A 122804-nucleotide genomic window follows, 5' to 3' on the forward strand; every position below is an offset into this window, starting at 1 on the left:
CTCGTGCTACGTAGGTCTGAAAAAAATGCCCTGGAAGGTTCAAAAGCCCATTTAGTTAGGAACCTTTCAGCGGAAGCCCGATTGCAGCGTAAGCGTGCAGATGGTCTTGGTTAACGTGGGGTTGCATCAGGGCTCCTTGTGAGAGTCGCTGCTTCCGTCCCTTCTTCCTCAGTGTCCTTTTCTCTGCCAGCTCGTCTTCTTGTCCTTGTCAGGCAGCGAGTGGCACGCCTGGGCGGCAGGCACAGATGGAACCGGAGCTCTCTGCTGTGATCCAGAAATAGTCATGCAAATGTCTGGCTGCTGGGGCTCTATGTCTTCACCCCTTTCCTTCCCTATTCCTACCCCGACATCCATTAATTGTTTAAGGTGGCTCATTGGCCCCTGGCCACAGGGACCCAGGCTGCGGCTTCTGGGGTGTTCTCACTTCCTAGAGGGACAGCTCTTGGTGGCAGAGAGGAATCTCCCCAAATGCCTTGGGGCTGCAGCCCAGACTCCAACGCTGAGGTCAGACAGGGTTATCTCCATCTCCGTTGTCACAATGTGCTGAGGACCTTTTGTGGGGCTGGCCCTCCTGGTGGGGCCATACCGTCTGTTTAGGTTTGATGTTCCTTAGTTTCACTGACATTCCTACCCCTGGCCCACTAGCACTGACCTCGGTGTTTCCAGGGCCAGGGAGATGATGATGTACTTGAACTTCAAGTTCAGGGTGGGGGTGGGATACTTCCTCCTGAACCCGGTGGAGCTGCACCACTTGGGCTCCTTCCCCTGTTTGTGGCCCAGTAGCTGCCACTCCTGGGGGTGGCCTGCCCGTCCTCCCCTGCTCTACTCTGATGAGGACAGGACTGGGCTCCATGTTTCCTCCAGCCGGTCGGTGCCTGGACAGTTCAGGCCCCAGCACAGACCTCTGCCCAACGGTGAGTGACACCTGGCTCAAGGTAGCAGCAGAGACCTGAGATCTTACTGGGAAGGGCCACCTGGTGAAAAATCCTGCCATTGACGTACCTCTCCTGCTTGATCCTTGAGGGTGGGGAACGTGGAGGGAAGTGGGGAACCGTGCTTCCTCCTGAAGGCATTACCTCAATAGACACAGTATAATGAAGGGATCAGAAGCAAGGTGACTGGAGGCAGGCTGCCCAAGTTCGAATCCCAGCTCTGCCATTGCCGTGTAATTTTGGATGAGTTGCTTAACCCCTCCGTGCCTCAGTTCCTTCACCTGGAAAATGGGAATAATAATAGATCCTGCCTCGTAAGAACGCTGTGAGGATGAGATGAATTTATACATGTAAAGGGCTTAGTAGTAGTAGAGAGTCATAGGGAACATCGGCTGCCATGTTAACCTTAGCTGTCTAGGGCATTGCTTGCTGCCCGGTCCACCCAGAACTGGATGAATGGGCAACTCCTCCCTCACCTGCTCCTACGGCTGTTGGTAGCTGTGTCCCCACACGAGTCTTTTCTTCTGTGTCTCTCCTATACCTGTCCCCTCCTGCTGGTCCCAACAGCATCCTTCTGGCACAGACTTGCATACTCACTGCCCTGCTACTGCTGAATGTGCCCGCGCTGCCCCCTCCCTCCATTGCAACCCGTACGTGATTGCCACCTGAAGCTCCTGAGCTTGGCATCCAGCGCCTTCCATGAGCCAGCCCAGACCTCCCTTTCCAACCTTGTCATTCGCCCTTTCCCAGGCCAGCCACATCAGGACCTGTGCCCCAGACCTGCACCAGATCCCTCCCACCCTTTGCCCCTCCTGGGCAGCTTCGACCTCGTAGGCTTCAGAGCCAAACTAATCCTGCTCAGCTATGTGACCTTGGGCAAGCTGCTTGGTGTTTTGAAGTTCAATTTCCTTCCGTATAAAAAAAAGGGACTAATAGGGGTGCCTGGGTGGCTCAGTCGGTTGAGCATCCGACTCTTGCTTTCGGCTCAGGTCATGATCCCAGGGCCGTGGGATGGAGCCCCGTGTTGGGCTCCTTGCTGAGCGTGGAACCTGCTTAACATTCTCTTTCTCTCTCTCTCTCTCTCAAAACAAAAGGGACTAATAATACCTACGTACTAGGTTGTTGTGAGGATTCAACAAGACAATATAAATAAAGTACTGGGCACACAATGTCCCTCAGCAAGCAGTGGATGCTGTGATTATCATAAATTCTACAATTATGGACTCAAACCCTACCTTCTTTCTATGAAGCCTTCCTCGACCCCGCCTCTGTTGTTTTGTTTTTTGCTCCTCTGAGCCTCCTCGAAGACTCCATCTGATACTTAGTCATGCACTGTTTTGTGACTTCCCTTTACTGCCGCCTGGAGCTGTTATTTAAATCCATCCTGCTGCAACTTTGCAAGTGTCTCCAGCTGGGCTTTGCACCTCCATGGCAGACAGGATAGCAATGGGGTGCTTTGTATGGAATGGGGGCTCACTCATACACACTGATTTAATTTTGTTTTGATCTTTAGGACAGAATGAGGCGTGGGTCCAGACGGGGCGTGTCGGAAAACCAGGAGAGATGGGCCTTCCTCCACCTCCCTCCACAACTTGGGCCAATCTTAACAATCCTTCAATAGCTAAGTTCTTCCCAAGGTCTAATTAGAGTCCTGCTTGCTGTAGTGGAAGCTGTTTTCCTCGGGCCTCGGGCTATTGATGCCTAGGTCCTGAGAGGAGAGGTAGCCAATAGCCTTTTGGGCGATGCAGAGAAGCCTGGGTTCTATCCTATAGGCCAGGGCTCAGCAAACTATAGCCCTCGGGCCCCAATCTGGTTCACCACCTGTTTTTATAAATAAATTTGTATTGGAACACAGTCATACCTATTTGTCTTTATATCGTCTGTGGCTGCTTTTGTGCTATAGTCGTGGAGTTGAGCAGGTGAGGGTAAAGCCTAAAATATCCGCTATCAGGCCCTTCACAGAAAAAGTTTGCTGGTCCCTGTGCTAGGCCATCATTGGGAGCCTTTGAAGAATTCCAAGCCAGGGAGGGAGTGACAGGATCGTATGTGTATTTTAGAAGGATCCTTCTGGCAGCCAGGCATATGGAAGACAGGTTGGAATGAGAAAGCTGTTGCAATTGTCCAGACGACAGCTGACGAGGCCTGAACTAAGACGAAGGCAGTGGAGATAAACAGTGCAGATTGGAGAGCTATTTGTGGAGTAGATCTGGATGCCTGAGTGGATGGGGGCAGAGGGAGGAGGAGGCAAGGAGAACGCACTGTTGGCTCCCCTACCAAGGATTAGGGTCATCAGCTGAACGGAGGAGTCATCGAGGAAGGTTGTACATCTGGCTCTGGACATGATTCATTTGGGATATTTGCACGAGATGGTGAAAGCTCCAGGCTAGCCTCTAGAGTGATGTCTGCCGTGGACATTTGAGACTTATCTGTTGTGTGGGAGTGTTTATTGTGGTAAAATATGAATAACATAATATTTACCATTTTAACTATTATAAAAATTTTTTTCTTTAATGTTTATTTATTTTGGAGAGAGAGAGAGAGAGTCAGAGAGAGACAGAGCATGAGTGGGAGAGGGGCAGAGAGAGAGAGGGAGGCACAGAATCCGAAGCAGGTTTCAGGCTCTGAGCTGTCGGCACAGAGCCAGATGTGGGACTCGAACTCATGAGCGAGATCAAGACCTGAGCTGAAGTCGGACACTCAACCAACTGAGCTAACCAGGCACCCCCCATTTTAACCATTTTTAAGTGTACAATTCAGTGGCATTAAGTTCATTCACAATATTGTACAAATATCACCACTCTCCATTTCCAGAACTTTTTCATCATCCCCAACCAAAACACTGTACCCATTAAATAATTACTCGCCATTCCTTCCCTCCATCAGCCCCTGGTAACCTCTATTCTACTCTCTGTCTCTGTGAATTTGCATATTCTGTATACCTCATATAAGTGGAATCATACATTATTTGTCCCCCGTGTCTGATTTCTTTCACTTAGCATAATGTCCTCAAAGTTCAATTACATATGGCTGAATAATATCCCACTGTATGTAAATGTCACATTTTGTTTATCCGTTCATCTATGGATGGGTGGGTTCTTTTTATATTCTTACACTTTTAGTAAAGACAATCATATTTCTGATGTCTTAAAGTGTCATTTTAGAGACAACGGGACACTATGTGCCTCCTGTGAAAAGAAGATTATACCATCTATGAAGTATTCTTGCCAAAAAAATTAAATTCAAATCTATCCAAGCCTCTAGATGTACCTACCAATTTATAGGAAATACAGAGATCAGAGCATCATAGTAAACTATCCTATGGGGATTCAATCAGCAAAGTCCAGACTGTGAAAAATTTATAGGATAAATGACCTAGTTTGTTCAACAAATAAATTGCAGGAAGAAAAAAGAAAGAAAAAAGTTTAGATTAAAAGATACTTAAAAGTTTTCAGCTTACTGAAACATGTGGATCTTGATTCAAACAAACAAACAAGCAGTTTTTTAAAAAAGACATTAATGGAGACAATTAGAAATTTGAACACTGATTATTTGACAATACTAAGCAATTATTGTTCATTTATTTAAAAAAATTTGGGGGGGCACCTGGGTGGCTCAGCCGGTTGAGCGTCCAGCTTCGGCTCAGGTCATAATCCCACAGTTCCTGAGTTCGAGCCCCACATCAGGCTCTGTGCTGACAGCTCAGAGCCTGGAGCCTGATTCAGATTCTTTGTCTCCCTCTCTCTCTGCTCCTCCCCTGCTTATGCTCTGTCTCTCTCTCTCTCTCCTTCAAAAATAAATAAAAACATTAAAAAAAATTTAAAAAGGCGCCCCTTTTGGAGGGCATCCCTGGGTGGCTCAGTTGGTTGAGCGTCTGACGCTTGACTCTGGCTCAGGTCATGATCTCACGATTCATGGGTTTGAGCCCCACGTCAGGCTCTGTGCTGACAGCTCAGAGCCTGGAGCCTGCTTCGGATTCTGCGTCTCCCTCTCTCTCTGCCCCTTCCCTGCTCATGCTCTCTCTGTCGCTCTCTGTCTCGCTCTCTCTGTCGCTCTCTGTCTCTTTCTCTCAAAAATAAATAAACATTAAAAGATTAAAAAAATTAAAAAAATAATTTTTTTAACATTTATTTATTTCGAGAGTGTGCATGCACAAGTGGGGGAGGGGCAGAGAGAGGGAGACAGAGGTTCCTAAGTGGGCTCCATGCTGACAGGAGAAAGCCCGATGTGGGGCTCAAACTCACAAACTGCGAGATCATGACCTGAGCAGAAGTCAGTTTCTTAACCACTGAGCCACCCAGGCACCCTTTAGGTGATTATTGTTTAAAATCTTTAGGTGTGACAATGGTATTGTGGTTTTGTTTTTAAAATAATCCTTATCTTTTAGAGATTTATACTAAAATCTTTTCAGATGAAATGATATGATATGTGGGAATTGCTTCAAAACTCTACTGGGTAGGGATGCCTGGGCTCAGGTTATGATCTCAAGGTTCCTGAGTTCAAGCCCCGCATAGGGCTGTCTGCTATAAGCACAGAGTCTGCTTCAGATCTTCTGTCCCCCCCCTCTGTCTGCCCCCTCCCCCTCAAAAATAAAATAAACATTAAAAAAAATCTCTACTGGGTAGGAGGGAGTATAGTTGAAACAAATTTTCCTTGAGTTGGAAGCTATTGAAGTTGTGCAATGGATACTTGGGGCGGGGGTGGGGGATGGTGTGTGTTATATTATTGTTTAGTTTCGTATGTGTCTGAACTTTCCTCAAATAAAACATTTGCATGTCATATCAGAGATGTGCTCCTTTATTTTGGACTGAACTTCTGCAAGTACCGTCTTCTAAGAATTTAGATTTACGGGGCGCCTGGATGGCTCAGTTGTTATGCATCTGACTTTGGCTCAGGTCATGAGCTCACAGTTGGTGAGTTCAAGCCCCCTTCCCGTGAGCCCCACTTCAGGTTGAACCTGGCTTCAGGTGAGCCCCGCTTCCCTCTCTCTCCCTCTCTCTCTGTGCCCCTCTCTCAAAAAAAAAAAGGGAAAAAGAATTTAGACTTAAGTTTCCTGGAGAGCATTCTCCACCTACACTCCAAGCTTCGAAGCAAAGAAATAAAGGATCTTAAGCTAATAAATGCGTTTTGAGGGAAAATATTCAAGGTGTGCCTTTGTCATCTGAATAGCACTTGTTATCAGGCAGATTTGTAATTCTGTGGGCTTTTTAAAAAAGCTGGCTTGCTTTTCTGCGACCCTTTTTGGACGGCCATGGTATGGTAGTTTGCCACCATAACAGTCTCATCTCACATGTCATTTGCCATTTCTCGTAAGCCTCACAATAACTCTGTGACCTACATACTATTATTAGCCCCCATTTTACAGATGAGGAACTAAAGGTTCAGAGAGATTAATAAGGGCTAACATCTGTTAACCACTTGCTATGTATCAAGTACTGGGTTAATTGCTTTAAATGAGTTTGCTTGTTCTATCCTCTCATACCCTTGTGAGGCAGGCATTGTTATTATCCCCTTTTTATAGAGGAGGAAATTGAGGCGTAAGGAGGCTAAGGAATTTGCTAGCAGCTGCTAGACCAAGTGTCCTCTCCGGCTGTGTGGCTCCAAAGCCCATGCGCTTTCCACTGCACCCGGGACACAGCCCAACAGAGTGTGATCAGAGCAAGCATTCCAGGCTCTGCTATGTATTAGTCACGTGGCCTTGGGCAGATTATTTCACCTTCCTAAGCCTGGTTTCTAATCTGTAAAATGGGGGTAATAACAGCACTGACTGCATAGTAAGGGCTCCGCTGACGTAAGTGACTGTTATCACCAGGTTTCTCTCTGAGGGGGATCCTTGATTAAAGTCAGATTGCTTTAGAAGCTCAGGAATCTTCTGGGGGGAAAAAAAACTAGCCTTTCCACGGTCATCTGGGCTATTTTATGTGGACACCCCTCTGATATTTTTCTACAAGGGGGAGAGAGGTGCTTTACTTTCACACAGAGCCCTGGCAGAGATTACTTCTTTGGGAAGTAAAAGACTAAAAACCATGAGACCATGAGCCCACCAGTCATTGTGGATGTTATCTTGGTGTTTCAAACCTATCCGGTCTCTGAAACTGCTTCCTGGGTCAGGCTAGAGGAGCTCTTAAGAATACCCAGTGCTAGGGGGTGCTTGGGTGGCTCGGTCAGTTGGGCGTCAGCCTTTGGCTCAGGTCACGACCTCACAGTTTGTGAGTTCAAGCCCTGCATCAGGCTCTGTGCTGACAGCCTGGAGCCTGCTTTGGATTCTGTGTCTCCCTCCCTCTGCCACTCCCCTGTTTGTGCTCTGTCCCTCAAAAATACATAAACATTAAAAAAAAAGAATACTCTATACTACCCCAACAGTGCCTAGATGTGGACACACATAAACAAAACATTTTTTTTTAAGTTTGTTTATTTATGGGGTGGGAGGGGCAGAGAGGGAGAGAGAATCCCAAGCAGGCTTTGCACTGACAGTGCAGGGTTTAAACTCACGAACCTCGAGATCATGACCTGAGAAATCAAGAGTCAATCGCTCAACCAACTGAACCACCCAGGTGCCCCCAAAAGATACATGTTAATATGCCTATTCATTCACTGTCATGTTGTAGGGGGAAGAACATGGGCTTTGGAGCCTTGGGGACCTCAGCTTGAATCCTGACTCTGTCACTTGCAGGCTGTGTACAAGTCATAAATCTGTCTGTGCTTCAGTTTCCATAGCTATGAGTTAGGACAGATGTGAATAGTAAAGCTAATAGTTATAGAATGCTTACTATGTGCTGGACACTCTTCTTTTTATATATTAGCTCATTTCATTATTTCAAACTTAAGAAATTTCATTTTTATTTTTATTTGAGAGAGAGAGAGAGAGCAGGGTGGGTAGAGGGGCAGAGAGAGAGACAGAGAGAGAGAGAGAGAGACAGAATTCTAAGCAGGCTCCACACCTAGCACGGAGCCCAGTGTGGGGCTCTATTCCATGATCCTGGGATTATGACCTGAGCCAAGATCAAGAGTTGGATGTTCAACTGACTGAGATACCCAGGCTCCCCCAAGAAATTTTATTTTTAAAAGTAATTTTAGGTTTATAGCAAAATGGGGCTGAAAGTGCAGAGTTCCCATATACCCTCTGCCCCAACACAGGCACAGCCCCCACCCCCCCACCCCCCCCACTGCGTGCCATCAACATCCTGCACCACGGTGGTACATTTGTTATAGCTGATGAACTGATATTGGCACACCATCATCACCCAAAGTCTATAGCTTACATTATGGTTCACTCTTGGTGTTGTACATTCCACAGGTTTGGACAAATGTGTAATGACATGTATCCATATCATATCGTTTCACTGCCTGAAAAATCCTCTGTGCTCTGCCTATTCATCTCTCCCTTCCTCCAGCCCCTGACAACCACTGATCTTATTATTGTCTCCATAGCTTTGCCTTTTCCCGAATGTCATAGAGTTGAAATCATACAGTATGTAGCCTTTTCAGATTGGTTTCTTTCACATAGTTATTTAAGGTTCCTCCTTGCCTTTTCATGGCTTGGTAGCTCATTTCTTTTTAGTGCTGAATGATGTTCCACTGTCTGGATCTACCACAGTTTATCCATTCAGGTACTGAAGGATGTCTGGGTTGCTTATATACTGGCAATTATATTAAAGCTGTTCTAAACATCTGTGTGCAGGTTTTTGTGTGGATAGAAGTTTTCAGTTCCCATGTGGGCAAATAACAAACAGTGAAATCTCTGGATCATATAGTAAGAGTATATTTAATTTTGTAGGAAACTGCGAAACTGTCTTCCACAGTGATTGTACCATTTTGCACTCCTACCAGTAATGAATGAGAGTTCCTGTTGCTCCACATGCCTGTGAGCATTTCGTGTTGTCATTGTTCTAGATTTGGGCCATTCTAATAGATGTGCAGTGATATCTCACTGTTGTTTTAATCTGCATTTCCCTGTGACATATGACGTAGAGTATCTTTTCAAATGCTTATTTGCCATCTATATGTCTCCTTTGGTGAAGTGTCTGTTCAAGTCTTTGGACCATTTTTAAATAGGACTGGTTGCTTTCTTATTGTTGAGATTTAAAAGTTCTTCATATATTTCTGACAACCGTCCTTTATCAGATGTGTCTTTTGCAAATTTTCTCTCCCAGTCTGTGGCTTGTGACCTCTTAGTATTGTCTTTTGCAGAACAGATGTTTTTAATTTTTAAGAAGTCCAGCTTATCAATTTTTTCTTTCATGAATCATGCCTTTGATGTTGTATGTAAACAATCATCACCATGACATTGGTTGTAGCAACATCTTTTCTAGATCTGTTTCCTGAGGCAAGGGAAACAAAAGCAAAAATAAACTATTGGAACTACATCAAAGTAAAAGTTTTACACAGCAAAGCAAACAATCATTGAAACTAAAAGACAACCTAGTAAATGGGAGAATATATTTGCAAATGACATATCCAATAAAGGGTTAGTATCCAAAATACATAAAGAACTTATACAATTCAACACCAAAAACCCCCAAATAATCTAATTCAAACATGAGCAGAAGACAGGAACAGACATTTCTTCAAAGAAGACATCCAGATGGACAACAGACACATGAAAAGATGCTCAACATCACTCATCATCAGGGAAACGCAAATTAAAACCACAATGAGATACCACCTCATACATGTCAGAATGGCTAAAATAGAAAACACAAGTGTTGGCAAGGATGTGGAGAAAAAGGAATCTTCATGCACTGTTGGTGGGAAAGCAGACTGGTACAGTCACTCCAGAAAAACAGTATGGTGGTTCCTCAAAAAATTAAAGATAGAACTACCATATGATCCAGTAATTCCACAATTGAGTATTTATCCAAAGAATAGGAAAACATTCATTTGAAAAGATGTATGGTCCCCTATGTTTATTGCAGCATTATTGACAATAGCCAAATTATGGAAGCAGTCCCAGTATCCATCAATAGATGAAATGGATAAAGAAGAGGTGGGTACATATGTAAAATGGAATATTACTCAGCCTTAAAAAATTAAATGTTGCCATTTGCAACAACGCGGGTGGATCTAGAGGGCATAATACTAAGTGAAATAAGTCAGAGAAAGACAAATACCATATGATGTCACTGATAGGTGGAATTTAAGAAACAAAACAAACAAAGAAAAAGAAGAGAAACAAAAAACCAGACTCTTCACTACAGAGAACAAACTGACGGTTACGAGAGGGGGGGAGGGCGGTGAGGGAAGTATGTGATGGGGATTAAAAGTACACTTCTCATGAAGAGAACTGAGTAATGTACAGAATTGTTGAATCACTGTATTATATACCCAAAAGTAATATAACAGTGTATGTTAACTATGCTGGGATTAAAATTTTTTAAAAATCATTACCATACCCAAGGTCATATAGGTTTCCATCTATGTTATCGTCTATCCGTTTTATAGTTCTGTGTTTTACATCTAGGCCTATGATCCATTTCAATTTTCATAAAAGATGAGAAGTCTTTGTCTAGATTCGTTTTCTTGCCTATGGATATGCAGTTGTTCCAGCATCATTTGTTGAAAAGACAAAACTCATTTTTTGTTTTTTGTTTTTAAAGATTTTATTTGTAAGCCATCTCTGCATCCAACATGGGACTCGAACTCACAATCTCAAGATCAAAAGTTGCACACTCCACCAGCGGACCCAGACAGCCACCCCAAGACTAAACTCATTTGATTTTCAGTATAAACTTTGAGGCAGGCACTGTTATTTATCCCCATTTTTCAGATAAGCAAACTGAGGCATAGAGTGGTTTTGTAAATCGCCCAGGGTAACACAGCTAGGACTTGACAGGGATTTGAATTCAGGTAACCTGACTCCAGAGTCCATGCACTCAGTCGTTATCTATAATAATAGTCTCTTGTCATAGGTTTGTTGTGAGGAATGGAGAGTGTGTGTATCACATAGTAGGTGCTCAGGAAGCGGTAATGATAGTATTGTCCAACCCAGCCTCCAAGGTTTCACTCAATGTCATGTCCTCATCCTAGGGATGTCACTGTCTCATCCTAGGGATGACAGTGTGGTGTACCCTCCTGCAGTCACAGCTCACTTCTGTGTGAGTTCTCTGGAAAGAGGTTCTATGTCTGATTTCTCAGTGTCCCCCGGAGTGCCTGGGGCTGCACCTGGCGCTCACCAGCCTCTCAATAAAAATTTGTTTAATCGAGTTTGGGTGGCACACTATTCCTCTATCCAAAATGTACATCCTGGGTGTGGTCTATTCCTCAGGATCTCCCAGCTCTTACTCACCTCTTTGCTCCTGAGCCCCCTTGCTCTAACCTTCCCTGATCTGTCAGCTTCCGCCCCCTCTGTCTGCAGAAATTCTTGGTTGGGCTAACTGTGGAGGCAGCTGCTCTTGTCTGCTACACCCTTCTTCCCGCACCATGCAGTCAGTTTCTTCCACATTCTGGGGTATCCCACTCCAGTATGCACACTGCCTGTAGAAGCATCCACCTCTCCATCTCCAAACTCAAGATATAGCACCTACCTTGGAAGACTGGTCTCTAAACACCTCTGACCTCTCCCAGGACACCTATAATCCTTTCCTGGGTAAACATCTCACTGGATGAGGACATGACAGGACCTGTAAACCAAGAAGCTTCTGAAAGGTGTTAATCTTATTAGCATCGTTGGACTCCTTTGGGGACTGAGTGATCACCGCTGAGGGCTGCGTCTCCTGGGCCCCGGTACACCCCTCAGGCAGCTGCACTTGAGACAGGGCTCTCTCAGACCAAGCTACCACCCTGGGGAGTACATTCCGTGAGTGCCACCCTGGACATGCGGGCAGTGTCTGCTTCGGCCTAAGCCATCTGGCACCATCGAGCAGCGCCCTATGTCTGCCCCTGCAGAGCCACCCTGGGAAGATGTGACCAGCAAGACTCGAATGCGTCCTCCGCACAGCACTGCCCTGGGCAGCACCCTCTCGGACACAGCGCGCGGAGTCCAGTGCCGGCCTTGGAAGGAACCTGTTCTATACATGCGGGCACGGTGCCTGCCCTGGGCGTGCCCAGCGGCCTCCGGCGCCCAGCGCAGACGGGAGCTCCAGGCCTCTCGGACGCGGGCAGAAGGCTCCCAGAGCAGCGCCCCGTGCCCGCATGGCCCGTTCTGGAGGCGCGCCCAGGCGCTGCCAGGAAGGCCGGGCGTTTATCCCCGGAGCCGCCAGCAGGGAGCTCCCTTTCGGCTCTGCTCGCGCGGCCGCGGGGGGCGGCGCTGCGCTGCGCCGCGCTGCGCTCCAGCCCGGACCGGGCCGGGGCCGCTGGATGCCGCGTCTCCGCTTCTGCTGCCTGCCGGGCGGGCTCCGGCGGCCGGTGAGCGCGGGGCGGCGGGGGCGGCCGCTCGGGGGCTGCCCGGGCCGGGTGGGGCGGCGGGGCGGGCTCGGGCCGGGAAGGCGGGCGGGCGGCGGGGCCCGCCGGCTCCTCCTCCCCCACTGTCCCCTGGAAGCGGCGGCCCGGACTCCCGGCTCCGGTCCCCGGGCGCGCCGCGGAGCTGGGCGCCCGGGAATGGGGGCCGACAAGGAGGGGCGGGGAGGGGAGCTCCGGCCCCTTGTGCCAGCTCGGGAGCGCGCGGAGGCAGGGCAGGGTGGCCCTCGGTTTAGGGGGATTGAGGGCTGAGGGGAGCCCAGGTGGCCCCGGGCTGCGGGGTGGAGGCTGCAGCCTCCGGGATAGGGGGCTTCTCGGGGCCAGGCCCAGGCCCCCCCCCCTCCCCCCCAGGCCGACCGACCGACCGACCGAGCGAGGCTCCGAGGAAGGCAGCGGGGAAGGCGAGCACCTCCACCGAACCCTTTATCCCTCCCAGCGGCCTTCACCCTTTCACTGCCAGGCCGACAGCGGGCTCCTCTCAAAGGAGCAGCTGCTAGACAGCTGGCAAAACAATGGAGACCCCGCTTCCCCAGGCCCCCTCCCCTTGGGACAGAAGACGGGGGTGAGTGAATGGTAGGCTTTGGAGATTAGGGAGTGCTGCCTGTCCCCTGTGACTGGCTGCTCACCTCACCTTTCCCTGCAAAGGGGTGGGGTGTGTGTGGGAAGGTCGGACAGCCTGCCCCAGGCCTCTGGGAGAGACTGCCCTGACGCCCCGCCCTGCTAACCTGTCATGCCAGTTGTCTCGCCAATGGGGAGGCGAGGTGGTAAGGTTAGCTGCTCCACACCCCTGTGGTGGGGGTGGTGGGGGGTGGGGGTGCGGCTTGGTACCAAGCATGGTGAGGAGTGGGTCATGTTCCTGGCTGAGATAAGGCCTGCAGGGACATAGCACACATTGGGGCTTTGTTGGGGGCAGGGAGGGGGGATGGGGATGTCACCCTGTTGCAAGGCACATGTGTCCTGCTGATTAGTTGGAAAGGCTCCAGCCAGAATGAACGGGGTGTGGGGGGGGGGCATGGGGGGGGAGGCAGACGGTATATTTTTTAAGGGTACTGCTTTGGCCTACTCAGCCAACCGGGCATGTATTTGGCAATGTCCTCTTGGTTTGTGTTTGTGCAGAGAGGTTGGGGACAATGCTTCTTGGGAGGAGCTCTCCTGCCTGGAGCCTTCCTGCCCTCTGACAGACTCCCAAAATTATGGAATTGGGTTCCCTCCCCCCCTTCACCTGGCCAGTGATTCAGGCTGGTTTGTGTGGGCTCATTTGTCTTTTGGAGTACCTGGCATGTCTGTTGCTGAGGAGGCCTTGTAATTCCCCATAAGGAGAGTGAACTGCCCGAAGTGTGTATGCACTGGGTCCATGCTGGAAGGGAGGGAAGGTCAACCAGACAGTTAAGAGCAAGATCACCTTTCCATGTTCTTACCAGTTCTGGAGCCCTTTCTTGGGCAGGTCGGTTTCCTGTTGGCATGGCAATGGGCCAGGCCTTGTCTAACTTTCCCCACCCTTTTGGTTCAGAGGCTACTTTCTATTTGGGGATATTGAAAGTTGCTCTCCTGAGGTCTCTGGCTTCCTGACAGACCTCACTGGCTCTTTGTCAATGGCCTGCCACCTCCTCAGCTTCCCCTCTGTCCTTTTGTGATGAGGGCTTTCCAGGAAACATCCTCCTGGTTGCTGGACATGACTAATTATAGATAGCCTCGGGTGGAGGTGTGCTTGTTCCTTTGGGGTTGGGGACATTGGAGTTGGGGCCTCATATTCCAGGAAGACCATGGGGGAAGCTATTGTGTTGGAGGGTTAGGGAAATGAGAAGGATCACAGGTGGGGGTGGAGGGGGGAGTGTGGGAGGGATAGAATGAGTGCTGGTGGTCACTTCCTTTGGAAGCTTTGAACTTTGAACACTTGACCTGGTGCCTGGCAGCTCTGAGTATCTAGTTTGTTTACTCTCTGCGGGCCTGGCTCAGGTGCCAGGGTGTGTGCCTAAGGGCTTCCTCCGGTGCCCCTGGCTCTCCTCAGAAGCCCTCACGTGGATTGTGCCCCTCCTGCCTCCTGCCTGGTGCCTCCACCTCATTCCCTGGGAGTCTGGGTAGCCAGCCTGTTGCCTGGAGCCCCCCTCACCGGCCTAGCTTGAGGCTGCTCATTAAAGGGTGCGTGTGTCTTCAGAAATCGGGCCTGAAATGTGCGGGGTCCCCCAGAGGCAGGTACCTGAAGCTGGACTGGGTGGGGCAGCACTGGGGCTAGTGTGAAAGGGAGAATCCACCCTACTCGGGTGGAGCAGGGAGTTAGTTGCTGGAACTCAGGAAGCCCTGATCCGGACTTGGTGTGTCACAGGTCTCCAGAGCAGCACGGCTGCTCTTGCTCCTTCTAAACCAGACGTCTGTCCCCAGCCAGACCCCCCTCACCTGAAGTGGACGCCACAGACGGGAACTAGATCATCCATGTGAGCCGGGTCCTGTTGGTGGCTCTGGGCCCCCGGCCTTGTCCCAGGCCTCTCCCGGGTGTGGTGGGGAAAGGGGAGGGGCTCTGACCTGGTGTAGTTTAAAGTTTCAAGGGTATGGGAGGGCCCAGCCCACCCTGTGCTATGATTAACAGGTTCCCCCAGGACTCAGGCTGGGGGCTTGAAGTTCTACTTTGGGTCAGGCCCTGGGTACTTTAAGATCTGCTCACTGCACCCCATCCCCACCCCCCCATCAGCATTTTCTGAGGTAGCCTGAATTAGAGAGTGTTGTTGGGAGCCGGATTGGGAGGGGTGGGGAGCAGAACTGGAAAGCCTCCACTCCTCTCCCCACCTCACTGTCCTTGAGGTGGGAGTGGTGCGGCTTGTCAATTATCCATATTCCCTTGATGTTTCAAAGAGCCTATAGTCAGGCAGCAGTTTAAACTGAGGGCTGAGGGTTTTACAAGGCCCTTGGCCCTTTCTCTCTGCCAGGTACTTTACCATCGCTTACAGGGGATTATTTTTATTATCCTCTGATATTCAGAGATGTTGGATGATGGGCTCAAGGTCACACAGCAGTTCAGAGGCAGAGCAGGATTTAGAACCTGCAATTTGTAGTTGAGCAGAATACCTCTCCCGGCAAAGGCAAGGGCTCCTGGCCAAGTTTGAACTCTCAGGCCCATGGAGATTTTATAGTTGAAATAGCTGAGGCCTAGAGAGGGACGGGACTTGCTGAAGGTCACACAGAAATTGGGCGGGGGGGGGGGGGGTGGTTAGCGGAGTCTAGCGCCCAGCGGACTGCGGCAAACCCCTCCTGGGGCTGAGGAGGTGCACCTGGAAGATCAGCTGGGGACCTGGCCGCGGTCCTGGCACCTCTCCCGCGTCGTTCCTCCCGGGGCCTGCGGGATCGCTGCGTTCCAGGGGAGACGGTATCTCGGCGGGAGGCGCCGCGGGGCTGCGGCTGCACCGGCCGGCTGCCTGGAAGTGCTGAGCGCCGCGGGTTCCAAGGGAGCCGGAGCCGGCGGGCGGTTGGGCCGGCCGGCCGGCTGATGTCATGTGAGAAGCGTGCAGTCGGAGCGAGCACACCTGGAGCTAGATAAGCTCCGTGTGACCTGGTCTTGAGTCACGGGGCGCTGAGGAGCTCTAAGCAGGACCGGCTGGGAGAGGCTCGGGCAGTGGCGGTGGCGGGAAGGCGACAGGCGTCCCTCTGCGCCGCTCGGCTGGGGCCCCGGCCGGGACGGGACCGGCCAGGTGCTGCTGTTCGAGTCCTGCCTGGTCGCTTTTGCAAACCTTGGTATGGACTGGCGCCGAGAAAGGCCTCTGGGCTGTAGGAAACGGCCGCTTAGGGAGGTCAGAGGCCAAGGGAGAGAGGCCGGCTCTCTTGGGAAAGTATTTCCTTTGTATTTATTTATGAGTGTGGTCTGGGAGTGGGGTGGGGAGGACTGACCCTTTTAAGTGTCCACCCACAGCAGCCAAGTCTGGGCGCCTTGTCTTGGGATTCTAACGTTATAGTTTCCATTTCCTGGGGCTTCTATTTTGCCAGCTGCAGGGTGACCCATTTAAATATGTCCCCACTTAAAGCCACAAGACACTAGTGAGATCTATTTTAACCAAGTCCCCCAAGTCACTGAAACTTTCCTAAGGCATGAGATGGCAAGCCTTGAACTTACAGTTGCAAACTTGGTTTACAGCCTAAATGCTAAGTGGATTGTCAAACCTTCCTTTTTTTTTTCTTTCTAATCTTTTAAAATCACAAAAGTAACATATGCTGGGAAAGGCTATTAGCTAAAAAGCTAAAGTGTTACTACCCCTGTTTGCCTGTACTGCATGGAGAAAACCACAGACAAAATCCTGTAATGGATATTTTCAGGCAATTTTTTTTAAAGCTTGTTATATATATCTTATATATAACATATTTATCACATATGCACATATTATTTATTTATATTTACATGCAATATCATGTTTCATAAATATAATTTTACATAAATATTAAAAAAATTTTCTGTAGGAAATAAAGAGCATATAGAAAAGTAGAAGAAATATTATGCATAATCCCACTATCCAAAGCCCTTAGGCCTAGGGGCGCCTGAGTGGCTCAGTTGGTTAAGCGACTGCCTTCGGCTCAGGTCATGCTTTCATGGTTCATGAGTTCAAGCCCCCGTCAGGCTCTGTGCTGACAGCTCAGAGCCTGGAGCCTGCTTTGGACTCTGTGTCTCCCTCTCTCTCTGCCTCTGTCTCTCTCTCTCAAAAAAGAAACATTGAAAAAAAAAATAATGAAATAAAACCCCTAGGCCTAGATACACACACACATACACCCCTACCAGCTAAATATTCTCATTGTAAAAAATTAAAACAATATAGATGAAACACAAAGCCATTGACTCTTCTAAAATCTGTCTCTTTCCCAGAGCATACATTTTTCTATGCGTTTGCAAATATTGCACATACATAATCTCCATGAATACATATGCACACATATACATAGTTTTTAAAATTTTAGTAAAAATTATATGGCAACTTGAGTTTTTCGCTTAATATAGAATAGAATCTTTCTAGGTTAGTATATACAAATCTTCATTCTTTAAAAAAAATTTTTTTTAATGTTTATTTTTTATTTTTGAGAGAGAGAGAGCCCAAGTAGGGGAGAGGCTGAGAGAGAAAGGGAGACAGAATCTGAAGCAGGCTCCAGGCTGTCAGCCAGATCCCTATCCGAGGCCCGAACCCATGAACCATGAGATCATGACTTGAGCTGAAGTCGGATGTTTAACCGACTGAATTACCTAGGCGCCCCTTCATTCTTTTTAACTGTCCAGTTCTATAATCTTGCTATTTCCCTAGTGATATGATCTTTGTATTGACAGAATTTTGAATTACAAATAATGATGCAAAGATCAGCCATGTTTATTGTGTGGACATATCTGTAGATGTCCTATATGTAGAATTGCCCAGTCTAGGAATATGTACATTTAAATATTTTCATAGATACCACCAACTTGCCCTTATACCAATTTATACTCCCAACAACACATAGCAGATACCCTGCTTCCTATCTTCTATTTGATTGATGTTATTAATGATGGTAGTTTTTACTAACCTGATAAGTGGACAATAGCATGTCTCTGTTTCATTTCATGTGTCTGTGATATGACTGAGGCTGAATACCTGTTTGTGTTTGTTGGCCTTTCATATTTCTGCATCTATGAATTGCTTGCGTTTTGTCTTCGGCAGTAGCTACATGGGGCCTCTGGACTCGAGCCAGTGTGATCCAGCCTGGCCGTGTGCTCATTGGATTGCCTTCACTTCTTTGGGCTTTACTTTCCACATACAAAGATTCTGTCCAGGGGCGCGTGAGTGGCTCAGTTGGTTAAGCGTCGGACTTTGGCTTAGGTCATAATCTCCTGGTTTGTAAGGTCAAGTCCTACATTGGGCTCTGCACTGATAGCATGGAGCCTGCTTGGGATTCTCTCTCTCCCTCTCTCCCTGCCCTTACCCTGCTCATGCATGCATGCTTTCTCTTTCAAAATAAATAAATAAACTTTAAAAACTTTAAAAAAAAAAAAAAAAGGTTCTGTCTGGCACTAAGATTTTGTGTTTAGACTTATTTTAGTCACACTTGGGCTGATAGTCATTTCTGTACTTTATTATTCTGTCTACTGTCCCATTTAGATGATAAGAATGTGCCTTGCTATGATTGGGTACCATTCTTGAGGGCTTACCCTGGGCTAGGTGTTATATGGAGGGCTTATATACCAATTTCATTTAGTCCCCAGGCCTTATGTGGTAGGTACTATTATTTAACAATTTTTTTAATGTTTATTTATTTTTGAGAGAGAGAGCGTGCGAGCGCAAGCAGGGGAGGGGGAGAGAGAGAGGGAAACACAGAATCCAAAACAGGCTCCAGGCTCTGAGCTGTCAGCACAGAGCCCAACACGGGGCTCGAGCCCACCAACCGTGAGATCATGACCTGAGCCGAAGTTGGATGCTCAACCAACTGGAGCCACCCAGGCACCCCTGTTATTGTACTCTTATTATCTCCATTTACAAATGGGAAAACAGAGGCACAGAGGCACTAAGTGACTTTCCCAGGATTGCATAGCTATTACCTCAGAATTGGTCCCACGTTTGCTGCCTGACATCTGAAGCCTAAGCTCTTTCTTCGTTTCATTTCTCTTGCATTTAGTAGGTACTTGATAGATATGGATTGTCCCCAACATTTTATCACAATTTAGAAAAGTTAAAGAATTTTACTGTGAATACCCCTCCCACTTCCTAGATTCTACAATTTACACTTTACTGTCCTCACTTTATCACATATTTATCCCTTGATCCATCCATCAAACCGTCTTAATCTTGGATACATCTCAAAGAAAATTCCAGACATCAGTATACCTTGCCCCAAATACTTTAGTGTATGTATCATTAACTAGACTTCAGTATATGTTCCCAGTTCTTTTTTTCTTTTGAGTGCCTGTTTCACATAATGAAATGCACAAACCTCGTGTGCACTGTTTGATAACTGCTGACACATGTATACATCTGTCAGCCCAAATCCCTATCAAGGTAATGTAACATGAACATCACTCCAGAAAGTTCCCTCATGCCCTTTCTCAGGCAATGGCCACCCCTACCCGCCTCCCCACCTTCCAGAGGTAATCACGGTTCTGATTTTTTTTCACCACAGGTTAGTTCTGTCTATACATATCTTCCTTGGCTGAGAGTGGGTTTACCTCCTGATAAACCCATTGTAAATTGAAAATATCATAACTCAAAAATGCATTTAATACGCCTAACTTGCCAAACGTCATAGGTTAGCCTAGCCTACCTTAATTGTGCTCAGAACATTAATATTAGCCTACAGTGGGACAAAATCATCTAGCACAAAGCCTATTTTATAATAAAGTGTTGAATATTTCATGTAAACGATTGCACACTGTACTGAAAGTGAAAAACAAGATGGTTGGGGCGGCTGGGTGGCTCAGTTAAGTGTCCAACTCCTGATTTTGGCTCAGGTCATGATCTCACGGTTTGTGGGTTCGAGCCCCATATCCGGCTCTGTGCTGACAGTGCAGAGCCTGCTGGGGATTCTCCCGCTCTCTCTGTCCCTCCCCTGCTTGCACGCTCACTATTTCTCTCTCAAAATAAATAAACTTAAAAAAAAAAACAAAACCCACAATGATTGCATGGGTACAGAATGGCTATAAGCACATCGGCTGTTTACCCTTGTGATTGTGTGGCCGACCAGGACCACTGCCTGGCATCACAAGAGAGCATCCTACTGCATATTGCTAGGTCAGGAGAAGACCCAAATCCAAAATTCGAAGTATAATTTTTACTGAATGCCTATCACTTTCATATGTGCATATTGTAAAGTTGAAAAATTGTAAATCGAACCATTGTGAGTCAGGGACCATCTCTATGTACTGTATGAGCCTCACCAGTATGTACTCTTATGTCAAAGCCTTCTTTTACTGTCACTTGACATAGTATTTTTGGGATTCATCCCTGTTGTATCAGTAGTTGCTTTCTCTTTTTATTGCTGAGTAGTATTCCATTGTGTGAATATGTAAACTGTTTCCCCTGTTGATGAACTGCAAGATGCATATTTGAGTTGAAGGGTCCTTGCCCTTAAAATGCTTTCTGTCTTAAAGTGATAAGGCAGCCGAGTTGAGTCAGTCGATTGTACTTTGCTTTGATCGGGTTAGTAGTAGGGTCAAGATGATATGGGCACATACCCTAATTTTTATATATACCTTTCCTCCACTTAAAATTAGGAAAGGCCTCCTGGAGTAGGATGAGGGGAGAAAGACAGAGAAGGAGGTCAGCAAACTCTAAGGTTACCTTCACTGGAGAGGGTAAGAGACCAAGGGGAGGCGGGTAGAAACTGCAGCCCAGAGTGAAGAGTGGGAAGATCCTGATGTCATTGCTGCTGGAGACTTTGAACCTGAGGGTGGAAGATGGTGAAAAGTGCAAGGTCCACAGGAAGGTGACAGAGCCCAGGTCTCTGGAGACGTGAGCTCTGAGGAGCATAGGAGCGGCTGCACTGTAGGTTTGACCCGGACAGGGAGGTTGCAGGTAGCCCCAGACAGGCTTGGAGGGATGACAGTGGGGAAGGGGTACCTTGTGAGCTGTGTGCCTAACAGTGGCAGGACAGGGATGATGAGGGAAGGGCTGAAGTGGACTCAGTCTCCAAAGGCTCCAGGGTTGGGATGAGAGGAGTAACTTTGGCAGAAGGTTAATGAACAACCTGTGTCCACAAGAGACTTAGATATTTGGAATTTTTGAGCGACAAGAGACCAAATCATCCAGTCCAACCTTGAGCAAAGTGACAGGCTCAAGGTCCCCTAGCGATTTGTTGGCGGATCCAGGCCTAGATACCAGGTCTGCTAACGTTCCTGGCCAGCGCTGTCTCCTGTGCTACTGCTGTGACGGTGTGTGTGGTTCCTGCCTGTCACAATCGCAGCGAGGAGCAGGCTTTTGCCAAGACACGGATTTACATTAAATTACTTCTCAGGGACCTTTCCAGCCCGAAGGTTCTAGAATTCTGGGACCTGTTTTCTGTTGGTACTACACAGGTGTCTGGCTCCCAGCAAAGAGCCAGGGTTGGGGAAGGATAGCAGAGTAAGAACTGAAGACCAAAAGGAGTGTCTTGAGGGGAGAGCATTGTAGGCATTGGGTTCTGCGTGGTTGGGCTGAGGCTGAGGCCAAGATACTCATTTGTGTCCTTCCAGTCCCCAGGGTGGGTTTCTTTCTTCATTTCCCACACAGGTACCCCTGGAGCCGCCTTTTTCTTCTTCTTCTTCTTCTTCTTCTTCTTCTTCTTCTTCTTCTTCTTCTTCTTTTAAGGTTTATTTTTGACAGAGACAGAGTGCGAGCAGAGGAGGGGCAGAGAGAGAGAGAGAGAGAGAGACGCACACAGAATCTGAAGCAGGCTCCAGGCTCCAAGCTGTCAGCACAGAGCCAGACGTGGGGCTCGAACTCATAAACTGTGAGATCATAACCTGAGCCGAAGTCAGACGCTCAACCGACTGAGCCACCCAGGCGCTCCTGGAGCCATTTTCTAAATCATCCTTTTACTTTTATTTTATTTTATTTTATTTTATTTTATTTTATTTTATTTTATTTTATTTATGTTTATTTATTTCTGAGGCAGAGAGAGACAGAGCATGAGTGGGGGAGGATCAGAGAGAGAGGGAGACACAATCAGAAGCAGGCTCCAGGCTCCGAGCTGTCAGCACAGAGTCCGACGCGGGCTCGAACTCACAAACCGTGAGATCATGACCTGACCCGAAGTTGGTCGCTCAACCGACTGAGCCACCCAGGCGCCCCTAAATCATCCTTTTAAAGGGTGCCTGGGTGGCTCAGTCGGTTAAGCATCTAACTTAGGTCATGATCTAAGGCTCAGGTAATGATCTCACGGTTCGTGAGTTCAAGCCCCACATCGGGCTCTGTGCTGACAGCTCAGAGCCTGGAGCCTGCTTCGGATTCTGTGTCTCCCTCTCTCTCTGTTCCTCCCCTGCTCACACTCTGCCTCTCTCCTTCTCAAAAATAAATAAACATTAAGAATTTTTTTAAATTTTTTAATTTTTATTAAAAAAAAATTTTTTTAATGTTTTTATTTATTTTTGAAGGAGAGAGAGAGGGAGACACAGAATTTGAAGCAGGCCCCAGGCTCTGAGCTGTCAGCACAGAGCCCGACGCGGGGCTCAAACTCACGAACCGTGAGACCATGACCTGAGCCGAAGTCGGATGCTTAACCGACTGAGCCACACAGGCGCCCCCACCCCCCCCCCCAATTTTTTTTTAATCAGCCTTTTAAGACAGTGCAGGAAGTGATGGGTGAAGGGTAAGGTGGGCAGTGACCAGCCGAAGATCCCACGTCTTGGTATATGGTATGTCTGTGCCACACTCCATCAGTGTTGAGGAGGAGAGAGAGAGACTCCCCGTGTCAAAATAGAGCCCATAAGAGAGGATGCCTGCTGTCAGGTACTCCCCCATCCCAGATCAGTCCAGACTCCGCAGGACAAGTTTGCCCCTGGCTTTGCACTTCTTGGGCCCTAGATTTCCTGTCTTCCTATTTCCAGGTACTGTGCATGGAGCATTTCGAACCAAAAGGTTCAGAAGGAGCTTTGTCTTACTAGGTAGAAACAGGTCAGAGGGGGAAACGGTGCCTGTTAGATCCACAGGGAGCTAGTAACTGGGCCAGATTCCCCATCACTTTGGATATGCTCTACAATTAAAGATTTCTGTAGAATTGTGCTGCCCAGTTCAATAGCCACTAGCTGTTGAATACTTGAAATGTAGTTAGTCTGAAGTGAGATGTGCTTTAAGTATGACATTCACACTGGATTTTGAAGACTTAATATGGAAAAAAGAATGTAAAATATCTCAATATTTTTCTTTTTAAATTTTTAAAAAATGTTTATTTTTTAGAGAGAGAGAGAGAGAGACAGAGCATGAACATGGGAGGGACAGAGAGAGGGAGACACAGAATCTGAAGCAGACACAGAATCTGAGCTGTCAGCACAGAGCCCGATGTAGGGCACAAACTCATGAACCGTGAAATCATGACCTGAGCCGAAGTTGGACACCTAACTGACTGAACCACCCAGGCGCCCCTCAATATTTTTCAGAAAGATCACATGTTGAGACGACAGTGTTTTGAATATAGCTACATTAAAGTATATCATTAAAGTTAATTTCACCTGTTTCTTTTTACCTTTTTTAATGTGGCTGCTAGACAATTTTATTTTATTTATTTATTTATTTATTTTGAGAGAGGGAGATGGAGAGGGAGAGGGAGAGAGAGAGAGAGAGAGAGAGAGAGAGAGAGAATCCCAAACAGGCTCCACACTGTCAGTGCAGAGCCCAATGAGGGGCCCATGAGATCATAACCTGAACTGAAACCAAGTGTTGGACACTTCACTGACTGAGCCACCCAGGCACCCGGGACCATTTTAAATTACATATATGACTTGAATTATATTTCTGTGAAGAGTACTGCTCTAGGAAGAATACGCTGATCTCGCAGGAACCTATGGGTCAGGGTGCTGGACGTTGGAGGAAGCAATTAGCCAGTGCACCAGGACCCTTGGGAGTTCCTGGCCTGAAGTCATCCTTGGCATTGTACCTGGGCTAGGGATCCCTCACCAGGGGATGGGGGAGCCTGGAGGGCCTTGCTTGATTGTGGCAGTGGGGTACACGGACAGGACGGGCCTCCCCAGGTCTTGCAGAAGGTCCTTGCTGGAAGGAGTGAGCTTGTCAGTCCCGTGTCTAGAACTCAGAGGGGGAGGCCTTCACGGAGAGAGAAAAAAATTGCATTTAATTTCTAATTAGGCGGTATGGCCTATTTCTCCTTCTTGTTCGCTGCTGGTTAGAACTTGTCCCCTGGCTTGCAACTCCACCCCCACCAGGTTTTGCTCAGTCCTGTCCCCAGTCGGGTGGGCATAGGGGCAGAAGGCTGGCATCGTAGGCACAGGTGCCCTGGAGCTGGCATTCTCTCTCAGGCTGCCACGACTTTCTTCCCCAGGCTATATTTAGTTGTTGGTCTGGGGAAAAGGATATGAGTTTTTCAGGATCCTGTTTATCCAGCAGACTCACCCCCACCTCTCAGCTGTCTGTCCTCGGCTCAGTGTGGAACTTCCCCTACCCTCCCTACTTCACTTTGGGCGCCAAGGACCTAGAGAGAAAACAATATTTGCCATGGGATCCCACCACTGCCACTCACTGGCTGTGTGACAACTAACAACATACTTAATTTTCTGAGCCCTGTTTTCTCATTTGTAAAGTAGAGATAATGATCCCTCCCGTGCAGGGATGCTCTGAGGTTCGAGTGAGGTAATGCGTATAAAGTGCCCGGCAAGTGGTAGCCATCAAATCGGGGTGGGTTCTTTGAGGTCTTCTGTCAGGCGGTGGCTAAGGCTGCTTCCATGGGGATCACAGGCTTAGGAAAGAGCCAAATAGCATGTGATGTCTGCTGCTTTACTGGGCTATTGGCTCTGGGGAGGTGATGGCCTTTGTGTTTGATTCTTCAGTCGGGTACCAGGTTAGCTTGATGGCGCCCTCTTGCCAGGAGGTCACATCTCCCAGACGCCACCTCTGTGCACACCTATCAGGGATTAAAGGCAATGACAGACTTTGGAGTCTGGGCTTTTACAACCCTATCTGAACCTCAAGTTTCCTTATTTGTGAAATGGGGGTAATCACAGACCTTCCTGGAGCAGTGTTATGACGACTGGCTTAACAGAGACGGTATTGTATAAAACAGAGCACCTGGCACTTAGGGAGCTAGCTCTCAGCGACCACGAGCTGTGCTCATTAGTTGGCCTGGTCTGCACTGGAGACACAGGAAGAGGCTCCTCTCGAATAACCTCTTTCTCTCTCTCTGTTTCTGTTTGCAGCAGCGAGGCGGGGTACCAGGGCCCTGTGCTAAGCACCCGTAATCCCCCAGGGGTGCCACCCCCAAAAGCTGTACCCCACCATGTTTAACCTAATGAAGAAAGACAAGGACAAAGATGGCGGGCGGAAGGAGAAGAAGGAGAAGAAGGAGAAGAAGGAGCGGATGTCGGCGGCAGAGCTGCGGAGCCTGGAGGAGATGAGCCTGCGTCGTGGCTTCTTCAATCTGAACCGTTCCTCCAAGCGTGAGTCCAAGACCCGCCTGGAAATCTCCAACCCCATCCCCATCAAGGTGGCCAGTGGCTCCGACCTGCACCTGACCGACATTGACTCTGACAGCAACAGGGGCAGCGTCATCCTGGACTCGGGCCACCTAAGCACCGCCAGCTCCAGCGATGACCTCAAGGGTGAGGAAGGCAGCTTCCGCGGCTCTGTGCTGCAGCGGGCGGCCAAGTTTGGCTCCCTGGCCAAGCAGAACTCACAGATGATTGTCAAACGCTTCTCCTTCTCCCAGCGGAGTCGGGATGAGAGTGCCTCAGAAACCTCCACCCCTTCCGAGCACTCTGCGGCCCCGTCCCCGCAGGTGGAGGCGAGGACTCTAGAGGGACAGCTGGTGCAGCATCCCAGCGCAGGCATCCCTCGGCCAGGGCCCCGGTCCCGAGTGCCTGAGCTGGTGACTAAAAGGTTCCCGGCTGACCTGTGCTTGCCCCCCGTGGTGCACCTGCCACTGCCTGCCCTCCGGGAGCTGGAGCTGCAGCGACGGCCCACTGGAGACTTCGGCTTCTCCCTGCGCCGCACAACCATGCTGGATCGGGGCCCCGAGGGCCAGGTCTACCGGAGGGTGGTTCACTTTGCTGAGCCCGGTGCGGGCACCAAGGACCTGGCCCTGGGGTTGGTGCCGGGTGATCGTCTGGTGGAGATTAATGGGCACAACGTGGAGAGCAAGTCCAGGGACGAGATCGTGGAGATGATCCGGCAGTCCGGGGACAGTGTGCGGCTCAAGGTGCAACCCATTCCGGAGCTCAGTGAGCTGAGCCGGAGCTGGCTGCGGAGTGGCGAGGGACCCCGCAGGGAGCCAGCCGATGTGAGTGTCCCCGTGGGCAGCTGCGGGGGAGCAGGGATTTGGAAGTGTGCTTGGGCGGATGACTGGGGTACTCGGGAGTTGAAGTCACACCACTCCTTGGCCCGAGGGACAACTTACCTGGCCCGCAGGGAGGAGCGACCTTAGCAGGGGCTGGTGCACAGTGATACAAACTTCTTGATGCGAGGGTTCGGGGTTTGGGCACCATGTTTCCTGAGCCCTAAATTGGGGTGTGGAGGGTAACACGTGCCACTTCAGATGAGAGACAGTCCGGACTACTTGTCCAGCCCGGTATCTGGAGTAAAACGTAGGATTTCCGTGTTATTTAGATACTAGACTTGAAAGAAAAAGACGGATTATTTCAAATCAGGGCTGTCGTGGAACTTCTGGGATGTGCAGCTGTTTTGCTAGCTCTTGGGTAAGATGATTTCAGACCTCCTCTTGCCCTTGAGTGAGGAGTTGAACAGGAGGTAATGTTGCAGCGATAAGCAGGGGCCAGATCATGGAGGACCTTGCAAGTCATGATAGGAATTTAGATTTTATCCCAGTGAAATGGGACCATTGTAGGGTTTGAAGCGGGGTTGGGGGGAGTGACTGGACCTGGATTTATAAAGATCACCTGGGCTCCAAGAGTCTTTACTACCTCTCCTGGAAGAAGAAAACACCCTGGAGATGCAACAGGTATCAAGCCTGCAGAAATAGTATGACCTGACTGTCCGTGAGACCCCACTCAAAACAGCAGTGGAAGGGGTGACATAGGAGTAGAAGAGATTTAGATTATATGTATGAACGGGTCTCCAGGGGGACAGCGATCTCTAAGCCCAGGGGTCTTTTGACTCCACCTATAGCGTGGCTACCTATCAGTTTGGAATGTTCCACTTAGAGACAGCACATGAGGACAAGCTGGCCTCTGGCCATCCCTGCCTCCCAGCTGTCAGGTTTTCGGACTGCCCAGCTCTGGCGCCTGCAGCCTGACCAGTACACAGGCTGGCCGGGACCTCTTTCGGCACTAAGTGACCAACCAGATGTGTCCAAGTCGGAAGTGGGAGGAAATGCAAAGGAAGCAGGCAGAGTCCTGGTCCTAGCTTTCTCTCAGGGAGGGGAAGTGGATGCTCAGATGGCCTGGGGGGCCTGGGAGCTGCAGGGTCAGAGTCTGGCAGGAAGCCCTGGAACTGGGTTCCGGACCTTCCTTTACTCGGGGCCTGGTGGAGGTCAGGCAGTTTTGCTAGTCAGGAAGGGGTAGTGCATGGGAGGGAGGCTGTTGTGGGATCCGCGGAAGGACCTGGCCTCGTTTATTCCGGAAACTCACAGCGAGCACCTACTGTGTGTTAGCCACCAGACTAGACTGAGCTCAGGGAACCACAGTGTAAAGGGAGTAGTCTTTATCTTAGAACCAAAGCCCATACTATGTTGCCATGCCTGTCTACTTTCTCCCAGGCTAACATTGCTTTTAACAGATGGAATTTTCTTCTTAAAGAATGAGTCCCCTAGGGGACTGTTGCCAGCTCCCTGCTGAACCACAGCACAGGCCTTTGTGGGGCCCTGGGCCTGGCATCCCAGATGATGTTTAGTCTTCTCTTTATAGCCTAGGGATCCTCTTGGCATCTCGTATTTCTAGGCTACTCTCCCTTCCCAGCTAGCTGCTGCTCCCCCCATTCCTGGGGAAGTGGATGGTTTAGCTTTGGAGACCCTGGTACATTCCACACTACCGCTGGTATCCCCGAGACCCTGGCTTGCTCTGGCCCCCGTGGGGCAAGGGCAGAAGTGCCCAGAGGACTTCCACAGAGCATGCTACCCTCACGAGTCTCCCAAGAGCCATCTGAGAGAACAGCGAGAAGCCTAGAGCTGAGGAAGCTCCCCCGCCCCCAGCTTCCCCTGCCTGGCAGGTGGCAGGGACTCCTGCCCCAGCAGAGAGGAGCAGAGTGAGCCCAGCATCCTGGCTTCCTGGGACAGGCCTGGAGTGGGTCTGTAGTGGCTGCAGTTATCATCCTCCATCTCCTCGTCTTCCTCCCACTCCCACTCCGGCTCCGGCTCCTTTCCTTGGCAGCAGTTCTAAGCTCACTTCCATGCCAAGAAGAGTCTTCCCATTTCCTCTGGGCTCCCAGGCGGGGCACCCTGACAACTCTGGCCCCACGAGGACACAGCTCCTGGCGGCCACCCTGCCCGTCAGGTCATCCATCAACTGTGTCCACACCGCCTGTCCCCAGGGAGCTCTGAGGGAGCTGGCCGGCCATCTGTTCTCTTTCTGCTACACAGATGGAGACCAGGCCTCATGGCTCCTCTCCGTGGCCTGTTCAGAAGGCCCCAGGGAGAGACAGCCCCTCGGGTTTCCTTCTCACATGATGTGTGTCCGGAGTGCTTGGCTCACACCTCCATGTGTCCCTGTAGCTGCTAGCAAGGTTCCACTGGGAGTAGGGGTGAGCCACTGTACTGGGATAGACATGGGGCCTGATGGAAATCACTCAGCAGGCCTGGGAGGAGCAGTTCTTTTCCGCCCTCCATTCTTCCACTCACCTATCTATTAAATAAACATTTGTTGAGCACCAACTGTGGGCCAGATCCTGGGATCCAGTGGTGACAGCACATAGTCCCAGCCCTAAGGAACTCATAGTCTGGTGGGAGAGATGGTCAAGTAACAGATGACAATGCCATTTGAGAGGCCCCCCAACAGGGGCCAGTACGGGGCCCTAGGGAGCCCTGCACAGAAGAGGGACTTTAAGTACAGTCTTGGGAGTGATCACCGGGAAAGCTGACATCCAGGTGGGAGATGGATGCCGGAGAGGCAGGTGGAAGTGGAAGGCCGTAAGAGACACGTGCCAAGACCTTGAGGCTGGAGAGAGAATGACGCATTTGGGGGATAAGGCTGGGGGGACATTGCATGGGGGAATGAGTATTGAGAGAAGTGGCAGAGGAGGCAAGCAGGGGACAGGTCACGAAGGCCCTTGTGAGCCAGCCTAAGGAATGTGAACTTCAACCAGAGGACAAGAAGCAGCTCACTCAGGGAGTGATAGGAACAGATCTTAGAAAATCTCTCTGGCCGCTCATGAAGAATGCTTCTGGGTGTAGCAAGGGCAGCCATGGGGAAAACAGCAAAGGCCCTGTCGTCATCTTAGTAGAATGAATGGAGGCCTGAGCTTGGGGAGAAGCAGGGGCGATGGAGAGAGAGATCAGACGTGAGCAACTGAGGGACTGTGTAGTCTTGGTGACCGACCAGTGTGGGGGATGGAGGAGAAGAGGGGTCGAGTGGGATGCATCTTTGGAGGAAGATGCTAAGTTCTTTCCTTGGCTTCTCAGGGAAAGTGTTTTGGGCCATCTGGTTTGGGATCAGTTACTCTTAAATTGTCTAAAGGCGAAGCGTTCCCTGAGTCTGGTGTTGGTACAAATGAGGATCTTAAAACCCCAGTTGGATCAACATTCCTTTCTCCTCTTCCATGAATCTGAGTGGGAAAGTCAAGGGCCCACTGAGAAGGAAGAGAGCCTGGGAGAGAGGAGAGCCAGCCCCTTCTGTTTGTATCCTTGTGGGCCCATCGCAGGGAGCAGGAGTGTAGGATGTTTCTGCTAAGCTCAGAAAAGCCCAGCTGGCTGAACCCTGGCTAATGTGGTTGCCCCCCCTCCCCCCACCACCAAGGGGCTAGCCTGCAGGGGACCCCTACCCAGAAAGCACTACTTCCCTGAGCTTCGAAGATGTGGTGGGAGGGGAGAGGTGTGGATGTAAAAGAAGGCTCCCACCCCTTCCCAGTCAGGTCTACCTCCCTGGGCTCTATGTAGCTCTCAGGCATTTACCGGAGATCTGTGATTCAGTTTCTGGTCGCTTTGGACGGTGGGGTTTGTACTCAAAGACTATAGGGCTGTGAGGTTCCTTAAAAAGGTTGTCATGTCTGTGTAAACCACCTGCTTACGTAGAGTTGTGTAAACCACATTTGTGGACTTCAGCAGATAGTGAACGCTTAGGAAGATTGGTACCTTTCCCTCTGTCCAAGCTCCAAAGCCATCCAGGGAAGGTAATTTTGCAGTTTCCTTAATTAACCCATCCTAGTGCTTTCCCATCTGTGCTCCTGGTAAGGTTTTCTTTCCAACGGGAACTCATGACGCTTTTGTCCAGACTCTGTCCCTGTGGCCCTGTCCTCAAAGACAACCAGCTGCAGGAAGCGCTGGGATGCTGGGTGCTCAGGCCTGCACATGGGACATCGGTGGCCTGGCAGGAGACTGGCTGGTTGGGGTTGCCCACATCTGGGAGAAGGGCAGGGGCCCCTTTGCCAGGAAGCCCTAGACCCCTGGGCAAAAGCTATATGACCCTCACCAACCTTGTCTCCAGGACCCTGGTTGGGTGGTGGCAGCGGGGGTGGGGGGTGGGGGGCGGTACCCGCAGGAGTGGGGATTGCAGGATTTCAAGGAGAGACTGAAAAGTCTGCTGTTCCAGGTCTGCCAGGCCAGCTTCTGAGCAATGGGCTTTCCCAGAGGCTTCTGGTGGTGGAGGTGCTGGGTGCTGCCCGGGCTCAGTGTTCTAGAATTGCTCTCTCCCTAATGTTACTCCAAATGATCCCCAGAGATGTTTTTGTTTTTTGCTGGTTCGTTTTAAACAGAAAACTCTTATTTCATTTGGTGCCAAAGCTTCAGGTACTTCTGACATCGGAGTCTCACCATGTGAGAGCTCTGGCTGGAGGCCTCAGAGTAGAACTCAGACTGAGTTCTTTTGACAATGAGGCGGCCAGTGGGAAGGTGTCCAGGGCATGTGAACTCGTGAGTGAAAGGTCTTTAGGAGCATTTGGGGGGTTACCTATCCTGGATTAGTGGGGCGCATGGGACCAGCAGCACCGGGTGGTGGACTAGGTCATTTCCATTCCGCTAGGTCTCCCTTCTCTGTCCTCAGAGGCACGTTCTGCCCTCTTCTCCGTGAGCTGCTAGACAGACTGCAGCCCCAGAGTGCCCTGGCCACCCAGCCCGTGGGTGGTGGGCACAGTGCCCAGGCCACATTGAACTGGGTGTGGGCACATGTCATGGTCATCTGTTGTTTTCGCAGGCACCGCTTGGAGCCCGGGGGGGGGTGGGGGCGGGGGGGGCAGGGCCTTGACTTGAGGTGGTCTGCACCAGTCCCTTCTGGCCCTGGCCAGAGCCCCTGGGCCCGCCCCCCCCCCCCCACTGGTACCCCTGGCCACCCTGTCCGCAGCTCCCTTCTCATCTCTTATTTACATTGAAATGGTTCTGGAAAATACCAGATACGCAAACACCCAGACTAGGGGTGGGTGAGGAGTGGGGTGAAGGGGGGTGTGTGGCGGGTGGGAACACAAGTATTTTAAAAATGCTGCAGATCTCTACAGCGTTTCCCAGAAACCACAAGCACGCGGTCCGCCTGCCAGCAGCGCTCCCGCCACCCCGCCACGCTCAGCCGCTGGGTTCTCCTCACTGTGGCCCGAGGTGGAGAGCAGCGTCGGTGGGGGTGGGGGCCGGGGACCCAGCCAGGGAGGGGGCTGCCTGGCGCCTCCATTGTCAGTCTGGGGCAGTGGGTACGCTGCGCCAGGCGGCCAGCAGCGCTGGGGGCGCCCGCCGTGCCAGGCAGGCGCTGCGAAGGCGTGGAATCTTCCTGGCTGCCCCCCTCCCACTGTGCACTTTGGGGTGGGGGGGGTCGGTGGGTAGCCAAGCCCAGAGTCCCCTCGTGGTGTTTGGCAGCAGCTTCTGTTCTGTTAAATACAGGGGACAGTGTCAGCAAAGCTTTTTTTTTTTTTTTCAGTTGTTGGCTCCCGTTTGGTTGGGAAACTGTTTCCTCAGACCTGGGTCACCACTCTGGCTGCCTTCGTCTCCCGCCATCGGTTTCTCAGAATCGGGAAGTGACATGCTTCCCTGGCACTCGCAGCCCGGTCGCTTTGCAGACTCTGGCATAGGGAGGAGTGTAGGGTGTTTGTCCCGCGTCCTGGGTGGCTCCCAGGACGGCGCCCAGGGAGCGCATGCATGCTCCCTGAGTGGCATCTAGTTGATCTGGTAAAGGTTCTGCTGAGCAGAAATGCCTTGAGGGGAGAGCATGAGAGAGAATAGCCAGGATGAGGGTCGTGGCTGGCGTTAGGACTGTTCTAGCTGCTTTACATATATTAACTCATTTAACGTTCCCAACACCCCTTTGAGATAGATATTATGATAATCTTTATTTCATACATGAGGATACCCGATTACGCAGAGGTTAAGGATAAGTACATTGCCTAAGGTTCCAAGGCTGTTGACTTGTGAGGAGTTGAACTTAGGGCATCGGCTCCTTGCACCTCACTGGTGTGCTGTCCGGGGCAGAGGAACGCAGCATCTGGATATAAATCCATTGCCCGGCCCAGGCCTGCGTCCTTCTGATTCCTGCGGCCCCTGTAGACGTCTCCTCCAGAAGGGAAGGGGAAGTGAAGAGCGACTGGCCATTCTTGCTCTCGCTCTGTGGATGGTGAGCTGCAGGAGGGGGTGACTGTCCCTCTGTCTCTGCAGAGGATTAGCCTGAGGAAGAGAGCCCGAGTGGCAGCAGGTGGGATTTAATCTGGTGGGAGCTGGGAGAGGTACTAGAAAGCGCGGCTGCATCTGTCCCTGCAGTATTTGGCTGTGGTCCCTTGGAGGAGGGGCAGGGGCACCCTTTGCCCCTTACGCATCTCCCCTGTTAGACCCTGGGGGATAGGGATGGTGCCCCTCGCCTGTTTGGCCCTTACTGATGCTAGTACTGACCTCTGCGATACTCGGGATGGCAGGGTCCCCAGAGTGTCACCTCTGACCAAGAACAGGTCCTCTTCTGTCGCATACGGGCTGCACGCTGTTGTTTCCTGGTGTGCACTGTGGGGGGGTGGGGGGAGACGAGGAGCATGGCCTGGCAGAAGGCCTAGCGGGTAGTGGGTGTGCAGCTTGGCTTCTTCCATTGAGTCCTGCTGTTCCTTATGTCGATAAGACTTTTCCTTGCCCACCCTCACGCCCTCATACACATCGGCCCCAGTTTGAATGTCGCTTCCTTAGGGGAGCCTTCCTTGACCTTCTCAGATGTCACGTCCGCACCCTGGCACCACCGCATCCTTCTCCTTCATAACATTCACCAAGATTGCGATTAATGGGTTATCTTATGTCTCCAGTGCTGGAGACCTTCAGTGATATTTGTTGGATATTTGCTGAAGGAAAGAAGATGGTTGTCTGGCCAGGAAGTGGTTTCCCATTCTCTCTGCATTTACCGCAGTTTTGGTTTCTAGAACGCTTCCCCCAACTAGCGTTGGTGTTGCGTCTGCAGTACGTCACCATGTTCTACCCGCTACCTTTACTCCCGACTCAGTTTCTTGTGGGCGTCTCAGCATCTCCCGCAGAAATGGAGGAGAGATGGGCTCTGGGCGGCCAGGAGCAGGAGCCTAGGGAAGGGGCTCTGGGAGGAGGGTCACGGGACGGCCTGTCTCCTGGCCCCGCACTGGTATCTTTGGGAAGGCACCAGGCTTGGGTGAGAAGCAGATTTGGGGGCGTACGGAGTCACTCAGTGCCCAGCCCAGGGGACCTTGGAGACATGTGCTTGTCTTACTGGCTGCAGGTCTCTGAGGAGGTAGGATGTGGCCCAGCAGGGATCAAGGCTTCCTCTTTCCTACTGCTGCTTGCCCTGCGCTGCCTGCGTGCTGGAATGTCAGCAGGCTGGGAATTTTCACAGCAAGGATTTTTCCCAGTCAGAGCAACAGATTCCAGCTGGAGCCTGGGGACAGCTCCGCATGGGCAGGGGCTGCCACAGAGGGCCAGGGTGCGTGCTGGGGCACCCCAACGGCTCCCCTGTTGGGGCCTGGGCCTCATTCCCATCCTCCATGGGAAATGCAAACATCTGTCTCTCCTATGGGTCCGGCGGAACCTGGGCTTCTGGAGCTGTGGAGCTCAGGAGAAGCAGTGGGAGGCCTTGGGGACCAGAAACTCCCCCTCAGTGAGGAGAGAACGTGGCTGGCCATATCCCACAAGCCTCACTTCCTCCAGCCGGTGAGTCAGGAAGGGGAGCCGCCTCGGATTCCAACTTCAGGTGGGGCCGTGGACTGCCAAACCCAGGTTCTCTGGCCTGTGGGGACCTACCAGCCTTGGTAGGAGGTAACACTGCTGGCTTTGTCACCCTCATCTGTCCCCCTTTCTCTGGGCCCCATAATGCCTCCAGGACCTGGTTCCCTCTCTTAGCGACCCTTCCGGCCTCTGTGCCCCTTGCCCTCTGATCTCAGTTCTACCGGCCCCTCCCTTCCACTCCCATTTCTGCAAGGAGCTGACTCACTTCCTCTCTCCCTCCCCAGCTACTCTCACCGCCAGGCCCTATGGCGCGCAGGGTACCCACAGGGAGGGGAGATTTCTCACAGGGCACCTCCTGGGCTCTTTTTCCTGGCAGTAAGACTGAGGCCGCCCCTGGCTCTGGGCAGAAGAGGGCTGGGGGGGGGGGTGAGGGTACATGGCTCTGGGCTGTAGGAAGGCCAGATGCAAATGGCCTTGGAGCCTTGACACAATCACGGTGGGATGTCAGGAAGCCTTGAAGGGCACCTGCTCCGTGTCACCCTGTGGGCTTGGTTCTGTAGAAGAAAAAGCCTGAAGATGTCATCCCTGTGATCAGGAAGCCTGTGCTTTCTCTAGAACAGAAGACATCTGCAAAAAGATAGATCTCAGCCCGGGGTGGCATGGGCTAGTGGCCAAGCAGTGAGAGCACTGTCAGGCAGGATGATACGGTCATGACTCTCTGTGACACCCAGTTTGATGGCCAGCCCCATCGCATCATGGGGAAGGTATCTGGAGATTCCAGGGCCAGGGTGAGGAGAAGAATCTGATACTGTCTCCCTGCTGGTTCTCCCTGCCGGTTCTCCCTGCCGGGAGCCTGCCTCCTGCCTCTCCTGGCCCCTGCCTTCTCGAAGATATGTGGACCGGCCTGGTTGTGGGATTGATTGCAGAAGCCGGCAGCAGAACAGCAGAAGGTTTCCTGCCTGAGTGGCTGGCATCTCCTAGCTTGGCCTCCTTGGAGCTATCCAGGCTGTGGAAGCCAGTGCGCCTGGCACTGCGGGCACTGGGGACGCAGACTGTGCTGGGCCTGGCACAGCCTCGGATCCTCCCCTGCGGGTGGCCTAGATTACCTAAAGAACACAAGCACAGGGTAAGGTCGAGTCCCTAATCACTTGGCCATGCATCAAGTTCAATAGAGGCCAAAGGGAAACTGGGCCTCCCTCCTGAGAAGCCTGTGGCCCTGTCATGGGCTGTCTTCCTAGAATCAAGTGACCGGCAACATTCCTGTTCCCCTTAGCACTTGGCTTTGCCTGGCAAAGAAGCCTGCAATGATCCTGATTCTGGCCTCAGGATTTCTGGACAATGACAGGTGTTTCATATTTAGATGAGGTTGAGGGTGACAGGCTGGTATGAGGCCTAGGTGTGGCGAAGGTGAAGGGCACCAGCCTGACCACCCCACCCCAAATAGTCTCACCCTTGCTGGTGGGAGGTGAACCGCCCCACACAGGCACGCGGATGCCTGTCTGTTGCTCCTCTTCCAGCCCTTCTTTATTGTTCCTCGCCACCACCCATCGCTACTTGGCCTTGACCTGTGGAGCAGAACCAGGCTTTGTGACAGAACACCTCGTTGGGAAATGGCTTGGGATACACACGCACACACGCACGCACACACACTCGCTCACACACACTGTAAAGTTCAGTCCGGGTATCTTTTTCTTTCAGACTCTTCCAAAGCATTTCTACCGTCAGCCTCCAGGCCTTCTAACCTGCCTTCACCTTCTCTGTCCAGACCAGAGGACTTGGTCTCTGGGGCAGGGGAAGGCAGAGTTTTCTGGCTTCTGTCAGGGCCCTGGGTTCCCCTCCCAGCCCTTGTGTCTTTCTTAGCACGCTGGTTTTCAGGTCTCTCCTCTGTGCCTCTGAAAGAGGAACCCGTTCTATCAAGCGTCCCCTGTTCTCCCTCCCTACTCATTCTCTTCAAAATCCAAAAACTGCGTATCTTGTTGTTGCTATAGAAACAGATGCTTGGCAAATAGGAAGTTGGATTGAAGGGCTGGTTTTGGTTGCAGGGACTGTTTTCAGCAAATTTGGGGAGGGGAAAGAAGAGGCGGGAGGCATAGGCAGAAGGGCCCACAAATCGGAAGTTGCAGATGATTATGTATGTATTGTTAATACGTTGGTGTGTATTGGGTACAACATGGACTCTGGAGCTGGACTCCTGGGTTCGAATCCTGACTCTGCTACTTACTAGCCGTGTGATCTTCGGCAAATGATTTAATTTCTCTGTGCCTCACTTTCCTTATCTGTAAAATAAGAATGGTAATAGCACTTTCCTGGTAAGATTGCTTTGAGGAGTAAATGAATCAATACATGCAAATCACTTAGAATAGCGTTGTCATCATCATTAATCTGTCTCTAAAGTGCTGGGAGGTACTTGGTGCCTGGGAGTTTGATGGGCCATCTGCCCACAGGAATGCCACATGCCTGTTAATGACTCAGCCCTGCTGGGGAAGGGGGGGCAGGGAGCTTTACTCCTGTCCCCAGAATGGCGCTTTTACCCTCCAGGTGAAGATAGGGAAATAGGGCCCAGATTTGTCCACAGGTTTACTCAGGGCCAGGAGGCAGCCACAGAGCATGTCCTGGGGCTTTCCCCTGGGCTTCTAAACTAGTCTGTAGTTTGATGCATCTTTAAAATTGTGCCACTTTCCCTTTCTCCATGACTGCCTCCAGTCAAATTCTTGGCGGACGCCAACAACTTTGGAATACCAGGCTTCTTCCTACCGATTTGTTTTCCAGTCGAACCACCAGACTCTACTTTTTTGTGGTCTCTCTACACCTTATTTTGCTTCTTCACGCCTGCCTTGCTTCTGGATCAGAGCTAAGCACGAACTGAGGACAGAATGGAGGCACGGAAAAGAGAGGCAGTCCCAACCTACCAGTTCCTGGGTCTGTTCTCTGCTCCTCATCACACATATGAGCCTGCCCAGACACTCGCACTTGGATTTTCTAACTACTGTAGCAAAACCTTTCATATGAAGTGCCTGTGATAGAATGTGATTGCTGTCAGATCCGTGTCCTGTTCCCTTGTTCCTGTTGGAGCCACTCTAGCCTGGCAAGCGAGCCCTGAGCTCCTTTCTCTACCATGTCCTCCTCCCCCGCTTCCTCATTCGGTTCTTTCAGCGAGTGACGCAGGGAGGTGCCCGGTTACGTTCCCTGTTGCCCCATGGGCAGAACTCCCGGCATGCTGCTCAGGACAAGGTTTTATTGGCCTCATTTGCCCTTGAAAGTTCAGGGTCTTGCTGGGACATCTCTCTCTGGAGCACTAACATCAGATGAGTCCGGCAGCGGGTCGTGTGGGGAAGCCCTCAGGCCACTACATTCCAGATGTCTTACCCATGCATGGTCCAGAGACTCTGCAGAAACAAGGAACAATTGTGCGGCACTAAGGGGCTTTCTCCCAGGCCTGGGATGCCTTGGAGTGGGGGCTGGCTTCCATTCAGCTTTGCCTTTTCAGCCCCTCTGCATCTGGCTTCTGCTCCCTGGCTGGTTGTTAAGTTGTGGCTAAATTGTCTCCCCCTCCCCCATTTCTTCTGAGGCCTAGGGGTCAAGGCAAGGCACATGGGGACAGGAGTCTAAGCAGATTCTGGGGCAGGGGCGGGAGAGAACAGCAGGTGGTCGGGGGGCAACACCTGAAGGAGTCTTTGGCAAGGAAGACCAGGACATGCTGAAAGGGGATTCTCTAGATCGGACCTGTCCAATAGGACACTCTGCCAGCATGGGAATGTTCAATAGTCTGTGCTTTCCAACTTGGTAGACATTATCCATATGTGGCTCTTGAGCGCTTGAAATGTGGCTGGCATGACTGAGAAACTGAATCTTAAAAAAAATTTTTTTTTGGTTTTCATTTAATCAAAAGTATTCCCATTGTTTCTTTTTTTTTTTTTTTACTTAAAAAAAATTCTTTTTGATGTTTATTTACTTTTGAGAGAGAGACACACAGAGCATGAGCAGGGGAGGGGCAGAGAGAGAGGGAGACACAGAATTGGAAGCAGGTTCTAAGCCGTCAGCACAGAGCCCGACGCGGGGCTCCAGCTCACAAGCCGCGAGATCACGACCTGAACCGAAGTCGGGCGCTTAACCGACTGAGCACTGAGGCGTCCCTCCTGTTGTTTCGATTTAACTTAAATGTAGGTAGCCACACGTGGCTCGTGCCTACCACACCGAGCAGTGCAGCTCCAGATAGCTCTCAGAAAAAAATGGTGGCGGGCTCTTGAAGGCTTCTCTCGTCTCGCAGTTCCCCTGATGAGGCCGGGGGATGCTGGCCTTTTCCCTTCCTCTCACGAAGGAAGGCTTGTCCACTCTGGCAATTTCTACACTTCACCAGCTCTGGAATCCTGATGCCCTGGGGCCAACAGGTCCGTGGCTGTTGCACGGGCTTCCGTTGCTTCCGTGGGGAAGCAACTGGGGCAGTGCTTCCCCACCTTGCCAAGCATGTTTTCTGCCCAGCTTTGTAACACACAGGTGCTCACATGCCCCAGTGGATTTGGCCAAGGCTGTTACTGTGGAGGTGGTGGGTTGGTAGGAAAAGCAGAAGCTTTTGCTTCTTTCTTCCTACTTCTATGGAGAGTGAGTTCGAACTTTATTTCTACTTTAAAGGACTCTAGAAACAGGCCCAGTTAGGGCCTCCAGAGGTGAACACACAGATCCTCAAACACGTGTTGAGGGTCTAGTGTTTGGAGGAACCGGATGCTTCTTGAAAGCAGTCGCCCTGACTTTGAGAATAAGCACCATAGGTTTCCAACTCTCACACCCAGGAAGATCTTACCGATGTTTTATTTAAATCCGTGCGGCTGACCCTTAAGCTGGCTTTCCTTTTTTTCTTCTGTGGAAATAGAGAAGTCTTGTCAGTTATGTGAAAAAGAGAACAATAGTTCATTATGCTTATTCTCTCATGTCTGCCAGAGGGGGTGGGGACGGGTATATTGTGTGTGTGGTACATTTGGTAGACTCAGAAGTTAACCAAGTCTGGGTGGGATTTGGGCAGGGTATGGAGGATTTCGTCAAGGGTGGCCCTTGGCCTTGTGGGAGCTTGGCAAAGCAGAGGCAGTTTGGAAATCCCCAGGGGCCAAGAGGAAATCCCCCGCAGCCCAGAGTGCTCCCGGAGCAGCAGACCTACTGGAGTGGTCCCTGCAGGCAGCCAGGATCTGACTCTGAGGGGCAGACTCCTAGTCTTAGCAGAGAGGACAAGCCCAGACGTCACCACTTGGGCTCTGTGCCCTTGAGATGGTGTGGTGTCACCAGGCTCTGAGCAAACCTTTGGGTGTGCTAAGGCAGGGCCTAGGGGACTGCCAAGCCCGAAGCGCAAGTGGTAGTGAGGGTAGTGATCTGGGGCTGCCCCCACCTCCCCGGAATTTCCTAGACTGCTAGTCTCAGACCACTCCCCCGCACACATGTTTAAAGCTTCCCTGGAAGTCTTCTGTTTATTCATGTATTCATCCATTCATCCATTTTATTTCAGCAATAAGCATTTATTGAGTGCCTACTATTTGCAGGGCTGTGTTGGGTTTTGGGAATGGAGCGACGATAAAACAAAGGCGGCGCTGAGCTCATCACTGCCCCTTCTTGCCTTATCCCTCCAGGATAAAGCGAGAGGCCATCTTGCCGCGGCAGCCCCCTCTGTCTTGAGTTCCCGGGGGACGCCTCTTGGGGGCGTGGCCTGGACGCCAGCCTTGCGGCGGTGAAATCCCGCGGCTTCGGCAGCAAGGGCTGGCGAGAAGGGGGAGGCCGCCCTCTGCCGGTCTCTGGAGGCGCTGCAGGGCGGGTGCGTCCCGGGGCTCTGGATGCATGTGCGCATGTGCAATGGTATGGGGCCTGGCCCCTCCCCCGGCTCCGCCCCTGCGTCTGCCGGCGGCTGGGCTGGGCTGGGCAGGGAAGCGCGGGCCCAGTGTGGCGGGGGCCTGGGGCTCCCACCAGCCACGACCACCTGGAGGGCAGCAGTGTCTGGGCCCAGCCCTGCACCTTTCCCCACTTCAGGTTACACTTCTCAGTGCTCCTTGCCGTCCCTGTGGCCATCCCTGTTCTTAAAGGGGTTCTGTCCTCTTCCACTTTGGGATCCACTCATCATTGACGTCTAGTAAAATTTCAAAAAAAATTCGTACTTCAGAGACTACCAGGCACTGCCTACTAACACTGTTATTTCATAAAAGAGAAGCCATTTGTTACACACACACACACACACACACACACACACTTTAAAAATAAAAGATCATCCTTTCCAGGAGAGAGAAGGCACTGGTGCTGAGGAACTCTGAAACTGCTCTCTGGGGTGTCCCTGGAGTGATGGGGAGCCCTCCTCCCCCAAGAGGCTGGTCCCCTCCAGCTCTAAGGGCTGAGTGCTTGAAACGTGCATGCCCCCTTACTGAGGGGCTAAATAAGTTCTATTAATGACATTTTATACCTTGCAAATTAGTAATAATACAAGCTTGGAGATAACTATCTACTTGATAGCCATCTACTTGGAGACAGGGTTTATAGACTTTTCTTTTAAAGGAGTTTTTTAAAATTTATTTTAACATTTATTTATTATTGAGAGACAGAGACAGAGCATGACCATGGGAGGGGCAGAGAGAGGGGAAGACACAGAATCCGAAGCAGGCTCCAGGCTCTGAGCGGTCACCACAGAGCGCCATGCGGGGCTCAAACTCACAAACCGCAAGACCATGACCTGAGCGGAAGTCAGACGCCTTACCGACTGAGCCACCCAGGCACCCCGGGAGTTTTGGTTTAAAGAACTAGAGAGGCAAATAGGGTCAGATGAGTATTATTTTAGGGTGTTAAATAGAACCTCAGGCCCAGTGTTTTTCAAGCTATCTCCCTCTAAATCAGCCTCCATCGGACATTACTGTTTTGGACAGTGGCTTCATGCTGTTCTTTTGAAATCTTGACAGCTTGAAACCTTGGAGGCTTTAGATCTTCTTCCCAACCCCTCCTGTCAACTTTGTGCCCATTTCCCATCCTCCCCCGTAGCCACCAAGTCTCTGTCTCGAATCACCCTCTCTTCCCCATCCACTGCCAGAACAGGGCAACCCTCTGCCCATCTTTCTTCTGGCCCTCACCTTGACTTCCAATGGTCTTTCAGCTTTCAGCCTCCTTTGCTTCCCAGCATCCTCCTGTTAGATCAGCATTCATAAAACACAGTTTGATCATGCCCCTTCTCTCTCCAGAAACCTGCTGTGACTCCTACTGTTTTCCAGGCAGGAGACAGAGTGCAAGGAGCTGGCTCTAGAGTCGGAATGGCTCACCCCGGCCTTGCCAATCACTATCTGTGTGGTTTTGGGCAAGGTATTTAACCGCTGTAAGCCTTACTTTCCCAGCCTGAAGTTCCTCTTTTGCAGCCCTCACCTCCCAGAGTTTTGTGAAGAAAACGAGTAACACTGTCCCTGACTCATGGCTAGTGCTCAGTATGTGTCTGCTTTGTCCTTATGCCGCTTACCTTACTTTTTTCCTCAGGTACAGCCCTTTGAGTTGCAAGTGACAGAGCCCAGCTGACCTGGTTTAAAATGAAGAAATGCATGGGCTCAAACATCTGAAATATGCAGGGGGTAGAACTGGCTATAGGCTCAGTCTTACCTAGAGACTTAAACAGGACCCAGGCCTTTTCTGTCTCTCGGTTCATCTTCCATACTGGCTCCGTCCTCAGACAAGTGGTGACAAAATGGCACAGCACCAGGTTCAGGTCTTGTGGGAAAAGAAGTGTGTGACTCAGTAATCCCAAACTTTCGTGATATGTCCTTGATACTGATTGGGTTCACATGCCTTCCACAAACCCATCCCTATAGTCTGGGGAGATGATACACTCATCGGCCAGACTCAAGTCATATGCTAGGGTAGGTCCCCAAGGGAAAATTAGGGTGCTGTGTTCAGAGGTTGGAGGAGTGGACAGTGGGCAGCTGAAAGAATGCCTGTCTACTGTGGCAGATGGGGCTTCTTGATCTGGCCTCACCTACCTTTCCAGCTTTGTCTCTCATCGTTTACCTATGTGTGTCCTACACTTCATCCAAATTTACTGTCTGTTTTCCCAACTCCTTGCCTTCTCTTATTCTACTCCTTTACCCTGAAATTCTCTTCCTCCCTCACCTCCACATTACAGATTTTCTTCTATCTTTCACGGCTCAGCCCCAAGCTGCCCCTAAGCTGTCTGCCTAACTCCCCAACAGGAAAAGGTCTCTGCCTCTGAATTTTCCTAGAACATTATCCACGGTCCTGTTGGAGCATTGAGCAGATTCTAGATTGAATTATAATTGTTTGGGTACATTTGTTATCTCTTCTTCTGGTCTGTATGTTTGTTGAGGTCAGGAACTATGTCTGCTTTCTCTTGTTGCAATCACTCGCTCAGTTATGTACCAAGCACTAGGTAGGTGCAAGGGACCTAACAATGAACAACACACATATCACCTCTGCCTTAGGAAGCTCACAGTCTAGCTGTGAAGAGACAGAAAAAGAAGCAGGCATCGTGCTTCCCCACAGTGTTCACCTTGAGGTATTACAAGTAATTGCTAGTTGAAAGCCTGAATGGCTTCCTTTGCTCCTCAGAGCCTCCTGGGTAGCCTGGTCCCCCCACCCCTGCTCCCACTGCTCTGCGTCTGGCCCAGCACCAGTAACAGAGCCAAGGACCCTTCACTCACCCCCCCCAGAGAGCAGAGTCCTTGAAGTTGTTACTCTATCTGGATATCCCTTTTTTCCCTATTGTGTTCTACCAGGTGAATTTCACCAGCACCTTTCACCTCAGTGAGTTAAATGCAGTGGATACTTATCGAACACCTACTGTGTGCCTAGTGCCGGCGGGAGATCTAAAAAGAAGGAGGAAATGGTCCCTGCTGTCCAGGGAGAGAAAACTGAACCATAACCACAGATAGATTACCATTCAAAATATTAGTTTACGCTGTGTAGTTGTGGCATATACACATTAAACTTTAGTAAATTCCAGGGGTGCCTGGGTGGCTCAGTCGGTTAAGCATCCAACTTCAGCTCAGGTCGTGATCTCACAGTTGGTGAGTTCGAGCCCTGCATCAGGCTCTGCATTGACAGCTCAGCTCTGTGCTGACTGTAGTCTAAAATGGAAACATGTATTTTGTGTATTTCTTTTTGTCATAGGCTGTGCATGTATCTGTTTTCCTGCAGATACATGGAATATACAAAAACATGTGTACTATACTTTGGGAACAATTAAAGGGATTTTCAAGAGTACTTTTGACTATATTCTATATTTGCCTTACAGGCTGGCTTTAGAATCTAACCCCTGTAGTATCTATGTAGGTCCCATTGTATCTCGCAGAGCACCATATTGAGTAGATTGAAGAACCACCCTATGTACAAGGTGATATTTAGGTGTAGACAGTACTGTGGTTTTGAAAATAATTTAATCACTGCCTGCAATTTGCCAGGCACAATGCCAGGTGATTTATATGTACTTTTTTTTTTTAACGTTTGTTTATTTTTGAGGAGGGGGAGGGGCAGAGAGAGAGGGGGATGGAGGAGCCGAAGCAGGCCGCACGCTGTCAGCAGAGAGCCTGATGCAGGGCTTGAACTGATGAATGATGAGATCATGACCTGAGCTGAAGTCAGATGCTTAACCAACTGAGCCACCCAGGCGCCCCTACTATTTTTTTTAACTTTTTTTTAATGTTTATTTATTTTTTGAGAGACAGAGCATGAGTGGGGGAGGAGCAGACAGAGAGGGAGACACAGAATCTGAAGCAGGCTCCAGGCTCCTAGCTGTCAGAACAGAGCCCGATGCAGGGCTCGAACACATCAACCATGAGATCATGACCTGAGCTGAAGTCAGACGCTTAACTGACTGAGCCACCCAGGTGCCCCTATTTTTTTTTTTTTTTTTAATTCTCAGAACAACCCCATAAGGGAGGTATACTATTCTAAGGCAAAAAAGTGGAAACTCTAAGAAGCTGAGTTTCACTTTCCCTTAGGTCAGACAGTGAGAAAGAGGCCGAGCTGGGATTCAGCACAGCTAGGCGTGCCTGGCTGGAAGTGTGTGCTCTTTGCACATTGTCACCATGCAGGCCTTGAGGTCTGGGGAGGGCTTTGTGAAGGAGGTGAGACTCAAGATGGACCTTGACAGATGGGAGGGTTCGGCAAGGTAGAAAGGCATTTACAAGTAAATGCTCTGGTGGTGATGAAGGCAGGGGACCCTGGGAAGATCTGCCTAAGAGAGTGAGAGCAAGGAGTGCTGGGGAGAGGGAGAAAGGGGAAGGAGGCAGGCCAAGGGGTCTGGGGTGGGCTGGCTGGCTGTGGGAGTGACTGTGTGGCCCCCTGGAGTCATAGGGTAGGCTTATGCAGAGTGGGCCAGGCCGGGAGGCAGCACTGACCTTTGGGCATCAGAGAGACTGGTTGTGGCTGTGTGTGAAGCTGAATGGGTTGCCAGGGCCTCAGGTTTCCCTCTGAAGAGGTCTGCCCTTGTCCCTGCTCCGAGATGATCTCCATCAGTAACACGAGTCAGCTCACAGACAGAACTGACAGCATCTCGTCATCCGAGCAGAAAAGAGGAGTGATCAACACGTGGTTTCTAACAATTCAGAACAAGACTCTGAGGGTAAAGTGACACCTCAGTCTCCCGGAAGTCATCTTCCAGAGTGCTGCTGAATGGAAGGTGGGCCTAGAAGACCCTCTAGAATGCGTGGGAAAACTCAGACCTTCCCTCACAGGAGAGTGGTCTCTGGTATTCCGTTTGCTCTGCTCTGGGCTCTTTCGTATCAGGCATGGTTATCTAGTTTTCTAGATTATCTAGTTTTGGCAGAAACTGCTTGTTAGAAGGAAGTGAGACTGTTGGGGACAGGCATGCTGACAGGCAGAGTAACAGCTGATGGCCTGACAGGGTAAGGGACAAAAGAACTAAAAAGCAAGTATATGGACACAAAGGGCATCTGGCCTTCCTAACATGGGTGCGGAGCGAGGCCGCAGGCTGACTGCTGTACCCAGGACAGGGTTGGTGCCCTTTGAGAGTGGCCAGGGACATTGGTAGGACAGGGGCCCAGCCGGGAAGTCAGGAGTCATCACAGTGGGGATGATGTGCCCTTCCGTACAAGATGGAAACGGATTGGATTCAAGAGAGGGAGCTCAGAGTTTGAGATGTTTGAGATGGGTTCAGAGTGTTATTCTTAAGAATCTATAAAATGTTTATTTGTATGATTACAGATAGCAGTAGAATTTAGGAAACTACTCAAAATAGAAAGCATTTTGTGCCTTAAAGGGAATAGTCATCAGTTACCTGGAAATTTTGCTTGGGATGCTTTTCTTTTCTCCCCGCTAGTGATCACAGATAGAGAACAATAGTTAAAACTATTGCAAACTTTTTTTTTCCCAATAAGTTTATTTAAAACTTATGTGTTAGGGGGCGCCTGGGTGGCTCAGTCGGTTGGGCGTCCGACTTCGGCTCAGGTCATGATCTCACGGTCCGTGAGTTCGAGCCCCGCGTCGGGCTCTGGGCTGACAGCTTGGAGCCTGGAGCCTGCTTCAGATTCTGTGTCTCCCTCTCTCTGACCCTCTCCCGTTCATGCTCTGTCTCTCTCTGTCTTTAATAAACATTAAAAAAAAAATTTTAAACTTATGTGTTAGACACTGTTCCTAGAGCTTTGCAAGCAGTAACTCACTTAATGCCTACAATAACCCTGTGTGGTGGGTACAATTATTTTCCCTCCTTGTACAGGTGAAGAAATCAAAGCACAGGGTTAAATTGTATAGCTCACCAGATGGACAAGCCAAGATTGAACCAGGCAGACTGGCTCTGGAAGTCTCACTATTGACCATGGTACACCATGAAGAATTCCTTTATTTTTATTATTATTATTTTATTTTATTTCATTTTTTATTTTAATTTTATTTTTTATTTTTGAAATTTATATCCAAATTAGTTAGCATATAGTGCAACAATGATTTCAGGAGTAGATTCCTTAGTGCCCCTGACCCATTTAGCCCATCCCCCCTCCCACAATCCCTCCAGTAACCCTCAGTTTGTTCTCCATATTTATGAGTCTCTTCTGTTTTGTCCCCCTCCCTGTTTTTATATTATTTTTGTGTCCCTTCCCTTATGTTCATCTGTTTTGTCTCTTAAAGTCCTCACATGAGTGAAGTCATGTGATTGTTGTCTTTCTCTGACTGGCTGATTTCACTGAGCATAATACCCTCCAGTTCCATCCACGTAGTTGCAAATGGCAAGATTTCATTCTTCTTGATTGCCGAGTAATACTCCATTGTATATATATATACCACATCTTCTTCATCCATTCATCCATCGATGGACATTTGGGCTCTTTCCATACTTTGGCTATTGTTGATGGTGCTGCTATAAACATGGGGGTGCCTGTGTCCTTCGAAACAGCACACCTGTATCCTGTGGATAAATGCCTAGTAGTGCAATTGCTGGGTCATAGGGTAGTTCTATTTTTAGTTTTTTGAGGCACCTCCATACTGTTTTCCAGAGTGGCTGCACCAGCTTGCATTCCCATATTATTATTTTTTTTAATGCTTATTTTTGAGAGAGACTGTGAGCAGGGGAGGGGCAGAGAAAGAGGGAGACACAGAATCCAAAGTAGGCTCCGTGCTGTCAGCATAGAGCCTGACGCAGGGCTCAAACCCATGAACCGTGAGATCATGACCTGAACTGAAGTCGGACGCCTACCTGAGTGAGCCACCCAGGCGCCCCATGAATAATTCCTTTAAAACAGTGCTTCTCAGAATCACCTGGAGGGCTGGTTAAAACACAAGTGCTGGGCCACATATCCAGAGTTTTTGATTCAGTAGGTCTTGAGCGGGGCCCAAAAATTTACATATCTAACAAGTTCCTAGGTGATGCTGATGCCGCTGGTCTGGGGACCACACTTTGAGAAACAACCCCTTCTTTATTTTTATATTTTTATTTACTTTTGAGAGAAAGGGAGACAGAGTGTGAGCGGGGGAGGGGCAGAGAGAGAGGGAGAAACAGAATCCAGAGAAGGCTCCAGGCTCAGAGCCCGACACAGGGCTTGAACCCACGAACCATGAGATCATGACCTGAGCCAAATGAAGTCGGATGCTTAACCAACTGAGGCACCCCGAGAGACAAACCCTTTCACTTACTGAGACTTCCCCAGTCTCCAACTGACTATGTAAAAGAGTCACTGTGGGCAGGACCTTTGTTTTGCAGGTGAGGGGCTTGGAAGTCACTTGGCTGTGGTCACACAGCTAAATTGTTCACTCATTCATCCATTTATGCCCTCGGTGATGTTTTTACATGTTTATTTTATTTTTGAGGGCAAGCACAAGCAGGGGAGGGGTGGAGAGAGAGGGGGACCGAGGATCTGAAGTGGGTTCTGTGCTGACAGCAGCAAGCCTGATGTGGGGCTCGAACTCACAAACTGAGAGATGGCCTGAGCTGCAGTTGGATGCTCAAGCCCCCGAGCCACCCAGGCACTCCCACGCACTCAGTGATTGAACGACAGGGAACCTCTGCATCAGGCCTTATGCTGCTTTCAGATTGAGCAGTTCTCAGCCTCAGCTGCATGTAAGAATCACTTGGGGGAACTTTTAAAAATCCTAGTGTCCAGGCCTCCCTCCCGGGCCGATTAAATCAGAAACTAGGAGGAAAGGGTGGGATTCAGGCATCGATATTCTCAGAGTCCCACAGGGGATTTCAGTCTGCAGCCCCACTTGGCACCAATATGTCAAGAAAGCCTAGGGGATGTGAAGATCTCTAACACAGCACATGCCCCAATAGGGCCAGATGATCTCCCTGGGAAGACACAGCAAGCAGTCCCTAGAAAGCAGAGGCACCGGCCCCACGCCCTCATGGCCGTGGGTGACTCCGCTTGTACAGTGTGTGACAGGGAGGAGGCAGAGCAGGCTTTTGTCCTCCCGGCCGGTGCTCACCAACCTTTGCACAGAGAAAGCCATGCTGTTTACAGGACCCACTGGGCACACGAGACTGGCCGGGGTGGCAGGCCTGGGGTCTCCAGCCACTCTGGTTGGACACTGGTTAGGTGACGGCTCTGTTCCAGACTTTCCCAGCACCCCCACCCCACCCCACCCTTTTTTTTTTTTTTCCTGGAGACAAGCTTCCTTTTTTCTGCAGAGCTGACAGCTTCAAAAGGCCTGTCGTTGGCTCCTTCCGAACGGCCCCCAGCTCCCATTTCAGCCTCTTGGAAGTTCCCAGCCCTGGTCTGGGCATCCTGTGGCACTAACCAAAGACCAGGGCCAGAGTCCCTCTTCATGAGGAGCCCTGGCTTTTCACCGGCAGCCCTTGCTCATTGGCCAGACACCCACGATTTCCTCTGCCTGCAGGGCTAAGGCCCACCCACCACACCCTCCTCCGTGCCTGCGCAGTCTCTGGCTGTGTGGGGTGAGGGATGTGCACACAGAGAGTACAGTTGATTCCTGCACTCAGTCCCCAGTGTATTTACAGCCAGGCAGCGACAGTGGGCCTCAGACTGATCGCGTGGGTCTCTACTCCTGTGGGACTTTACAGGATGGCTGCGTGGCTGCTGTTTGGGCACAGTGTGCAGCAGGCCCTGTGTGTTGGATTGGATATGACGTTAGTGGTTTTCTTGGCCTCTGCTGCAGTAATTAGATGGCTGGGGTGAGCCTATGATTTGTGTGTTCTCAAGAACACTGTGCTGTGATTGAGTGTTCATGCATGATGGTGTGTGTGTGTGTGTGTGTGTGTGTACGCAAATGTGCTTGTCTCATTCCTGGCCTGTGGGGCCGGGGGCTGCAGGTCTCAAATTCCTCTGCTATTTTTAGGGGCCATATCAGCTCAGCTGTCCGGGAGCCCGGGTGTGTGTCAGTAGGAAAGTCCCACCCTCCCTGTCCCTTGCCCCTAACCCTCCAACACTGCCTGCCCCCTACCTGTGCCCTCACTCTAATCGCCTCCTCTGCCCCTTCCCCACACTGTATCACCCTCTCCATCCCAGCATACCTGGTACCTGCAGTCCTGGTGGCCACTCAGTCCTTCCAACCGACGACAACCAACCGGCCAGGGTTGGGCAGCTCCGGACGGGAGGGGCCTGGAGAGAGGGAGGGGAACAGGGGCGGGGCTGCAGCCAGTGCTATTTTGAGAAGCTAACGGAGCAGCATCAGAGAGGAGACTCCTAGCTCCGGGTTGCTCCAGGCCAGGCCATGCGGGTGAGTGTCCCTCTGACCCCCCAACCCCGGAAACGTCCTAGGCTTCTCATGCTTGTTCCTCATTTATGAAAGGAGGAGCCTTTTTGTTATTTCCCCAGATGTGGCTGAAGGAGGTGGGGTGGGGGGGGGGGGGATGCTGCCTTGGGGCTTCTCTCCCAGCTTCTTGGTGGGGAGGGAATTATCCAGCCCAGGCAGCCTCACAACACCTCAGAGGCAAGGCCCTCCTGGGTCTGACTCATGACTTTAGGAGTTTTGGAGGGGGCACCATTTTCTAAACCTCAGTGTCCTGGGACTGCATCAGCTTGTCCACAGGCTGTGACACGCCTTCCCCACACACCATTAGTGCTGGAGGCCTTCGTTCCTTGGAACGCTATTTTCTTCCGAGGTCTGGAACCCCAGTACCTTCTTAGACACTGGGAAGTCTTGTTCCCTGCTTTGTGTTGCCAGCTTAGCCTTCCACCCTTCTTCCTCCTGGTAGACAAGAGAAAGGCGCTGGAGAGGGGTGGTTCTTGGAGTTGTCCGGACGGCCACCAGTGGACTCAGCGTGGCCTTCTGCATTTCTGTGGATCGGACACTCGGAAGGGGCGCAGATGGCATCTCGGGGATGCCCTGTCTGTAGGTCTCTTTCAAGCAGAGATTACTCCAGAAGAGTAAGTTCCTTAAAAAAGCCAGTGAGGCAGACATAGCTGCCTCCCAGTCGTTCCGTTCCCCCAGCGCCACCCCTCCCGGCCACCAAGGGTCAGGTTTTTAGTCGTGTCAGCAGTTGGCAGTGTGTGGGCTGGCCCAGTGCGGTGGTGTGCCCAGAGCCTGAGATGTGCCCATGGGCATTCGTATCTCCCTGTGCCCAAGGACTGCCTCGCCCCAGCCACACAACTGGTACCAGTGCTGAGGTGTGTGTGGGTAGCTGGGGTGGGGCCACAGAGACTCCTCACCCTGAGAGGTGGGTGCTTCCTGCCCTAGCTTCCTCCCCACACCACCCCAGCCTGGGTCCCCAGGCCACCAGCACCATGTTGAAGATTTGGGGCCATGTGTGACGATGGTGAGACAGACGGCAAAAGGCTCCGCAGAGGGGCAGCGAGTGTCCCCAGGGAAGGGAGGCCTCCCGCAGGTCCGGCCGTTGGAGGAGGAAACCCGGGCCCTTCTGCAACTGCAGTGGCAGCAGGAAGCCATTCCAGTGCACCTGCTTCCTCCGGGCTGGCCGGTAGTGACTGCAGGCGCTCGGCTGCTTTCTGTTCCGCCCTGGGGTGGGGGAGGGCTCTCACTGGAGGCTGGACCAAAGGGGCCAGGGTGTCCCTGCCAAGCTCTTCTCCCCCTCCTCCTTTGGCTGGCAGCATGGCCTTCAGGCCACTCCCCAGAGGGGCCTCGCTCCTCTCAAGCAGCTCTGTGCAAAGCTTGTTTGGGTCACAGTGGAAGGGCAGGTCATCTCTGGAAACCCCTGCTTTCTACCCCAGCTGTTATTCTGGCAGATGATGTCACGGAAGCTCAACGATGCAGGTGAATCAAGGGAGGTGGGGGCAGGGCTTGCTTCCATCCCTTAAAGTGAGCCTGGGAGGTTCTTGCTGGAGGACGGACCTGGGTGTGAGTTCTGATTTGCGACTCGCTGCCATGAGGCCTTGGCCGTGTCATTTCTGAGCTTCCTTTTGCTCATCTGTAAAGTAAGAATCATACTACTGTCTACTTCAGAGGAATACTGTAGGGGTTAAATGAGATAGTGCACGAAAAGGATTCAGCACGGTACCTGGCACTTAGTACATGCTCAGTAAAGGTTAACTGTTATTACTCTTACTACTGTTCTTTCTTCCCCATGCCCTCATCCTCCCTCTCGTTCTTAGATAAGTAGGTGCTAGGGTGGGATTGGTAGCGAGAGGGTCTCCGGAGAGCTACTCTTTGCTCCTCAGAGTGGGAAAGGAGACAGAGGAGGATGCCATGCCTCTTTCTTCTCCAAATGTGCAAGTTCCCTGGGTCACAGACGGCAGGATCTCCTCTTTCTCTTCCCACTGCCCTTGGGGGCTCCCAGCGTGGGGATATCTGCATGGACACTTGGCCTCGATGCGTTTTCCCAGGCTGGGTATTACATGCCTGTGGGGAGCCTGGGCGGAGGTGGAAAGATTCTCCTGGGGGCGTTTGTGCCCCCATTCCTCCCTGTGAGGGGCACAGAGGATGGTAAGTTAAGGGCTGATGGCCTTCGCAGGTCCATGCAGAGGGTAAAATGCAGCCTGGTCCAGCCCCCTGGGTGTTGGAAGCCTTCCCAGGCTGAGCATAGATGGGTCCCTCAGCACATCTCTTGGATTTCTCCTCTTTGACAACAAATGCTTTCAGCTATTATCTCCTCTGCTTTTTCTTTTTTATTGACTATTTAGCCATCTTTACAATAGAAATAAACAGTAAGTAACAAATACATAACAGAATAAATACCAAATGTCTCCATTGTGTCTAATTTACAAGATTGTGATGATGCCTGTTTGCATACTATTTAGGTTCTAGTTGCTTTGATTGATATTATTTTAGGTGGAGTTTTCCCTATGGTCACATTGATCATGTATTTGTTAGTTTAAGTGGCAACATAATGGCGCATTGTACCTAAGTATCATAGTTTAGCCAACCCTTCCCTAACTCTGGGCATTTGAGTTATTGCCAACTGGGGGCTGATATACAGAGTGCTTCTTTAAAAGTCTCTGCATGGGTTTGTGGGTGTTTTTTCTTTCTCTTCCTTTCTTTAAATCGACTTATTGCTTATACCTTCCTTAGATGGGGTGGCTAGGGCCAGAGGATGATGCATTTTATGGCTGTTGTTGCTTGCCAAAGAGCTACTAAGCAATTTCAGAGTGCCCCTGCCCTCCCCTTCCACCCCACGGCATTGAGCGTATACGATTTTTAATTGTTGCTCAGTTTAGAGATTTTGCCTCTCTTGTTTTGCCCTCGTCCCTGGGAATCAGGATTGGCAAGTGTTATTCTCCATAGTTTACAGTTGAGGGAAGAAACCAGATGGGAATAAGAAGTTGGCCAAAGATCCCCCGTTGCAGGACTGCCGTGCAGCCAACATTTATTTATTAAGCACCCACAGTATGATGGGTAGAATAGAGTTTGCGTCCGCGAAGAAACCACAGTCCAGGGAACGTTGTAGGCGCACAACCTGCTTGCGAATCCCAGGGCCGCCACTTACTGACTTTGGGGCCCTCAGCCAGGTACTTACCCTCTCTATTTCCTTATCTAAAAAGTGGGCTGTTGAGAGGATTAAATAAGGAGACAGTATGAAGCAACTGCCACTGTGCCTGGCTCCTAGCAAGTATTCCGTGAGCATTGGTTTCTCTTCCCTTCCCTCAACGGAAGAAGCCAGAAGTGCCAGAGAGAGTAGTCGGGGAGGTGGTCAGAGCCTCAGAGGGGCAGGATCGTGGCTGGGGTCTCCCTTTGCAAGTCTAGAAACTCTGTTTGGGCACCTGGAACGCTAGTGCCCTCCCTGTCCATCCATGCTTTAGCTTGATCCAGACCTCCTGAACACTGACACCGACACAGTACATACACCAGGATGACTCAGCCCCTCGGATCCTGCCTAAGCCAGGGCCAAAGGTAGGCCTCTCAGGGAGCAGCATGGGCCTTGCACTCAGAGCACCTTGGGTTCAAATCTCAGCTCCACCACTGAATGGCTTTGTGACTTAATCTCATTCTGAGTCTTCTTCCTCATTAGTAAAATGAGACTGATGTCATGAGGCTGTTGTAAGACTTATATTTAAAAATACATTTGGGTTCCTGGGTGCCTCAGTCGGTTAAGCGTCTGACTCAGTTTCGGCTTGGGTCACGATCTCATGGTTCGCAGGTTTAAGCCTTGTATCGGGCTCTAGGGACCTGCTTGGTGTTCTCTCTCTTTCCCTCTTTCTCTGCTCTTCCCACGTGCTCTCTCCCTCTCTCTCTCTCTCTCTCTCTCTCAAAATAAAATAAATAAACTTTAAAATAAATAAATAAGAGTAAAAATATGTGTTAAAGGGGCACCTGGGTGGCTCAGTCGGTTGAGCGTCCAACTTTTGGCTCAGGGCATGATCTCATGGTTTGTGGATTCAAGCCCAGTGTTGGCCTCTCTGCTGATAGGCAGAGCCTGCTTAGAATCCTGTGTCTTTCTTTCTCTGCCCCTCCCGCACTTGTGCTCTCTCTCAAAAATAAATAAACATTTTTTTTAAATGTGTTAAATACTTTTACAGGGCCTATCTCATTAGGGTAGGTATTCCATATTCAATAATTAATGATGTTGTCAGAAATGGCTGCAGTTTGGGGCGCCTGGGTGTCTCCGTTGATTAAGCGTCTGACTTTGGCTCGAGTCATGATCTCGCGGTTTGTGAGTTCAAGCCCCGCGTCCAGCCCTGTGCTGACAGCTCAGACTCTGAAGTCTACTTTGGATTCTGTGTCTCCCTCTCTCCTGCCCCTCCCCTGCTTGCACTCTGTCTCTCTCTCAAAAGTAAACATTAAAAAAAAAAAATTAAAAAAACAAAACAAAAGAAATGGCTGAAGTCCCACGAGGGAGCAGGTCAGGGTTTGTTCCCAGATCTGGCAGTGACCGTGATGGAGACATTGCCTCCGTCTTTGGGGTTGAGTTCCTCATCTGTTACGTATTGGCTAAAGACAGGTTTTTTGGATTCTAAGCAAATCTTAAAATCCAGTGATAAGGAAGAAAGGAGAAATATTCAGGCAGTTCCTTACAAAAGCCACAGAGAGAATTTCCTCTGCGGAGAACCCCATCTTTGTGCCTAGAGTGATATTTCTAAGGAAGAGCTGATAGAGAGGAACAGGCCCGGGCGTGAATGGACTGGTGTCCTCACAGCCTGGGATGAGTGGACTTCCCTCTGCACACATAGAAAAACTTGAGCAGGAGAGCAAAGAACAAATGAATTAAATAATTAAACAAACTTCACATCTAGCATATGAACTGGATAGTAAAAGAGACAAGTCGACAAAGCAAGTTAAAAATAATTAATTGTGGGGCGCCTGGGTGGCTCAGTTGGCTGGGCATCCGACTCCTAATCTTGGCTCAGGTCATGATCTCACAGTTTGTGGGATCGAGCCTTGCTTCTGGCTCTGTGCTCACAGTGAGGAGCCTGCTTGGGATTCTCCCTCTCCCTCTCTCTCTGCCCCTCCCTGCTCACATTCTCCCTCTCCCTGTCTCTCTGTCTCTGTCTCTCTCGAAATAAACTTAAAATAAAAATAATAAAGAAAATAAATAAAAATAATTAACTGAAAACAAAAAATTCTCCAATTTTTCACTGTTAATTCATGATGAGCAGTAATAAGAACAAACGAGTTCTTGAACTCCACTGAACTGAACGGATTCTTTGAACGAAGCCTCTCTCTGGGCTGAGGCAGATTCTGCCTGTTAATTTTCAAGAGGACCAGTCCTAATTTCTCACCCATAGGTGAAGTGGCTTTACAATTCTCCAGGTCCCCTTCCTCCAGGCTGGTGATGGCGTGTTGCAGGTAGAAAGCCAAAGTTGCTGCAGTCCTGGGGAAGCTTTGTTAATGCCCTCACAGGCCCGTAACGTCAGTTCACTGAGTTAAGGGCTTGAGTGCCTCTCTTTACCCAGACTCCTAGGGTGCAGACCTGGAAAGGACATCAGCCATTGTCTAGACTGGTCCATACCCTAATTCTATAGAGAAGCCCAGAGAGGTGAGGTGGCTTATTCAAGGACACACAGCTCCTGAGGGCAGGAAGTTCTAAGTTCTGTACCCCACCTTGCCAGCTCTTTCCCCCAGTGCTTTATCCCTCACTCCTCCTCTGACCTTTTGAGCTCTGTAATCTTTCCCCTTTCGTTTCCTCCCCTCTGTCCCCTGTTGCCCACAGTGTTTGTCCTGGCAGGTGGTGGCCTTTAGGAAGACTCCGATTTCCTGAGAGACCCTGCCCACCCTGCCTGTGTCTTCTCTGACCCAGGGGGCAGGCTACCTTCAGCACCATGGCCTTTTCATCAAGGTTTGCCTTCTGGGAGCAAAAGGAAAGTTGGGTCTCAAAATCCTTATGCTTTTCCTATGTGCTTGGCATGGTGTGTGCAGGCAGGAGTCTGGCTTGTGGGCAAGGGAGCTTGGGGAGCTAGAGACAGACTGGGGCATGAACGTGTATTTGGGGACTGGGGAGAATTGCTCTGCTCTGGATGGGCTTCTGTGCTGAGTCATGCTCCTTCTCTGAGCTCCACCTCTGGTAAGCTGAGCTGCCTTTTGTCCCACTGGTGCCCCTCCAAGTTAACCACCCCACACCCTTCCCATCTACCCCCCCCCCCACGGGCTGCTCTGACTCACCGCTGGGAACGTGGGCCGCTGTGGGGGGCCGCGGGGGATGGCATTGGTTCTGAGGCTTCTGGAACTGGGTCCCCCCTGGTCTGGGGACTGTGGTGGGTAGAAGGAAAGGAGCCAAGGGTTGGGAGCCAGGCCAGTTGGCTGCCTGGGTTCCAGAGGGTGATTCAGGCTGCCGACCTGGGCGTGCCTTTGTGCTGTGCACAGTCCCCAGCTGGGCAATGACCTGTAACAGACAGAGCCCTTGGTTGGGGGGGCAGTGGGGGAGGCCGTGAGTCAGCCTCAGGCTAAATCCAGAGCTGAGCTCAGAGCTGGGCCTAGTGTCCCAGACCTTTCGGGGGGCAGCCAGTGTTTCCCCCAGTGCCTCACCACTTGGGTGGGACACTTGGGGTCCTAAGCTCGCATCACTGGAGGGAGGACAGAATTGGAGCCGGTGGCGGACACGGAGTGGACTCGGAATCTGGGCCATCCCTGAGCCCAAGCTAATAGCACCGCGTGCAGTAATGAGCTTGTCTGTGTGGTTTGTGAACACTTGCTGCTCCCCTAACCTGTGTGCCCAGGAGCTAATGCATGGTGTGACCTTGGGGGTGTGGGGTGGTGTGAGGGATAGGCACTGGGGGTGGGGGCAGCAGGTGCAGACCCAGTCTCTCCCACTCCTCCTCATCCTCTCTCCACCAGCCCCTCCCTTCCCTTTATCTGCTCCAGTCCCAATTTCTAAAGTAGTAGAGCACACTCTGATGAATAATTGCCATTTCCCCCCTGTCCGTAACAGTGTGAGCTAACTTTGTAGCTTCAGCCCATTGAAAATAGCTCGGTAGACAAGTCGCAGCTTTAAAACTTCAACGGCCATCATGCTGGTCAGTGCCCCTAGGCACTGCTAATTAGAGCTCAAAAGTAGCCAAAGACTCCCCTCCCCCCAGGGGGATAATTAACATGATTCTGGAAACGTTCCTAAAGATCTTTTCCATCAGGAATTGAGGACTCCTTCTAATGCTTTTACCCCACTGTGCCCGGAAGGAAAGGCATGTTGAAGACGGGTAGAGCTGCTCACAGACCTGCCTTTTTCCCATAGTCCTAAGTGACTGGGGAAAGAAGAGAAACGAAGTCCATGAGGCATTGTCTGAGCTTTTCCCAACTCTGCTCCTGCCCTCTAGCTTCTGGGCTGAGCCCAACCTCCTGGCCAGAACAGCCAGAGCTCAGGCATCTCTCCTAAATTCTGCCCCCAACCTTGGGGTTCCCTCCCTCAGCTGCACGGTTAGCAGTTTTGTGGGTCTGAGGTTGGCAAAATATCTGGCCTCCCTGCCTCTGCCCCATTTCCTGTCCCCAGTCCAAGCTCAGCTGTGTGGCTGGGAAGGCATTCAGGCTCTGGGCCAGGGGCGATCACAGGGACCTAAAAGCAAGTTGGAGCCAGCCTGGTAAGGGCCGCCCATTCTACCTCTGTGGCCCAGTAGGGCTCCCACCCTGGGGTTATTCCCTCCTTAGTCACTAGGTCAGGAGCGTCTTATTCAGACTACTTCTCGTCTGAGCTGAGAATGACTCTTGCAGTTGAGCATGGGTTGAGTTAGCTGGACCTTTCTGTCCACCCTGTAACCAAGCCCATGATGGCACTCTTCAGACCGCCCAAGTGGGCCACGTGACTGGTGGCCAACGGCAAGGGTACTTGATCCCGCTATTCATTCTTGAAGCTGTCACTGGACAGTTTTGACCGCAGCACAGGGTATCCATTGCTCATGTCCCTCACCCCAGTACTCCCAAATGCGCAGGAACTCTGCCCGCTCGGGAGGGAGGGCCCCTCGGATGTTTTCCTCCTGTGCTTTTAATGCTCTTTCCTGCCCTGACCTGCCAGTGACTTCTTTGTCTGCTCCCTCAGGTTAAAGAGGAGGACAAAACTCTGCCGAAGCCTGGCCCCCCTGGCAAGGAGGAAGGGGCTGTAAGTGTTTCTCTGAGCCCCCGGTGCGTGTGCCCGGGTGGGTGTGCCTGCCTGCCTTCGCCTAGTCCGTGAGGCGGTTCCGCGGACCAGGCAGGCATGGCAGGTGCCCCTTCGTCTCTGGGTGGCCAGAGGGAATGCCACTAAAGGGGCAGAAAGCACAGCATGTGTGATGCCAACCTCTGGGGTGCGCGAAGGAGACGGGAACACCGAGGCGCTTTGGACACCTCCCCCGGCCCCTCTCTTGAGTTCCTACCTTTAGCTCTGGTTTTCTGGACCCTCTGGGGCTGGAGAGTCCTAGGCGGGCAAACTCTTAGGCCGGGGAGCACCAGAGGAGAGCTCAGCTGTTGGGACTCTTCGTCCTGCTCTGGTGACACAAGACCGGCACAGGGAGGGATTTCACCGCAGCTGTTTTGTCTCTTCCCAAGACCCCGTCAGCTGCTTGGTGCGGGTGACCTGGAGGCAGGCTCCGGCTGGTTGGTGTGTCCCCAACTTCTCCCCCAGGTCACTCTGCCTCGAGATAGAGACCCTGAATAAAGCTGGACTCTTTTCAAGCAAGAAAAGAGAGACAGTTCCAGAATAGCCAGGTCTAGAGACGTGTAGTTAGGAGAGGGCCGCTGTCGGCACAGGGGGCAGGAGTGCGGGGGGCCCTGGGGCAGAGCTGGGTCACAAAGCGGATCCGGGCTTCATTACCCCAGATGGTGCCTGTCCCAGTTCCCCCACTTCCTTGGATGGAGGTTTGATTAGCCAGACTCTGTGGCTTCCACCTGATGTATAATTAATCCTGCCAGGTTAGCCAGTGATTTCAAAGGGGTGTGCTTGAGATATGCTGGGGAGGGGCCCGGGAGTATCCAGATACTCCAGAAAATTACACGTGAAGTGCTTAGAAGACTTCCCGGCACATAATAAACACTGTGTGTTAGCATCACCATTGTCACCATCTTCAGTCGGGGGGATGGGAGGAGAGCCAGAAGAGGGCGGAGAAGGGAGCAGGAGCCGGCAGCCGGGGCTGCTAGCCAGCTCCGCAGTGCCCTGGCATGCCATGGAGCACTCTTGGTCCAAGAGGTTGAGGGAGAGGCACCTTCAAGCCCTCCTCTCCCCACCCCGGCCTCAGGGCCTCCCTGTAGCTGAGGCCCGGACTGAGGTTGCTTGGGTCAGCCCTGTTCAGGACGTGCCAGAGGTCTGCCCACTCTGAGTATCTTCCTGCATCCAAGCAGCTATGGCAGCCAGACTTGTAGAGCCCAGGGCCCAGGTATACCCTGGAACCAAGGTCATTGTTTTGCGGAACAGGGACTCAAACATAGCCCATTAGTGGCAGGGCATTGCCGGATCAGCAAGGAGCCCCCAGGTTGACCTTGCTCCCCCAGGCAACGTGGCTGGCTTTGCAGGAAACTCTGCCCTACTATTAGGCAGCCTGGCTTTCCTAGTGGCTGTCCCTCGGGACCGCAGACAGTTCCCACCAGTGTTGGGGGGAGGGTAGGCGCATTAGGCAAAGTGTGCCAACACGCTCCAGGCGGGTGCCAGAGGCTGGGAGGCTGGCTGAGCCAGGGCCCCAGCTCCAGGGCAGAGTGGATCTGTGGTCACTTGAGTGCTTTTCCCTTTGTGGGCCCCAGCTCTCTCCTCTTCATCCTATTACTCTGCGCACACACACCCTGGGAGCCAGGACGCCTCCAGCCCTTGGGAAGGTGGCAGGAGGAAAGCTGTAGAGACTTGACAGAGCAGCCTGAGGTAGAAGCTTCCCCCCCGGCCGGCACTGGGTTTCTGCAGCTCTGAGAGTGGGGTGAGGGGTAGACAATGGCCACAAATCAGGGGAGCAGGAGGGAGGAAGCTTGGCATGTCCAGGGGCCAGGAGTTGCTCCCCAACCACTGTTTCTGCTGGGATTGGTAGGTTCTGGGTCTGACGGCCCAGAAAGCACAGTGATAGAAGGACCGGACACCACAAAGGCAGAAAGCCCCAGAGGGAGGCCCAGGATTGATGGCAGGAATTGGTGGTTTGACCTCTCCATGCTCCATCTCTGCTGTTGTTTGGGCCGCGAGGGAGTGGGCTCACCTGGATTGGGGCTTGGTTGCTGCCCTGACATCGGCCAGTAACTCTGGGACACTTCATGGGCCTCCGGGCACTGTATGCTGGCATCTCACAGCTCTGTGCTAAGGCTACGGATAGACAGCAGGTGACTACAGTACCTGCTTGTGCTTTGTGGGAGAGAGAAGCCAAACTTTGAGATGCAATTGTCCTATCTAGAAGATGGAATGAAGGCTTCCTGGTGTAGCCTCTTGGAGCTATGTGTTGTTTACATGGACGAATGGAAGGTCTATTCCATCCAGGGCTAGGCGTGAGGTCTCACTTCCTTTGCATGGGGTGGGCAGGGACACAAGGGCCGATGCTAATGTCTACCTGTGTTTGTGTGACTGCAGCTAGAGGGCAGCTCAAAGGACAGCAGTGGTCCATCTAGGAGTCCTCAGCCTCCTACCAGCCCTGTACCGTCAGAGACTTCCCAGAGAGCCAAGAGCCCTGCACCCACACTCACCATGAATGGCCTGGGGGCTGCCTCAGCAGAAGGCCCAAGTGAGGAGGCCCAGGGCCTGTCCCGGAAGAGAGTGGCAAACGCAGTTAGGAAGGTGGTGAGCAAGGTGCTGCCTGGTGAGGAGCCTGGGAGTGCCAAGGAGCCTTCAAGCAGGGGGGTCAGGTCCCCTGAGCACCCAGCTCGAGGCAAGAGGGGAGAAAAGGCCCCTGGTCCCAAGCCACCACCTCCTCCACCTCCCCCTCCTCCACCTAAGCCTGAAGCAAAGAAGGAGGCAGCCAAGGATGAGCTCTCTGTGGGTCTACGGAGCCTGATGTCTCGGGGCAGGGCCAAGGACCACAAGCCCCGTGGCAGGCAGTCTCCTGGGAAGGGGGAGAAGCCCTCCAGCCAGGAGCCGGGCTCCTCAGGGAAACCAGGCTCCCCGGCCAAGCCTGGAATCCCGGAGAAGCAGTGCTCCCCTGCCCCACCGGAAGAGCTGGCGGACCCGGGCTCCACTGGCCCGAAGTCGAACCTGACTGGATTGCCGCAGTCCAAGTCACCAGCCCCTGACGTGCAGCAGGAGGTACCCGAGTGTATCACTAACCTCCCACGCCCTCACCACCCTCGTTGGAAGGCCAGGCACCCTCGCAGCCAGCTTCCCCGGGCCTCCTCAACCCGCCCGCATGACTGAGAAGCTGGGCCTGGCCTTGTGCCCTTGGTGGGGCTGCATGGCTTTTCCTTCACTGAACACCAGAGTCCGTGGCGGCCCCTGCTCTGGGATGGGCCCTGCTAACCAGCATGCTGCCGTTCCTTCACATTCCTGTGTGGGATTGGGGCCTGGTCCCAGGCTGCATGGTGTTGGCCGAAGGCTCCAGATTCCCAAGCAAGGGTCGAAGTCTTAGCAGATCAGTGCTAGGGGAGAAGGAGACTTTCTGAAGTCAGGTGACCCGTGTTAACATCCCCGGCTATTCACCCTCTGTGGGATCTCAGCATGGTCCCATCGCTGACCCTTCCTTCATCTGCCAAGTGGGGATGGGACAGGTCTGATTCCCCCTCTGAAGCCCTTGGGGCCAGAAGTATTTTGCAAGTTCATAATTTCTGTATTTTAGAATGTCATACATAACGAGCAGTAACCTCTAACCAAAGGTAAATATTTTCATAGCAAAATCTATGTTCACACTGCAGGGGGATAGAATACAAAGAGTTTTGGCGATCAAAATAGTTAAGTAAAAAATCGTTTGGGGCAGAGGGGGTGGAGGGGGCTTTTGGATTTTGGAGTTCAAAGCTGGATAATCCCAGCTTTGAAGGGTTCTGTGAAGATTAGGAATGGTACAGTGCTCCTCCGAGCCTAGTCCCTGGTGTGGTGGGTGCTTCATAAATGGCAGCATGGATAGCGATGCTGATAACAGGAGTTTTAATGCCATCATTGCCATCACTTCCTTCTTCAGGCCTGGCTGGCAGTCCTCTCTGACAGCAGGATTCCTGAGGGAGCCCTAGGCCTGGGTGGCAAAGGGGCACCATAGGCCCCCTTTGGATCTGCGGACCCATCTGTCCCCAGAGTACCCTCTGAGTGGGATAGGAAGCTGAGAGGCAGAGGGGAGGACCTTGGAAGGTGATGCCTACATGACTGGTCCTCTGGCCAGGGAAAGTTCCCTTCAAACTTCCCCATTTTGTGGACCCTTCTGAGGCCTCATGAGGTGTAGGAGGGAGGAGTCAAGTTTCACCACTGCTTCTCCCACCTGTTGCAAGCTCTGGCTAGAAAGGGGGGGGGGAGGGGGAAATGGGAGTAGAGCAGCCTAGAGGCCCTCCCTGCCGATGACCTCCTGGGACTCCCAAGGTCCCAGAACCTGCCGGGTTCCCCGCTCCATTCCTCCTGGGTTTGGCAGAACTTCGAGAACAGGAGGCTGCAGCCGTCCCAGCCCTGCCGGCCTGCTCTGAAGCAGGGAAATCAGTCCTGGCACACGGGAGTTGGCAGGGGTGTTTGGGCCTCCCGGGAAGGCTGTGAGGTGTACTGTCAGCCCCTGAGTAGAACCTATAAGTAGCCAGAGAGAGTCATGTGCCTGTTCCCTGGCTTGGCTGCCTTCCCTCCGGCTCCCCGTCGCTCTCACTAGGGTGGAGTTGAGGGGCTGAGATGTGCCCTGAGCTGAAGTTCAGCCACCTGTCACCTGGGCCTGGGGCAGGGGCCAGAGGGTGTGTGGGAGAACAGGGTCATCCTAGTGCTGAAGTAGTTAGGATTGTGAGAAGAAATAACCCCGGAATTTCCTCCCCCCCCCCCATTGGATAATTTAAAAACTCAAGTTGGGGGCTGCCTGGGTGGCTCAATCAATTAAGCGTCCGATTCTTCATTTCAGCTCAGGTCATGATCTCTAGTTCGTGAGTGTGAGCCCCACGTTGGGCTCCAAGCTGAGAGTACTGAGCCTGCTTGGGGTCCTGTCTCCCTCTCTCTCTGCCCCTACCCCACTTGCGTGCTTTCTCTCTCTCTCTCTCTCTCTCTCTCTCTCTCTCTCTCTCTCTTCTCCACCCTCCCTCTCTCTCCCTCTCTCAAAATAAATAAACTTAAAAAAGACAGCTCAAGTTGGTGCCTGGCTTGCCTCCCTGACCCTACTCCACCTCCCCACTGGGTCCCAGTGGCTTCCTAGGCTAGAAGCTTGGCATGCCGTGCCCCCCACTCCTCCCCAGGCCAGGACTAACAGTGGTTTAACCTCTAGGCAGGAGCTGCCGCTGAGGTCCAGCTGACCCCCGCAGAGGAGGCCCACCAGCGCCTTGAGAGGATCTTCACAACTCCTGTAATGCCACCTCACGTGTATGGTTCCCAGGCCAGGGGGGATGGGGGGAGCACCTGAATATGGAAGGATGGCTCCATGGCAGACTGGGGGCCCTCACGTGGGCTTCTCACCTGAAGAAATGAGAGAAGGGCTCTGCAGAGGGTCTGAGCACAGTGAGGCCTGTTCCTCTAGGGGACCCAAGGCCCTGTGCCGGTGGGAGGGGGCCCTTCGTGGCTGTGGATCCAGCCCCCATCTCTGGCCCCATTCTCTTGTCCTGGAGGACATGTCTTGGTACCAGGGCCTGGTGGACAGTGAGGCAGGGAGCTGACTCTCCCCTTTTTTGATGCATTGGCTTTTCAGATGCGGGTGGGGCCAGTTAACTCCTTGTTTATTCCTTATAGGCAAGGTCCAAGGTCTAGCTGGGTCCCCTTCCTCTTCAGAAAGGTCTTTCAGTAACTAGACAGAGGGGCACCTGGGTGGCTCAGTTGGTTAAGCATCCGACTTCAGCTCGGGTCATGATCTCACAGTTCACGAGTTCAAGCCCCATGTCGGGCTCTGGACTGACAGCTCAGAGCCTGGAGCCTGCTTCAGATTCTGTGTCTCCCTCTCTCTGCCCCTCCCCCGCTCAACTCCATCTCTCTCTCTCAAAAATAAATAAATAAAAATTTTAAAAAAAGTAATCAGACAGAAAAAGAGAGGCAAAGTCTGGCCAAAGGGTCTACCGACAGTCCCTTGGTTCTTGGGCAGGTTGCAGATGGAGTGCTGCCTCTGCTTGTGGTGTGCCCTTCTAGGAGTGGTGCAGGGGTGCAGTGGGGGGTTGAGGAAAGGGTCCCAGACTTGGGGCTGCTAGTGGTCTTGTTCCATGAGACTTGCCCTATGGTCTTGTTCTGTGCAGGAGTGACAGCTCTGATGTGTTTGGAGGCCAGGTAGAGGGGAGCTAGGCTGGCCAGTGCCCTGGAGAAAAGGCCAGAGCCACCCAAGGGGCCCGGGCCCTGGGTGTGGTGAGGTGGCCTGGCAAGCACACAGAAGAGGAGCCTAATTCAGAATGCATTGGATGTCCCACCCGGGACAGACTATGGCCGGAGGCAGAGTGGCATGTTCACGCCCAGGCCACAGTGAATGACTTAACAGAGCAGCTACTCTGAGAAGTCCGTTGATAGCAAGTGTCTCTTCACCATGCCGGGCCCTGCCTTCCTGGTCTGGCTTCTCCTTGACTGGACACAGTTGACCTGCCCAGGCCAGCTTCCCATCCTGGCGCTAAGTTCCTCCAGCCTCGACCCTGCACCTTGGGCAGCTGGAAAGTGCCCGCCCACTTGGCCCAGAGTGCTTGCCGAAGGGTTCATGCCAGTGGTCTACTCATCTTCACCCCTCTTTTTCTCTCTCTCTTCTTTGCTTGCTGCTGGCAGCTGGACCCTGAGGCCGCCTCTCCTGCCCACAGCCAGGTAGGGTGCTCCTGCCCCCTTCAGGAGCCCTCCGCTTCCTCCAGTGACCGCCTTCCACCCCTGGCCTGTACCTGGGCTGGCGTCTGTGCTCGGGCCTCATGCTGGAGTGTAAGGCCTCTTTTCCCTTCCGGCTCCCACCCTGTATCTGGGGGGATCCTTGGGGGAGGCGGTGCCAGAAGTTTGAAATGGGGCTGTTCTGTGTCAGGCCCTTGGGAGGTGTCCAGTCTGAGTGCCACCACTTGAGTTTGGACCTGTGGCATCTGGATTTTAACCACTGGAACCCAAGGGCCTGGCAAGAGTTTTGGTTTCTAGGTGTTTTAATTCCTCTTACTCTGGGTAGAGAAAGCTGAAAGGCTGAGCCCCTCCCACCTCCCACCCGCCTTCCCAAGCCAGAAGATGTGGCATTCTTTGGCTCCACCTGCTGGCCAATTTGGGAACCTACCCTTGAATTAGCTCTAAAGGATTCGTTCTAGGCCAGGACCCTGTGATGTCCCCTTCTTCATCAGGTTCCAAGCATCTGACCCGTAGAATGTGTCCAGTCGAGATGAACGTTTAACCTGTATCATGTGATTTGGAAAAAAAGAAAACATTGATTTTTTTTATAAACTTACATTTCTTCAAATATAAAAAACTAGCCTTTTTTTTTTTTTTTTTCATGTCTTCATTTAACAATTTAAAATGTTGCCAGCCCCATAGTGGTTCTCCTGTTTGAAGGGTGATTTCCCTGGTCATGATTCCCAGAGCCTAGGGGCCACGCGTACCCTTCTCTCTCCAACGGGGAAGGGCAGTCAGCGAGGAAGAGGGAGTTATCTGAACCCAGAATCCAACCTGGGAGTAGAACCCAGATCTCTTTTTCGTTCAGCTCCAAGAAATGTGACAAAGAAAATATTTATTATGTTTTCTTATCCTTTCCAATCCCTCACACAGGGGGTCAGTATCACAGAGCAGCATCTGTACCTCGGCCTCAAGTCTTGTGAGGGTGGGGGACTCTCAGAGACTGATGGTGGCTCACAGCTGTTCCAGTGCCCAGCCATGTGGCATACAAGTCTTTTCCTGTGTTTGGCAAAACACTGCTGCACTTCCGTGCCCCCCTCATATGTCTGGCCATGCTATTTTATGGCCTTGGCCTTCTGACGAGGCATGGAGGAGGAGTGGAAAGGCTGGCGTGTACATCTGGGCACTGCTCCTTGCCCAGCAGGGCATCCTCTGGAGGGAAGACCAGGCCGAGACTAGGATTTAGGACCCATATATCACTTTGCAGTAAAAAGTCCGCAGTAGACACTTCTCGGGTCTTGAGGAAGCGCCCTTTCCCACCTCGAGACAGAGGCTGGGCATGAGAGGTCACAGTAGCAGTGGGCGTTGGCTCAGGGAGAGGGGTGTGGGCTCAGCACACCAACCCTACAGGGGAGGTGGGGAAGAGGGTGGCTGAAGGCAGAACGTGCTGGTTTGCTTTCCTATAGTCTACTCTCCTCAGGGCTCGGGTTCTGAGTGTCCCCGTCCTTCCAGACCCTCAAGGCTGGCATGGTCCTTAACTCTGTGTCCTTGTCCTCGGGGCTCCTCAGGCCCATCCCCATCCCCTGGCTTCCCCACCTTCTTCCTCTGACACTTCCAATGTCCCCTGTTCTGTGTCTGCCACCCAACTGTCCCCCTTACCAGGTGGCTCATCTGGAAGCACTTCCCCTCACGTGTCTCTTCTCTTCTGTCCCGACTGTTTTCCAGAGCAAGGTCTGACTATTTATTACCCCCCCTTCCTCTGATAGGTGAAGACAGAAGAGCAGATTGCAGCTGAGGAGTCCTGGTATGAGACAGAGAAGGTGTGGCTGGTCCATAAGGATGGCTTCTCTCTGGGTGAGTCTGGGGAGGCCCAGGGTGCAGATGCCTGGGCCTCTCAGGTTTCCGGGCTGGGTGTGCCTTCTGGGTCTGGTGAGGCCTGGGTGGTGAGTGAGGAGAGGCTAGTGATATAGTAGGGAAGAGACAGGACCACAAAGGGCCTGAAGAGGGTGGCAGAGGCTTCCCGGGCCTGTGTCTGACTGTCTGTCCCCGCTCTATAGGCAGTCAGCTCAAATCTGAGGAGCTCAGCTTGCCAGAAGGCAAGGTGCGTGTGAAGCTAGACCATGATGGCGCCATCTTGGATGTGGACGAGGATGATGTGGAGAAGGTTTGCAGGTGGAGGGCACAGGAAGTGGGCTGGGCAGGGCAGGCCTGTCCACTGGCAGTGCCGACAGATTCTGCTTCTTCAGTGCCTGCCTGCCTGTCCTATCACACAGGCTAATGCTCCCTCCTGCGACCGTCTAGAAGATTTGGCCTCGCTGGTGTACCTCAATGAGTCCAGCGTCCTCCACACACTGCGCCAGCGCTATGGTGCTAGCCTGCTGCATACGTACGCTGGCCCCAGCCTGCTCGTCCTCAGCCCCCGTGGGGCCCCTGCCGTGTACTCTGAGAAGGTGCGGCACCCACTAGGTGACCATGCTGCCCCATGGACCCACCCACACACTACCTACCCCACCTTCCCTGGCTTTGCTCCTTCCCTTTGGCATCCCACTGGGCTCTTGTCCACTCTCACAGTTGAACTTGGAGCCGTTTCAAGGGGTGGGGACATGAAGCCCTCCCCGTAACCTCTAACAGAGGCCGGGACTGTGCTAGTATCTGCATTTCTATGCAAGGCCTTAGCCTGGGAATCCCTCGACAACCCCCCCGACAGTGAAAGGCCCAGAAAGATGTGGACCTTGGGGGTGAGGACTGTCCAAGTGTGACCAGCTAAGAGCCTGCCCCTTCCCGCCCTCCCCCTCCCACCCAAGGTGATGCACATGTTCAAGGGGTGTCGGCGGGAGGACATGGCACCCCACATCTATGCCGTGGCCCAGACCGCATACAGGGCAATGCTGATGAGCCGCCAGGACCAGTCTATCATCCTCCTGGGCAGCAGCGGCAGTGGCAAGACCACCAGCTGCCAGCATCTGGTGCAGTACCTGGCCACCATCGCAGGCACCAGTGGGAACAAGGTGTTTTCTGGTGAGACAGGCCACCTGGAAAAACTGAGAGGGGCTGGGGATGGAAGCGCCTCGTAGGTGTCAGCTTTGTTCTCCCTGGCTTCTCTGTGCCCTCAGACCCCCTCTGTCCCTGGGCAGTCTGGCCTGAGTAACTCTGAGCCTTTGTGCGCTGGGGGAATAGGCCCTGGGCAGGAGGCTTTCCTGATGGCCCCTGGGCCTCTGGAGGCTTTCCTGATGGCCCCTGGGCCTCTGGAGGCTTTCCTGATGGCCCCTGGGCCTCTGGAGGCTTTCCTGATGCCCCCTGGGCCTCTGGAGGCTTTCCTGATGGCTCCTGGGCCTCTGTTCTACAGCAGAGAAGTGGCAGGCTCTGTACAGCCTCTTGGAAGCCTTTGGGAACAGCCCCACCATCATGAACGGCAATGCCACTCGCTTCTCCCAGATCCTCTCCCTGGACTTTGACCAAGCTGGCCAGGTGGCCTCAGCCTCCATCCAGGTGAGAGGACACTCAGGGTAGTTAAGAGACTGGCTGCCTGGTTTCAGGCTCCCTCCTGTGCCTTATTTTCCCGGGATTCTACCCAGGATCCCCTCCAGCAGGGATGGTGTGCTCCGCCCCGAGCTGTCACCATTCTGCCCCCGCCATGTCTTCTGCCCCCCCATGCTTCTTGCCCCAGGTGGGTCCTGGCTCAGCTTCCTGCCCAACCCTGGGGTTGGCTGTACCCTACTTCTGGGGCCCTGGCCCTGTGTTCAGGGGTTTCTCTCAGGCTAATTTCACCCAAGTAAGACTTGCTTGTCAATAAAGTAAGTTCTGGCCGAAGCTGGTCCCCTTCCATGCTAAATGAAATATTTTTCCACAAAGTGCCCAGCTCCCTGAGAAGACTGTTCCTGGGGGCTGGGCAAGGCACCAAGGCCCCTCTGTGAGCTGGGCCTATCTCCTTCCCCCTGGCTTTGGTTTGTGCCCCAGGGTTGACCCTGTGGTGATCTGGCCTCTGGTTGAGAGTAAGCTGCACCTGCCTGCTCCCATGGGCCTTGTTCTTTCCAATGTGGGGTGGAGAAGGTTGACCTGGCACCACCCTCCTTGCCCATACCCTCTATGCTGTGCCATAGACAATGCTTCTGGAGAAGCTGCGTGTGGCCCGACGCCCAGCCGGTGAGGCCACCTTCAACGTCTTCTACTACCTGCTGGCCTGTGGGGATGGCACCCTCAGGTGAGATGGGACAAAGGAAATCAGGGAGGGTGCTCTGGGTTCTAGCTCACTGATGGCTCCCGGACCTTGTCACTTGACTGCATCCCATACCGTTTGTTTATCGTACGCTTGCTACATGTTAGGCTCTGAGGTAACTGGGGGTGGTGAGATGAATGAGCCATGGGCTGTACCCCACAGGAACTCCTGGGTCCCAGGCACAAAGTCCTGGCTATGTGTGAGGGGCATAATTGATGCTCCCGTGTTCCCAGGGTCGAGCTATGACCTCTGCTACTCCAGGTCTGCAGAGGAAAGCACCTCAAGATGCAGGTGGTCAGAGACTTGCCTATAAGTCACACAGCTAACATGGGGCTGAGCTGTTATTTGAGTTCATACTGGAGCTGAAAACCCGGGCCTTTTTCTGTGACCTCCAAACTGGGCCTCCTGCCCCCCATGTTGGCTCATCTACCAGGCTTTTCCCTTTAGACCTTCAGACTTGCTGTCTTTGTTCTTTGAAAAAAAGGATTAATGATAAGGCTGAGCAAGCAACCCCAGGACATTATCCTCCTTAACTCTTCTTGTAGCTGAGAGCCTGGTCTCTGTCCTGGCTGGACTCGCGCTTCAGGCAGATTCCTGGCTCTCTTTCAGGGGTCTGTCTGGACACTCTCCCCAGAGCATCTCTGACGACCTGTCCTAGGGAGGTTGGTGCTCTGACCAGGCCTTCAGGCCAATTAGGGAAGGTGGCGGCAGCTGGCCTGACAGTAGGGCATGACGGGCAGACAGGACTGAGAGTCTGGAAGCTGAATCTGTCTCCACCCTGGTAGGGAGATGGCCTTGGCATGGGGACCAAGCACTGTGCTGATGCCTCATTTGTACCCCTAGGACAGAGCTCCACTTGAACCACTTGGCAGAGAACAATGTGTTTGGGATTGTGCCACTGGCCAAGGTGAGGGGCCTGTGGGGACTAGGTTGGCAGTCCTGGGCCTTGGGAACAGGGGAGTAGGGGAAGTGGCCTGGAGAACCCCACGGGAATAGTAGGAGCCCAGCCCCAGCTGGGCAGCTCTCCCCAGCCCTGCCCTCCCCTCCCCGAGGGTCCAGAAGGATGGGGGTATGCCGGGAGGGACAGCGCCCCCCACCCACCCCCGAGGTGCAGTGCCAGCATCCCCTCCTGTCCCTGCAGCCTGAGGAGAAGCAGAAGGCGGCTCAGCAGTTCAATAAGCTACAGACCGCCATGAAGGTGCTGGGCATCTCCCCAGATGAACAGAAAGCCTGCTGGCTCATCCTGGCTGCCATCTACCACCTGGGGGCTGCAGGCGCCACCAAAGGTAACCCGCAACGGGTCCCAACAGCCTGGCTTGTTGCCCAGGAGAGCTTGTGGAGGCCCTGCCACTCGCGGTTTGTCCTCACCCAGCACGGATGTGTCTGTTATCACCCTCTGTTGCGTGTGCCTCTTCCCAGTCTCCCACGTCAGAACAGGAGGCTCTGATGCCCAGAGAAGGATCTCTGCCCCTGGACTTGGATGGCAGTAATGCGGAGCACTGTGAAGAGGGCGGGGGGGGGGGGCAGGATTCGGAGGCTGAGGGGAAAGAGAAGGGCCCTAAGTCCGAGCAGTCCCCTTGGAATAACTCTGCTTCTTGTTCCCTTCCTGACAGAGGCCCCCGAGGAGCAAGCCGGTAACTGACCTTGGCCCCTCCCTGGGGTGTAGGGGCCACCTTGTCCCATCTTGGTGCTTGCCCTGGGCTCTGTCTGGGGGCTGGGCTTGTTCTGTCACAATGGAGGGGACTGGCCTGGGAGAAGCCCCAGGTTGAGGGGGGAGAAGGTGCCTGCCGGCTGTGAGGCTTCTCGGAGTCCCAGGCATAGCTGCTTCTACTTGTGTTGCCTCAAGATCCTGGGGCCTCTCAGGATGCCCTCCTTGGGGCTTGGATGGGGTAGGGTGGGCCTGCTTCTTGGGGCTTTCCCAGGCCAGTTTTCTCTGAGTCTTCCCTTTTCTTCACTGGTTTGGTAGAAGGCATCTCTTCCTCTTGCATATCCAGGTGGGGGCCACTAGGGGGCGGCAGGCACCGTGGTAACGAATGGGCTGTTGCTTCTGCACTTGAACTTGGGGCTTGTGAATGGCTAGAGCTTGGTCTGGCTTGGAAGAACTCTGCTGCCTTCTTCTGAGATTACCTTGACGGCTGGGCACTCTGAGCACCTCTTTGCCCCTTTCTCCCCTTTCTCCGAGGGATGCTGCCTCTGAACAGCCTCTCAGGCTTTGGCTTCGTGTTCCTCTGGGATGTGAAGAGCCCCAGGCTGCTCAGCAGGAGCGAGAAAGCACTGGTGGGTGGGTGGGTGCATGGAGGAACAGGCATTCAGGTGTTAGGTTCCTTATGATCCCAGCAGGTGGCAACCCTGCCAAAGAGGAAGCGGGCTCTGAGTTAAAGAAGTTGTCTCCAGACTGCGTAGGTGGGCAGGCGGGTAGGCGTGTGGCTGTGTCTTGAGGAAGTTCTTTTGCTCTGAGGCGGTGACAAGCCCAGGTTTCCCATAACCCTGTACTGCACGCGGAGAGCTCCGGGTGTGTGTCAGCAGGGTCTGTTACCTCCTCAGAGCTTCCGGTATTTCCCAGAGGGTGTGTGTGTGCGTGTGCGTGTGTGTGTGTGTGTGTGTGTGTGGTGTCTTTGTAGGTCTCTATGTGACAGTGTGATTGCATCCATGAACACACTCCTTTGAGATGGTGTGTGTGCACATGTGTGTATTTTTGTGTCTCGGAGTCTGAATGTGGTTATGTTCTCTTGCCTGCTCATCCTCACAACCCCCCACCCCCCATGGTCCCTTCCCGTGGGCCTGGCGGGCTCAGCTGATGACTGTTTGCTAACACGCTGTTTTTCTTTGCATGCTGCATGCTGGTCCTTTGCCTTACAGAAGCTGCTGAAGGTAAAACCTTGTTTCTTGTTAGCTTTCCCTAATTGCTGTGATTAGACACATGTTGGCTGAGGCGCGACTGTCTGCGTGGGCTGTTCCCTTTCCCTGGCAGCTCTTTCCACTTCCCCACTGGTGGGCCATGGGTGGGTGTTTGTGGTCTCCCCCAGCAGATGCCTGGAAGTAAGGGAGAGGGTATTCTTGGAAGGGGGAGGCACTGGTACTCCCCCATGATGTGTCCCCCACAGGCACAGGTGGTTCTGGTGCTCATTAGAGATGGGCTGGCTCCTCCTCGGACCGCCCCACCCCAAGTTGGTACCCCTGAGGCCAAGTCCTCTAAAAGCGATGGTCAAAGCTGCCTGGGCGCCCTCTGGCGGCGGCAGCATGGAGTTACCTCCTCTTTTAGGACCTGCTCATTCTCACTAGGGCAGGGGACACAGGAAGTGCTTGCGGGCAGCTGCTGGCTGTTCCTGTTTTGCCTAAAGCCCTTCTGGTGTCATCAGGGCTGGTTTTTCCTCCAGAAGATGTTCACTCCCCAGTTGTTGGCCATGGGAGCCAAAGGGCCCAATGGTCATCAAGTGGACTAAGGAGAAAGACCCAAGATGCCAGATCCTTTTTTCCACCCCACAGCTGGACGCAAGCAGTTTGCCCGCCACGAGTGGGCCCAGAAGGCCGCATACCTGTTGGGCTGCAGCTTGGAGGAGCTCTCCTCAGCCATCTTCAAGCACCAGCACAAGGGTGGAACCCTACAACGTTCCACCTCCTTCCGCCAGGGCCCTGAGGAGAGCAGCCTGGGAGATAGCACAGGTACCATGGGACCCTTGGCTGGTAGATGTGATTGGGAGGCCTCATCCAGGGCTCATTGCAGTCTTCTCTGGCGTGGGGAGACTGCTGGGGTGAATAGGTGCTTCCATCAGAGGAAGAGGCCCAGCCCCAGGGCCCCATGCTGACTTGACCCGGGGTGGGTAGAGAGCATACCCCGTGGGGATTCCCAGGGGGCAGGAGGTAGAGATGATGCTCTTGCCCCACAGGCCCCAAACTGAGTGCACTGGAGTGCTTAGAGGGCATGGCGTCTGGCCTCTACAGTGAGCTCTTCACCCTTCTCGTCTCCCTGGTGAACAGGTGAGTGCCAGGCAGGGCCCAGGAGCTGACCAGCTTCCTGCCGTGACAAAGGCGGGAGTTGACTGATACCTCTGTGCTGGTGTGATTGCTGAGGTGGAGCCATTCTCCGCCAGCAGAGGGCTCATTGTCCTCGCGGGTGACAAAAGGCACATCCTCCCCACCAGGGTCGTGGGCACCTGGGCAGGGTGGAGATCTGGCTTGGGGCAGAACATGGCTGCCTGGGCGCCACAGGCAGACCAGTGGAGCGTGTTCAGTGGTACTGCCCTGGCCAGCTCTGACCCAGGCTCTCCCTGTGAAGGGCTCTCAAGTCCAGCCAGCACTCACTCTGCTCCATGATGATTGTGGACACTCCGGGCTTCCAGAACCCTGAGCAGGGTGGGTCGGCCCGTGGAGCCTCCTTTGAGGAGCTATGCCACAACTACGCCCAGGACCGGCTGCAGAGACTCTTCCACGAGCGCACCTTTGTGCAGGAGTTAGAAAGATACAAGGAGGTAGCACTTGACCTTGCCTCTGCCTGCCCCCGCCCCACCCCCACCCCGGCCCCCAACTTCACTTCCTTGGCGCCCGCAGGGAGGGCATCTGTGGAGAGAGAAGGCACCACCTTCCCCACCGGTGGCTCCCTTCCTCGCTTTTGCTCTGTCATTTCTGTCTCTCTGTGTTCTCTGGAGTGGTAGTCTTGTCCTGCCCCAGACTGCATTCTTACCCTGTGGAGAGTTTGCTCTCCAAGAAGCTGCACCCGCATTCGGGGTCCCTGAGAGCCCCTCTTTGCCCACCCTCAAGGCACCCACCTAGGCCCCGTGAATTCCTGCCTCCACGTGTGTCAGGCCTGGCCTTCCCTGTCTGTCTCCTGATCTGTTAAGATGGTGATTAGCTAGGGCCCCTTCACGAAAGGGTGTCCCGCATGGAACAAGATCTAGAAATCCCACCTCATGTGGAGGTGAGATGAATGAACTGGGGAGCATATTTATCTTGGATGAGAGAAGATATACGAGGCAAATGACAGCTGTCTTCAAGTGTTTCGAGGGTGATTGTGTGAAATCGAGAGTAGGGGTATTCTGCATAGTCTAATCAACTGGTGCGAATAACAGGAATATGCGACTTTACCTCAGTATTGAAGAAGGTTAAAAGAATTTTAGCTGTCCCAATCCCAGCGCCCCCGCCTGGCCATCACACAGGGCTGCACCCCTCAAAGGGCCTGTGCTCACGACCTCTCTCCCTTTCTTCCTAGGAGAACATTGAGCTGGCATTTGACGACTTGGAGCCAGCCACGGATGATTCTGTGGCAGCTGTGGACCAAGCCTCCCATCAGTCCCTGGTAGGAACTCCAGCAAGGGCCTGGGCTGGCCTTTTCTCCCCTTGTCTGTTCCTCAACCTCAGTCAGGCCCTTGCTGTTGTAACCTGCTGCTCGGCTGGTCTGGTCAGGAAGTGGCACTGCCTTCTGCCCTTGTGCAGTGACAGCCTTAGCCCCAGGTGTCTGAGCCACAAGGGAAGATGTGACCTCCTCTCTTACCACCTCGGGCTCAGGCCCTGTCCTGTGACTGGCTGAGCCAGGAACTCTGGTGTCTCCTCCTCGATGGTGAGGGTTTGACTGGACCCAGAGGACATAGTCATCCCTCCCACTGTCCCCAAGAGACTGGTGCAGCCAAGCAGAACGGGCGAGGAGTCTGTGCAAGCAAGGAATCTGTGCCTGGCTATATATGTGAGCCCTCACCCCCAACCTTAGGGGCAGGCTTTGTCACACTTTGGACTAGTATCTTGGGTACTTTGCTGCCTGGGAGACCGGCCGGCCTGATGAACACTTGGCATTTGCTGATTGTCTTCAGTTAGGGACGTTTCATAGGGACTTTTCTCGAGAATTGGCATTTTTGCTAGGCTCCCCTCCTCTGCTTTGAGCCCTGCCTCCCTCTCCCTCTTCCTTGTGGGCAGGCCCTGCCATGCTACAAGGACGTGGGGCCCCAGGGAGATCGAGTGTCCCCCGGGACAAGTCCTTAAAGTGCCTAAGTTCCGTGTCTCCCCAGGGAAGCTGGCTTTGCTTTTCCTGGCACCTGGGTTCTTGTGCCGGCCTCCGTGAGAGCCTTTGCCATTCCCAGGAGGTGTGGGGAAGTCAGTCCGTGTGGCTTAGCAGTGGCAGTGGCTCAGACAGTGTGTTCCCTTCTTTGCTGTCCCTATCTGATGGGCCTTAGCGCCTCTGGAACAGGGACCCCTCGGTGCTGAGCCTGTTGCGCACTGTCCTTCATTGCCCAGTCCTGCCATGCAGCTCCAGCCAGTCTGGGACCTTAGCTGCCCTTCAGTGCTTGGCCACATTCTGCTTCCTCCTGAGAATCACACAGGCTCCCTTGGGCAGCCATGGGGTGGGGGTGGGGAGGAGATGCAGGCAGCTGGGTTCAAAGAAAGGGAAAATGGCACTTTTCTTACTTCTCTTGTCCCCCAGTCCCTAAAGGCCAGGCAAGCATGGGGTGTGGGGCGGTTCTGTCTTCTTGCTCAAGGAAGACTTGGAAATGCTGTAGAAAAGACACCGTCAGACCAGGTGTGGCCGCAGACCTGGTTTGTGTGGCCTGCGTAGGGTGTTAGAAACCAGAATTCAGTATTTCCACCTTCTCTTGAAAAGCTGGAAGGTTTATCTGCACTAGGCCAGTGTTCCTCCAGGACAGAAGTTGGCTACAGCTGATTGGGAAATAGCCATTTCCCTCAGATGGGGACACCTGCTAGGCGGTCACCCAACTCCGCCCATTTTGGCTGTTATATCTGTTAAGTCGCCTGTCTTACAATTTGGACGCTCGAGTTTATGACCCTGCAGGAATCCCCCCTGCAGTGCTCTGAGCCCTCTCCGCGTGTGTCCCCCCCCCCCCCCCCCCCCCCCGCTGCCAGGGCGCCCAGGGTTAACCCCAGCCATCACTGACTGACTGCTTCCTTCGGGCCATGCCCTCTGCCCAGGGACCTTCCAGACTTCATCTCGTTTAGTCTGCCCGGGAGGTGATGCCCAGCTGTGAGGGCCACACAGCCTCACTTCCAGCAGGGTGAGGATGGTTAACAAGAAGCCTTCAGCCTTTGGTGACTTCGGACACGACTCCTAGGAACTGTGTTTTGCTGTGGGCTTCTCTCTCTAGTCTCTCTCAGGCTCCCTCTTTCTCCTTGCTGCGCAGCTGCTCCACAAGGTGTCAGCCGTGAGTGGCAGGAGCTGCAATGCGTGTGCGTATGGGTGGCGTGTCGATAGTGTGTGGTCGGGCCAGGGGCTCCGTGTGACACGGGGGCATTTCTTCACTTCTCCGTAGGTCCGCTCACTGGCACGCACCGACGAGGCAAGGGGCCTGCTATGGCTATTGGAAGAGGAGGTGCTGGTGCCAGGGGCCACTGAGGATGCCCTCCTGGAGCGCCTTTTCTCCTACTATGGCCCCCAGGAGGGTGACAAGAAAGGTAGGTGGTACCCCTAGAGGGCTCTTCTGCTACCCCTCGGAAGGACCCGCTATTATACGGGTCTAGACGGTACTGTCTGGAAGGGCTCGCCGGGTCCCTGGGCTTTTTTGGGGCCTGTGCCCTGATGATCTGAACCTTACTTCTCCCACCCTCAGGCCAGAGCCCCCTCCTGCGCAGCAGCAAACCCCACCATTTTCTCCTGGGCCACAGTCATGGCACCAACTGGGTCGAGTATAATGTAGCTGGCTGGCTGAGCTACACAAAACAGAACCCGGCCACCCAGAACGCCCCCCGGCTCCTGCAGGACTCCCAGAAGTAAGGACACCACTCGCTCTGCCACGTCTCGTCCCCAGGGCTGGTTTTGGCCTCCCTGGTCTGAGAGGCCCCCTCACCAGCAGGGTTGATTGCCTCTACTTCCTGAGAGGTGACAGCCAAGGTCAATTGGTCTTGAGGGCCTGGGAGTGGCCTCCTGGATAGAGGTGGGATGGACGTGGTTGGAGGGACCTATAGTTTGAAATCTGAATAGCATCTCCACGTTCTTCATAGAAGACAGGAGTAGTAAACACACACACACACACACACATACACAAAACAAACAAACAAAAACTTTAAAATGGAGTGCCTGGCTTGGTCACAAAAGCATGTAACTCTTGATCTCAGGGTTGTGACTTCAAGCCCCACACTGGGTGTAGAGATTACTTAAAATACCATAAGAATTAAAAATTTTAAAAGAAGGCAGAAATAGCCTTAGAAACCCCTCAGTCATACAAGGCCTGTCATTCATTTGTGTATTTAGCAGATAACTATTGAGCACCTGCTCCTTGACTGAGACTCTTCCGGGTGCCTGGCAGATAGCAATGAATAAAACAAAACTCCCTGCCCAGTTGGGGGGTGGGGGGGGGAGTGGGGGGGGGAGAGCTCAGATAACAACCAGTAAATGTCATATGCAGATTCTATGGTATGGCAGAGGATGCTGGGCTCTAATCTCTCCTGCCACACTGGACCTCTGCCCTCCCTGGTGATGGACAAGAACAGATCACTCTGCTCTGTTCAATGACTGCCTACCCCTAGGCTTCTGTCCCCCTCCACCCAGTGGTTTTCTCTTCTTCCTGTTCGAAGATTTGTCTACAGTTTCTCTCTAGGGTGTGGGACATGCAGCCCCAGGCCAGATAACCCAGGCCACTGGCCACGATGATATGGGGCTTTTGGGGGTGTCCTAGGAACTGGGAGAAGGAATGGCCTCCACTACGCTCTCAGTGAGACTTCTTTCCCTCCTTCGCCCTTCCACCTCCGGCAGGAAAATCATCAGCAACCTGTTTCTGGGCCGGGCGGGCAGCGCCACGGTGCTGTCGGGCTCCATCGCAGGCTTAGAGGGCGGCTCGCAGCTGGCGCTGCGCCGGGCCACCAGCATGCGGAAGACCTTCACCACAGGCATGGCGGCTGTCAAGAAGAAGTCTCTGTGCATCCAGATTAAGCTGCAGGTGGTGAGTGTGCCCGCCCAGGCTCTGGGGCCCTCTCGGGGCTTCTCTGGCCATTCTAGGCACACTCAACTTACCTGGTGCCCACTCAGCGTCCCACTCTGACTTGACTGCGCTCTTTTTTAGTCCTCTTTTCGGTACGGCTGCCTGAGTGGCCACGCAGGCCGAGTGAGGGCATGTCTTGGCCATTGGTGGGACACCTGCCATCCCGTGGGGAGCGGAGATGCTGATGCCAGTCCCAGCTCTCCTGACCCCCGGCCGGGCCATCAGAATCCACTGAGGCCTGCCTCTTTCCCTTTGGCAGGACGCCCTCATAGACACCATCAAGAAATCAAAGCTGCATTTCGTGCACTGCTTCCTGCCTGTAGCAGAGGGCTGGGCTGGGGAGCCCCGTTCTGCGTCTTCCCGCCGGGTCAGCAGCAGCAGCGAGCTGGACCTGCCCTCGGGGGACCACTGCGAGACTGGGCTCCTGCAGCTGGACGTGCCCCTGCTCCGTGCCCAGCTCCGCGGCTCCCGCCTGCTTGACGCCATGCGCATGTACCGCCAAGGTGGGCCTCCCTCCCTCTCAGCTACTGCTTCTCTTTTCTAGAACTGGCTCCTGCCCCTCCCCACCTCCCAGATGGGGCCCATGGGGCTAGAGGGGTGCTGCTTCCCCGTCTGGGCCCTAGATCTCTTTCCTCCTCTGGTGCCTGCTCAGTGGGGGTCTCTCCAGCCCAGTCTGTTCCTTTCTCTTTTTCCTTCCACCTGGCTGACCCCCTTCTTCCTCCTCTCCCTTCTCTATTCCAATCCTCCTCACCCCCCCCCCCGTTCCCCACGTGCCCTATTCACACAGCTCCTTCTTTCCCCCTTCCCTGCTCTGCCCACAGCAACAGACCCACTCAAGCTGTCTGCTCAGTGGTGCTAACTACCTCCTAGAGCAGGCCGGTGGCTGGGCTGCACCCCTGATGAGAAATGAGGTGCTAAATTTTTCTGAAGTATGTACAATTCCCAAGAAAGGTCAGACAGACCCTTTTTATGGACCCATCTGGAGGAGGTGATGGAAAGGGTGAGAGTAATTAGCACAGTTGACCCTTGACTAACTGGTTTTGAACAGTGCAGGTCACTTATATGCGGACTTTTTGTAGTATGGTACTATGCCTGTCTTTTTGCTCCCTTGTGACTTCCTTAACGACATTTGCTCTCTTCTAGCTTTCTTTATTGTAAGAATACGGTATATACTACACATAACACACGACAATGTGTTAATCGACTATTTCTGTTATTGGTAGGGCTTCCAGTCAACAGTAGATTATTAGTAGCTAAGTTCTGGGGTGGTAGTGGGGGGGTGGGGAGAGTTAAAAGTCATACTTGGATTTTTGACTGCACAGGGGGTCAGCACCCTTAACTCTCATGTTGTTCGAGGATCACCTCTAGTTCACATCTTTAGAGTATTTACGGTACACCAGGCACTATTCTGAACTCGTCATAGACATTAACTCATTAATTTTCCCAACAATCTCATAAGCCATAGGTGCTATTACCATCCCCAGATGAGGAGACTGAGGCTTAGAGATGTTAAGTAGCTTGCCTGGGGTCACACAGCTCTTGAGTGGTACAGCGAGATTTGACCCAGGTGGACCAGCTTCCAAGTCCATGCCTCTTGAGTAGGGCTTCATTAGCCTGAGAAGTTAAGGGTTGCCAGATTTCTGCCCTTTTTCCTTTTGATAGAACTGGCAGGGTCCCACCGCCCATAGCCAGGTCCCCTTGAGGCATCCCCATGGACTCCATCACTTTTCCTTAGCAGCCAAAGCCAAAATACAGGCTCCCTGCCCCGCTCTAAATAAATCATTGATCTGTCCCCACGTCTTGATATGGAGTTGGTGTTTATTATTTCAAAACCAGATTGTTACCGCTCTGAACCAAAATCAATGTGCTTTACTCAAACAAGCAGATCGATGAGGCCAGCAGCGGCAGGCCCCCCTCCCCTCGCCCAGTCCCCAGCCACCATCGATAGCGCTGATGATTAATTAAGATGCCAGGCGTCCGGACCTGCTATCCTGGCCCATCAATTTAATTGCAATTCAGATACAATCAATAGCTCACTTTGTCTTGGCCCCTCAGCGGCCCCCGCCTCCTGTTTCAATTATCGGGCACACGCATCAGCCTCATCTCGCAGTTGGAGGGTTTCCCAGAGCTGGCTAGGCCGGTGGAGTGGAGCGAGCCCCCAACTAGCTGTCAAGAGCCCGGCTTTGGAGTCCAGTTCTGCCTCTAGCCACAGCCTCTGTGACCTTGAGCAAGCCGTTCGGTCCACCTCCTCAGCCTCAGCTTCCATGCCTGGAAAATGAGTTGTATCTGCTCTAAGACCCCTTTTCAGTTTAAATTCTGTGAATCTGTAAGAGTGGCTCTCGTGGTCCTCTGCCACGGGCTCTGGTTCCCTCAAGTGGCTCAGGGTAACTTCCTCCTGGCCACCATCCCGACCTTGCTCCAGGCTAGAAGCCATCTGACCCTTGCCTTCACCTCAAGCCTTAGGGAGGTCTCTGCTAGAGGTAACACTCTTCAGGGAAAGAGAATCTATAAGTCTTGGTCACTCAGCCTAAGGCTCAAGGTCAGGATAGGAGCACTAAGGGTGCCCTTTCTGTGTCTTGCTTCAGTGGACTGAGGAAAGGAAGGTAGCATTTTATTGAACACCCATTATGTGAGCCACACTGTGATTTCTACATATTTTGTCATTCAAACCCCATGACTACCATGCAAGATAAGTGGTAGGTCCACCATTTAAAGATCAGGAGACTGAGAGTCAGAAATGTTGAGTTGGGAATGCAAGCTGGTGCAGCCACTCTGCAAAACAGTATGGAGGTGCCTCAAAAAACTAAAAATAATTTTACGACCCAGCAATTGCACTACTAGGCATTTATCCAAGGGATATAGGTGTGCTGTTTCAAAGGGACACACGCCCCCACCATGTTTATAGCAGCACTATCAACAATAGCCAAAGTATGGAAAGAGCCCAAATGTCCATCAGTGGATGAATGGATAAAGATGTGGTATATATATATACAATGGAGTATTACTCAGCAATCAAAAAGAATGAAATCTTGCCATTTGCAACTACGTGGATGGAACTGGAGGGCATTATGCTAAGTGAAATTAGAGAAAGACAAAAATCATATGAGGACTTTAAGAGACAAAACAGGTGAACATAAGGGAAGGGAAACAAAAATAATATAAAAACAGGGAGGGGGACAAAACAGAAGAGACTCATAAATATGGAGAAAAAACAGAGGGTTACTGGAGGGGTTGTGGGAGGGGAGATGGGCTAAATGGGTCAGGGTCACTAAGGAATCTACTCCTGAAATCATTGTTGCACTATATGCTAACTAATTTGGGTGTAAATTTTAAAAAATAAAATAAAATAAATGCTATTTACAAGTATCCTCTAATCGGTGAATGGATAAAGAAGATGTAGTATATATATATATACAATGGAATATTATTCAGCCATAAAAAGAATGAAATCTTGCCATCTGCAATGACATGGATGTCATTAGAGAGAGTATACTAGAGTATACTAGAGAGAGTCAACTAGAGAGTATAACGCTAAGCAAAATAAGTCTGTGAGAAAAAGACAAATACCATAAGTTTTCACTCATATGTGGAATTTAAGAAACAAAACAAACAAGCAACGGGGAAAAAGAGAGAGAGAGAGAGAGAGAAATCAAGAAACAGACTCTTAACTAGAGAGAACAAACTGATAATTGACCAGAGGAGAGAGGGCTAGGGAGGGTGGATGAAACAGGTGATGAGCACTGGGTGATGTATGGAGTTGTTGAATCACTATATTGTATACCTGAAACTAATATAATACTAGATGCTAGCTAACTGGAATTAAAATAAAAACCTAAAATGGAAAAAAGTACACCAGTCTAAAATTAAAATTTTGTTTTTCTCTCTGTTAAAAAGAAGACTTTCTTAGATTATTGATCTGCTCTTGATAAGAAACCACAACATTTTTTTTTCTTTATCTACCCAGAAAAACAAGGTTTCTATATTTGTTTTTATCAGGGCTCTAATTACCTAAGAAACCTAAAACTTGTCTATATTAAAGGAGCTGAGTTTTGCTAAAAATTATATAACCTTCTATAGAATCTCTTAGTGCCATTTTGGTTAAAACTTAAAACTTAAGTTGTATAATGATCCGTAATCCTATTTAAGCATGTGCTTTCAAACTTTTTGATATTTTTTTTTAATTTTTTTTTATGTTTATTTATTTCTGAGACAGAGACAGAGCATGAGTGGGGAAGGGGCAGAGAGAGAGGGAGACACAGAATCAGAAGCAGGCTCCAGGCTCTGAACTGTTAGCACAGAGCCTAATGTGGGGCTCGAACTCACAAACTGTGAGATCATGACCTGAGCCGAAGTCGGTCACTCAACCGACTGAGCCACCCAGGCGCCCCCAAACTTTTTGATATTTTTAACAAACTTCCCAAAACTTTACATTCTAAATAAAGTTTTTTGTGACTAAAAAAAAAGAAAGAAAGAAATGTTGAGTGGGTCACCCAAGATCACATGATGCTAAGAGCCAGGGTCAGGATTCTAACCCCAAGCCTGTGCACTTTTCCTCTCAGCTACTCTCTGTTGCCCTATTTTCTGTTTCCTTATTAAGCCCTGAAGACATTGTTCTCTCTGGGTTCGAACAGAGTCATAGACTCGGAGCCTAGAAAGCATCTTAGAGGTCATCCCGGTTTTCTTCTCCAGGTGGTCCGCCATCCTCCGTTGGCACACCTCACTGACAAGGAGCTTGCTTCCTTCTAAGGGAAACTGTTCCCTTTGTAACCTTGAAATCCCGCTGGAGGGCAGCCTCCTGTCCCTTGCACCTGCCTCTTCCCTCTCCACCCCTCTTTCCTGGGCCTGCCTCAGCCACGGCCTCTCCTCCCCCTTGAGTTTCTTCCCCTTCCAGTGACGTCCCTGCCTGCTACCTGGGTGCCAGTGGCCATCGGGCGTGCCGGGAGCAGACGGGGTGCTGAAGGACCGACTCTGGACTGCCCTCTCTTTAGGTTACCCTGACCACATGGTATTTTCCGAGTTCCGCCGCCGCTTTGACGTCCTGGCACCACACCTGACCAAGAAACATGGGCGCAACTACATCGTGGTGGATGAAAGGCGGGTAGGTCTGGACCCCAGATTCCTCTTCAGACCCCACTCCAAGCGGCTACCTTTCCTCCCCTAGAGAGAGCCAGGCTGGCCCTTGCTCAGGCTCCTGGTTTTGGCCGACCGGGGCCGGGACAGGGGCACATGGCAGCCAAGCTGTGGCGGTGGGGAGAGGGCAGCCTGGGGAGTCAGAGAAGAGCACCCCCTCTGGAGGCCAGCGCTCTGGCGAGCTGGTCGTCTAAGAGCCTCCCAGGTGGCAGATTGGAACTAATGTTTTGGGTGTACCATTGGTAGCACCTGGGCCCTTCAGCCTCAACTCCCACATCACAGACTGGTTCCCACAGCAGGAAGCTGTCCAGAGGTGAGGCAAGCATCCCTCTTAGGGAGAAGATTGGTGTGGTTAAGGCCTCCTGGGCCAGGGTAAGCCGGAGGCTCCTGGGCCCCTTGTCAGCACAGGGTGGTGAACTCATGGCTGCAGAAAGGGAGGCCTCCCTGCCATTCTGGGCTATCTCTCAGGCTATCACTCCCCAGAGGAGCCCTGCAGACAGCCAGAGGGATCCTTGAGCAGAGGACCCCTCTTTCACTGTGCTCTGGCCTCAGGCTCCCAGCCTGACTCTGAAGGCATCTCAGACCTTCCCTTGGCTTCCCTAAGACGGAGAATGGGGCTGAATGAGGCAGAAAGCCCCCATCCCCTTGCCCCCTGAGTCACAGACCCATATTCACGGAGGCCTCTAAAACTTCTTTCCATCCAGGACTTGCCAGTGTCCTGGGCAAGCTTGCTGTGGATGTAGATGACCCAGCCCCCCTCTGTCTGACCCCTGACCTTTATTCCAGCCTCCCACTCCTGGCTACACCCAGCACCTTGTCATCCCTGGAAACACTTCACTTCAGAAATCTTAAATTCTAACATGGCCTTCTCTGACCACAGCCCTCTACCTGTGCACCTCACTTCTCTCCTCTCAGGACACTTGCTCTTTGACCCTGTTGAGACCTCTCGCTTCTGGACCCCACTCCATTCCCTTCTAACTTTCCTTCCTTTTCCACTCAGCCTCAATGCCGTGGTCCAGACCTCCCATCACTTGGTCTTCGTCACCCTCAGCTCTCCTGAGCCTCCCATGGCACCCGCCCCCCGCCCATGCCCCCCCCCCACACACACACACAACACACACACACACTAGGGCCAGCCTCCAGGCATCTGTGCTCCTCCATTTGGGACTTCCAAGAGCTGTGGGAGAAAATTATACAATTGGGTAGACTTGAAGTCCTACAGGTTCCTGGCCTCCAGCCTCAACGGGGCCCTTGACATGGCCCAGCAAGTTTTTCATATGCCCCATCCTTCCCTGGCCCCTATTCTAAGCTCCTTCCCTGCTGTTCCATTCTCCATCTTTCTCCTCAAATTTCCCCCTACCACACCTTCCCACATCATCCGCCCAGCAATTGACCTTGCCTCTAAATGCTAATAAAATTGAGGTTCCAACTTCCTCCTCTGCCTTCTGTACACTTCTCTTCAGGTGCCTCCTTCCTCAGCCCTCCTGTCCGGGTGGGAGAGGTAGCCCTCCCCTCATCCAGTCCCTTCCTTCTGTGCTTTGGAATCCATTCCTGGTGGCTCCCTGGAGGCCTGCTCCATCAGTGGTAATTGTTCTCTCTCTCTCCTGTTCCATCAGCCTCTCCTTTTTCTGTCCACAGAGAAACATGCTGCAGACACTGTGCTCAGAAAGGAGGCTCCCGTCAACCCTCTCTCACCCCAGACTATTGTCTGTCACTGACCTGCCCCCGTCCCACCGCCATCCATCCCTCCACCCTCAGCTGCCTAGATCCTGGCCCTGACACCCCGGGACTGGTCTCCTATTGCCCCGTGGCCTCCATGTTGCCAGTGCTAATGGGCACTTTTCTGTGCTTCTTGGCCCATGTGACTCTCTTGACAACTCTGTTCTTTTGGAAACATTCTCTGCTCTGTTTCTTTGCTGCCACTCCTGGCTTTGCTCTGGTCTCTCTATTCTTTCTTTCTTTGTCCCTCTGAGCTTCCTTTCTTCTACCTCCCCCTTCCTTTAAGACGCTCTCCCTGGATGTCCATGTTTTCTATTCTACAGCCTCTTCCTGGGCAACCTCATTCACACCCATCACTTCAACTACTGTCTACGTATTGACGACTATCAAATCAATACCTGTAGCCCAGGCCTCTCTCCTGAACTTCAGACATGCATTTCTATCTAGCCGTTTTCTGGACTTCTCTACCTGACCTTATAACACCTCAAACTCAGAGCGTTCAGACCAAACTGATTCGATTCCATCGCCCCCCAAACCTACTCTTGCCCTTCCGTTTCCTACCTTGGAGAATGGCACCATTAACTGTTTAGCTACAGAAGTCAGAAACCTCAGTCGTCTACCCTGCCCTCTCACATGTGGCAAGGCTCTGCCTCCTTGACATCATCTGCATTTCCGCCTCATTCTCTTCCCTGTGGGTCAGGCTGTAGCCTCCCCTCTTATGAATTACTGCAGTAACTGCCTAAGGGATCTCCGTCCATTCTCCCACCGTGTGCCAGCGGGATCACTGAAAAATGCAAATCTGATCATGTCCCTCCTTGAGAGAGCCCTCCATGGGTTCTCAAAGCACACAGGCGCCTCACCCTTTGGCTACTGCCCCCCTGTCTAGTTGCACCTTAGCTGCCCTATCCCCTTCACTCCTGCTGTACTCAACTGTCTGGTTTCCTTGGTGCATTCTTGTAGTCTCCAGGCCTTTGCTCATGCCCGTCCCTCTGCCCGAAATGCCTCGTCTCCTACTTTGGCTAATTCTTACTTGTAGCTAAAGACTCAACACAAGCAACACCTCCTCCAGGATGCCTTCCATGGTTCCCTTGTCTGACCTAGTGCCTCTCCTCAGTGTACTTCACTAATTCACTTGTTTCACCGCCCAACAAGACAACTTGTTCCTCTCGTAGTCATCTTTACGTCCCCAGAATCCAACACAGTGCCTGACACTGCAGATGCCCACTGAGGGTGCTTGTTGAATAAGTAACAGACTGTCTCAGTGGAGGATGGGAAAGGCTCGTGACTGGGCAGAGTCCTGCGTGGAGACGGGGGTGGTCCCTGGCCTCCCTGACAGGGGCATGTCTCTGCAGGCAGTGGAGGAGCTGCTGGAGTCCCTCGACCTGGAGAAGAGCAGCTGCTGCATGGGCCTGAGCCGGGTGAGTCGTCCCTACAGGAAGGCAGCTGGGCCGTCCCTCTCCGGTCACCCTTGTCCAGACAGCTGGCCCTTCCCTTCTGCCGCAAACTTGACTTTCCCTCCCTCTGAATAACTGGCTTGTTCAGTGCCGTGAACACCCCTGTGATGTCAGGAGGGAGTGAGTGGGTTGGAAGGTGGCCCTGAACTTGGCCTGAGTCCTGGTGTGGGGAGTGGGGGAGACAGAAGGGAGGAAAGCCGGACAAAGCGGGAGAGCAGGAGTTGTCCAGGGGACCCTTTGGTGAGTCATCCAGGGCCGCCAGGGTCCCAGAAGAGCAAGCAGGACACAGTGAGGCTGGGCCGGCACCACCTGCCCACAAGCCCGATTCCTCATCTGAATGGAACGTGGCATATAAAAGGCAGGCACGCCCGGTCTGGGTGCCGGTCTGCCGAACTGCTGTCAGGCGAGCGTCCCTCCCGCAGACAGGAGCCCTGCGCGCCCCTCTGTCCTGAGACTTGACAGGTGGCATCCACGTATGTGCCCCGAGGGCTGTGGTGGGAGGGAGAGCATTTGGGAGCCACGAAGAGGGTTCTGAACCTGTCCACCTGTCAGCAGGGAAGGAGGGAACTCCGGGTCCCAGGGCTTCGTGGGGAGCGTGAAGTGGAAGGAGATGCTCGCAGAAAAGGCTCGGTGTTGCTTGTCCGCTCTGTTGTCTCTGTTCTGTATTCTGAGTCACAGTCTCACCCTTCCCTTTCCCGTCCCCTGGCTGTATCTGTGTCTCTGCTGGTTTTCCCTTTTCCTTGGGGCCCTGGCAGTTCCTGCTGGTCTCTTCCTTGGCTTCTGGCTCATCATTTTGTTTCTTTCTTTGTTCTCTGGGTCTTCTGTGGTCCCACTCTTTTTGTGTCATTTTTCTGGTTTAGGTCTCACTGTGTCTGACTCGACCTCTGCCATCCCCAACCATCTGTGAGCCCAGGGGCTGCCAGCTGAGTTTCCTCCCTGGGAAGCCTACAGTCCAAGGTTTCACTTCAGCCTCTTGGTCTCTTGGGCAGGCTCCTACCCCTCTGGCAGGCAGGACTGCTGCTGGCTGGCATTGGGGTGGCACTTCCTCCAAGGCACGTCTCGGGCAGGAGTGGGCCTGTGCAGGCTGGTCCTCTTCTCGGCTGCCATCTCAGACCCTCTGCTGCATCCCAGGTGCCTGGCCGAGACGGGCCAGCCCCAGGGCACACTCGTGCTCAGAGAGGAATTAGGGGCAAAGCTGGATGTTTGCTCACATCTGATTTGGGGGAGAAATTTCAGGGCTTCTAGGCTGTGGTTGGGCTGGCTGGTGAGCAAAGATTCCATGTGTTGGTCGCATTGCGGCTGAGGAGGCGGTCTCAGTCTGAGCCCACAGGACCCTGAGGGTTCAGGCAGGGTGTTTGGGGATCTGAGAGTCTCTTGAAATTTGCAAAATTTGTGTGGATGGGTATGTGGGGGAGGAGAGGGCCCCAAGCTTTCACCTAATACTCAAAAGGACTCTTAACCCCACTAACGTACAGCTGCTCGGAAGAGGTCTAAGGTTCCCTGCCCCAGTGCCTAGACCACCCTTTCTCTTCTCATTGTGAGACACTGAGAATGGGGGCCACTCTCCATCCCGTAACCCGCCACCTCCCTTCTTTGGCCCTAGTCGGACACCCACGTGCGCTGGCCACTAGCCCATATGTCCACCTCTGGGGGGGCTTGGATATTCCCCACCCCCTGGTGGAGTCTCAGGCTCACACATTGTGGGAAATGAAGGCTCAGGTAGGGCTTGAGGCCCATAGGAGATCCCAGGCACTCAGCCCCAGCGTGGGATTTGGGGAAACGTTGCAGAGGACCAAGCTGGCTTTCTCCTAGGCCAGCCCCAGGGGACTAAGTTTCTGTGGAGTCGCCAGAGGCAAAGCTTTCTCAGCAGAAAGTGTAGGCCCTCTCCCCACTTCTTCACTGAAGGAGGGGTCTGGGGATATTGGTTCTGAGTGTTTCCTGTGGAGTTCACGTCTTCTCTTGGCCCCCAGAAAGGGAATTTTCTGTGTTCTGGGCAAGGTGGAGGTGGGCATATTCCCGGATATCCGTTTGCCCTCTGTGAGGATCCTAGAGTCTTTTTTCACCTATTATTTCCCCCTCTTCTTCTCTTAGCAGGGGAAATTTTACCCAGCCCCAGCTCAGAGCACCAAAGAGTGAGAGGAAATGCTGGATGTAGGGGCGCCCAGCTGGTTCCTCTCATGTCTGCTCTCCAGCCCCCAAACCTGTACAACAGGTCCCTTGATGGGGCCAACCCCCGCCCACCCCACTGGCTTCTTCATGAGATGAAACCTGGGTGTGTGGGTGTGTGGGTGTGTGTGTGTGTGTGTGTGTGTGTGTGTGTGTGTGTGTGGAGGTGGGATGTTGGCACATGAAAGAGGAGACTGTCTAAAATGAAACTGAGTGGGGAGGGTGCAGGGAGGGTACCCCCTGCCCCTTGCCGCACCCTTTCTCTGCCCACGGCTGCTGGACCTTTCTCTTCTCACACACATTCCCCACCATCCACTTCACCTGATCCGAGGTGGCTGGAGCCTGCGGTGGGCCCTGCGGTGGGCTGTGGGCCCAGGGGGCAAGGACGGTGTTGCTGGCAGTCCTGGGGGAAGAAGCCACCGTAGATGTTGCTGAGGGGTGTCCTGTCCCCGTTTGACAGTGGCCGCTTCATTTCCTTCTTGTCCCAGATTCCTTCCCTTTGACTTCCCTCTCCTTTTATCTCTCTTTGAAGTTAGATTTCCCACCCTACTCCTCTCCTTCCAAAACACCGCCCCAGCCCCCAGCCTGGGCCTCCTCCCTCAGCCATCCTGGGGCCTCTCCTTTCTCCTTCCCTCCTCTCTTGTTCCCTTGGATTTTCAGGTTCTTCCCAGGCCAAGGGCCCCCTCCCAGGCCCGCCCGTCTCCTATGCCAGCTGCCTGTTCCCCTGCTGGGTTGCCCAGAGCCCATCACCCGCCTTCATCCAGCCTGCTTCTCCACAGGTGTTCTTCAGGGCTGGCACGTTGGCTCGGCTGGAGGAGCAGCGGGACGAGCAGACCAGCAGGAACCTAACCCTGTTCCAGGCGGCCTGCAGGGGCTACCTGGCCCGCCAGCACTTCAAGAAGAAAAAGGTCCCACTCCCCGGCCTAGGTGGCAGAGCTGAGTACCTGGGGTGGGGGCGGGGGTTCAAGGGGACATGCCGGCGCAGGAGGCTGGTCTTGGGGCCATGAGTTATTGTTAGCTGGGGGAGAAGAGGCACGGGCCTCCCAGGGCCAGCATGCCCTGGGCCGGGGCGGGGAATGGGCAGCTCCTGGGTGCCAGAGAGTGTGCTGGTATGCCCAGCTCTGGGGCTGTGTGGCCTGGTCCTAGGGCAGGGGTGGGGGGCAGGGCTTAGGGGAAGGTGGGCTCTGGATCATAGGCTGCTCCATGAAGATTAAGGAGCTGTGTCAGCGACTCCTTTTCTTATTAGCAAGTCCATAAAACAGCCAGCACCGCCGCCTCTTGTGTTTCAGCAAGATTAGGTTTTATAGCACATCTAGGCCAGGGTGCTGGAAATAATCAGGCAGCAAATAAAGCAGATGAAATTATTCCTAATGACGGCAGAGCGGTTAGTGCCCAGTGCGGTGCTCCCAGCGCCGGGCTCTCTGCCGCCCACTCTCTGAGGGATGGGGAGAGGCTGAGAGCCAGGGGTGGTGGAGGGATTGTTTGAATGGGGCAGGGGCGGGGGCGGGGGGGTTCAACCTGGCCGCTGTGCTGCCGGCGGTGGTGGGGATCCTGGTTGCGCTTGGGACTGAGGTCCCTGTTGTGCACCACCCCCGCCCCAACTCAGATCCAGGACCTGGCCATCCGCTGTGTGCAGAAGAACATCAAGAAGAACAAAGGGGTGAAGGACTGGCCCTGGTGGAAACTCTTTACCACCGTGCGGCCCCTCATCGAGGTGCAGCTGTCCGAGGAGCAGATCCGGAACAAAGACGTACGTAACAGCCCAGGAAGGGCCAAGCCAATGGGAGAGGACAGGTTCATCCGTGTGGGCAAAAGCCTTGCCGGCTTGTCTTGAGCTCCCAAGTCCTCTTTATTTAGTCCAGAGAGCTGGTGTCCTTGAACTATGCCCATCAAACGGAAGGCATCCCTCTGGGGTGCTGGCTAAGCCGCTGGGTAGCCTCTCGGCATAAAATCGCAGGCATCCTTAGCATCTGGGGAAGGGTCCAGGGATAGGAGCCCCTGGGAGGCAGTGGCTTCCTATTCCCCGTGTCCTGGCCTAAGCTTCACCAGCTCCCTTCACCCCAGGGGTGCTGATTCCAGGCCCCAGCCTCCCACAGTGCCTCTGGCTCACTTTGCCCTCTTTACTGCACCCTAGGAGGAGATCCAGCAACTGCGGAACAAGCTTGAGAAGGTGGAGAAGGAGCGGAACGAGCTTCGGCTCAACAGTGACCGGCTGGAAACCCGGGTGAGTGACTCCCAACACCAGGCCGACTGGCCACCTGTGCGGGGTGCCAGGCCTAGGAAGTGCCCCCCCCTCCGCCCCGCCCAGGGGTTCCAGCTGAGTGAGGCAGGCATTTCAACTGGTGGCCACTCCCTCCCCCCAACCCCAGATCTCAGAGCTGACATCGGAGCTGACTGATGAACGCAACACAGGAGAGTCCGCCTCCCAGCTGCTGGACGCAGAGGCCGCCGAGAGGCTCCGAGCCGAGAAGGAGATGAAGGAGCTACAGGTGAGGGCAGGGCCGGGGTGAAGACAGTCGTGCCAGTGACTACCACGCCCTGGTATCCATCCGCTCCCCCCACTGGGGACAGGTGGCCCGGCACCCCTGTCCACCCTGGGTGAGCACGTGACCGTGGTCTGTGTGGCTCAGGGCCCTGGCTGGTACCGAGTGAGGGAGTGGGACGGCAGCCTCATACGCCTCCCCTCTACAGACCCAGTATGATGCGCTGAAGAAGAAAATGGAAGTGATGGAAATGGAGGTGATGGAGGCCCGTCTCATCCGGGCAGCTGAGATCAACGGGGAGGTGGACGATGATGACGCAGGTGGGTGTGAGCCCAGAGGAGCTCGGCAGTGGCCTGAGTGGCAAGCTTGATACCCACCCCTGGGCAGCCGCGCCCCTGGCCTGGGCCCATCCCCCATCCGTAGAGCTGGTGCAAGGCTCCAGTGAAAGAAATAGACGAGAAGGTAGAGGTGCTGGTGAACGTAGGGGATCATCATGGAGGGTTATGCAGCCATGATCATGACAGTGTCTGAGGGCCATGGTCCGAGGGTCCCCGGGGAGAGGACAGCACACATAGCCACACACCCTCTCTAGTCTTTTCCTGGCTTGTGAGGAAGCTGTCACTCCAGAGACCTTTCTGAGTCCCTCTGGCCGATTCCACCTGCTTCGTGCCCTCTGCCCCTTCTCAGGGACTCTCAGCAGCTTGGTCCTCCCTTGTCTGCCCCCGACCCTGCAGGTGGTGAGTGGCGCCTGAAGTACGAGCGAGCCATGCGGGAGGTGGACTTCACCAAGAAGCGGCTCCAGCAGGAGTTTGAGGACAAGCTGGAGGTGGAGCAGCAGAACAAGAGACAGCTGGAGAGGCGGGTGAGGCTGGCGGGAGGAGGGCGGCCTGTGCCTGGGAGGGCCTTGGGGCCACGCGGAGCCGGCGAGCCCCCAGGGTCCACCTGTTAGCCTCTCGGTGCTGGGAACACCCAAGGGCAAACAATTGTTAGAGAGTGTCTTCGGTTCCCTGGATGTCCCAGACTTCAACCCACATCCCTGGGTCCCTCCCTCCCTCGCCTCCTCCTCCTCCCCTTCTCCGCCCATACTTCCGGGCCCCTCGCTGGCTGCTGACCCTGTGCCCCACCTTGGCCCTAGCTCGGAGACCTGCAGGCCGACAGTGACGAGAGCCAGCGGGCTCTGCAGCAGCTCAAGAAGAAGTGCCAGCGGCTAACAGCTGAGCTGCAGGACACCAAGCTGCACCTGGAGGGCCAGCAGGTCCGCAACCACGAGCTGGAGAAGAAGCAGAGGAGGTGGGTGGGTCCCCCGCCCTGGGCACAGAAGACTTCCTAGAGCAACCCCAACAGGGCTCCCTGCCTCCCCCTCCAGGGAGGAGACAAGGAACGAGGGCCTGAATTGGGTCAGGGACCATGCCTGCATGGTCCCTTGTCCTGGAATGTGTCTCACCCCTGACCTCTGAGGAGCACTCAGGCTGCATCCCCACTGGAGGCCCGCTCGGGCCTTCGCTCTTGGACGTGCTCCCCGCAGTGTGTGCCCATCACCCTGCCTGGACCCAGTAGGACGAGCTCACCCAGGACCCGTGCAGAACGCACCCGCGGCCCTGCCCCTTGCCCCCACCCCGCTCCCCATCTCCCGCTTGCCTCAGCCACACAGACACCCTCTCCTGGCTAATGTTGTTAAACCACCGTGCTACTTCCATCTCATTATGGTAATGACACAAAGGAGGGGGGCAGCCCTCACAGGATAAAATCCAATCTAAATTAATTTCCCTGGCTGGGGATGGGAATGGGACGCCTTTATTAGCAACACCGGGGAACCCACACACCCTGGGAGCAGCAGGGTGCCCCAGGGAGCAGGAACAGCGCCTAGTTCCCCTCTGCAGGGGAGGGCCTCTCAGCAGAGGCCCCGGGTGCCTTGGTGAAGGAACAGCATCACACCCACGACCCTGGGGGTGAGCAGGGCAGAGGCGAGTCCTTCCAGTGACCCCGGGGTTACCCTTGGCCTCCTGGGCGTTCTGCTGTCCTCCCAGCTGGGCGCTGCTTGCAGAGAGTGAGGAGAGACAGATCTTACTCCTCCCTCCCAGCACCGCGCCTCTCCGCTTCCCTAGTTCTCTTCTGTACCCCACCCTCCCTTTCCCATAGAGGCGGGCGCCCTTAGCGGGACGCGTCTCCCGAGCACCCCGATGGCAGTGCCAGCCCGGCCTAGTTACTGTCTCCTGCTGCACTCCCTGCTGGGCAACTTATTAGGTTTCATTTCAGCTGCCCGGAGTTTCCTTACCTTTTTTTTTTTTTTTTTTTCAATGTGGGGTTGGGTTGGGGGGAGCCATTCAGTTTTCAACAGGAACCTCATTAGCTATTCAGGGAAGGTGTCAAGAGGAATTTCAGCAATTTGCTCCTTATTTAGAGTCACTGGGTGGGAAATAGGAGGCCAGGAGGTAGAGGAGCAAGGAAAGAGGCCTCGACCCTGGCCTGTGTGCCCATCGAAGCGCACTGCCAGCTGGGCACAGTGGGACTGCTGGCTTCCAGCCCGGCGTGGGCTGTCCTGGTGGTGACACGAGTTCTGCTGGGCCTGGCCAGAGGCTGGCACCCAGGGGTGGGGGCCAGAGCCAGCTGCTCATCTAGAGTGGCCAAGATGAACTGTGGAAAGTGAGTGAGATGAGGCAGGACGTCCATTTCTACCTATTTCAGTGCCCACCTGGCCCCTCGTTCTTGGATCTGTTGAAATGGAAAAGGTCAAGACAGCAACTAGGCAGAATCTATCCACCTCTTCCCTGGAAGCTGTCTGTGGGTCCCTTCCTAGGCCCCCCTGGTACAGGGGCTCCTTAGACCGGCACGGTGAAATGCCCCCATCCCAGACCAGGCTGCTCAGCAGGGCGAGGTGGCCTGACCTGTATCCTGGATGTTGCCTCACCCCTGCCCTATCCCCCTGCTTTCGGGCCGTGCGAGGCCGCCTCCGCTTGCATCCTGTGCTATGGTGGCCCTGATTCCTGGTGGCTTCTGGGTGCCGGAGATCCGGACTCTTCCCTGCGCTGGGGGAGCCACCTTGGCCATGCATGTTCCCTCACAGGTTTGACAGCGAGCTGTCGCAGGCGCACGAGGAGGCCCAGCGGGAGAAGCTGCAGCGGGAGAAGCTGCAGCGAGAGAAGGATGCTCTCCTCGCCGAAGCTTTCAGCCTGAAGCAGCAACTGGAGGTGCGTGGGCCACCCGCATCCGTGCCCCATCCCCATCACAGACGCGGGCTGGGCCCCGGCCGGCCTCATCTTCTCTTTTGCTCCAGGAAAAAGACATGGACATTGCGGGGTTCACCCAGAAGGTCGTCTCACTGGAGGCTGAGCTCCAGGACATTTCTTCCCAAGAGTCTAAGGATGAGGCCTCTCTGGCCAAGGTCAAGAAACAGCTCCGGGACCTGGAGGCCAAGGTCAAGGATCAGGAAGAGGAGCTGGATGAGCAGGCGGGGACCATCCAGATGTTGGAGCAGGTGCTACAGGGTTTGGCCGAGGGATGCACCAGCATCCCCCCCTCCCCCACCCCCACCCCCCGCCACTAACCCAGGGAATAGCCGGAGGAGGACAGGTTCCCATGTGCAGTCATTCATTCGTTCCCTTACTCACAAAATGTGGGGTACGCACCTGATCGGTGCCAGCCACAGTGTGAAAGTAATTAAGCTTTCACGTAGCTCTCCGCAAGAACAAATCTTGATTGAGCTCTAGCGTTCAGGGGTTCAGGATGCACAGCAGCCAGGAGGCCCTGAGCCCACCCAGCCCACCCCCCAGCCACCGTGTCAGTCCAGGGAGCTAGAGCCCGAAGGCCAAATGGAAGACCTACAGAATTGTCCCCACCTCTGGCAGCCTCCCCTGGGCCTGGGACAAACATCTAGTGAGGGAGTTCGGCTTCTGTGGAGAAGCTGGCTGCCACAGGAGCAAGGCAGGAGCACAGGGGTATTTCTGGCAGAGACCATCCCCACTCCTGAGCCCAGGGAGCACTGCCCGTCAGGGTGTAGCACTGGGGTCAGGAACCTGGTCCCTATTCCCAACCACCTCCAGGCCAAGCTACGTCTAGAGATGGAAATGGAGCGAATGAGACAGACCCATTCCAAGGAGGTGGAAAGTCGGGATGAGGAGGTGGAGGAGGCCCGGCAGTCATGTCAGAAGAAGGTAAGGTAATGGGCACCTACCCTGTCCCGTACAAACCCTGGTTCCCCCATCACTGCTTTAAAGGAAGGGGTTTAAAGTCAGTTGAGCGTACAACTCTTGATTTTGGCTCAGGTCATGATCTCACAGTTCATGGGATCGAGCCCCAAATTGGGCTTTCCACTGACAGTGCAGAGGCTGCTAGGGATTCTCTCTCTCTCTCTGCTCCTCCCCCACTCATTTGCGCCTGTGCGCACTCTCTCTCTCTCTCTCAGTAAATAAATAAACGTTAAAAAAAATAAAGTAAGGGGTTTTCTGTTTTCCTACCTTAGCCACACTGTCATCCATTGCCATTCTGGACCCGGAACCTCTGCTGGAGACCCTGGCATTGGCTGGGATGTGTGCTCTCGGGGTCGATAGAGAAGCTCAGTCCTTTGAGGCACGAATGCTCCCTGCTTTCTGTGCCAAGCGACAGCTCACTCTGTACCCCTCTGCAGTCAGCTAGCCTGACCCAGCAGGGCCTGCCCACTCCAGAACGAAGTCCCTCCTCTCCCTCCCAGGCTGCTTTGAAACCCTAGGAACCCCAGACTTGGGGTCTGGCCCCTTGGGGTCCTCCGTGCTCAGCCCGCCCCACAGTTTTCCCAGGGTAGGGGGATCCAGAAGGGAAGGGGACTGGCTGGAAGCAGACGCTGAAGGGACCGGTGGGCCTCTGTCCCCGGGCCCTGCAGTTGAAGCAAATGGAAGTGCAGCTTGAGGAGGAGTATGAGGACAAGCAGAAGGTGCTTCGAGAGAAGCGGGAACTGGAGAGCAAGCTCGCCATGCTCAGCGACCAGGTAAGTGTGGCCTGCTGGCGGGGGCCCGGCCAACAGCCTGTACCGTCCGGCCTTAAGGAGGCCATCTCAGGGATACAAAGCTGGGAATGGGGAGGGGGACTGGGCTCCGTAAAGCCCACCGTCATCGCGTGTATAACTGGGGTCATTACCACACACAGCACCCCCAGGCTTTTCTCACTGGCCGGCACGACCCTGGCACTTCCTCTGTTGTTACTTGTTAAGGGGACTCTCAGAATGAGGGCAAGAGTGAACCAGGGGCTTAGGGAAGATAGGAGGAGGCTCTGTGGTGGAACCCAGAGCCCCAGCTTCTGGTGTCCACCCAGGTGAACCAGCGGGACCTGGAGTCAGAGAAGCGGCTCCGGAAAGACTTGAAGCGCACCAAGGCCCTGCTGGCAGATGCCCAGATCATGCTGGACCACCTGAAGAACAACGCACCCAGCAAGAGGGAGATCGCCCAGCTGAAGAACCAGGTATCTTTACAGAGAGGAAGTCGGCAGCTCCAGGGGACTGGTTCTTTCTCCTGCTCCTGCCCCTCTCAGGGATTCTTGAGTCCTTGAGAAGGAAGGTAACAGGGAAGGGGGAGAAGCCACTTGTAGCAGCCAGACTCCTAGGATCTGTGCCTGCCATACAGCGTGACCGCCAAGCCCCAGGATGGCATGGATGGGTCCCTGTACCCACCCTCCCTGCCACAGCAGATGCCTGTGCGTGCACCCCAACACGCCACAGCCCCGGGGTCAAGCGAACAGAGCGCCTGGGCTCCTTCTCCCCTGTGAGCACCCTGTACAGCCCTCCTGCTCCCAGGGAATGGCTGACGTCTCTCCCTGGGGCGGGGGTGGCTCTGTGTCCAGCTGGAGGAGTCAGAGTTCACCTGTGCAGCGGCCGTGAAAGCGCGGAAAGCAATGGAGGTGGAGATCGAAGACCTGCACCTGCAGATTGATGACATCGCCAAAGCCAAGACCGCGGTGAGAGACTGGGGTGTGCGGGCCAGGCTCGGGGGGGGGCGGCTGAAGCAAAATAGAGCTGTACCTGTGGCTCCCTTCCCCCCAGACGGGGGCCCTGCCCCAGCCCACTCCCTTCACTCCAGGACTTCCTGCAGGGAGAGGGGGCCTCCCCTCCTTCGCCCCTCCCCACTCAGAGCAGAGGCTGGGAGGGGGGCGAGGTGGAAGAGGGAGCCAGCAAGGGCCCATCTCCCTGTTTAACCACCTGCCTGTGGGAGCTTGGCCGCAGGCCCCAACACCATAAATAAAGGCAGCTAATGTGGCTGAGGGATGTAAACAGGTGCCTAGAGATTAGCGGAAGCACCGATAAGAGGATGGGATGGCTCCGTTTCCCTCCTCTTCCCCTGGCCAGCCCACTGACAAGCCCAAGCGGCAGCTAATTAGAGCTTTTATTTAATGCTTCCCTTTTAATTCCCTACCTCTCCCACGGCCCATCCATCGGCCGGGAATTCATTACGGGGATGCGGCCACCAGTACCTCCTTGGGCAGGGAAGGGGGCAGCGGGGAGGCTAGGCTGGGCTCTGGGCTCCGCGGCCCCCCAGCTGGTCACCCATCTGCTGAGAGATGCCAATCTCCCGGGCTTGATTTATCCCCGTGACATTTGTGCTCCTCAGCAGTTTTCAGGTGAGTAATTCAAATTCTTTAATTGTGTTAAAAAAGGCTGTTATAAAATTACCATTTTATTTAAATCCGAGTTAATAAATTTCTTGGCGGAGGCTTCCCCAGCTCCCCACAGCCCGGTAACAAGACGGATGGGGCAGAGAAGGAGCCAACGCAGTCATTTTGGTTTGGAATTACAGGCTAATAGATTCATTCATTTCCTGAAGCTGCTGTTGGCCGTCTCCTCCCCTCCCCCCAGGAGTGGACCGGCTGTGGGGGCTGGATGGCCTGGGAGCAGGCCGTGGGGGGCGGGGGGCGGGGGGGGGGGGGCGGAGAATGAGAATCCGAGCTAGCAGAGCTTCCCAGAGTCCAGGGGTCCTTGCCTGAGGCCTGAAGGGGGCAGAGTACCTTCAGGTTAGGGCCTAGATTGCTGGTGCCAGGATGATGGGTCATTTGTTCTGGGCAGACCTTTTCTGCCTTCTCATTAGCCTTCAAAGAGCTGCCAGAAAGCAGCTGTCATTTAGCCCAGGGTCTGCCCACGCTGCGAAGACAGCCTTTGTCTCAGCTGCCCGAGCACCACGGGTCTGGACCAGTGCGTGGACCCGGCCCTGACATCACCCCCTTCCCTTTGGAGGTGGCATGGGGAAGTTTGGATTTGCCACCTGGTGCCGCCGGGCACTCGAGGCCCCATGCCCTCTGATCGGTCTTGCCTCCGTCCAGCTGGAGGAGCAGCTGAGCCGCCTTCAGCGTGAGAAGAATGAGATCCAGAGCCGGCTGGAAGAGGACCAGGAGGACATGAATGAGCTGATGAAGAAGCACAAGGCAGCCGTGGCTCAGGTGCCCCACCACACCCCGCGCCACAGACGCTGGCCCTCTGGTCCTCTTCCTAAGCCCCCCCCCCCCATGCCACTTCTCTTGGGAGTCGCGGGCCTGCACTCTATGTGCGGTGTGGTGGGCTGGGGTTTGTGTTCATGGGGGATCCTGCTTCAGCACTCACTCCTTTCCCAGGCCTCGCGGGACTTGGCACAGATGAATGACCTCCAGGCTCAGCTAGAAGAAGCCAATAAAGAGAAGCAGGAGCTGCAGGAGAAGGTGGGGACTTTCTCCCTTGGTAGAAAGAGGGTGTGGGGTCCCTGTATGTGGGGGCGGACCCCCAAGCCCGTTGGAAAGCAAGCGCTCCTCTCAGTTATTAGTAATCCACGCCGCCGCATCAATGCACGCGAAGGGCTAGGCTTGGAGCCGTATCACCACGGTAGACATTTTGGCTTCAGCTGCCTCATTTCACATTTCTATTCCCTCTCTGGTCCTCGGCTTTCTCCTTTCCCTCCAAAGGGCAAAATCTGTGCCAGCATCGGGCCAGGTGGGGAATGCCTCTGGCTCGGGGCCCTGTCCTCCCACCTCCCCAGTGCATCCCTCCCTCCCTCGGCCCTCTGGTCACCATGGTGATCTTGCCCAGGCTCTGCCCCTCCCTTCTGGGCTCAGCTCTTCTCTTCCTGCCCCCACCCCCAGCTACAAGCCCTCCAGAGCCAAGTGGAGTTCCTGGAGCAGTCCATGGTGGACAAGTCCCTGGTGAGCAGGCAGGAAGCTAAGATCCGGGAGCTGGAGACCCGCCTGGAGTTCGAAAGGACCCAAGTGAAGCGTCTGGAGGTGGGTGCACACTTGTCCTGGTCCGTAGCCAGAGCAGGGCAGAGCTGCCCCGGCAGCTGGAGCCACGCATGCTCAGCTGCGCCGGGCAGGCCACGGACGCTCCTCAGAGGCCCCTGCCAAGCTGCCAGGCCAGCTGACGGGGCGGGTGCCTTCCCCCCGCCCGCCCCTCCTGCTCTCTGGGCACCGTGGAGCCAGCCTGCTTTACATTCTGTTTCCGTGCTTGCTTTCTGCCAAGGGACCAGAGCAGCTTAGCTTTTTGTCTTCATATTTTCCTCCACCATGAGCTCCCCCCGCCGGTCCCCTCACTCGCTCTCGCTCTGCTCTCCTCTCCGGCAGGGTCATAAATATGCAGCGGATGGCGCCACTTCTGTGAGGGCTGAAGTCTGTTCTCTCATCTCACCGCGCTCGCTCTCTCTCTCCCTTCCCTTTTTTATTGCCTTTTTTCCTCACTTCTTCCCACCCTTCTTGTCTCTGCTTTTTCTCCTCTCTCTTTGCTTCTCTCCACGTCTGCCCCCTTCTTTTGCGCTTCTCCTCCCCACCCTCTCCCCACGTCTTCCTCTCTGCCCATCCCATGCCTCCTCTCCCTCTGCTCTTCATCCTTTCCTTCAACCCTCCTCCTGTTCCTGTTCACCCCTCTCCTGCTCTGTCTTGTTATCCCTTCCACCCGTGGCCTCCATACTCCACATCCAGTCCTCTCTGCTCCAGGCTCCGGAAGCCGGCGCGCCCAGCCCCACCCTCCCTGGTAGAGCAGGTGGGAAGAGAGAGGCAGGCAGAATTGTCTCTGGGTGAACACTCCCCTCGCCCTATTTTTAAGTTCTCCTCCTCCCGCTCGAGCTTGTAGACTCGTAGAAGCACCTCCAGGTCTCCATGAGAACTGTGCTCATGGGCGTGCGTGCCAAGGAGCGTCCCTGCCACCTCCCCGGCAGCCCCTCAGCCCGTGAAGCAGGCACCAGGGAAGGGATGGAAACAGGTGACTCTGGAGCTGGCAGTGGGCATTGAGAGGGCATTAGTACCCTTGACCCGGGAAGGGAGTATGGCCGAAGCTCCCAAGATGAGGTCACAGTCCTCAGGAGAGCTAGGGAGAGTTAGGGGAGACCCAGTGATGTTCCTCGGCTACACACCACAGCCTCAGCACAGCTGGTAATATCTTGACCCCCATCTTGCATACAGGAAGGGTTAAATAGGTTGCCTAAGGTCACAAAGCTATCAAGGGGCAGGAGAAGCCATTGATCCGGTGGCTCTGGGGCAGATCTGTATACTTGTCTCCTTTCCTTGTTGACCTCAGTCCCTTTCCTCGGCTCTCTCTGTTTCCCTTCTGCTCAGAAGAGCAGTCTTGTAGTTTAGACGCACAGAATGTTAAACACAAATGGCCCTTAGAAATCATATAGTCCAGGGGCACCTGGGTGGCTCAGTCAGTTAAGCGTCCAGCTTCGGCTCAGGTCATGATCTCATAGTTCTTGGGTTCGAGCCCCGCGTCGGGCTCTGTGCTGACAGCTCAGAGCCTGGAGCCTGCTTCGGATTCTGTGTCTCCCTCTCTTCTGCCCCTCCCCCACTCATGCTTGCCCGTGCTCTCTCTCTCTCTCTCTCTCTCTCTCTCTCAAAAACAAACAAAAATCAGAAATCATATAGTCTAGTGCTGTTATTTTAGAGACACAGAGGCTGGGGGGCCTGGGGTGGAGACCCCATGGCCAGTCCGCAGTAGAACCAGAAGCAGGTCCTTCCCTCATGCTCTGCCGCAACCTCCAGGTCATTTCTTGCACAACATCCTATGGCCCGGGAGGGAACGATGTATTCAGTTTCTGGAGGAAGAGAGATTCATCAGGCTTAGAGGGATGGCTTTGTGCTTAGAATCTGATGACTGTTTAGTCTCCTAATCCAGGAACTCTCATAAACCATTCACCTCCAAGCACAGGATCTAGCTTTTGGAGCTGCTGGGTTCAGAGTCCCTGAGGGAAGTCCTGCTGACTGTAGAGGCCCCACCCATGGTATCAATGTGGACAGACCCAGGCTGTAGCCAGAGGGTTCCTCCGACCTTGGTCGTGATGATGATGATGATGATGATGATGATGATGATGATGATGGCGGCACCTTTCATCATCCCAAGTGCCTTCACATACTTTACCTTATTTAATCTTTAAAAGACCCTGGGGGTGGGGAGGGGCATGACTTGATGGCTCAGTCAGTTAAGCATCTGACTTTGGCTCAGGTCATGATCTTGCAGTTCGTGAGTTTGAGTCCTGCATCGGGCTCTGTGCTGACAATTCAGAGCCTAGAGCTGTTTCGGATTCTGTGTCTCCCTCTCTCTCTGCCCCTCCCTCGCTCACGCTCTGTCTCTCTCTTTCTGTCTCTCTCTCTCTCTCTCAAAAATAAACAAACATCAAAAAAAATTTTTTTTTTAAAAAGACACCAGAGGACTGCGGTAGGTGTTATTCTCCCATATTACAGAAGATAAAGGAAGGGGGCACCTGGGTGGCTCAGTCTGTTAAGCATCTGACTCTCAGCTCAGGTCATGATCTCACAATTCATGGGTTTCAGCTCCGTCTTGGGCTGAGCTGACAGTCTGGAGCCTGCTTGGGATTCTGTCTCTCCTTCTCTCTGCCCCTTTCCTGCTTACTCTGTCTCTTTCTCTCTCTCGCTCTCGTTCTCGCTCTCTCTCTCTCAAATCAATTAATTAATTAATTCATTTATTTATTTTAAAAAAGATAAAGGAAGGCTCTTCAGAGAGCTTTAATTCTTGCCCACCTAGCAGACCTAGCAGCGAGTGGTGCCAGAGTGGTGCCAGCGAGTGCCAGAGCTGGACCCCAGGCCTCCTGACTCTGGAGTCTCGTCAGAGTCACACTCTCGTCTCTGACTAGCTGGTGGGCTTCTCTTCCCTACCTCCCCCTCCAGAGCCTGGCCAGCCGGCTCAAGGAGAACATGGAGAAGCTGACTGAGGAGCGGGATCAGCGCACAGCAGCTGAGAACCGGGAGAAGGAGCAGAACAAGAGGCTACAGCGGCAGCTCCGCGACACCAAGGAGGAGATGGGCGAGCTCGCCAGGAAGGAGGCCGAGGCGAGCCGCAAGAAGCATGAACTGGTAACGTGCCAAAACCCGCAGGGCCCCGAGCAGGCAGCTGTCTGGGTGCACGCCTCCCCTGGGCTGGGGTGGGGGATGGGCCACAAAGAAACGAGAGTTTAGATCTCTGGAAGGAAGAGGAACACGTCCCAAGGCCAGGCCAGAGGGCCGGGGGCAGTGCCCGAGTCTCCATCTGGCACTCCATGGCGCCTCCATGGCGCTTCTTCCCGGCCTGGAGAGACTTGCAGCGGGCTTTCTCTAGAGCAGCCAGATAGAGACTGGCCCTCCGGTGAACTCGACTGCCCCCTCTCCCTCCTAGGAGATGGATCTGGAGAGCCTGGAAGCCGCTAACCAGAGCCTGCAGGCCGATCTCAAGCTGGCATTCAAGCGCATTGGGGACCTGCAGGCCGCCATCGAGGACGAGATGGAGAGCGATGGGAATGAGGACCTCATCACCAGGTGAGGGGGCCTCTGTGGCAGCGGCGGCCGCACCGAGGCCCTCTGACCACCTGTGGAGCAGGCCACGAGGTAGAACAGCTTCAGTCTCTGTCTCCCTGCCACTGAGCCACCAGCCCACCTTTCCCTCATCGCCAGACCCCAGCATGGACCCTGTCCTGTAATGACCGAGGGCAGGACCGGTGCTTCCCCGGGTGAGATGCCCTCCCTCCCCCTCCCTGTCCTCCCTCCTCAGGCCTCCCGGGAACCTGGCTCTCCAGCTCTGCCTGTTCACAATGAGTTATTCCCCCGTTTAGCTGCATTTCCGATGGCGCCTGCCCTACTCTGGGGAAAGCAGAGATTTAAGGCCCATGGTACCTTGTTACCATGCCAGAGATTTTCTCTCATAAAACCCACCCAGGGAATGGTTTCGGAGAGAGAGATTTATAGTCCTAGGCTCAGGAAGAAGTCACAAGGCAGGTAGACCAGCAGTTCTGGAGGGTGAGGGTCAGGCCCTGGAGAAACTCCGAAGGCTGCCTTGGGCGGACCCCCACCCCCAGACCTGCCCCCTTCCTGCTTGAGCGCTGATGCCCCATCCTGCAAGTGGGTCCTGGCCCACATAAGAAGCCTGCTCCTTGGGGGCAGAGAAAAAGTGCCCCGGGGCGGCCCAGACCTCCCTCTGAGGATACACTGTCACTCACCCCCCCCCCCCCAGCTGGTCTCAGCCAGCCAGAGCCATGTCTTGCTCAGGATGTCCACCTTGGCCGAGAGGTCCACCCTTGCTTTGCCCACTGGTTTTTCAATCTTCTTCTTCTGTCCCCCTAGCCCACCATTTTCTTTCTGTTTCCAGTTTGCAGGACATGGTGACAAAGTATCAGAAAAGAAAGAATAAACCGTGAGGACTGGGGCGCAGGCGCTCTCTGCCTCTCCTTCTGTGGTGTCTAACTGCCCCTAACACTGGCTTTCACCCAGGGTCCCCACTGCATGCCGCACGTGGACACGGCCTCTTGCACACTCTCCAAGCTGGTCTCACGCTAACACCACTGACTCTGCCCTGAGGGGAGGCAAGGCCAGGGCAGTGAGGCGCTACCCCAGGAAGGTGCAGGCTGGCGCTCATGCCCATGGTGTGCAGGACGGGGGCTCCATCAGAAAAGAGAGCTCAGCCTCATTCGGTGGTACCCACAATCTGCCTTCCTGAGCTCCAGCCCTCTCCTTCCTCAGAAACCAAGCCTCCCAGCCTATTTCTCTGGGGAAAAGTCTGTTCGGGCTGGATTTTTCCATACCCTGGGGCTCCTTTGGAGCCCGAGCTACCCAAAAGAAGCGGGTATGTTTCATTTTGAAAGGTCCACCACCTTCTGGTGGCAGACAAAGGTACAAGGTGAGGAGCATCTAGCAGTTACTTGTTTGGGGAAGGCATCCAGGCAGCTAATCACAGCCCGGGAGCAGTGGCAGGGGGGAGGGAACTGGCAAGAGAAGGGAACGCAGCCAGATGTGTTTACTTTACTCCCTGCGGGCGCCTTGGGCACAGGGAGGCCCCAGGCATTTGTGCTGGTGCCTGTCTGTCAGGTGGCAGGGAGCCCAGCATATCCGCCCTCTCTCGATTCTTTCTTTCTGGGTGGGAGCTGGACGGCGGGTGTGAGATGTGCAGGCCTTCAGGCGGATCGGAGTGATCCTCCGTCAAGTTCGTCAGGGCTGTTTGTTTGGAGGTTGTTTTTTTAGCGTGGCATTGGATTTCCTCCCCCTACTCCCTCTGGCTTGGCAGGCCTCCTCCCCTGGCCAGGATGGGCTGGCGGCCGCGCAAAGGACTCCGTGAGAGCTAATGATAAATGTAATAGTGTGTAACAGTGATAGAGGGCCGCTGGAGCCCGGTTGTCACACACAATTAATATCCCTCGCCATTCTGTCTCCGTTTGTTTGTTCCCCCGCGATTCGGCTCCCAGTTAACTAATAGCACATGAGCCTGGACATAAATTGTATTTGACTCGAGGTTTAATTCCGACCATTTAAAATTTCAACTGCCCCCTGAGCCTGCCTGCCCCTGGAGTTTGTTTACGGGCCTGATTATTTAAGAAAAAGAACCTAAACATCATCTATGTGCTCGAAACTAAAGGGAAGGTGAGGGCAGCCAGGCCAGCTTCTCAACCCGTTTGCTGCTCTGAATGTAAGGAGGGAAATTCGTATTCTGGGTCCACGACTATCTGTCCCCTGTGTGTTCTAGCCCTGCCATCCTTGGACTGTAGGAGCTTCGAGGGCTGATAAAATGCGCATTTAAGATCATATTCTAAACCATTTCCAGGCATGGGCACGTGCGTGCATGCATGAGTACACACACACACACACACACACACACACCCACACACACCAGTGTGCACTCACGCAGGCGCACTGGGGTGTGCAGTCCTAGCCACAATCCTGCTGATGGCAGAGGTGGTGTGGCTTCGTCCTCAGCAGCTCTGGGCCCCAGCTCCAAGTTATCGAGCAAGCCAGTGAGTGAGTGTGCTAAGGCGGGCAGAAAAATAATGTTTCGATTTACTTAGAGATACAGTTGTTATTGCCATAACCTTAATGAAAGCAGTAAACAGTGCAGTATTAGGGGAGATTTATACAGAAACACTTTTAACATGTAGACATAGATTTTGCGATGCATACAGCACCTCCTTTCTAAAGGCAATCAATATGGTTATGAACGGTGGTGATAAATTACAGGCTCTGAAGCTAGAGAAGGAGGTTTTTTGCACGGGTGTATAAATCAGGTGGTATTGGCGTTCCATGGGGCCCATGCACCATAGTAAATCTGCCAGGCTCGGACAGGCACAGGGCTTGCATTAGTGGTTTCGGGGCTGTCTGCTAAACTCCTGTTTACCCAGGGCATCAACCAGCCTCGTCTTCGTTATAATTCTGTATTTGATGGAAGCCCATAAAATATGCCTCTTTGTTCCCCTCCCAATGGGTCATGCTCTCTCACAGTCCCCAGAACAGAGTCTGGTGGTTTCTGGTTTCTGGCGTGCATGTATGTGTGTGTGTGTGTGTGTGTGTGTGTGTGTGTGTGTACGCCCTCACACACACACACACACACACACACACACACACACACGCCTGTGTGGCTATTTATTCAAGAACATAATTCAGGAATGGGCCTGCTCCTGTTGACACAGATGAAAGGAAATTTATATCGAGGAGAAATCCCAGCATATCCATAGCAGGGGAATGTGGTGAGCAGACATTTTGCAGAATTCTAGAAGCATTCTCACTCAGAAGCTGTCTCTAAGCCCCACTGCTTTGTGAAGGAGTCACCATGACTCCAGCCTCAGACTCTGACTCCTTTGGGCTTTTCTGCAAGTAGAGAGGGCTCAGGCCAGCTTGGCCAGAAAGCAGAACTGGGGAGCAAGGACTGGGGAGGAGGGGGAGAGGAGACTCAGAGAGACAGAGCCAATGTCTGGGACTCTCTGGGCTCAAGTGGATCTCCAGGGTGCAGTTTGAATCCCGAAACTGTGCTAGCACCTCAGGAAATGCTGACACCCCCTCCTCATTTTTCTTTGTTTCTTAAGGGCCGGAGAAGTCACAGGGCGGGTCTGGGATCTGGCCTGTGGTGCTCGGTTAGCTTAGCGCTGCCATCAGCCGAGGGGCCTCCCGTTCAAGCTAACCTGAAGCCAGAAAGATGCCCTGGTCTTTTCTGACCCACAGCCAGCGGTCAGGCTCTCACAGTGAAGGCATGGAAAATGGCAGTAGCCACGGCCCCGTTTCTGGGAGTGTGCACACAAGAAACAGAATAGGCTTCTGGGAGTGGCCGTAGAGCCTACGAATCCTCTCTTTTTAACCAAGAGCCATTTAGCTGTAACTGATACATGGATGGTTTCCCCGTCATCCCCGTTGGACTTATTTGGCTGAACAGCGGGCTGTCACAGAAAGTAGAATGGGAGGTGCCTCCATGCCCCTCAGGGTCTTCCTGGTGGCTGTCCTACAGTGTGGCCTGCTGAGTGGGGCTGGGTCCTTGTGAATGGTATGCCCCATCTGACCTCTCTTGTTCCCCTCCTGACTCACCGATGTGCATGTCACCCGCATCCCACCCCTGCCCGAGAAAAACCTGCCGCCCCATCAGTGCTCCCTCCTGGGCAGCGGGTGATCACTCCCTCCCCGGCCTTGCCTACCTTTCTGCTCCTCATCCCACAGCGAGGGGGACTCAGATGTGGACTCTGAGCTGGAGGACCGGGTCGACGGGGTCAAGTCATGGTTGTCGAAAAACAAGGGGCCTTCCAAGGCAGCGTCCGACGATGGCAGCTTGAAGAGTTCCAGGTGAGCGTGCGGCCTTGAGCTGGGAGGAAAAGCCACCTCATGGCCCCGGGGATAGCTGAGCAGTGCCTGGATCCCAAAGAGGCCGGGTCTCATGCCACCGGCGTCTCTTGCCTGGCATGCCTCAGAGGGGCCCAGGCATGCCCCCAGCGTGTGCGATGCGCCAGGAGGCTCAGTGTCAGGTCAGGGTTGGTGGCACCCTTGTTTTTCCCAAATGATGTTTTCCTACCAGACTCGGGGCTTCGGTTTGCCGTAGGTTTAACTTCATCCCCACTTACTCATTTGACAAATGTCGGTTGAACTACCCAAAAGTTTGGGCCCTGGAATCAAGACTGGAAGGTGGCATAAGGAGACTCCGGATCCCACAACCCCGGACAGGGCTGGCTGGGCCCCTGAAGCCGGCAGAAAAAGACACTGGCTCCCCTGACTCCCCTGTCACAGCTCCATTTCTGTCTTTTTCTGCCCATTCTCTCCTTCTTCTGATCTTTTCACCATTTCCCCTCACCACCACCCCCATGCTTCCTGCTCACACCCATCCACTGGGGGAACTCGTTCCCTATTGTCCAGCCAAGTCACAGTCTTCTGATCACACAGAGAGCTACCCCTGGAATCTGGGGCTCCGCGTTCCTCGTCCCTCACTTCCCAGCCAGCATGGCAGCAGGGAGGGAGATCCTCTGTCCTCTGCTCCAACGCCTCCTCAAGCTGTTTCCCTGCTGGCTCCCCCGCCTCCCACTTTCTCCCCAACTCTGAACCATCCTGATCCCCACCAGGGCACACCCTTCTCCACCCCCTCCCAGAGTAGCGGGCAGGCTGCTTTGTAAAGTAATCCCTCGCCTTCTCCAACTCCCCTGAGGCCCCTTCCCAAGTCCAGCCCCTCACCACAAGCACCCAGCGGCCCCCTCTAATTGGTTTAATTTATTCAGCCAAACAACATTTTGTTATTGCAGATAATGCCGCCTTCCCCGCCCCACTGCCGTTCACCACGGTGTGGCACAAGGCTCCAGGTAGTTGACAATGAAATAAATTGAACTAAACGTTTTAGAGGGGGAAAAGTGATGAAATAGAACAATGGTCTAATTTACATGACATTCTCCATGAAGCTATTTTCACTGACGCAAATTATTTTGCTTCATTTCCTCCGATGCTCTCACTGCCACTTTGCCAGGGTGCTGCCGCTCACTCCTTTTGCCTCCTGTCTCCTCCCTCCCTCTGTATCTTTATTCTCTGGGTTTAATGCCGGCTCCTCTCTTTCTCTCTCTCTCTCTCTCTCTTTCCCTCCCTCCCTCTTCCCTCCCTTCCCCTCCCCCCCCATTCTCTCTGGGCTGCCTCTAATCCACTACTGGTTCTCTCTTCCTGACCTCATCTCCCTCCCCTAGAACGGCCCTCAACACCTCTGGGAAGGAGGGCAAGGGGGTGGAGGAGAGGCCAGCCTCCGTGCTGAGCTCTCTGAGCTACCGGAAACGGCTCACCCTGAAGGACTCCATCGGGGGCACTGGGGACGAGGACTCGCTCTTCACCACCCTGAGCGAGCGGGCAACCTCCCCAGAGAGGCCCCCCCGGAAGACCCGCACAGGCCCCAGGGAAGAGCAAGATGAATGCGGCTCCACCTTCTCCGAGACCCGGAGTCGCATTGGCCGGGGGCTGGAGAAGCGGTGGGGCTCAGACTTCGACCGGGCCTCGACCGTCTCTGCCCCCACCAGCCGGGCCTCCTCAGCCACACGGCGCGGCTCCGGTGAGGACGGGGTCCGCTCCTCCATGAGCTTCTCGCTCTCAGGCTCCCCCAGTTCCCGGCGCAGCACCTCCCGGCTCGATACCCTGTCCAGGACCCTCAGTCCTTCCTTGAGCCGGGCCTCGGGCCTGGGCCGGGACAGCCCTGATTCCCGCCTGTCCTTGGGCCAGAGCTGCCTGGATGCGTGGGATGACGGAGCCAGTGTGGCCTTGAGCGAGGCCCACTCCCAGTACAGCCACCCGTCGCTGGCCCGCAGCCTGTCGGTGCCACCGCGGCCACACGCCTCGCCCTCTGCCACGGATGAGCCTCTCGGCTCCAGCATCCGCCCCGTCAGCCGTCACTCCTACCTGGACCCAGACCTGGAGGCCGCCATCAACGAGGTCTTGAGCTACAAACCCGTCCCGTTCCAGAGGAGCAGCCTGGAGCCCGACTCCGAGGAGGACGACCGGAAGAGCATCCAAAGTGCCCGCAGCGCCCAACTGGACCTCCCGGCGCGGGCCACCAGCATCCGCCGCTCGGCCTCTGCCGCTGACGTCTCCCGCTCCCGCAGCGGCCGGAAGAGCCGGAGCAGAAGGAGCAGCTCCAGCTCTAGCTCCAGCTCCAGCTCCGAGGATTCCTCGGAGCACAAGCGGCGGAAGAAGGGGCGCTCTCGGAAGAGCAAGAAGAAGTCCAAATCGAGAAGAAAGAGAGCGGAGACAGAGTCGGAGTCCTCATCGACATCCAGTGGCTCTACTGTGTCAGGCCACAGCCGCTCGAGCGTGAAGAAGGGCCCGGCTGCAGAAGGTGAGGAGGCCAGGCAGGCGCACCGGCCGTCTCGGAAGGAGGAGAAGAAACGCAAGAAGGAGGTGGACAGCCTGATGATGCGGTACCTGTACCGGCCCGAGAGCGACTAGTGCAGTAGGTGGCGCCCGGCGTGGGGTGCAGCATGGAGCGTGCTGCTCGGTGTGAACTAACGTGCCCGACCCCATCCGCCACCACCCAGGCCTCTCCTGCGTGCCTCTGCGGCGGGCCTGGCCTCAGAGGGCTTTCTGGCTGCCTTGGAGAGTGGGGCCAGCGAGCTGGTTAGTCCTTCTCTGCCCCGAGCCCAGTCAGCTGACCTTGCTGAGGATGATCTGGCACAGCTCCCACTTACTAAGTCCTCACCGCGGGTGCCGGGGGACCTCCTAGACATTTGCCACATTTTGTTCACTTCATCCTCACACTAACTCCGTAACAAAGGCTTGATTAGCCCCATTCTATAGAAGAGGAAGCTGAGGCTCAGGGAAGTTAAGTCACTGGCCAGGGTCACACAGTTGGGAAGTGATGTGCTGGGATCTGAATGGAGTCTATTAGGCTTGCTCTCCACCACTCCTCCTCCGTAGGGCCCAAGGCAGAGCACACAGGTGAAATGTTTACTGTGTGTGCCTCGGGCTTTTGTCTATGCCCCCAATGGGCTGGGCTTGGGAAAGGGCTCTAGCCGACCCCTGAGGGCGAGCTGGTGTGTCAGTGGCCCAGCTGGTGCGTCAGTGGCCTCCGTCTCTTACGGGACCTTTGGCTCGGCTCTCCACACTGCCCTGCAACGCCACCTTCCTCCCTGCTACGCGCGTCAGGCCTCAGACAGCAAGGCTCACGGGGCTGCACCACACCCTCCCTCAAACCCCAGTTCCCTGACTCCCTCCCCAGCCCTCCCACCTGAAGCCCACACATGGGCGTCGCCTCAGCTCAGCTCATCTTAAAAAGTTATAATGAATAGAAATTAGCAGCTGCTGAGTGACAGCCCCCTCCTGGCTCTCCTGCCTCCCTCAGCCTTCTCTCTGTGGGAAGGGAGATCTAGCAGTTAGGCCCTTTATGCCCACACCCCCACCTCAGAAGAAGGCAGAAACTGACTCACTGGAATCCCATTGTTCCCGGTTTCCCTGGTGGGTGGTGACATTTGGATCACCCTGGTTATGTGAAGCTGTTTTGGGCCTGGCACCCTCCCAGGGCAAGCTTGCTGCTTCCCAGGAGGTGTGACCCCAGAGCGCAGCCCCCTGGGGCAGGGGCCTTGCTTCCCCGATGCATGAACTAACACACACCTGTCGCATGTTTGTGGGCCTCGTGTGCTGTGGGGTGGCTGAGCACGTACATTGACTTGGCCGGGTTATACCCAAAGGGACCAGTTATGTTTTAAGGAAAGGAGCAAATAGAAGTGAAAGTTACCTGCAGCTATTTGGAGATGGGTGATGGGATGGAATTAGGGGGATGGTGGAGGAGGGTGGAATTTAAGCCCAGCCCAGGCTCATGGACAGACATCTTGGATTCCTCTGGCCCCAGCTGCTCTGAAACCAAGCCCTTGGGCTCAGCACTGCTCCGTCGCTTAACCCCCTGTGGCAGTGGTTGCGGGATGCTCTGGAGGAGCAGAAAGCATCTCCGTTGCTCGAGGGAGCTGTTGTCAGCTCCACAGTGAGCAAAGGCTGGAGTCGCAATATTGTATCTACCAGCTCAGCCTTCCCCTCCGCAGCCCTGCTGAGTGCCCTGCTCCCTGAATGCAGGAAGTCAGTTGATGGGCCATGGGGTGGTTTGGAAAAGAGAGAAGGCCAGACCCTTCTGAGCACTGCACCCCTGCTTGAAGAGGGAGACGTGGGCCTCACCAGGCCCCGGCAACTGGTGTATTTCGGACCCGATGCCCTCAGCCCATCATCACCCTTGACCCCAGGACCAGCAAGAACAAAACCACATAAAGCCTGTTTCTTCCCCCAGCCACCAGCACAGTTCCTCTTGTCTGCCAGCAAGACAGGAGTGATCCTGAAACCCTATACAACACCACCGGGGAGGATTGGATTCACTGCGGGGAGAGTGGGCGCCGAGCCAAAAGCTTGCCAGTCAATACAGAGCTGGCAGGAGAAGGACCAGGGAAGGGAGGACCTAGTCAAACTCAGCATGAACCGACTTTGGGTAGAATGGGGGCAGGGGCAGAGTGATGGCTTAGCTTCCCATCTGGTGATGGGGACCGGTGAGAATTCAGAACACGAACGCATCCATAGCAGAGGCAAGGGGAGGGGCCTGCCACCCCGGGCTCACCCAGCAGGAATTAGTTTATACACCAAATTGTTTGTGACAGCGCTGCGCAGGAGACACTGGCTTGTGGGGAGGAAAGCTTTTGGAACAATTTGGTTAAAATGTTCAAATTGCCAGCCCGGACTCTTGCCCTGGGGAGGGGGCTAGCTGCCTGCTGTTGGCTCTACAGCTATGGCGATAGAAGCCACAAAGGAGACTGGCTGAAGAACACCCAGCCAGGGGCAAGGGTATCTTATGGCTCCGTGGAACTGACCCCCGCTACCTGTGCCATTTACCCAGCACCTGGATGGAGCAGTGTTGGAACCTGGCGGGCACAAGGACACAGGGATGGGGGACGCGGCCCTACTCTAAGGAGAGACGTGGGGGGAATCGAAAGGAATTCGGGCCGGCCCCTACCCGACAGCGCCCCATTGGCATCTGGGTCCCAGTCCTGGCATCTGCCTTGCCCCCCAACTGCCCCCAAAATAATCACACTGCCTTTTCACAAAATCAGTCCTTCCCGTGCCCAAGAGCAGACCTTAGCACTGGGTGCCCAGAAATTCTATCTCAAACATGAAAATAAAACCAGGCTCCCACTAATTTAGAATTCAAACAACCCAAAAGCTAAAATAACCCCAATTTTTTCTATGGTGCACAGTCATCATTGAGCTTTATGATTTCGTCCCTGAGACACCCTAGAGTCCTTAAGTGCCTTTGGCCCATCAAAGTAAGACTCATTTATGTTCAGTCTAGTTTGTATTAAATGTGTTTTGTGCTATTCTGATTCCTTTAAAAATGGTAATTCATTCATGAGAAATATGATAACTATTAACCAGACTGCCCCATTCCTGAACCATTTTGCATAATTGAACATGTAGTCTATCAGGCTCTTCCTTCTTCCCAGGGAGCGGGGGGTGGGGAGAGAGAGAGAGACAGACAGAGAGAGAAACCTATCTTTACACACCCCCCTGGCCTTTCACCATGGGCCTGTGGGGAGCATTCAGGTTTGGTCTTGTTTCCTCTTCGGGTCACCCAATCCAGTGGCTGGGTGGAGTCAGCAAAAGCTTTGAGGTCTAAGAGTCCAAGTTCAAATGTACATAGTGGCTATATGACCTTGAGCAAGATGCTTCTTTGAACCAGCTTCCTGGTGACCTTTCATAGGGCTCTTGTGAAGAATAAGATGCATATCCAGACTGCCTAGGACGATGTCTCACATGCTGGAAGTACTCAATAGCCAAACCCTTTCTTCACAACACAGATGGAAAAGTGAAGGATTTGATTCTTTCTCTCAGAAGCCTGCTTCCTCCTCTTCGGGTTTGGGGTAGAACTTCAAAGGGGCTATAAACAAGGTTCCCCGCCTCAGATTCTTAAAGCAGAATGTGGGCAGAGGGGTCACCGAATTCCTGTTTATGCCAGTGGAAGCTCTCTAGGATCCGGAAGCAGAGCTGTGTCCCTGGGAGCACTGGACGGGGACTCTCTGAGTGCTGGACACTGGTAGGGGTGGAGCTTCTCTGTGCTGCATTTTGTTCAAGAGTGTTGAAATTGTGGTGCACTTGAACCGGCAGAGGCAGCAGCAGTGGGAGGGGCAGGGGAAGGTGGCTCTCAGGCTTTGGGAAAGAAAGAAAAAAAAAGAAGGTGACTGGAGCAGAAGGTTCCATCCTTGCTGAATGCCATGAGCCTGCTCCATCCAGGGGATGATGTTTCTTCACATCCTGGTGGGAGGAAGCTGGAGATTCCCAGTGACCTGATGAAAACTCTAGAGGGCTGGGTTATGATACCAAGAAAGGGATAACTATGCCACCCTGAAATGGACGTCTTGCCAGTTCCTACATCCTGAGTCTCCTATCCTTGTGGTGAATAGATGATGCCACGGTCAAGGGCAGAAATTCTCACAGGCCTTAGGAAAGCCTAAGGGGAAAGTATTAAGGTCTGGTAGTATTCCGTGAGGAAGGCTCCTCCTTCTTAGATGGAATCGTGTTAGGAATGAGGTTCCCTTAGGTTGTAGCCATATAATCACCAGACTGCCATTCTCCAAGTCAGCCTGGTCCATGGACCACCTCCATCAGAATCTTCTGGGGAGGAGTTGAAAATGGGGAATTCCTCAGTTCCACCCAAAAGCTAGCAAATCAAAATTTCTCCAGGGAAGGATGCAGGAGTCTTTATAACACACTCGGGTTTGAGACCCACTGCTCTACAGTGTTGCTTTCCTGGGAATTTCAAAAGGTTTCAGAATCAAAACAATGTGCTCCTTTCTCTTACTACTCTGAGTGTCTTCTGGGGAAGATGGAATTGCTTCTCAAGCAAGATAGGATTGAATTTACTTCTCAATTTGTGGCTTTTAGGGACTGCTGTGACAGGGCTTTGGGAGCCTCCCCAGACCCAAAGGCTTTGGTGCTGCGAGTTAAGAGCATTGTTCGTCTGTGACCTTGTTCCTCTCTCCCTGCAGCCCCACCAGTTACTGGAAGTCCCTTGCCCCTGACCGGTCAGATGATGAACACGACCCTCTGGACAGCACCTCCAGGCCAAGATATTCCCATAACTATCTGAGTGACAGCGACACAGAGGCCAAGCCGACAGAGACCAACGCATAGCCCAGGGGAGTGGTCTGAACCTCTGGCACCCAAAGGCTACTGCCACAGCGCCTCTCCCAGGAAATGATGGGGCACAGGTCTCCCCCACCTGACTGCTGATCTGCATGGGAAACACCCGACCCAAGGGGGTTGGGGGGCTTTCCAAATTGTGGGTGTCTGACATCTCCACATGGAAGAGGTGGGGGGAAGAGGAGTTTCTGAAAAGAGAACTTAATGCTCCTTCTGCCTCCAAATGCCACACTTTTGGTTTCGACCTTGGGCCGCACTGTGGGCAGTGGCAGGTGGCTTGGCACTGCATGGAGCCAGCAAGCTGACCTCCATCTCAGCCCCCTGCTCAGGGACGGTGGACAGATTGCCTGCTGGGACACTCTAGGTTGCTGGGTCCATGGGGAGGAATTGGGGGCAGGAACAGCAATTCCTTCCCCGCCCCCAGGCTTGGGGTGAGGGCTTTCTCTTCTCAGTGCCTGCTGTCTTTTTACTTTTAATTTAAATACCCACCCTCTCCATCACAGCTGCATCCCTGAGAGTGGGAGGGGGCTGTGGTGGCAGCTGGGGTTTCCAGGAATGACTGACTAGGGGAATCTCATCTCCCGCTTCGCTCCTCAGAGAGCAGTCCTTTCTCTGTGCAGCTGGAGAGACCGGTGAGCGGAGCTGGGTCCAGATTCTTGTCAGCATGGGGAGCGGCTCTCAGGTGCTTCTGGGTTTGGGTTGAGCAAGCCTACGCAGACAGGGGTGCATATGTACCATCTGGCACTTTCAGCCCCCACCCCCTTCGTCTCATCAGTGTGTTAAGTGCAATGACCTATTTAAGACTAAACCCATTCCACCTATGCCGATAAGTTCGGGGCTTATCCAAGCACTGCCTCCTTGACCCTCTGTCCAAGTTGCCTGGACTGTAGGCCCAACTTGAGAGGGAAGGCCTTGGGTTGGGAGCTTGTGATCAGAAAAACTCAAGATGGGGGTTTGGGTCAGTACTGATGTGCATTAGACACGAGTCCTCACCCTGTGTCCTGAGCCTGAGTCGTTTTTCTTCTTCCAATTGCCCTGCCCCCACATACTTCCCCGAGACAAGACAACACGTGGCCGGACAGTCCCAGCCCCACCCTAAAGGTCATCCCACCAATAATACCAGACTTGGGGACCCAAGGGCAGTGCCTGGTGCAGCTCCCATCTGCTGTCCCCCTCACCTTCTCTCCCGCAATTGGTTTGTACTCACTGGGCTGTGCTCTCTCTTCCCTGTTTACCTGATGTATGGAAATAAACGTCCTTCTCCTCCTGGCTCTGCCTGTTACTTCAGGCTCAGGTAAAGTCCGAGATGGTCAATGGGGAGCAGAGGCAGGGTTCTGGTAAGGACCTAGGGAAGCGGCCGGGTCTCTGGCCTACTCCCACGCCAGATCAGTGCCACAAAGAAAGTTCTGGCAGGTCACCTGGGGGCAGGCAAAGGTAGAATGAGAAGATTGGTCAAGGGAGACAAACCCCACCTTTTATTTTAAGAGCTTGTGGATTGCAATCAGGCAGAGCCATTCATGCCTCATCCTACACTGGCCTCCACTCAGAAATGTTGAGGTCCTCTGATTACTAAATCTCACCAATTACAGGGATCCCAGCTTCTCTCTCTCTCTCTCTTTTTTTCAAGTCCTTCTAGAAAAAAACTTTAAGTTTAATTTTAGTCATTCCAAATATGACTTTTTGATCAAAACTTGCCAGAACTCTCTCTGGCCCCCAACCCCACTGGCCACAGGCCAACTTGAGTAGGCTGGGAGTTCTGGCTTCTCTGCCCTGCCCAGTCTCTGCCTTCATGCCTCAGTCCACACTTGGTCTGCTCACTGACAGCTGCAAGGCAGCTCTTACAGAGGGTAAAAAACAAACGACGACTCCTCCTCCACCTTCTGCAATGTGACCAGTTATAATCCTGGCACACATAAAGTTTCTTTTACAGCTGGTCAGTCGGGCTCCCCTGGTTTGTACAGGTAGGCAGGAAAGGGTATCAGACAGCCCTGAAGCCAAGGCTCTGGAGATGTCAGCCTCCCAGAAAGGGTCAAGAAAGGGAAGGAGGGAGGAAAGTCCCCCAGAACGAGTGGGAGAGAAGTATAATATGGACCCATCTTGAATGAAAAAGACTACCCCTCTCCACTGCCCCTGCAAGGTCGAATAGAAAAGGTAATAAAAGTAAAGTTACTTTTTTTTAATTTTTTATTTTATTTTACATTCATTTATTTTTGATAGAGACAGAACACAAGTGGGGGAGGGGTAGAGAGAGAGGGAAACACAGAATCAGAAACAGGCTCCAGGCTCTGAGCTGTCAGCACAGAGCCCGACACGGGGCTCGAACTCACAAACCGTGAGATCATGACCTGAGCCGAAGTCGGACGCCCAACCGACTGAGCCACCCAGGCGCCCCTACTTTTTTTTTTTTAAACTGCTGGCTCCTCATGTTCATCTTTTACTCATGCTCTCAAATAGATGGGTGCATTTTCTATTTCTCCCAGGAATGGGTGACAGAGTCCCTCCCATCTGCAGACAAGATCCCAACTCTGTTGACCTGCACCGACTCAGGCCTCAGGTTAACTGGAAAGTCCAACATCATTGTCGAATTGTCTGACCTGGGGCTTCAATTCAGAAAGCTTATATTATTAATTATTCATTCACTCAACATTCAGATATTTCATAACTGCCTGCCATGGCCTAGGCACTGTTCTAAGTGCTGGGGACAGATGAGTTTTCTTCCTTCATAAGGCAGATATTCTAGTGGAGGAGTTAGACATACAAAATAGGTACTGCATCTACTAATATCTGCAAGCTTTGGGTGAGGAGAGAGGAGTAAATTATAGTGTTTGTCATCTAGGGGCTCATAGATTGGGACAGACCCATGTGGAAATAATTACATGAGACAGAAGGACAAATAGGTTGCTTTGGGAATATGATGGGGGAGGGGGTTGGAGAAGGATGGGAAGGCTTCTAAAAGGAGCTGGTATTTTGAGCTGGGGTTTGAAGAAAGGCTTCTACAGGTGTACCAGAAAAAAAAAGAGCTTAAGCAAAGGCCCTGAGGCAGGGAAAGATAGGTGGTGGTAGGGATCTCCACAGGCTAAGGAAGCAGGAAATCGCCTCACATGACCAACACTTCAAGTTGCAGCAAAGCCCCTTGGCCAGGGTGCTGGGCTCCAAGAAGGAAAGGAGCGATTCCCTCAGCACCATCTCCCCGGGGGAGTCCAAGAGATTGTAGCCATCAAAGGCCAATCATTTTGGGTGTGCCTTCAGAGCTCCGTAAGTTCCGCCCTCACCTGTACACTCAGGGCACCTCTGGTCCCTAAGATGTAAATGATTCTAGAAAAAAAGGCAGCAAATCTGTCCCTGTGCCAGGCTCAAAGCTGCCTCCATAGAATCTCCTGTCTAATGAGAGGCATGGGTGGGACCCAAAGCCTCGTGAGGCTCCCCAAGGTGCCCAGTCAACGCCCAGAGACAACAGGGGCCCACAGTGACTCCTGAACTACTTCCTTTTGTCCTGTGTCCTCTTGGCAGATCATCCCAGTTGTCCCCCCACCATGCCCCACCCCCATGCCTAGTGGCGCAGACACTTAGCGATTTGCTCCTTAATTGTCCCCCAGCTAGGCTGCGCAGATGCCGCTCTTTAATCTCTCCTGATAAATGAATCGCGCCGCTCCTTTAATCATATGTTCATATCCAAGCCAATTTGAATCAATTTGGCAGTGAGCGTGTTGCAAGAGATGCCATGACTGCTGCTTTCCCCTCAGGGCCCCCGAGCCAGCGCGTCTGCTGTCCTCATCCTCAGCAAAGAGCCCAGGGGGCCCATCCCAGGAAAGGATCTCCTACCTGAATAGTGAGGACTTTTCAAAGTCAATCATTCATTCCTGTCCTCCATGCTGGGCCCTTCGGGACTAGAGCGAGTTGGGTTCCAAAGCCCTCAGAAGCGAGGGAGGGGGGTGGGTCCATAGCCTTCCTGGGTCACTGAATAAGGGGCCCCATTATCATCCCTGGGAGAAAGCACTGCCTTAAATCTAACCATAATCCTTCTGCTCCCCTTTCATTTCCTCTGAGCTAGTTCTCAGAGAAGCTGGAACACTTCCTCACCTTTCACGCAGCAACACATTCCAGACCAGCCTATGGTAATTTGTCCTTGCCTGCTGCTGCTGCTACTGGCTGCCACCCCAATTCCTTTCATCTTTCCCCAGGAAGTATTCTATTCTAAATCCTCCAGCCTGGTGGGCAGTCCGGGACATGCTTGGTAATGCACCAAGTTCTGCTGCATTTAGGGCTGCTGCTTTTTCACCTACAGAGTGGTGTCCACGTGCCGGAGTGAAAACAAAACAAAAGGAGACAAGAACCTACTCCACGGAGAGCTTCTGCCGCTAGCGCTGAGACCCTGGAGAAGGGGCAGTAATCTCTCGGACTCAGTTTTCCCATCTGTAAAACAAGGTGGTACCGCTGACAACCTTTTGGCTTCTCAATTCGGAGGGAGCCCCTCACTGCTGCCCACAGAACCTCCCACCCCCACCCCTTCATCACCCTCGGTAAGGAGCCGGAGGGCCCGGCTGGCGGCGCGAGTCGGGCAGCGCGATGCCGGTGCCAGGGGAGGGACGTCTTCTCCCAGCGCCAGTCGGTCTGGGGCCGGTTGCGTCCAGCAGCCCGGGTGCGCCTCCGCTTCCTCTCTGCATTTCTTCTCCCGTTTCCCCGCGGGCTCTGCCGGTCCCGGCAGACGCCCTCCCAATCGTGGGGAGCCCGCCTGTATTAGCATATTCATATCTCATTTGCATGACCCGGGCCTCCCGAGCGCCTCGCCTCCGACTCCGCCCCCGCCCGAAGGGTCTTCCCGCACCTCCGGAAGCCACTACGCTCAAAAGGTTCTCAAGCAGTTGACTGGGCGGAGCCCGTGGGCCTTGCCCTTCAAGGATTCCCTGGGCGCGAGCCCTGGTCTCGGAGCTAAGCAGACCTACAATACTGATTCCCGCCTTTTCAAGGCTCTTGGAAGTCCCTGGCAGAAGCTGGGAACGAGGGTGCCCTTCCCGGCCTGTCAGGAGTGACCCGTGGGATGAGGAGGATGATAAAATTAACAATAGTTCCCATTTGCTGAGCACCTACTTACTATGTTCCCATTTGCTGAGCATTTACTACTCCTCTCACCTTCATCACAACCCGGAAGTGTCCTCTCTGTGAGGCTCAAAGAGGTGATATGTGTCCTAGCAGGGTCCTCAGCTTGGTTCCAGCAACTGCCCTGGAGCCTCCCGGCCATTCTGGCCTTGTCAGAGGGTAAAGGGACATGTGAGAGTGCCAGGAAGCATTGTCCAGAACTTCATCTCTAAATCGCTGTGTGCCTGGTATTCACCAAGGCCTGGCCTAAGTAAGGAAACACTTCTTGGCATTTTGGGGGGAAATGTCAACCTTACATTTATGTTGCTCCTTAAAATTTTCAGAGCATCCTCCATACATTATCACATTTCTGCTTCATGCATATACTGTGCCAACAATATGAGTAACATTTCCACATGGCCTGGAATGCATATATTAAGCTATATTCACCTCAGTCTAATTTCATTACAGCACGATGGAAAAATCCAGACCATTCTCTGGGATTTGATCTGGGAGGAGTGATTTCCAGAGCAATAGCCATTTTGGAGTTAACAAGGATGCTAGATTTGTTTAGACGGAATTTCACAGAGAAATTGAGTCTTTTGTAGTGTAAACCCCAGTGATGGGTCACATACATGAGGGAGATTCCAAAAAGGATGTGTGCTTTGCGATTGAAGTCAGTGACATAAATCTCCCAGTGGAATACTTAAATGTGCAGATAGAATTTGCTTTAGATATCAAAAGTCAGCTATGACAGTTTTACCAAAAAGAGAGAGAGAGAGAAAACCTCAAAAAGGATATTAAGGTTCACACCATCCAGGCAAATTATATTTGAGGTGGCTTAAGAGTCAAAGAGTTTCCACATTTTAATAAATTTTTATATGTTTTGTGCCACATCTATGATCTGACTAGATTAGAGAAAGAAGCAAATGGATTTGAGGAAAAGAGGACGCTAGGGAATTTGAAAGCACAGAATCAGAAAAGAAGGAGTTTAAAACACACACACACACATTCTGGAACAACTAGAGGCAGCCAATAGCCTTAGAAACATTATGTCTTTGAAAGATAGGTCAATGACTGGTAAATAGGCAAAATACAAAATTGTGTGTGGTACAATAGGCCTCATGGCTCATATTTAGTTCTGGGGACTGGCAAGTTGCAGTTGGAGGTTGGAACCCTTGCCTGAAGGCTGCTTCTGGCCCCCACAGGAATACTATCCTCTGGAGAGGAGGGAAGAGTGACCCTAGTGAGTGGCACTACCCTGGAAGTTGCTTCACGAAAAGCACAGAACTCACGGCCTGCCTTGGAGGGTCCTAGAGCTCATCTGTGGAGGCTGTCTTTCCAGTGGGCCACATACTGAGCCAACTGGGCAAGATTTAACAGCAGAGAAGGAGCTTCTGTTCCCAGGAACCGGCAAAATAACCCTAGAGAACCAACTAGAAAGTGAGGCGGTCTTACAGCTCTATGAATGGGTTCTTAAGGGAACATGCACACGTGACGAAAGTACACACGAAGGCACAGATGTTAGATAAACATTAGAAGGGACCTCGGGGCGCCTGGATGGCTCAGTCGGTTAAGCATCCGACTCAGGTCACGATCTCACAGTTCGTGAGTTCCAGCCCCTTGTCAGGCTCTGCGCTGACAGCAGCGAGCCCAAAGCGGGACTGAACTCATGAACCACCACTCATGACCTGAGCTGAAGTTGAACGCTTAACCAAATGAGCCACCCAGTCTCCCCTCGGTTTTTTTCTTTTTTAAGTCAGTACAGATATATATCTGTGCCAAACACCAAAGAAAGCCCCAAATTGTCATATTAGTGTGATTTTAAGAGTAGCTTCTTTCCTGGCATTTCATAGATAGAAATAGTAGCCAAAGGGGGGGGTGGGGGGTGGGGGGACCATGTGGCAAAGCTGCTTAGAAACTGCTTAGATCCCTTGCTCCGGGAAAGCCGTTTTTAAAGCAGCAGGCATCTCTTGGCACGGCTGAGTGTAGAAGCTGGAAAAGGAGCAGATTGGAGGGTGGAACTTGAGCAGGGTATTTAGGGGAGAGGAAGTCAGGGGAGCATCTAGACCTGCCCTCCCGTGTAGCTGGGAGCCCTCCAGGAGACAGGTTTAGGCGAGGAGACTCTTGTACTCCTGTTGGTGAAGGGGGACTGGTGTGGCGGAATGGGTATGGAGAAGCCAAGAGTCAAAAGGTCATTTAGGATATGCGTGTCACAGTTGTATACCTTTTTTTTTTAAGATCTCTGTGGGTCGACATGGCTCAAAGGCCAGACTTTGTGCCTGGCTGATCGATTTGTGCTTCTCATACCTGACCATCTAAGAAGGTTTAGCCCCTTAAGGAAAAAGTATCTTTGCTGTTTCAGAGCATCAAGTGACCAGTGAGTTCTCTGAGAAAATGAGAAGGTATAGGTGTCAGAAGGGGATGTCTGGGGGTTCAGGCTTTGCAGAAGGTCCAGGAGGAGTAAGTCCCCTGGGGCGTCAGGGTGAGTTTCATCTCCCTCCCCACCCCCACTCCTTGCTCCCCAGTAGAAATCAGCTACAAATCTCAGCTTGTTGGGAACAGATGGCCTTGGCTGACGAATAAGCCACCGCAGGCTGCTCCACCTGTTCTCGGGCTGGAATAATCAGCTCGAGACAAACATCGGCGCTGAAATAACTCATGGCAGCGGGTGATGCGCAGGCACAGATTCCAAAAATCTCTTAAATAGACCCCCTCCAAGTCTCTCCCCTCCCCAGCCCCTAGAGGCCATCAGGGGAAGGTAATGGAGCGGAGAAGACAGATCGAGAGCCCCAAACTGAGCCTGATGCCGTGCTGGTGGTGCCTGCAGGGGTGGGGGGAGGGACTGGGGGGGGCGGGCTAAGTTCAGTATGGGAGGGGCGCAGAGTGGGGTGGGGGCATCGTACCCCTCCGCTGGCAGGGAAGTTATTTCACAAGAGCACGTGGAGAACGTGGGAATGGTTGCTCTGTGTCAGGGACAAATGTGAGGAGATCCCACCAGTGGATAGCAGAAAACTGAAAATTTGGGATTCATTTGAATTGTTTATTAAAGGAGTGATATGCAAATGAAACCAAGCTTCTGCGAATCTCTCAGCAGCTCAGGACAGCTCTGCCGCTGGGGGTGGGTGCCTGGGTGCCCATACTTTTGTGGATTTGTGTTGCCTTTCCTCACCTCCTTGATGAAGTCAGCTGGGCTAATGTTCCCTGGCACGGGCAGATGAGCCCGTCAGGGGAGTGACAGCGCAGGGAAGCAGTGGTGATGGCAGTTAAGAAAGGCGGGTGCCTGGGGAAGAGGGGTGCCTGCTGAGATGGGGTCCAGCTCCTGTGGAATCAGGAGAGGTGGGGATTGAGAAAGAGGAGCGAAGCTGGCTTCTTGCTCTGGGTGCCTCAGGCACCCAGTGACCCTCCGTCCAGTGACCACTCCCAACGCCCTGCACTTTGGTGCACAGAGCATGGGGACTGAGTCCCCAGAGACTGTGCTGGCTGGGGAAGAAGGCTTGGACGCCTCCCATCCCCAACTGCATCTCTAACTGTTACGTATCATTCCCCACCCCCCAAGTGGTTTCTGCAGCTCTGCCTGTGGTCAGGACCCTCACCTATCATTTAGGGTCCCACAAACCTGCTCTGCTTGAAGCCAATTGTGTTCACAGAGGTGCCATGGTGACCCCCTTTTCTGCTGAGTGCCTGGCTCTGTGGTTCTCACCCTGCTGCATATTAGAAACACTCAAGGAACTCCGTTTATTGTTTTGTATACAAAAAGTGAAAAGAATAATACAACGAACTTCTCTATCAAGCAGCTTCAGCAGTTATCAACACTGGGGGCGCCTGAGTGGCTCAGTCGGTTAAGGGACCAGCTCTTGATTTCTGCTGAGGTCATGGGATTTGTGGGTTCCAGCCCCACATCGGGCTCTGAGCTGGCAGTGCTGAGCCTGCTTGAGATTCTCTCTCTCCCTCTCTCTGCCCCTCCCCCACTCATGCTTTTCTCTCTCTCTCTCTCTCTCTCTCTCTCTCCCCCCTCGGAAAATAAACTTAAAACAAATTAAAAACAAAACAGTTATCAACACTGAGCAAATCTTGTGTCATC

At 53.3% G+C, this 122804-nt stretch overlaps 3 protein-coding genes and 1 long non-coding RNA gene across 17 annotated transcripts; 2 read left to right on the forward strand and 2 right to left on the reverse strand.

The window, feature by feature from the left end:
- Positions 1–12200: 12200 nt before the first annotated feature.
- Positions 12201–114240, forward strand: MYO18A (myosin XVIIIA). 8 transcript variants are annotated; one of them, XM_042967118.1, is made up of 43 exons: positions 12201–12272; positions 25153–26231; positions 64204–64239; positions 66000–66087; positions 66291–66397; positions 66507–66683; positions 67038–67251; positions 67580–67722; positions 68334–68434; positions 69293–69356; positions 69591–69735; positions 71309–71320; positions 71936–72112; positions 72337–72427; positions 72726–72918; positions 73656–73742; positions 75700–75841; positions 75997–76156; positions 77139–77325; positions 77624–77867; positions 82353–82462; positions 85566–85631; positions 88613–88741; positions 89440–89583; positions 89968–90057; positions 90203–90322; positions 90525–90636; positions 91051–91178; positions 91452–91606; positions 93381–93504; positions 93591–93791; positions 94357–94467; positions 95172–95276; positions 95600–95746; positions 96125–96238; positions 97595–97711; positions 97883–97966; positions 98384–98521; positions 101411–101596; positions 101895–102034; positions 102861–102905; positions 106181–106303; positions 113491–114240. In XM_042967118.1, the coding sequence occupies exons 2-43, from the start codon at positions 25233–25235 to the stop codon at positions 113633–113635; spliced, it is 6201 nt and encodes a 2066-aa protein (XP_042823052.1). In that variant the 5' UTR covers positions 12201–12272; positions 25153–25232; the 3' UTR covers positions 113636–114240. The 8 variants fall into 8 exon arrangements, with proteins under 8 accessions (XP_042823052.1, XP_042823055.1, XP_042823053.1 ...); XM_042967124.1 differs by lacking the exons at positions 12201–12272; positions 25153–26231 and adding exons at positions 49246–49337; positions 62741–62818; XM_042967121.1 differs by lacking the exon at positions 102861–102905.
- Positions 34606–50021, reverse strand: LOC122233659. 2 transcript variants are annotated; one of them, XR_006211315.1, is made up of 6 exons: positions 49740–50021; positions 49132–49219; positions 41662–41906; positions 38995–39051; positions 35647–35761; positions 34606–35302 (listed from the first exon to the last, which is right to left on the reverse strand). XR_006211315.1 is itself a non-coding variant. In XM_042967127.1 (5 exons), the coding sequence occupies exons 1-5, from the start codon at positions 50019–50021 to the stop codon at positions 35747–35749; spliced, it is 687 nt and encodes a 228-aa protein (XP_042823061.1). In that variant the 3' UTR covers positions 35601–35746. The 2 variants fall into 2 exon arrangements, 1 of the variants encoding a protein (XP_042823061.1); XM_042967127.1 differs by lacking the exon at positions 34606–35302 and having other exon boundaries at positions 35601–35761.
- LOC122233660 lies at positions 54530–70299 on the reverse strand. 6 transcript variants are annotated; one of them, XR_006211317.1, is made up of 7 exons: positions 69818–70299; positions 65893–66034; positions 64682–64796; positions 60827–60944; positions 57788–60114; positions 55611–55830; positions 54530–54921 (listed from the first exon to the last, which is right to left on the reverse strand). It is a non-coding gene; the product is annotated as an uncharacterized LOC122233660 (long non-coding RNA). The 6 variants fall into 6 exon arrangements; XR_006211321.1 differs by lacking the exon at positions 69818–70299 and having other exon boundaries at positions 57788–58077; positions 59582–60114; positions 65893–66276; XR_006211318.1 differs by lacking the exon at positions 69818–70299 and adding an exon at positions 62872–62928 and having other exon boundaries at positions 65893–66276.
- On the forward strand, positions 114210–114913 carry TIAF1 (TGFB1-induced anti-apoptotic factor 1; the record flags this gene model as incomplete). The annotated part of the gene is given in 4 exon segments (XM_015534827.2): positions 114210–114338; positions 114340–114388; positions 114391–114458; positions 114461–114913. Coding segments are annotated over 4 exon segments (399 nt in total), but the record flags the coding sequence as incomplete, so codon positions are not given.
- Between the last annotated feature and the right edge of the window lie 7891 nt (positions 114914–122804).

The sequence above is a fragment of the Panthera tigris genome, chromosome E1, assembly GCF_018350195.1.
Source record: "Panthera tigris isolate Pti1 chromosome E1, P.tigris_Pti1_mat1.1, whole genome shotgun sequence".
In the NCBI taxonomy this organism is placed as follows: Eukaryota; Metazoa; Chordata; class Mammalia; order Carnivora; family Felidae; genus Panthera; species Panthera tigris.

Coding starts and splice junctions, on each gene's coding strand:
- MYO18A (XM_042967118.1), top strand. CDS start 25,233: ATGTTTAACCTAATGAAGAAAGACAAGGACAAAGATGGCGGGCGGAAG. Junction 66,088..66,290: donor TAAGGATGGCTTCTCTCTGG/GTGAGTCTGGGG, acceptor CCCGCTCTATAG/GCAGTCAGCTCAAATCTGAG. Junction 73,743..75,699: donor AAGCCTCCCATCAGTCCCTG/GTAGGAACTCCA, acceptor ACTTCTCCGTAG/GTCCGCTCACTGGCACGCAC.
- LOC122233659 (XM_042967127.1), bottom strand. CDS start 50,021: ATGTCTGCCTCACTGGCTTTTTTAAGGAACTTACTCTTCTGGAGTAAT. Junction 41,907..49,131: donor ACCAGGACTGCAGGTACCAG/GTATGCTGGGAT, acceptor TTTTCCCACAAG/ACCTGAACCTGGTGCTGTGC. Junction 39,052..41,661: donor TACCTGAGGAAAAAAGTAAG/GTAAGCGGCATA, acceptor CTATTTCCACAG/AAGAAAAAAAGGAAAGCCAG.